At 33.3% G+C, this 109,386-nt stretch overlaps 2 protein-coding genes and 1 non-coding gene across 8 annotated transcripts; 1 reads left to right on the plus strand and 2 right to left on the minus strand.

Annotated features, from left to right (window-relative positions):
* Positions 1 to 2,714: 2,714 nt before the first annotated feature.
* Positions 2,715 to 68,885, minus strand: LOC139492021 (mediator of RNA polymerase II transcription subunit 14-like). 5 transcript variants are annotated; one of them, XR_011656693.1, is made up of 40 exons: positions 68,735 to 68,864; positions 66,924 to 67,087; positions 65,853 to 65,879; positions 64,744 to 64,849; positions 64,311 to 64,405; positions 63,917 to 63,995; positions 63,478 to 63,607; positions 63,118 to 63,158; positions 62,599 to 62,686; positions 62,164 to 62,271; positions 61,511 to 61,678; positions 60,797 to 60,909; positions 50,701 to 50,769; positions 47,797 to 47,836; positions 47,347 to 47,475; positions 46,842 to 46,923; positions 45,052 to 45,211; positions 43,028 to 43,223; positions 42,530 to 42,576; positions 41,307 to 41,435; positions 40,605 to 40,681; positions 38,681 to 38,792; positions 37,967 to 38,015; positions 37,289 to 37,429; positions 36,785 to 36,876; positions 34,277 to 34,426; positions 33,808 to 33,882; positions 33,103 to 33,179; positions 19,132 to 19,249; positions 18,101 to 18,346; positions 16,212 to 16,368; positions 15,796 to 15,900; positions 14,752 to 14,954; positions 14,045 to 14,174; positions 10,699 to 10,760; positions 7,665 to 7,772; positions 6,899 to 7,027; positions 5,788 to 6,297; positions 3,344 to 3,638; positions 2,715 to 2,858 (listed from the first exon to the last, which is right to left on the minus strand). XR_011656693.1 is itself a non-coding variant. In XM_071280059.1 (38 exons), exons 2-38 carry the CDS (start codon positions 67,061 to 67,063, stop codon positions 6,049 to 6,051), a joined length of 4,227 nt encoding a protein of 1,408 aa, XP_071136160.1. In that variant the 5' UTR covers positions 67,064 to 67,087; positions 68,735 to 68,885; the 3' UTR covers positions 5,598 to 6,048. The 5 variants fall into 5 exon arrangements, 4 of the variants coding, with proteins under 4 accessions (XP_071136160.1, XP_071136161.1, XP_071136163.1 ...); XM_071280059.1 differs by lacking the exons at positions 2,715 to 2,858; positions 3,344 to 3,638 and having other exon boundaries at positions 5,598 to 6,297; positions 68,735 to 68,885; XM_071280060.1 differs by lacking the exons at positions 2,715 to 2,858; positions 3,344 to 3,638 and having other exon boundaries at positions 5,598 to 6,297; positions 66,924 to 67,077; positions 68,731 to 68,848.
* An 18-nt stretch (positions 68,886 to 68,903) lies between these two features.
* LOC139492022 (reticulon-4-interacting protein 1 homolog, mitochondrial-like) lies at positions 68,904 to 108,508 on the plus strand. 2 transcript variants are annotated; one of them, XM_071280065.1, is made up of 10 exons: positions 68,904 to 69,040; positions 70,222 to 70,521; positions 72,498 to 72,649; positions 72,968 to 73,036; positions 75,371 to 75,495; positions 75,878 to 75,926; positions 76,880 to 77,016; positions 78,194 to 78,383; positions 79,738 to 79,830; positions 108,340 to 108,508. In XM_071280065.1, exons 2-10 carry the CDS (start codon positions 70,242 to 70,244, stop codon positions 108,454 to 108,456), a joined length of 1,212 nt encoding a protein of 403 aa, XP_071136166.1. In that variant the 5' UTR covers positions 68,904 to 69,040; positions 70,222 to 70,241; the 3' UTR covers positions 108,457 to 108,508. The 2 variants fall into 2 exon arrangements, with proteins under 2 accessions (XP_071136166.1, XP_071136165.1); XM_071280064.1 differs by lacking the exon at positions 108,340 to 108,508 and adding an exon at positions 82,905 to 83,124.
* On the minus strand, positions 80,819 to 80,967 carry LOC139493540 (U12 minor spliceosomal RNA). Its single transcript, XR_011657019.1, has one exon. It is a non-coding gene; the product is annotated as a U12 minor spliceosomal RNA (small nuclear RNA).
* Positions 108,509 to 109,386: the final 878 nt, after the last annotated feature.

The following is a 109,386-nucleotide window of genomic DNA, read 5'->3' on the forward strand; positions in this document are numbered from 1 at the left end:
TCTTAAGAGGCAGTTACCATGAAATATTTTGATCAGTCTTTCAATATTTGTCTCATTAAGTAGTGGTGTTACTGGTCAAGAAGTTTTGACCAACATCTTACTAATAAAAAGATATAAGGAAAAAGTAAACCAATGGATTTTTTTTGTACATGTTTTTGTAACTTGATTTAAATAACAACATTTTTTTTTTAATTATAAGAAAGTTATAACTAGAAATGTATATGAGTGAAAAAAGATTAACTCCATCTGTTAAGTCAATTTAATTATCTCCCTTTAGCAAGTTGGACTGGGAATGTATTTCATGATGCACATCTGCAGGTAATGTCTTTCAAACTGTTAAAATATATCAATCTTGGAGGAGTTGCACTTAGAATGCACATGGACAGAAAAACAGGTAGAGGGAATGACGAAATGTTTCTTAAACAACATCCAACACAGCAATTATAAACACTCAAGGCGTCATATTTTTTTTGGTTCTATTTATTTAGAATAAGAATAAAGACAATGTGGTCTTATTACTCTAGTTATGTGTTAAAAAAGTCCATAGTATTGAGGTTGAACTGTACTTTTAATTTTAGTCTAAACATACAATTGAGACCATCAAAGTGGGTTTCATTGGGGTCTAAGCGTGACGTGGGATTGCCGATTTTTTGTAAGCCTGACACGTGAAAGTCAAATTATTGTGTCGTGAAAACGGGAAATGAGGTCTTGCTGGACCCAGGAAATGACAAAAAAATGAGAATTGCTTACGTACATAGTGTAAGCGGGATATGGGAATCTGACAAACAGTAAGCGGGATATGGGAATCTGACAAACAGTAAGCGGGATCCGGGATCGGAACCCCCCAATGAGTGCATACTGAAACTAGATTTGTTGATATTGTAGAAAAAAATGGTTGCTATTTAATTGATGTGTGGTTAATTTATATTTTGCCAATGTTTTTCTTTTCATCAGATTTAAGAATAATAGGACTGATATGTCAAAAGTAATAACTTCACTTTAATCTTAATACCATCTTTGAAATCTCATGCAGAGAATCATATCATGTGCCAAAATCAACACATTGAAGCTTTAGACTGAAAAATACATTCAAGCAGAGAATAATTTTATCAAACTTTTCTACATGTACAATACATATGCATAGTGTCACAATATATTTTCTAATAAACATTCCAATAGGTTTATTTTGTTGTATTATCTTTTGTTTCACTCTCAGCTCACATGCCTCAAAGGAACCACTGCACAAAGCTATTGCCATCATTTTGCATTCGTCATCATTATCTGCCTGTTGTCGTAAAATTCAGGGATTTGGATTTGATCCATAAACAAACATGGCTTCTGTAGCAATATAGAACAAGAAGTAAAACTGAAATTTATTGTTTATACACGGTCTCAAAAGAAATAAAGCAAATAGAGCAAAATTTGCAGGCTAAACCTGATCAGCAAGTTAGGGGTAATTGCCATTGGAATTTTCAGAATAATCATACAAAGTTTGAATTACTGTGGATTCATTATTATTTGTTGAATACAAATTTTCATGGATTTTTTGGGTACAAGTATGAATACATATTCAAGGAATTTCAAGTTTTATATAAGCTTGTTTGCAGACTTTGACAAAACCATGAAATTGAATATCCACAAAAATTGGTAGTCAAAAATATCAACTGACAACACAATGATATTTGGTGTGTAGTTGTGTCAGATATTAGCACATCTCAAATGCATGGTGATTATTTCGTCCCATCTCCTCAGAAATGGTTCATTTTTGGTCACTATTATGGCTATGCCTGTGTTTTTGTATTGAAACCCCAAAATTCTTTATAATTTGATATCAAAACAGCAGGTAAATGACGTTATGCCTTGTAGAAGAATCTTTGCAAGTCTAGTGGAATTGTGTCAAGGAGTTGCAGATTAATAAAGGGTCACACTCCAGATGCCAGCTACAATAGAATTGATCCCTATGTGTCTCTACAGCTGGACCTTTGTCAGGCTACATAGTCAATGATTAGAAGTCACACTTTAATTGGAATAGTACTACTAGTATGGAGGAATAGAACATATCCATATCTTTATACACCAAACATAAGATTCAAAAGTCATAAACTGTTATCACAGAGATATGTCTCGCCTTTTTATACGACCGCAAAAATTGAAAATTTTTTGGTCGTATATTGGTATCATGTTGGCGTCGTCTCCGTCGTCGTCCGAAGACTTTTGGTTTTCACACTATAACTTTAGTTTAAGTATATAGAAATCTATGAAATTTAAACACAAGGTTTATGACCACAAAAGGAAGGTTGGGATTGATTTTGGAAGTTTTGGTCCCAACAGTTTAGGAATTAGGGGCCAAAAAGGGCCCAAATAAGCATTTTCTTGGTTTTGTTGCACTATAACTTTAGTTTTAAGTAAATAGAAATCTATGAAATTTTGACACAAGGTTTATGACCACAAAAGGAAGGTTGGTATTGATTTTTGGAGTTGAGATCCCAACAGTTTAGGAATTAGGGGCCCAAATATGCATTTTTCTTGGTTTTCGCACAATAACTTAGTATAAGTAAATAGAAATCTATGAAATGTAAACACAAGGTTTATGACCATAAAAGGAAGGTTGGGATTGATTTTGGGAGTTTTGGTCCCAACAGTTTAGGAATAAGGGGCCCAAAGGGTCCAAAATTAAACTTTGTTTAATTTCATCAAAAATTGAATAATTGGGGTTCTCTAATTTTTGTGCTATTTTCACATTTCCTGACCGGTGTGAGAAAAATATTTCTCCTCACTATGGAAAAATCTGTTCTCGGCAAATGATTAGTCGAAATTTGATTATGACGTCTGAATGTTTTGTTTTCTTCTGAATTTTCCTATTGTGGCCCAAGACCACAATTAATGACCCCGCTTTTCGTTGTTCACGAATATAGTTCCCTTTAATTATAGTGTATTTCTTCTTAAATTTTTTTCTTTCCTTTTCTCAAACATTTCTTAGCTTTTATAAGGTGGAAATGAAAGAAGAGAGGTGAAATAAATTTTTAGATGTTTAATTTTAACTGATTTTGATATGGAAAGAGTGATTAGGTCAGGTGCAAAAAGGTGATATTTACAGTTTTCGGAACATCTCTTGACTTGTCCATAGGGGTATGGATGTGTATTGGCTAAATTTGTAAGTTTTATACGTGCAATTTTTCTGAAACTTGGACATATTTTTGGACTTGTACTGTACATTACACACAAAAAAATTAGACAAAAAGAATAGTCAAATTTTTTTTTTTAATGCGACAAAACGTTATAAAGAAATGATAGAGGAATTAATTGTGGTCTCGGGCCTTGTGACGTCATGAAAAAAGGCGACCATGCCTGATGACGTCGCATATAAAGAACACTAGTTTTTGAAAATCTTTGAAAAAAAAGGATAAAAATCATTAGAGAAACAGATTCCTATACTATATGAGCCGAGCTCAGCAAGCCTCACGCTTTAAATAATAAAATTTGACTGTCTCGAGTGGAGAAATATCGTAATACACTTGTTGCAGTGTAGGAATCTATATTTCTTTGATATGCTGAATCTAACTGTGTATGTAGATTCCTAATTTTTGGTCCTGTTTTCAAATTGGTCTACATTAAGGTCCAAAGGGTCCAAAATTAAACTAAGTTTGATTTTAACAAAAATTGAATTCTTGGGCTTTTTTGATATGCTGAATCTAAACATGTACTTATATTTTTTATTATTGGCCCAGTTTTCAAGTTGATCCAAATCGGGGTCCAAAATTAAACTTTGTTTGATTTCATCAAAAATTGAATAATTGGTGTTCTTTGATATGCCAAATCTAACTGTGTATGTAGATTCTTAATTTTTGGTCCCATTTTCAAATTGATCTACATTAAAGTCCAAAGGGTCCAAAATTAAACTAAGTTTGATTTTAACAAAAATTGAATTCTTATGCTTTTTTGATATGCTGAATCTAAACATGTACTTAGATTTTTGATTATGTGCCCAGTTTTCAAGTTGGTTTAATCAGAATCCAAAATTATTATATTAGGTATTAGCAAGAAATTTTCAATTGGAGTTATCTTTCTTTGTCCAGAATAGGAGTTGAATCAACTTAAATCATTGTTTTATACAATATACAATGTATATTCACTTTTACTACCAACTGATAAATTAAAACAATCTTTACCATTCAGTGATAACAGGCACTTTTTTACATTTTAATATTTTATGATGTATTTTAATGAGTAGTTATTGTTGCAAACTCCATTTGAAATTTGAATTGAGATCAGTTTTGGAATAAGGGGAAGGGGGATGTGAAAAAAAAAATGGGAGGGGGGGAGGGGTTAAATTTTTCTCATTTCAGATTTCATAAATAAAAAGAAAATTTCTTCAAACATTTTTTTGAGAGGATTAATATTCAACAGCATAGTGAATTGCTCAAAGGCAAAAAACAAATTTTAAGTTCATTAGACCACATTCATTGATTCTGTGTAAGAAACCTATTCTGTGTCAACTATTTAATCACAATCCAAATTTAGAGCTGAATCCAGCTTGAATGTTGTGTCCATACTTGCCCCAACCGTTCAGGGTTCAACCTCTGCGGTCGTATAAAGCTGTGCCCTGGGAGCATTTGGTTGTAATTTTGATTATGCAAAAGTTGAAATCAAAATAGCAATACTTTTAACATCTTACACAAGTTATGCAAATATTCAAAGTCAATAAACCATGACTGAGCTACATGGCTAAACAATCTCCATGTAAATGAGATGTGCCAATGCTAATACAACTGCATACCAAATACCATTGACTTATTATAAGTCGTTCCCAATCCTAAATACAAACATTAACTTTTAAACTATGTACAAGTTTCAAAGTCAATGAACCATGCAGAGGGGGTGGGGCTTTACAATCTCCATGGAAACGATACTTGCAAATGCAAATAAATTTGCATACCAAATATCATTTACTTACCATTAGAAGTTCATCTTAAACTGATCTAATCACAAACTAATACATGTAAACTAAGATAAGTTTCAAAGTCATTAGACTGTGACTTAGGGGTGAGGCCAAATATTTTCCATGGAAATGAGATGTGCCAATGCTTATACATTGTACAACTGAATACTAATTAGCATTGGCCTACCACTAATGATTCCCCTTCAACTGACCTAATCACAAACTAATACATGATAACGTAGAAAAATTTTCAAAGTCAATAGACCATGACTAAGGGTGCGGAGCCAAATAATCTCCATGAAAATGAGATATGCCAATACTCATACAACTGCATACCAAATATCATTGACCTACCACTTGTGGTTCCCCATAAACTGACCTAATCAGAAACTAATACATGTAAAATAAGAAAAGTTTTTCGAAGTCAATAGACCATGACTGGAGGGGGCAGGGCCAAATAATCTCCATGGAAATGAGATGTGCCAATGCTTATACAACTGCATACCAAATATGATTGACTTACCACTTGTGGTTCACCATAAACTAGACCTAATCACAAACTAATACATTGTTGACGCCAACGCCGGAAACAGCATACCTATGTCATGCTTTTTGACTCCATCAAGGCGAGACAATAAGACTACATAAACACAATTAATACAAAATCATACAATTTTATTTTGTAGCACTTTTTACATGACAAATTCACATGAAAAAAAAACAAATATAAATACAACAAATTTTTATTTTGAACTGTATGAATTTTTGAAGTTTCATAATTTCTAAAGAACCTCCCTCCATCTAATCTATTGTTATTTTTCACATAGATTTTACAACAATTTCTCCACTCAAGATAATTTTCATATTATAAATACATTCACTTGAAATTTAAGCATTGCAATCAGAGAAGTATTCTATTGCACCAGGTATGGTGGTGGCATCTGTCTTTTATTAATGATTTTATACGACACATAGGAAATCTTTCCGCATTTGATCCAGGTATTGCAACAGAAACATTTCCAGTATTCATGAACACAGTATTTTTAATTTCAATTTTTCTATCTTAACAAATACAGTTTACAAAAGTGATCATTAGTCTTCATTTCAATCTAACTTTCAAACTTTTGTAAGATTTCTCTCACTGCTGGAAACACTAAACATTCTGGAGAATTCTGATACGCTTCACTAAAGCGTTTTAATAACTGAGATATGGCAATGTACTGTGGAGTATGTAGTTGACGTGCTGAGTTTGGTCCTTGCATCTGTTCTATGGCATTTTTGTTGATATCATATAACAGCTGAGTATATATTGTCTGTGGTTCAATGCCACCTTGCTGTACATTCTTTGTGAACTGAAGCTAAAATAAAAACAAAAATATGATTATGTAAATTTTTTTTTTTTACACTAATTGGAAATTGATTAAATCAATATATGATTATAGTCCATTAGAAAGGGACAATAAATGTCTGAGAGAGAGCCATATCTCTTGCATATAACAACCTTGTAGATTTCGAAAAAGAGCAGACTAATGCCGCTACAAGGCATCTGTCGCACCCGCAATGTGGAAAGATATTTATATAAGTTGCAATAACTGGTTATTAATCCACTATAAATTAATATGTTTTAACTATAGATGCCCCCATTTGTAATTATGCAGGAGTCTGAGTACCTATTCAATTTTGTTGCAGCAAAGTAAAATCATATACATTATACAAAGTATGAAGTATCCGGGTCTTCCACCTTCAAATATGTAAAGCTTTTAAGAAGTTAGCTAAAGCCGGATCCCTATCCCTATGTCAAGCTTTCTGCGACAAAAGTTACAGGCTCGACAACAAACATAACGAAATATGAAGTCCTAATTTTGACTAATATCTGCAGTGAAGAAATGATAAAAAAAAATTTATCAACCTGTCAAGTTAAGTATAAATCGTCTAGGAATTACAGTAATATATACAAACCATAAATAACATTTTTCCTGTAGCTTTCTTGAACACAACAGCTGGAGTTCCTGCAGGGGCTACAAATGCACATGCAGGAGGAACGGTCAAACACCACTGAACTGACCATTTGTGTCTGTTGTCAGGGCACTAAGTAAAAAAAAATCACATTAGTTATGATTTATAATTGATATATAATCATATTTTTTTCTCAATTTTAGGTGTAAATTGCAATCAAAATGATTTGATGATAAAAAAAAATGAAGTGATATTTATAGTAAAAAGTTTAACCTTTATATCCACACAATTTTTTTTAAAATATAAATTCTAGCTTTTATAACCTAACCAGTATGATATCATAGATTCAGTCAGTCAAACATGAAAGGCTTCAACAAAATTTGACAAAGAGATTTTAAACGAGACATTAAGTTTGTTTGTTTTCTGTTGAATTATTTTTAGGAAAATACACTAATATAAATCGATAAACTTAGATTTTTACTTATTTCCCTACATTAAGTAAATTTGAAAATTGCAGAATTAAAAAGCAGCGAAATGGGCTAGAAATAGATAAACGCAAAATAACATATTAGTGAAAATAAATTAGTTTACACACTTTTCTTTATATTTGATACTAACAAAATCTGTTTTGTGTAAATGAATCTTCATCGTGAGATACATTGTTAACCACAAAAGATGTTACTGGTTGTTTTGTGTTGTTGGGTTTCAGCTGTGTCCTTGACATTTATTAGATATATTGTTTACCACATTAAATGAACACTTAACTCACCAGTTCCATTCTCATAATTTCAATGCAATCTTTGAGAACTCTGATAGGTGTTCCAATCAACCTGCAGAAAGCCCTGACTGTGTTCAATTTAAAAGGAGGGCAGGCAATCTAAAAATGAAATAAAATAAGGCATGATAGATCAATATAACTTGGCTTGGCTTAAAATGAAATAAAATAAGGCATGATAGATCAATATAACTTGGCTTGGCTTAAAATGAAATAAAATAAGGCATGATAGATCAATATAACTTGGCTTCTACTCCTGGTGATATAAAACTAGAGGCTCTAAAGAGCCTGTGTCGCTCACCTTGGTCTATGTGCATATTAAACAAAGGACACAAATGGATTCATGACAAAATTGTATTTTGGTGATGGTGATGTGTTTGAAGTTCTTACTTTACTGAACATTCTTGCTTCTTACAATTATATCTATAATGAACTTTGCCCATTAGTAACAGAGAAAAATATTTGGTAAAAATTTACATAAATTTACCAAATTAATGAAAATTGTTAAAAATTGACTATAAAGGGCAATAACTCCTTAAGGGGTCAATTGACCATTTCGGTCATGGACTTATTTGTAGATCTTACTTTGATGAACATTATCGCTGTTTACAGTTTATCTCTATCTATAATAATATTCAAGATAATAACCAAAAACAGCAAAATTTCTTTAAAAATTACCAATTCAGGGGCAGCAACCCAACAACAGGTTGACCGATTCATCTGAAAATTTCAGGGCAGATAGATCTTGACCTGATAAACATTTTTACTCCATGTCAGATTTCCTCTAAATGCTTTAGTTTTTGAGTTATAAGCCAAAAACTGCATTTTACCCCTATGTTCTATTTTTAGCCGTGGTGGCCATCTTGGTTAGTTGGCCGGGTCACCGGACACATTTTTTAAACTAGATACCCCAATGATGATTGTGGCCAAGTTTGGTTAAATTTGGCCCAGTAGTTTCAGAGGAGAAGATTTTTCTAAAAGATAACTAAGATTTACGAAAAATGGTTAAAAATTGACTATAAAGGGCAATAACTCCTAAAGGGGTCAACTGACCATTTGGGTCAGGTTGACTTATTTGTAAATCTTACTTTGCTGAACATTATTGCTGTTTACAGTTTATCTCTATCTATAATAATATTCAAGATAATAACCAAAAACAGTAAAATTTCCTTAAAATTACCAATTCAGGGGCAGCAACCCAACAACGGGTTGTCCGATTCATCTGAAAATTTCAGGGCAGATAGATCTTGACCTGATGAACAATTTTACCCCATGTCAGATTTGCTCTAAATGCTTTGGTTTTTGAGTTATAAGCCAAAAACTGCATTTTACCCCTATGTTCTATTTTTAGCCATGGCGGCCATCTTGGTTGGTTGACCGGGTCACCAGACACATTTTTTAAACTAGATACCCCAATGATGATTGTGGCCAAGTTTGGTTAAATTTGGCCCAGTAGTTTCAGAGGAGAAGATTTTTGTAAAAGTTAACGACGCCAGACGACGACGGACGACAGACGACGGACGACAGACGACGGACGCCGGACGCCGGACGCCAAGTGCTGAGAAAAGCTCACTTGGCCCTTTGGGCCAGGTGAGCTAAAAACACCCAATGTACTTGTGCAATTCCACATTTCTTCTCTTTCAACAGCTAAATTTCAAAAACCTAAAGAGTGCACAGCAGGCCTTGGAAATATAAATTTGTATCATAAAAGGTATTGCGGTGAAATCAGTGTTCATCCTGCAAAAGGTGTTATTTTTATGCAATCGTATAACTCCTGCAACAAGAATGCAGACCTGTTTCCCCATTCTGATGTCTATCAGTAGAATTGTCAGTAGTTTTGCAATGTTGTCAGTAGTACTCTCGAACCTTCTAGGGGGATTTGGGGGCATGCCCCCCCCCCCCCCAAGAAAATTTAGAAAAATTAGATGCAATTTCCTGCATTCTGACAGTATCTGCAGTCTTATTCAGACATGTTTGGAACAAAAATTTTGACCAAGATTATATCCTATAATTTGCATGATTTGACCAAAAGTTGGTCGTCCTCTTGGACATGCTTTCAATTTACCTTGTCTTAAATGCGCTTTAAAGCATTGATATTCTAATTAATTCAATCGTCAAGATCAAAATTTAACGGATTTTGAAACGAAACGATTTTTTTTCAAACCCGCAGTTTTTGGTATGACAATCGTAGTCCGTATTTTTTCACTGAAATCCGTAGAAACTACGGTAAAATCGTAAATGTAAACACCTCTGAGAATGTGTCCATACTACATGGATGACCCACTCACACTATCATTTCCTATGTGGACCATGAAACTGGGGTAAAAACTCTAATTTGGCAGTAAAAGTAGAGAAATCATATAATAGGGATCATGTACTTAGTTTCAAATTCATCAAAAATTACCTTCACCAAGATCTTTAACACAAAGCAGGACAAACCAATTGCCGATCTGACAAATGAATGGATGCAAAGACCAAAAAACATAATGGCCCTAGGTGGAGCATAACAAATATTGATCAAAAATCAAAATGTATAAAATGGTCAACTTAAACTTGATGACAAATAATCATACAAAGTATCAAAGCTTTGAAGCAAATAAAAGAAAAATTTGTCTGAGGACACAAATTAATGCCCCTGCTCAAGCTTGCTTATCAAATGAAAATGAACTGATGGAAAGACAGATGGACAAACGAGCTGACTGACTGCAAAAATACCTCAAAATTTTTATATTAAATCACAGTATAATGGTCAAGTACACATGATAATAAAGGATCCAAGTATGAAAGCTTAAAAACAGTAGTTTTAGAGGTGTTGCATTCAAAAGGTGTCGTTTGTAAAATAATTGTCAATTCACTAAGAGTGTATAGTCAAATTAGTCCGTTAACAGCACAGGATCACTATATCTATGTCTCGCCAGGCTCGATAATAAAAACATCAGCTTAAAAAATAAGGGACAGATACACATGACACAAAGTGTTTACATTACCGTTGATAAACTTCTTTATTTTTGTCATAACTATAACATACCTTTAGTTCAAAGAATTGTTGTACAACCTCTAACACCTCAGCAGGCCAATGTTCTCTTAAATCTAAAATAATAAATATGTCCAGTTTGACAAAATCTTTTTTTTTTTAACAACATAATAGTATTTATTCATCTAATCTTGCTTGTTACAAATTTCACCAAGAGTCCAAGCTTCTCTTGATTTACCCTGTTACACTCCACTGATTATCCAGGGAAATAAACAGCTGATCCAACTTATTAACTTATAAAAAATAATATAAAGGATGTATAGTTGTCTTATGCAGAGATTTATCAATGCTAAAAATTCTTTCTAATTGACAATAACATTGGACATTTTGATTTATATGCATCTATTCTTTTATTAAATTCATTTTCAAAAATACTAAAGACATCAACAGTTTTTGTTCTCTGCTCAGATACGACTTATAAATAGAAAAACTTAATACTGTTAGTATATAATTCAAACAAGAATGTGTCCTCAGTACACGAATGCCCCACTCGCATTATCATTTTCTATGTTCAGTGGACCGTGAAATTGGGGTAAAATCTCTAATTTGGCATTAAAATTAGAAAGATCATATCATAGGGAACATGTGTACCAAGTTTGAAGTCGATTGGACTTCAACTTCATCAAAAACTACCTCAACCAAAAACTTTAACCTGAAGCGGGACAGACGGATGAACGAACGAACGGACGAACGAACGGATGCACAGACCAGAAAACATAATGCCCCTCTACTATCGTAGGTGGGGCATAAAAATAATATTTACTATCTGTAATTTTATATCCAAATACCAGATGTTGCAATTTGATATCAAAATCTATTTTACTTCTTTTAAAGAGTTCATAGATTTTTTGCCAAAATTTATTCAAATATCTACACTTCAGAAAATAGTGAGCATAATCTTCTTCTTGCTTACAAAAATTACACTTATCTGTCTTAGTTACTTTCCACTGCAATAACATTTTTTTAGTTGGAACAATATAATGTAATAATTTTCATCTAAATATTTTTAATTTATTTTCAGTCATATATTCAAAAATAAATTTGTACAATGAATTCATATTAAGAGTTTCTTGTATTGGTAGGATTCTAAGCCATCTGTTTATCCCTATTGACTACTCTAGTTTTATACTTATCAAAGAGTTAGAACATTTTATTTGTTAATAATGTAGTCTCGATTAAATTATTTTTCCATATGATTTTATTTCTTTGAATATTAACTGTAGTTTTAACAGAATTCTCTTTTTTAAAAACTACTTGAATCCATTCTGCTGGTATAAATTTTTTTAATATTTGAAATTCGGCGATCCAGTTTATTTTGAACCTTAATTTGTTTAGAACGTAGATTTCCGATAATCACATTTTATCATCTTAGATATCATTTATGTAAATTAGATCACTCCTAATCCAGCTCTCAAATATAATTGCTTTTTTACCAAATTTTATAGATTTATTTCCCCATATTACTTGCTTTCTAATATAGACAAATGTGTCTGGTTGTTTTGTTTGCCCCCCCGCCAGTCAAATTCCAAGACTTTATTACCGGTACTTCTTTATAAAACGCAGGAATATCTTTAAGATATCTTAAAGATTTAATATCACTAAAATTCATATTAAATATTGACAATATATTGTTTAAAACATTTAAGTATTTAAATGGTATAAGCTTCCAAGTCTCAAGTTCACCATTTACCAATCTATTTACCCATGATGCTTTTAAAGCCACAAAATAACTTTTAAAGTCTACCATTTTTAGACCCCCCTTCTCAAACGGACCAATCATCATGTTTCTTTCAACCTTGTCTGGTTTCCCATCCCAAATATACTTATAGCTACTGTTTTCTATTTCTTTTAGATAATTTTCTGAGTTTAGACAGATGCTTCCCAAGGAAGTAAACAAAGGCAATATTAAAATCTTTATAATTAGGATTTTTTTCTAAAAATGAAAGATTTCGTTTTTTCCATATCATAAATAATTTATTCATCTTTTCTATTTTACCATTCCAGTTTAAATTTTTGCATTCTTCTTTGTCATGTCCGAAAAACACCCCTAAAGCTTTAATAGGTTTATCTCCCCACTTAATCCCGACAATTTTATCTTTACAAGATATCAATTTCCCAATCCATAATCCCTCTGTTTTAATTCTCCAAAAATTTCTATTTCGTTCATTGCAGCTACCACATCATTTTTATCCTTGCAAAAAAGTGTTGTGTCGTCTGCTAATTGTGAAATCTTGATACTATGACTTCTCCCATCTAATTTTATATTTATTCCTTTTACATTTTTATTATTCCTTAATCTCTGGGCCATAATTTCAACAGCCAAAACAAATAAAAGAGCCGATAACCAACAGCCTTGTCTTATTCTACGTGAATTTTTGAAAGTTTCTGATACCCACCCATTGTTCATAATACATGTTTGTATATCTGTGTACATTGCTTTAACCCAGTTAAGAAATGAATCGTTCAAACCAAAATGTTTCAATGTCCCAAACATAAAATCCCATTCCAATGAATCGAATGCTAAAATCTACAAAAACTAATGCCCCCTCAATATTGTATGTGTCTGCGTAGTCTATTACGTCTTGAATTTGTCTCAAATTAAACCCAATAAATCTATTTTTAACATAACCGGTTTGATCGTCATTAATAATTTTTGAAAGTACCTTTTTTAATCTTTGAGCTAGAACATATGACAAAAGTTTAAATCTATATTTAGAAGTGAAATTGGACGGTAGTTTTCCAAAAGTAAAGGATCTCCTTTTTTAAATATCAAAGTTAATATACTGGTACGTTGTGAGTATGATAACTTTTGTTTATCGTAGCCGGTATTTAGAACATCCACAACTAAAAATTTAAGTTTATCCCAAAATTATCTATAAAATTCAACCGTTAGACCATCATGCCCTGGTGATTTATTTAGTTTCATTTTATAAATGCCTTGTATGCATTCCTCTACTGTAACTAACAGTTTGACAAAATCTTTGAAAATATGTAGATTAATAATGTACCAATTTGCTTAATCATTATTCCTGCAAAAATCGCTATTATTCCAACTATAAAATGCATTTGTTAGTTTGCTAATTTTTCTTAAAGGTCTTGTGTGATTTGTTATCAGTAAAGAAGCCCCACACTAGCAACATGTATATTTTTCTTTCAGGATGATTTGAGATATTCATGCAAAAACCTATACCAGAACAAGCAAGTCAACCAAACCAAATAATTCATGAAACACTTTTTGAGGATCTTTAATTTAAGGTGTTCCTAATTAAAGGAAACTCATACATGGAAGATGTAAACTACTAGTACAAATAATAATCATAATTTTAGGTTTTCAAATTACCTGGAGTGGATTGAACATTTAAGTGTATACTCTGGAAACTATTCATATTATAGCTAACTCTAAACTGTAGGATCTCTGTCTTAAACTGGATTACATGTGGCTGGGTACCTTGGACTGGAACTGTTACTAGCTAGAATATATAATAAACATGAACCAGTCTTAAAAAATAAAAGTATTTGTGGATCTAGATCTGAAATCATATCACATGTTGCTTGGTATCTTAAACTGGAACTGTTACTAGCTAGAATATATGACTGATTGTAAAAGTAAAAATGTCTACCATGTAGTTGAGAAAAAAAATTAAAGAAACTGAATAAGGCCAATGGCCAAAACGTATTGAAAATTGGTTTAATACTACAATTATGTAAAATATGACAAGGATATATCATATCAAAACAAATGTAAATACTTGTGGATCTAGATTTGATACAATATTGCCTAGAACTAGTATTTATAGAAAACAAAGTATTGTGTATAAGTTTTGTTACATTAGGTACAGGCAAACTAAAGTTAGAGAACAGAAATCAATTTCGGTAGGTACTGACTTACGGATACACATGGGTTAATTTTAATGCCCCTCCGCTAAGAAGTAACCATAAAAAATACTACTGGAAAAAAAAAATGAATTCCAATATAATTATGTAAGTAAAATATAGTTATACTCGAAAATTAAAGCAGAAGCAATTTGTCTTCTTAATAATAAATACCTCTTCTTCAGCTTGTATGATCCTGGGTAAATGTTTCCTAAGGAAGGCACACCCTAGGAATCTCTCCAGTGGTGACACAGCACACACAGCTCCAGTCACCATACAAGGGGTGAGGAGGATATCAAAGGCTTCATTAGACAGGAGTGTTGGTATTGAGGCTGCCCATGCCTTCTGGGGTAACATTCTAGAATGACTCAGCTGTACTGTAATATTAAAGTAGAATATTAATAAGAGGTATGACATAAAAATAACTGTTTGGGATGGGGTAATCTTAATTTCTAAATCTAATCCCTCATCAGTGTAATTGCTTCCATATCTCCAAGTAATCAAAGAGTCATCTGTAATCATTCATTTTTTATATTGTGGATTTATTTATTTTTGTAGGTACCAATGTTTGTGGATTAAGGAAAACTTACATGTTCGTGGATATTTGATTTCATGGTTTTGCCGAAGTCTGCATACAAGCCTATAGAAAATGTGTGATTCGTGGTACATTTAATTTTGTGGTTCAACTATACCCATGAAATGCAACTAATGATAATGGATCCACAGTACATGTTTTAATGTAATTTTATCAAATACAGCAAAAAGTAAGCTGTAATAATTCATTACTAATCGATGACTTATAGTTAAATAGTTTGATGAAGTGAAACCTAGTTTAAATGAAAAAAGACAACTGCATATGTATTCTTCAATTAATCTTGTACAGATTTGTTGTTTTCTTTCTAACTTTTATCCCAAACACTTGTAAAATTTGAATTTTACAAATATATACCAATATTCTGTTTGATGTGGAATATTCAATAACAATCAATTGAGATTTTTTCAAAATTGGCCCGTTTTTAACCAAATTTAAGACCAGGAAACATAAAATGCTGGTGTTGACAAACTAAATATTCAAGTTAGACATGTAAAACACATTATTCCAAAAGATCTTTTTTGACATCTAGATGTCTTTTAGTTTTTGCTGCTTGTTTGCTGTTTCATTGATGTTTATTTTATTTTTAATCATAACTGCAAAAAATCTATATAAATTAGGCTAACCTGAAGATTTAGACAGATCTCCATCCTTTATCATCGTTTGTGGTGAGTGTAAGGCAGGATGACCTGGTGATGTTGCTGCTCCATGACGGGATGCTGGGGATGGACCTGCAATAAAAACACAGACTTTTTATTATTATTTCGATAGGGAGTCTTTGATAAACAGAATTCAGAGCATTTTATGGTTTTCTGATAATAGAACTTTTTCTCTCTCTTGTTCTATTGGAAGCTGTGGTGCCATATCAGGTGGCTGAGACCAAACTATATATAAGGATCATTTCTCGAAACTGATTTGTGACAGTACAGAAAATGAAAGGCTATTGAAAGACAACTAAGACAAATGTAAAAAGATACCCAATATCTCACATCTCCCAAAGCAAGGGGAGCTAACAATGGGTAAGGGATATAACTCTACTCACCTTGTGGTGTGACAAATGATGAAACAGGTGATGGCATAGGTACAAATGATCCCGGTGAGTTAATCTGTAACTGTTGAGGAGGGGCTGGAGATCCACCAGTAAGAAGCGTCGCTGGAGATGGTGTTCCTATCAAATTTGTTGATGGTGATGGAGCAATCTGAAAAACAGACATACAACTCATTACTGTAAATTCAGAAATTTTTGCATGCATTTATTATTGCCTTTTTGTCATTTTGGAGTACATTGTGATTTGAATGTTTGAGAAAAATCCTGTTTTAAATTTCTAAATGCGAGTTACTGCAATTATAACCCTGTCACATTTTTTCACAATAATAAAAACAACGCAATAGTTTCTGAATTTCAGGGATCTCCATGTTTGAAAATTGAACGGAGGAACTTTCACCATCATAAACCATATCTACGCCGTACAGTGTAGCGTGATCAAAAGTATTTCATCCCTCCACATAAGGATAGGTAAACATGCTAATTCATTGCTTATTTAAATTTTCATTATAAATTCTATATAGAAGTATATATATTTTCAATAATTGCAGTTTGTAACCCTTCAAAGGCCAAGCCTTCGTGCCCCCTCCCTTTCCCTTAGTCGAGAATGAACAATAGCTATCACGAAGGTCCCCATGTAGTTTTCTTGCTATTTTTGGTAATTGTTATGGGGGTTAAAAATCATGTGGAGCTTATTTTTCACGGTCAATGTCAAATTCAGATGTCATGAACCCATAACCGGTATGGCTGGTTTACAGCAACGACAAAACGAGTCGTACGGGTTATGTAAAAGGTTAAAAAGATATTTTAAGCAAACATTGTCAAATGAAAAGGTTTTTTATGACTTTATCTAGCAAATCGATGCTATGCAACATGCATCTTTCGAGTCTGAATAGAAACCGGAAACGCGGATGTAACAATTTGATTGTAAACTACGAAATGTATTCGGAATTACGATACGATATTTCTTTACAGGAGATATTAAAAGTTTTTACTTTTTAACTTTTAAAGTAATTCTATATTATAGTTACAATACAGCAGTACTTGAGTTATTTGCGATGAAATAATAATTACTGTTTTAAGTCTTATTTTGTACTTCTTAAAAAGGGGGATGCTGATTGCGTAAGTCAAAATAAAAGCATGTGGTGGACTTGTTAAACTTTGTAACTGGATTATTAATTCATTTATTTAATCTGAATTATCATAAGCATTTGCGGCAACTTAGTTAAATAATTCGACAAATGAATCGTCTATCTTCAGATAATATTCTCCTGTCTGGTTTGTTGATCTACCTGCACAAGCTCAGGTACAAGTGATTAGGGATTTTAATCTGGATATCCCTCAGGCGTTTGAACTGTATTGGATTATACTTAAAAAAAAAAGCCTGAGGGTTATGCAATTACATGCATTTAATAAAAATTGCTAAAAAAATTGGCGTCAGGCTATAAAAACAATCAAAGTTTTGAACGATGGCGGAAGACAATTGAACGATGGCGCGAGTCATTTGACGATGGCGCAAGACATTTGAACAATGGCGGAGCGACATCGTTAAACAGGCCATGGAGATCCCTGAATTTACAGTAATCTTATGCTACAGAAAACTTTAGAGTATCAAATCTACCATAGTAAACATTACAGGAAGAAAATAAAGTTACTGCTGCCTCCAGATAAATTGAATTCGTTATTTGAATAGTTTATAATACATAAATCATAAGTTAGGGAATGCATCTTATTACGAAAAGCATTATCAGAATTTTTTTTTTGTGAGTAAACCTAAAACTTAAAATATTTCCCGTGTATAAGTCCTTTCCTGGCCTCTTTTCTGGACAAAAACTGGTACCCTTTACATCATATAACATCAAGCATGTAGTTTCACTAATACTTACCCCTGGCATTCTGGCTGGAGAAGCTGGGGTATGTGGATTAGAGGGTGGAGTCATTGGACTTGGGAACCTCAATCCACCGTCTCCTCTCCTTGAGGCTGGTGATCCAATAGAAGGTTGCTGAGACATACTGAAGACGTCGACAGCATCCATACCAATAGGTGACGGAGGATTGTCATCCTCTGCTGTAGATATCCGACGCATATGTAATCCTGTGACAGAGTCATCTACATGCATGGTCAGAAAAGCCTGAAAATAAAAATGAAATTGTTGACTCAGAGATATGTCTTGCATGTTGGCAGAAATTTTGAAAAAGACAATCTGATGGATAGCAACATTACTAATTAATTCAAAAGTGCTGGACCATGACTAGTCCTTCAAACTGATATCTACTGATAGGAATACCACTTAATACAAAACATCATTGATCTATTACATGTAGTTCCTACCAAAGTAACTTAGCAGATAACTTAACATTCAAAATTGCTAATTAATTCATATTCACTCGCCCATTGCCTAAAGGGCAAGACATCAAAATAGTCGTCAAACTGATATATACTGGTAATGCAACTTCATACAAAATATTGATCTATCAAAAGTAGTTCTTATGAAACTAACTTAAGCAGAGAACTTAGAAATTGCTGATGCAACCTCCACCTATCCTCTCAACGGCTATTACTGAAGACATACCTATATGTATGTCTTGCTTTCCACAACTTTTGAAGCAAGCTAGACAATAATAGAAGGTAATAAAGCTGTCTTTTGATGCAAGCTAGACAATAATAGAAGGTAATAAAGCTAGACAATAATAGAAGGTAATAAAGCTGTCTTTTGAAGCAAGCTAGACAATAATAGAAGGTAATAAAGCTGTCTTGCAACCAAAACACTGACTAAACTAAATTCTTTCAAACTTTCTATTATTTCATTTATCATTATAAAACTGTAGTTGTCATCAAAACTTCTTGTTGCATGTTTGAACTTTGACTTATTATTACCTTAATATTTGTACTTTACAATAAATATATCTAACTAACCTTAAACATAGGAGCTGGATTGAATCCATCCACAACTTTACTATTATCAAATAAGCTGAAAGCACCATCTCTAAGGGCAACTATTCCGTTACTACGGAAATGTACATCTATACATATACTGACTAGGTCAAGGATAAACAACAACACAATGTTTGTAATAAATTATTACCATGCTCACATGCTTTTTTCATGAAAAAGTATCTTTTCTTTATTGTTACTTTTAATCATAGCCAGTGCTAAATATTATTTACTACATACAGTTCAAAACATTTCTGGGTTTTTATTTTGCTGATTTTTTTATCCAATAAATATTATATTTAATGATAGATATCAATATACAACTGGCTTGTAGCCACATCAACATTTGAGTACTGTAAATTCAGAAATTATTGAATTCATTTATAATTGAGATTTAAAAAAAACTAGAGGCTCTAAAGAGCCTGTGTCGCTCACCTTGGTCTTGTGTATATTAAACAATGGACACGGATAAATTCAAGACATAATTGTGTTTTGGTGATAGTGATGTTTGTAGATCTTACTTTACTGAAAATTCTTGTTGCTACAATTATCTCTATCTATAATGAACTTGGCCCAGTAATTACAGTGGAAAATATTTTCTAAAAATTTACAAAAATTTATGAAAAATGTTAAAAATTAACTATAAAGGGCAATAACTCCTTAAGGGGTCAATTGACTATTTTGGTCATGTAAACTTATTTGTAGATCTTATTTTGCTGAACGTTATTGCTGTATACAGTTTATCTCTATCCATAATAATATTCAAGATAATAACAAAAAAACGGCAAAATTTCCTTAAAATTACCAATTCAGGACAGTAACCTAACAACGGGTTGTCTGATCCATCTGAAAACATCAGGGCAGATAGATCTTGACCTGATAAACAATTAAACCCTGTCAGATTTTCTCTTAATGCTTCGGTTTTTGAGTTATAAGCCAAAAACTGCATTTTACCCCTTTGTTCTATTATTAGCCGTGGCAGCCATTTTGGTTGATTGGCCAGGTCACGCCACACATTTTTTAAACAAGTAACCCCAATGATGATTGTGGCCAAGTTTAGTTTAATTTGGCCCAGTAGTTTCAGAGAAGAAGATTTTTGTAAAAGATTACTAAGATTTACGAAAAAATGGTTAAAAATTGACTATAAAGGACAATAACTCCTTCAGGGGTCAACTGACCATTTTGATCATGCTGACTTATTTGTAAATCTTACTTTGCTGAACATTATTGCTGTTTACAGTTTATCTCTATCTATAATAATATTCAAGATAATAACCAAAAACAGCAAAATTTCCTTAAAATTACCAATTCAGGGGCAGCAACCCAACAACGGGTTGTCCGATTCATCTGAAAATTTCATGACAGATAGATCTTGACCTGATAAACACTTTTACTGCATGTCAGATTTGCTCTAAATGCTTTGGTTTTTGAGTTATAAGCCAAAAACTGCATTTAACCCTATGTTCTATTTTTAGCCATGGCGGCCATCTTGGTTGGTTGGCCGGGTCACGCCACACATTTTTTAAACTAGATATCCCAAAGATGATTGTGGCCAAGTTTGGATTAATTTGGCACAGTAGTTTCAGAGGAGAAGATTTTTGTAAAAGATTACTAAGGTTTACGAAAAATGGTTAAAAATTGACTATAAAGGTCAATAACTCCTAAAGGGGTCAACTAACCATTTTGGTCATGTTGACTTATTTGTAAATCTTACTTTGCTGAACATTATTGCTGTTTACAGTTTATCTCTATCTATAATAATATTCAAGATAATAGCCAAAAACAGCAAAAATTCCCTAAAATTACCAGTTCAGGGGCAGCAACCCAATAACGGGTTGTCGGATTCATCTGAAAATTTGAGGGCAGATAGATCTTGACCTGATCAATGATTTTACCCCATGTCAGATTTGCTCTAAATGCTTTGGTTTTTGAGTTATAAGCCAAAAACTGCATTTTACCCCTATGTTCTATTTTTAGCCATGGCGGCCATCTTGGTTGGTTGGTCGGGTCAAGCCACACATTTTTTAAATTAGATACCCCAATGATGATTGTGGCCTAGTTTGGTATAATTTGGCCCAGTAGTTTCAGAGGAGAAGATTTTTGTAAAAGTTAACGACGACGGACGACGATGACGACGGACGACGGACGCCAAGTGATGGGAAAAGCTCACTTGGCCCTTCGGGCCAGGTGAGCTAAAAATGGACAAAAATGAGAGATTAATTATTAAGGGAAATAAAGGAAAATATGCATACTGATATATGTATCACCCAGTCGCCTATTTGCATAAAAACCTTGCAATAATTTCTGATTTTAAAAGTTATTAAACTATTAAAATTCACCAAGTGTCTTAAATAGTTTGTGATCATCATTATGCAGGATAAACTTAATATAATGTTTGTTCCTTATGTATCTATAGGACTATTAATGTTCATCAAGTGTCTTTGTGATCATCATTATGCAGGATAAACTAGAAATAATGTTTGTTCCTTATGTATCTATAGGACTATTAATGTTCATCAAGTGTCTTTGTGATCAACATAATGCAGGATAAACTAGAAATAATGTTTGTTCCTTATGTATCTATAGGACTATTAATGTTCATCAAGTGTCTTCGTGATCAACATAATGCAGGATAAACTAGAAATAATGTTTGTTCCTTATGTATCTATAGGACTATTAATGTTCATCAAGTGTCTTCGTGATCAACATAATGCAGGATAAACTAGAAATAATGTTTGTTCCTTATGTATCTATAGGACTATTAATGTTCATCAAGTGTCTTCGTGATTAACATAATGCAGGATAAACTTAATATAATGTTTGTTCCTTATGTATCTATAGGACTATTAATGTTCATCAAGTGTCTTCGTGATCAACATAATGCAGGATAAACTAGAAATAATGTTTGTTCCTTATGTATCTATAGGACTATTAATGTTCATCAAGTGTCTTCGTGATTAACATAATGCAGGATAAACTAGAAATAATGTTTGTTCCTTATGTATCTATAGGACTATTAATGTTCACCAAGTGTCTTCGTGATCAACATAATGCAGGATAAACTAGAAATAATGTTTGTTCCTTATGTATCTATAGGACTATTAATGTTCATCAAGTGTCTTCGTGATTAACATAATGCAGGATAAACTTAATATAATGTTTGTTCCTTATGTATCTATAGGACTATTAATGTTCACCAAGTGTCTTTGTGATCAACATAATGCAGGATAAACTAGAAATAATGTTTGTTCCTTATGTATCTATAGGACTATTAATGTTCACCAAGTGTCTTTGTGATCAACATAATGCAGGATAAACTAGAAATAATGTTTGTTCCTTATGTATCTATAGGACTATTAATGTTCATCAAGTGTCTTCGTGATCATCATTATGCAGGATAAACTAGAAATAATGTTTGTTCCTTATGTATCTATAGGACTATTAATGTTCATCAAGTGTCTTCGTGATTAACATAATGCAGGATAAACTAGAAATAATGTTTGTTCCTTATGTATCTATAGGACTATTAATGTTCACCAAGTGTCTTCGTGATCAACATAATGCAGGATAAACTAGAAATAATGTTTGTTCCTTATGTATCTATAGGACTATTAATGTTCATCAAGTGTCTTCGTGATTAACATAATGCAGGATAAACTTAATATAATGTTTGTTCCTTATGTATCTATAGGACTATTAATGTTCATCAAGTGTCTTCGTGATCAACATAATGCAGGATAAACTAGAAATAATGTTTGTTCCTTATGTATCTATAGGACTATTAATGTTCATCAAGTGTCTTCGTGATTAACATAATGCAGGATAAACTAGAAATAATGTTTGTTCCTTATGTATCTATAGGACTATTAATGTTCACCAAGTGTCTTCGTGATCAACATAATGCAGGATAAACTAGAAATAATGTTTGTTCCTTATGTATCTATAGGACTATTAATGTTCATCAAGTGTCTTCGTGATCAACATAATGCAGGATAAACTAGAAATAATGTTTGTTCCTTATGTATCTATAGGACTATTAATGTTCATCAAGTGTCTTCGTGATCAACATAATGCAGGATAAACTAGAAATAATGTTTGTTCCTTATGTATCTATAGGACTATTAATGTTCATCAAGTGTCTTCGTGATCAACATAATGCAGGATAAACTAGAAATAATGTTTGTTCCTTATGTATCTATAGGACTATTAATGTTCGTCAAGTGTCTTCGTGATTAACATAATGCAGGATAAACTTAATATAATGTTTGTTCCTTATGTATCTATAGGACTATTAATGTTCACCAAGTGTCTTCGGGATTAACATAATGCAGGATAAACTTAATATAATGTTTGTTCCTTATGTATCTATAGGACTATTAATGTTCACCAAGTGTCTTCGTGATCAACATAATGCAGGATAAACTAGAAATAATGTTTGTTCCTTATGTATCTATAGGACTATTAATGTTCATCAAGTGTCTTTGTGATCATCATTATGCAGGATAAACTAGAAATAATGTTTGTTCCTTATGTATCTATAGGACTATTAATGTTCATCAAGTGTCTTCGTGATCAACATAATGCAGGATAAACTTAATATAATGTTTGTTCCTTATGTATCTATAGGACTATTAATGTTCATCAAGTGTCTTGTGATCAACATAATGCAGGATAAACTAGAAATAATGTTTGTTCCTTATGTATCTATAGGACTATAAATGTTCATCAAGTGTCTTCGTGATCATCATTATGCAGGATAAACTAGAAATAATGTTTGTTCCTTATGTATCTATAGGACTATTAATGTTCATCAAGTGTCTTGTGATCAACATAATGCAGGATAAACTAGAAATAATGTTTGTTCCTTATGTATCTATAGGACTATTAATGTTCATCAAGTGTCTTTGTGATCATCATTATGCAGGATAAACTAGAAATAATGTTTGTTCCTTATGTATCTATAGGACTATTAATGTTCATCAAGTGTCTTTGTGATCATCATTATGCAGGATAAACTAGAAATAATGTTTGTTCCTTATGTATCTATAGGACTATTAATGTTCATCAAGTGTCTTTGTGATCAACATAATGCAGGATAAACTAGAAATAATGTTTGTTCCTTATGTATCTATAGGACTATTAATGTTCATCAAGTGTCTTCGTGATCATCATTATGCAGGATAAACTAGAAATAATGTTTGTTCCTTATGTATCTATAGGACTATTAATGTTCATCAAGTGTCTTTGTGATCAACATAATGCAGGATAAACTAGAAATAATGTTTGTTCCTTATGTATCTATAGGACTATTAATGTTCATCAAGTGTCTTTGTGATCAACATAATGCAGGATAAACTAGAAATAATGTTTGTTCCTTATGTATCTATAGGACTATTAATGTTCATCAAGTGTCTTCGTGATCAACATAATGCAGGATAAACTAGAAATAATGTTTGTTCCTTATGTATCTATAGGACTATTAATGTTCATCAAGTGTCTTTGTGATCATCATTATGCAGGATAAACTAGAAATAATGTTTGTTCCTTATGTATCTATAGGACTATTAATGTTCATCAAGTGTCTTCGTGATCATCATTATGCAGGATAAACTTAATATAATGTTTGTTCCTTATGTATCTATAGGACTATTAATGTTCATCAAGTGTCTTTGTGATCATCATTATGCAGGATAAACTAGAAATAATGTTTGTTCCTTATGTATCTATAGGACTATTAATGTTCATCAAGTGTCTTGTGATCAACATAATGCAGGATAAACTAGAAATAATGTTTGTTCCTTATGTATCTATAGGACTATTAATGTTCATCAAGTGTCTTGTGATCAACATAATGCAGGATAAACTAGAAATAATGTTTGTTCCTTATGTATCTATAGGACTATTAATGTTCATCAAGTGTCTTCGTGATCAACATAATGCAGGATAAACTAGAAATAATGTTTGTTCCTTATGTATCTATAGGACTATTAAAATTCACCAAGTGTCTTTGTGATCATCATAATGCAGGATAAACTAGAAATAATGTTTGTTCCTTATGTATCTATAGGACTATTAATGTTCATCAAGTGTCTTCGTGATCAACATAATGCAGGATAAACTAGAAATAATGTTTGTTCCTTATGTATCTATAGGACTATTAATGTTCATCAAGTGTCTTTGTGATCATCATTATGCAGGATAAACTAGAAATAATGTTTGTTCCTTATGTATCTATAGGACTATTAAAATTCACCAAGTGTCTTCGTGATCATCATAATGCAGGATAAACTAGAAATAATGTTTGTTCCTTATGTATCTATAGGACTATTAATGTTCATCAAGTGTCTTCGTGATCAACATAATGCAGGATAAACTAGAAATAATGTTTGTTCCTTATGTATCTATAGGACTATTAAAATTCATCAAGTGTCTTGTGATCAACATAATGCAGGATAAACTAGAAATAATGTTTGTTCCTTATGTATCTATAGGACTATTAATGTTCATCAAGTGTCTTGTGATCATCATTATGCAGGATAAACTAGAAATAATGTTTGTTCCTTATGTATCTATAGGACTATTAATGTTCATCAAGTGTCTTCGTGATCAACATAATGCAGGATAAACTAGAAATAATGTTTGTTCCTTATGTATCTATAGGACTATTAATGTTCATCAAGTGTCTTGTGATCAACATAATGCAGGATAAACTAGAAATAATGTTTGTTCCTTATGTATCTATAGGACTATTAAAATTCACCAAGTGTCTTTGTGATCATCATTATGCAGGATAAACTAGAAATAATGTTTGTTCCTTATGTATCTATAGGACTATTAAAATTCACCAAGTGTCTTCGTGATCAACATAATGCAGGATAAACTAGAAATAATGTTTGTTCCTTATGTATCTATAGGACTATTAAAATTCACCAAGTGTCTTCGTGATCAACATAATGCAGGATAAACTAGAAATAATGTTTGTTCCTTATGTATCTATAGGACTATTAAAATTCACCAAGTGTCTTCGTGATCAACATAATGCAGGATAAACTAGAAATAATGTTTGTTCCTTATGTATCTATAGGACTATTAATGTTCATCAAGTGTCTTCGTGATCAACATAATGCAGGATAAACTAGAAATAATGTTTGTTCCTTATGTATCTATAGGACTATTAATGTTCATCAAGTGTCTTCGTGATCAACATAATGCAGGATAAACTAGAAATAATGTTTGTTCCTTATGTATCTATAGGACTATTAAAATTCACCAAGTGTCTTTGTGATCATCATTATGCAGGATAAACTAGAAATAATGTTTGTTCCTTATGTATCTATAGGACTATTAAAATTCACCAAGTGTCTTCGTGATCAACATAATGCAGGATAAACTAGAAATAATGTTTGTTCCTTATGTATCTATAGGACTATTAAAATTCACCAAGTGTCTTCGTGATCAACATAATGCAGGATAAACTAGAAATAATGTTTGTTCCTTATGTATCTATAGGACTATTAAAATTCACCAAGTGTCTTTGTGATCATCATTATGCAGGATAAACTAGAAATAATGTTTGTTCCTTATGTATCTATAGGACTATTAATGTTCATCAAGTGTCTTCGTGATCAACATAATGCAGGATAAACTAGAAATAATGTTTGTTCCTTATGTATCTATAGGACTATTAAAATTCACCAAGTGTCTTCGTGATCAACATAATGCAGGATAAACTAGAAATAATGTTTGTTCCTTATGTATCTATAGGACTATTAATGTTCATCAAGTGTCTTGTGATCAACATAATGCAGGATAAACTAGAAATAATGTTTGTTCCTTATGTATCTATAGGACTATTAATGTTCATCAAGTGTCTTCGTGATCAACATAATGCAGGATAAACTAGAAATAATGTTTGTTCCTTATGTATCTATAGGACTATTAAAATTCACCAAGTGTCTTTGTGATCATCATAATGCAGGATAAACTAGAAATAATGTTTGTTCCTTATGTATCTATAGGACTATTAATGTTCATCAAGTGTCTTCGTGATCAACATAATGCAGGATAAACTAGAAATAATGTTTGTTCCTTATGTATCTATAGGACTATTAATGTTCATCAAGTGTCTTGTGATCAACATAATGCAGGATAAACTAGAAATAATGTTTGTTCCTTATGTATCTATAGGACTATTAATGTTCATCAAGTGTCTTCGTGATCAACATAATGCAGGATAAACTAGAAATAATGTTTGTTCCTTATGTATCTATAGGACTATTAATGTTCATCAAGTGTCTTGTGATCAACATAATGCAGGATAAACTAGAAATAATGTTTGTTCCTTATGTATCTATAGGACTATTAAAATTCACCAAGTGTCTTCGTGATCAACATAATGCAGGATAAACTAGAAATAATGTTTGTTCCTTATGTATCTATAGGACTATTAATGTTCATCAAGTGTCTTCGTGATCAACATAATGCAGGATAAACTAGAAATAATGTTTGTTCCTTATGTATCTATAGGACTATTAATGTTCATCAAGTGTCTTCGTGATCAACATAATGCAGGATAAACTAGAAATAATGTTTGTTCCTTATGTATCTATAGGACTATTAAAATTCACCAAGTGTCTTCGTGATCAACATAATGCAGGATAAACTAGAAATAATGTTTGTTCCTTATGTATCTATAGGACTATTAATGTTCATCAAGTGTCTTGTGATCATCATTATGCAGGATAAACTAGAAATAATGTTTGTTCCTTATGTATCTATAGGACTATTAATGTTCATCAAGTGTCTTCGTGATCAACATAATGCAGGATAAACTAGAAATAATGTTTGTTCCTTATGTATCTATAGGACTATTAAAATTCACCAAGTGTCTTCGTGATCAACATAATGCAGGATAAACTAGAAATAATGTTTGTTCCTTATGTATCTATAGGACTATTAAAATTCACCAAGTGTCTTCGTGATCAACATAATGCAGGATAAACTAGAAATAATGTTTGTTCCTTATGTATCTATAGGACTATTAATGTTCATCAAGTGTCTTGTGATCATCATTATGCAGGATAAACTAGAAATAATGTTTGTTCCTTATGTATCTATAGGACTATTAATGTTCATCAAGTGTCTTGTGATCAACATAATGCAGGATAAACTAGAAATAATGTTTGTTCCTTATGTATCTATAGGACTATTAATGTTCATCAAGTGTCTTGTGATCAACATAATGCAGGATAAACTAGAAATAATGTTTGTTCCTTATGTATCTATAGGACTATTAATGTTCATCAAGTGTCTTGTGATCAACATAATGCAGGATAAACTAGAAATAATGTTTGTTCCTTATGTATCTATAGGACTATTAATGTTCATCAAGTGTCTTCGTGATCAACATAATGCAGGATAAACTAGAAATAATGTTTGTTCCTTATGTATCTATAGGACTATTAATGTTCATCAAGTGTCTTGTGATCAACATAATGCAGGATAAACTAGAAATAATGTTTGTTCCTTATGTATCTATAGGACTATAAATGTTCATCAAGTGTCTTGTGATCAACATAATGCAGGATAAACTAGAAATAATGTTTGTTCCTTATGTATCTATAGGACTATTAATGTTCATCAAGTGTCTTGTGATCAACATAATGCAGGATAAACTAGAAATAATGTTTGTTCCTTATGTATCTATAGGACTATAAATGTTCATCAAGTGTCTTGTGATCAACATAATGCAGGATAAACTAGAAATAATGTTTGTTCCTTATGTATCTATAGGACTATTAATGTTCATCAAGTGTCTTGTGATCAACATAATGCAGGATAAACTAGAAATAATGTTTGTTCCTTATGTATCTATAGGACTATAAATGTTCATCAAGTGTCTTGTGATCAACATAATGCAGGATAAACTAGAAATAATGTTTGTTCCTTATGTATCTATAGGACTATTAATGTTCATCAAGTGTCTTGTGATCAACATAATGCAGGATAAACTTAATATAATGTTTGTTCCTTATGTATCTATAGGACTATTAATGTTCATCAAGTGTCTTGTGATCAACATAATGCAGGATAAACTAGAAATAATGTTTGTTCCTTATGTATCTATAGGACTATAAATGTTCATCAAGTGTCTTGTGATCAACATAATGCAGGATAAACTAGAAATAATGTTTGTTCCTTATGTATCTATAGGACTATAAATGTTCATCAAGTGTCTTCGTGATCAACATAATGCAGGATAAACTAGAAATAATGTTTGTTCCTTATGTATCTATAGGACTATTAATATTCATCAAGTGTCTTTGTGATCATCATTATGCAGGATAAACTAGAAATAATGTTTGTTCCTTATGTATCTATAGGACTATTAATGTTCATCAAGTGTCTTGTGATCAACATAATGCAGGATAAACTAGAAATAATGTTTGTTCCTTATGTATCTATAGGACTATTAATGTTCATCAAGTGTCTTCGTGATCATCATTATGCAGGATAAACTTGAAATAATGTTTGTTCCTTATGTATCTATAGGACTATTAATGTTCATCAAGTGTCTTCGTGATCAACATAATGCAGGATAAACTTAATATAATGTTTGATCCTGATGTATCTATAGGACTATTAATGTTCATCAAGTGTCTTGTGATCAACATAATGCAGGATAAACTAGAAATAATGTTTGTTCCTTATGTATCTATAGGACTATAAATGTTCATCAAGTGTCTTTGTGATCAACATAATGCAGGATAAACTAGAAATAATGTTTGTTCCTTATGTATCTATAGGACTATTAATGTTCATCAAGTGTCTTTGTGATCATCATTATGCAGGATAAACTAGAAATAATGTTTGTTCCTTATGTATCTATAGGACTATTAATGTTCATCAAGTGTCTTCGTGATCATCATTATGCAGGATAAACTAGAAATAATGTTTGTTCCTTATGTATCTATAGGACTATTAATGTTCATCAAGTGTCTTGTGATCAACATAATGCAGGATAAACTAGAAATAATGTTTGTTCCTTATGTATCTATAGGACTATAAATGTTCATCAAGTGTCTTCGTGATCATCATTATGCAGGATAAACTAGAAATAATGTTTGTTCCTTATGTATCTATAGGACTATTAATGTTCATCAAGTGTCTTGTGATCAACATAATGCAGGATAAACTAGAAATAATGTTTGTTCCTTATGTATCTATAGGACTATAAATGTTCATCAAGTGTCTTCGTGATCATCATTATGCAGGATAAACTAGAAATAATGTTTGTTCCTTATGTATCTATAGGACTATTAATATTCATCAAGTGTCTTTGTGATCATCATTATGCAGGATAAACTAGAAATAATGTTTGTTCCTTATGTATCTATAGGACTATTAATGTTCATCAAGTGTCTTGTGATCAACATAATGCAGGATAAACTAGAAATAATGTTTGTTCCTTATGTATCTATAGGACTATTAATGTTCATCAAGTGTCTTCGTGATCATCATTATGCAGGATAAACTTGAAATAATGTTTGTTCCTTATGTATCTATAGGACTATTAATGTTCATCAAGTGTCTTCGTGATCAACATAATGCAGGATAAACTTAATATAATGTTTGATCCTGATGTATCTATAGGACTATTAATGTTCATCAAGTGTCTTGTGATCAACATAATGCAGGATAAACTAGAAATAATGTTTGTTCCTTATGTATCTATAGGACTATTAATGTTCATCAAGTGTCTTTGTGATCATCATTATGCAGGATAAACTAGAAATAATGTTTGTTCCTTATGTATCTATAGGACTATTAATGTTCACCAAGTGTCTTTGTGATCAACATAATGCAGGATAAACTAGAAATAATGTTTGTTCCTTATGTATCTATAGGACTATTAATGTTCATCAAGTGTCTTGTGATCAACATAATGCAGGATAAACTAGAAATAATGTTTGTTCCTTATGTATCTATAGGACTATTAAAATTCACCAAGTGTCTTCGTGATCAACATAATGCAGGATAAACTAGAAATAATGTTTGTTCCTTATGTATCTATAGGACTATAAATGTTCATCAAGTGTCTTTGTGATCAACATAATGCAGGATAAACTAGAAATAATGTTTGTTCCTTATGTATCTAATCACTATTACCTAATGACAGTAGTACAGATTATCATTTATAGGAATTTAATTTGACTATTAATGTTCACCAAGTGTCTTAAATAGTTTGTGATCATCATTATGCAGGATAAACTTAATATAATGTTTGTTCCTTATGTATCTATAGGACTATTAATGTTCATCAAGTGTCTTTGTGATCATCATTATGCAGGATAAACTAGAAATAATGTTTGTTCCTTATGTATCTATAGGACTATTAATGTTCATCAAGTGTCTTCGTGATCATCATTATGCAGGATAAACTAGAAATAATGTTTGTTCCTTATGTATCTATAGGACTATTAATGTTCATCAAGTGTCTTGTGATCAACATAATGCAGGATAAACTAGAAATAATGTTTGTTCCTTATGTATCTATAGGACTATTAATGTTCATCAAGTGTCTTGTGATCAACATAATGCAGGATAAACTAGAAATAATGTTTGTTCCTTATGTATCTATAGGACTATTAATGTTCATCAAGTGTCTTGTGATCAACATAATGCAGGATAAACTAGAAATAATGTTTGTTCCTTATGTATCTATAGGACTATAAATGTTCATCAAGTGTCTTCGTGATCATCATTATGCAGGATAAACTAGAAATAATGTTTGTTCCTTATGTATCTATAGGACTATTAATGTTCATCAAGTGTCTTGTGATCAACATAATGCAGGATAAACTAGAAATAATGTTTGTTCCTTATGTATCTATAGGACTATAAATGTTCATCAAGTGTCTTCGTGATCATCATTATGCAGGATAAACTAGAAATAATGTTTGTTCCTTATGTATCTATAGGACTATAAATGTTCATCAAGTGTCTTCGTGATCAACATAATGCAGGATAAACTAGAAATAATGTTTGTTCCTTATGTATCTATAGGACTATTAATGTTCATCAAGTGTCTTGTGATCAACATAATGCAGGATAAACTAGAAATAATGTTTGTTCCTTATGTATCTATAGGACTATAAATGTTCATCAAGTGTCTTCGTGATCATCATTATGCAGGATAAACTAGAAATAATGTTTGTTCCTTATGTATCTATAGGACTATTAATGTTCATCAAGTGTCTTTGTGATCATCATTATGCAGGATAAACTAGAAATAATGTTTGTTCCTTATGTATCTATAGGACTATTAATGTTCATCAAGTGTCTTGTGATCATCATTATGCAGGATAAACTAGAAATAATGTTTGTTCCTTATGTATCTATAGGACTATTAATGTTCATCAAGTGTCTTCGTGATTAACATAATGCAGGATAAACTAGAAATAATGTTTGTTCCTTATGTATCTATAGGACTATTAATGTTCATCAAGTGTCTTCGTGATCATCATTATGCAGGATAAACTTGAAATAATGTTTGTTCCTTATGTATCTATAGGACTATTAATGTTCATCAAGTGTCTTCGTGATCAACATAATGCAGGATAAACTAGAAATAATGTTTGTTCCTTATGTATCTATAGGACTATTAATGTTCATCAAGTGTCTTGTGATCAACATAATGCAGGATAAACTTAATATAATGTTTGTTCCTTATGTATCTAATCACTATTACCTAATGACAGTAGTACAGATTATCATTTATAGGAATTTAATTTGATTTATAATTCATGCACTATATTTTTTCAACCACTCCCTCAACATGAGAAGGAAGTGATGATGTCCCTAAATGCACAAATGATGTTCATTAAAACCCAAGTTTTTAATAGAAATATAACGAACTTAAAAGTTGTCTATTGACTTCAAAATAAAGGATACACTTGTCTGAATGAGATTCTAACATGTGTTGTTGACTGTGGCATGATGGTGAAGTTCTGGAATAACTGCTTCAGATTCTGTAACATACAAGTATTAAAACTATAGAGACATTATATTACAGTTCATGTAAAACTATTGTTTAGAGATAATAAATTACATGCAGAAATTAACCAAAAATAAGTTTGGAATATTGTTTGACAATGAATACAATTCCAAATCTAAGTCATGATTATTAAGTAAACATTTTGCTGGACATTAATATGATTATTGACAACTACTAAAAACTTACGAAATTGGAAGGCACTTTATTTTTAAACTTAAACAACACAAAATATAAACATCTCATCTACAAATAACATTTACAAAATTGTTAGAAAAATACAACCATTCACAATTTAATACTTTGAGTGCATCTCACTCCTCCAAACATGATCAATTTGGAACAGCTCAAATCAGCATTATCAATTTGTTGAGGAACAGTTTGATATTAAGCATAGTATAAGTTAAATTAACCCAAAGTTTGTTTGCAATATTGTTTTGAAAATTATTAAATGTAAAACTACTGTATAGAGACTTTATATTCTATGTAGAAATGAACAAAAATTTAGTTTGCAATACTGTTGGAACAGAATCAGAATTGTCGAATTGTTCAGGAACAGTTTGATATAAAGCATAGTTTAAGTTAAATTAAATGTAAATACTTACAGATGCCCCTGCATGTACAATAGCTGTAGGGAGTTTGTTTATAGAGGCCATTGGACCACATGTCTCATGCAAAACCTGAAATTTGAAGAAAGATATTGCATTTATTATACGTAATCATACAGGAATTTGAAACGGAACGTTGTCTATATTTAAGTAATAGAACAAACTATTGAAATATGAAATATGAAAAGATCATAAACAACATGGGTTAGTTCTAAAATAAAATGTAAATCTCAAAATCACATAATTTAATATTTAAATCTATAAAACTAATAACCTAGAATTCTGCAGATTCATTTTTCTTTTGTCAAAAATGCATACACATTTTTGTGGTTTTGATGTGTAAAGGTGAACTACAAATTTAAGTGTGCAACAAAATACATTATGTATAGGCTTGTACATGTATGTCGAGTTCTTCAATTTATCATTAATTTATAGTTGGTGACTGACCAATGATGCTGTAAGTTACCTGTGACAACTGAGCTAAAGATCTTGTACAGTTAAGTTCCTGTTGTATTTGAGTTAGCATGATAAAGTGAGGATTTATAGTCGGTGACTGACCAACACTGCCCAGACTAAGCTGAAACTGCTTAGCATCACTTCTCCACTGAATGTTTACCTGAAAAAAACATTATATACTATAGAAATATCCTGTGATTTTTTTGTAGGTTTGTGACTTTCTTTATGAAGTCATTTATCAGGCATCTTATGACAGAAATTTATGTCCAACTTCAGTTAAAATTACAATTTACTGATTGCTCTCCGATCTATAAAAACAGATAGAATGTAAGATAAATTCGTTACAGTGTGCCAATGACCTAATACTATATATGTGGAGTCATTAAATTCTATTTAGTAGCTAATAGTATTTATAAAAGTTAACCAGATGCTCCGCAGGGTGCAGCTTTATACGACCGCAGAGGTTGAACCCTGAGCGGTTGGGGCAAGTATGGACACAACATTCAAGCTGGATTCAGCTCTAAATTTGGATTGTGATTAAATAGTTGACACAGCATAGGTTTCGGACACAGAATGAATGTGGTCTAATGAACTTAAAATATTTTTTTTGCCTTTGAGCAATTCACTATGCTGTTGAATATTAATCCTCTCAAAAAAATGTTTGAAGAAATTTTCTTTTTATTTATGAAATCTGAAATGAGAAAAATTTACCCCCCCCCCCCCATTTTTTTTTCACATCCCCCTTTCCCTTTTTCCAAAACTGATCTCAATTCAAATTTCTAATGGAGTTTGCAACAATAACTACTCATTTAAATACATCATAAAATATTAAAATGTAAAATAAAGTGCTTGTTATCACTGAATGGTAAAGATTGTTTTAATTTATCAGTTGGCAGTAAAAGTGAATATACATTGTATATTGTATAAAACAATGATTTAAGTTGATTCAACTACTATTCTGGACAAAGAAAGATAACTCCAATTGAAAATTTCTTGCTATTGCACAATATTGTGCAATTAGATATTTCTTGCTATTGCGCAAATACTGTGCAATTGAAAATATTTGCTATTGCACAATACTGTGCAATTGAAGATTTCTTGCTATTGCGCATTACTGTGCAATTGAAAATTTCTTGCTATTGCACAATACTGTGCAATTGAAGATTTCTTGCTATTGCTGAATACTGTGCAATTGAAAATTTCTTGCCATTGCACAATACTTAATATAATAATTTTGGATCCTGATTTGAACCAACTTGAAAACTGGGCCCATAATCAAAAATCTAAGTACATGTTTAGATTCAGCATATCAAAAAAGACCAAGAATTCAATTTTTGTTGAAATCAAATTTAGTTTAATTTTGGACCCTTTGGACTTTAATGTAGACCAATTTGAAAACGGGACCAAAAATTAAGAATCTACATACACAGTTAGATTTGGCATATCAAAGAACCCCAATTATTCAATTTTTGATGAAATCAAACGAAGTTTAATTTTGGAACCTGATTTGGACCAACTTGAAAACTGGGCCAATAATCAAAAATCTAAGTACATATTTAGATTCAGCATATCAAAGAACCCCAAGGATTCAATTTTTGTTAAAATCAAACTAAGTTTAATTTTGGACCCTTTGGACCTTAATGTAGACCAATTGGAAAACGGGACCAAAAATTAAGAATCTACAAGCACAGTTAGATTCAGCATATCAAAAGTTTAATTTTGGACCCTTTGGGCCCCTTATTCCTAAACTGTTGGGACCAAAACTCCCAAAATCAAACCCAACCTTCCTTTTATGGTCATAAACCTTGTGTTTAAAATTCATAAACTTCTATTTACTTATATTAAAGTTATGGTGCGAAAACCAAGAATAATGCTTATTTGGGCCCCTTTTTGGCCCCTAATTCCTAAACTGTTGGGACCTCAACTCCCAAAATCAATTCCAAACTTCCTTTTGTAGTCATAAACCTTGTGTTTAAATTTCATTGATTTCTATTTACTTATACTTAAGTTATTGTGCGAAAAGCAAGAATAATGCTTATTTGGGCCCTTTTTTGGCCCCTTATTCCTAAACTGTTGGAACCAAAACTCCCAAAATCAATCCCAACCTTCCTTTTGTGGTCATAAATCTTGTGTCAAAATTTCATAAATTTCTATTTACTTAAACTAAAGTCATAGTGCGAAAACCAAGAAAATGCTAATTTGGGCCTTTTTGGCCCCTAATTCCTAAAATGTTGGGACCAAAACTCCCAAAATCAAACCCAACCTTCCTTTTATGGTCATAAACCTTGTGTTTAAAATTCATAAACTTCTATTTACTTATATTAAAGTTATGGTGCGAAAACCAAGAATAATGCCAACTTGATACCAATATACGACCAAAAAATTTCCAATTTTTGCGGTCGTATAACAAAAGTTTGTAAATGATACTTGGCATAATGGGATAGCAAACATACCTAGAAAACAGGGGAGATAACCTAGAACTTAGGGGAGATAACTTGACACTACACTATCTACTTACCACATTTGTTTTATTCGGGCCATACAACATGGACAATCTTCTATATGAATAGGACTCTATATTTACACACTGATGCAGCTTAGTCCTTGTGTCTGTAAAATAACAGATATATGTATGTAGTTTTTGGAATTAAAAAAACAGTTTATGGATATTTTTATTCAAATCTTTATATGAAAGTACCTAAAAAAGGTATTCAATTTCATTTTATCTTTAATACAAGCACCAAAGATAACAAACAAAGAAACCAAAACACAGTATGATATAAAAATTTGATGCAATATATTTCAATTGGTTTATTTTAACCCCACTCTTTTTATGCATTTTTTATTTAAGAAATATCAATTTCACCGTTTTAGAATCCCTAACCCCCTTCTCAATGAAAATATCCCCTGAAACTATACAGATAAGATAGTGCCACCATCCTTTCCAAACAAAATTTGTATGACCATCACAACCCTTTTCTACTCTTTCCCCCTCTTCACTAAACAGTTATAACTATCGTACCATTATATACAAGAGAGAAATCCTTGACCAGACTATATAAATTAGCTATTGATGTCCATTCCTCCAGTATCATCAGTACCACCTTCTTACTGCTATCCTCAGCTCTTATTTCATGCATGTAGATCACTCTTTGGATAGGACCTGTAAAATAAAAAAATATTTAGAAATAACTGCAAAATTTTGAAGTCATTTTAAAATATCAATTTAAAAAAAAGTTGAATATGTTTTATATACTTGAATGACTAAGTTTTACTGTAAAGCTTGCTAGTGTATATGAACTTTCTTGTAAAAGAAAATCCTTAATATTATTAAAATCTTCCGAAATGTACTGCTGTCGAATAATTGTCTTTCCCTATACTAATTCAAAGATTTTTTCCCCTTATGCCCTTCTACATACTCATGTTTAGTTTACACTGTACAGAAAACTGAAAGAAGTAGTTACATAGCTGTGTAAATAATGCAAAGTCTTCATATATACCAGGATAAAAATCTTTACGTCTGACACACATTTTGTCTGTTAAAGACTCATCAGGGACGCTCAAATCAAAATATGAATTTAAAATTAAGTTATCTTATAACTTCCCTGTTTAACATTATTTGAAGTTGCACACTATAAAAACCTGTGTTAATTGGTAGATTTCTTTTTATCAGAAAATGTATATTAATAGATTTAGTTACCAGATTCCTTCCTGCTTAATGACTGAAGTGGTGATCTGGCAAACAAACACTGTAAAAAGATAAATATAAACATATCTGTATACTTCATGTTAAAAGACAGATTTTGATTGGTTAATATGAGGGAGATAATTTACTTTATTATACTTCATGTTAAAATGACAGATTTTGATTGGTTAATATTAGGGAGATAATTTTCTTTATCACACTTCATGTTAAATGTATTTTTTTTATTGGCTGAAAGAAGGGAAATAATTGGCTCTATGGCTAATACCAATTTTTCTATTACCCTTTAACAATTACTTAGATAAATTCATGCACATTTTGTTTTACTGAGGTTCAAATTAAGTAAAAAGAAAGGGAGACAACAAGATGAAGATGAGACAGAATTTTATAAACGTAATATGGGTCAATGGGATCCCCTGCTTGCATATAACATTATAAAGGAGCGTAACTCCAGAACAGGAGAAGCGACAACACCCAAATTCAAACTTTATCTGAGTATTGGGGTTATTAGCATTGTGTATTAGTTTCATATCATTTGGTTGAGTCAAACTTAAGTTAGAGTATGAAAGCCGATTCATATAATGGACTAACAGTGTAAACCTTAATGTCCCCTCCCCTATGAAAGGGGCGTACAAATACAGTCTTTACAGGTAAATAACTAAAACATCAAAGGAGTATAACTATTTCACATCCAAATTTTAACCAACAAACCTCAACAATCCATGATCTTGTTGGTTTACATAAAATTCTAACTTTCAGTGACAACAAAGCTTTCTTTAGGCCTTCCATTGTCTCCTTCATTATAGTAGGAACATCTGGCATGCTATAAATAAAAGTTTTCAAATATCATATTAAACTAGGTTAAAATGTCATATATGGTTGTAAATATTTTCAAATTTAACATGATTTTTTTAACAGCAACCTTTTATAGTGGTTATCTCCCAACTATTTAGCTTATCTTTATGAAAGGACCAGGTTTCGGTAAGGTTCTTAAATGGCCCGTTTTTTTAGCTTAAATTTCAAATTAGGATTTAATGACCAATATCACAATGAATCATAGCTAATGCAGTGACTAGATAGGAAAAATGCCTTTTTATCGAAAATTTACGTTTCTGTATTATATTCATGACATCACAAATAGTACTAATTTTGATTTTCCACGAAAAAATCAATGGAAATGGGTAAATTTCCATTGAATATTGGACAGGAAACATAAAGCGCATACATCAACAACAAAGATCTTTTAAAATAATGTTTGTAAGACATTTTACATGTCTAACTTGAATATTTAGTTTGACCACACAAGCACTCTATGCTTCCTGGTCCCAAATTTGGTTGAAATCTAGCCAATTTTGTCAAATTTTCCTAAAAATCTCTTATTTTGACCAATTTTGGATGTAAAAATCAATGCTTTAAAATAAAACTTTGACAAAAAAGGTTCTATTTAACTTTCTCACATGTCTTTAAGTCACCTAAAACATTTTTTTAACTTGTAACATTGAACTTTATAATTGGGGCCAAATATGGCCTTACCAAACTTACTTTTTTGTATTGATCACTGATATTCTAAAATTTATTCACAAAATTGTCACTAGCAGGGATGTTGAAATACAATGGCAACTTACTAAGCATGACCCTACATCATGTGGACAAGTACCAGTAACTATTGTTTTGTTATAAATTAAGCCATTTGTTTTCTCAATTTATTTGTTTCATATTTTTTCATGTCAAGGCCTTTTATAGCCGACTATATAAATGGGTTTTCTCATTGTTGAAGGCTGTCAGTTTGATTATAATTGTCTCATTGTTGTCTCATTGGCAATCAAACCACATTTCCCTATTATACTGTGAAAGTACTTAAATTTCGTGGGTATCAATATTCGTGGTTTGAGCAATATTTACATGTTCGTGGGTTTTTAAATTCGTTGATATTAGTTTTCTAAAAAAAAATTGAAAATTAAAGCCTTTAGAAACAAAGGTTACAAAGAGTCAAGATTGAAGGAAATTGCAAAGTAAACATTGACCCGCGTAAATCGTAGTGGTAACAATAATTAACCCATGATAAAGTGATCAACAGATTAAAGACCATTAAAGGTGTTAATAAGTTCATGAAAATGTCACCTAAAGAAAACAGTAACATAAACAAATGCTATAAACCTTGAATTGTCAAATATTTTTTTATCAAAATCAAGCCCAGCAGGAAATTATTATTTTCCATATGTACAAGAACTATGAGGATATAAAATGAACACTTTGTCATACTTGCATATCAATACCGTAGATCTGACTTTCATCGATCAAAAATATTGTTTATGAGAATAAAAAGATCAAGAGTTGTACAGTTTAGGTTATTAAAGATTAAATGGGTATAATCCGGCATGCGGTTGTAGTTCTGTGACTGCTATTAAAGTATTCCCCGATTTGGCGTTAATCAATATATTCTCTAGATCATAGTAGTCAAACCTACCGATGGAGATCTTTCCATGTCTTGATTTGGACAATGGTTGTTTTATTTCATTGGACACTTAAATTCGTGGATAAAGTCATCCACGAAAACCACAAAAATTGGTACCCCACGAATAAAAGTACTTTCACAGTAATATAATGATATGCTATTAATAATTTGTTTACTAACCTAGCTATTGATAAGCAAAAACATGTCCCTTCACAGTCCACTTGTACTCCTGAGTGGACCACACCATTCTTCTGAAACTGTTAAAACATAGATATGTATTACTCTTACATAATATACTCAATGATTGTCGTTTGTTCATGTTTGTCATATTTGTTTTCTTTCACTTTATCACAATAAATCTTTCTCATTGTTTCTCATTTTGTCATGTTGAGGTTTTCCATAACTCATTATACTGTACAGGTTTTGCTCCTAGTGGAAGGTTGTAAGGAGACCTACACCCAACATACAACCCAATTGAACTTTGGTAGATAGTTAGTCTCATTGGCAATTGCATAGGGGTTTCAAACCGACTTCATTACTCAAGACTAGCATGAAACAGCTAAATTATTGTATAGGAATTGATAATTATGTGTATTTAAAACATGTCATTATGAAAACTTCTTGTGGTTTATAATAATTTATTGTATGTTTCTTGCTTAATGTCCAGTGTGGTGTTGAATTAGTTTTTCTTTAACTTTATAACGTAAGGTATTTTAAAACAATTCAAAATAGAGGACAACAACAATTTTTAATGATTTTCAAATTATTTTCACTCTCTCTTTTCTGCTATAAAATATGATGATCTAAATCCAAATTTCAAAATAATCATCATATGAAACAATTGTTCTTCTTACAACACAACACTGATCAATAGAAAGTTACCTCTAAACCTAAATTGACAAAAGCCAGTCTCTCCTCACAGCTAGATAGAATATATGTTAATTCAGGTATCATATACACAGATCCTTTCATCTTTTTATTCTTAGGCCCCTCATATTCACCCAATAGCAGCTGAAACAGATAATATTACAAGATTTATTCAAGATTTCAAGATTTATTGATAACGCTCAGAAACATAAATGTGTAACATGAGGTCAAAGTATAATACATAAACAATTGAATGACGAAATGAGCATGCAGTATTATCTAAACACATAGAAATACAATTGTAGATATTTTAGAATAAACAAGCAATTTTCTTAATAAAAAATGACAATCGTTTGTAGACTTCCATATTACATAGCAGGTGTTAAACCATGTGATATAGCATTAAGTCACATGATATCTAATTAGGCAATTCTTAAAACAGTAATTGTTTGATATTGCCTACACATGAATCATAGGGTTGGGTATGGAAGAAGGGATTTGTTGTTGTTGCTATAAACATACATGTAAGTTACATGATTTAGACAAGAAATGAAAGTAAGAGCAGGAAAAAAATCTTAATTAGCAACAATTTATGTTTGGGTAGGCTGCTTTTAGGTAGGTAAGTAAGTACATAAAACAGTTTAGATTTTCTTTTTGGCTTGTGTAGACGTAATCTGGGTATTTTTTATTTATTTCTCGTAAAATATTCTAATTTTTGCTGCTGGTGTATAAATTGAGTGCTTGATTATTTCTTAAAGAATTCTAGAGTAGTATGTACCCATTAAGCTTACTGTCTCTAAATTGAGTGACTGAAGTTTTTTCAGAGAAAGAATTCAAAGACCACAGACTACAGAGAATGTGTTATCAAAATGTTTATTTTGGCTTGTTCTACTGGATAACTTTTACCTTTTGTCACAGGAAAGACAAAAATCATCCTTGTTTGATAATAAACATGTACCATTATAACTGAAATGAGACAAAATTTGACAAGTCTTCCTCGTTTAATATATTTATAAATTATCCAGGTCATCTCATCGAGATTGATTTTCTCGCTTGAGCCGGTACGGCGAAAGTGAGAAAAACAATCGAGTTGAGATGACCAATGATAATCTTTTCGTTATTTTACCTATGACGACAATGTCAGTTTTATTTTTCATATTATTTGACTCCGCTGAGATAAAATTATCAGTCTGCAAGATCAAAGGAAAATTTTGTAAAATAGCGATAAAAACACTTACCTTTCTTTTCTTTTGTTGCATTTCGTAATCACTCTCTTCAGATTCAGCTGAAATAAAAAAAACAAAACCTAAATAACAGTTCAACTTAATAGAATAGAATGTCAACAGCTAACCTCTTTTCATAATCTTTACTTCAAAAACAGAGCAAATAATTAACCCTCATGAATAATGACGTACAGCACTTGCTTAAATATAACCCTGACATTTGAATGAAAATTGAACATGTTAGTAGAAAAATACAGAGATTTAGAGACCTTTAATACAAAGAAAAAATTTGAAAGTATCAGAAGATCATTATTGAAATCTTGAGGTAATTTTTTGATATCAGAAGGTCGTTATTAATATCAGAAGGTCATTATTGATATCAGAAGGTTATTATTAATATCAGAAGGTCATTATTGAAATCTGAAGGTCAATATTGATATCTGAGGGTCATTATTGAAATCATAAGGTCATTACTGATATTAGAAGATTATTTTTGATATAAGTAAAACTAACCATAAATCTTTGTGTATGGTCCATGTGTGAATGAGAATTCGTCCAGAGGATAGAGTCTGCCAGCTCTAAGATATAATTTCGATCCTACGTCCTCTGCCAGTTCATCGTCAGTGCCGTCTGCTGTACAGGGTGTGGTCTCAATCATGTAATATTTGATGTCTACCTTCCTGTTTTTACTCTCCTCTAATCCTACTATCTGTTAAAAACAAATTGTGTAAACATTTCTTACAAAGTGTATCAAATATAATAAAATCTTTGAAAACTTTTAAATATTCATTCAACAATCTCTCTATTTTTTTGTATAAAAAACATAAAATATATCAAACAATCCACAAATAAGCTCTAAAATCTTTTGTGTGTCTCACAGAAATTTCTGTACAATAATCAGGATGGAACTGTATATCATTTTAATCATAATTTAACTACTTTGAAAATACATGAATATAAAAGTTAGGAGATAAAAGTCTTGTAATTAGGTCATAATGTCAACAATTGAAACATTTAAAATGGGAGATGACCCTCCTAAGGAAATTTATTGTATTAACATATTTCATGATTTTCCAGTGAGATGTTATCCCACATTATGTAAGTGAGTTAAAAACCAGGTGCTCTGCAGGGCGCAGCTATATACGACCCCAGTGGTCGAACCCTGAACAGTTGGGGCAAATTTGGTCACAATATTCAAGCTTGATACTGTCTGAATTTGGATTGTGATTAAATTTTTTACATAATATGGGTTTTTGTCACAAAATTAATGTGGTCAAAGATCTTACAAATCTATTGCACAATACTGTGCAATTGAATATTTCTTCTTGAAACTTTTCAAAATTTGAAATTTGAAAAATTTTGAAAAAAAAAGGAATCCCTTAAAAGAATGGTAAACAAAAAATCCCCCTGCCCACTTTTTGAAACCCCCATTGGAGCAATAACCCTTAAACTCAATCCCATGCTTTCTTTTGTAGTATTGAACCTTGTAGTACACTTTCAGAGAGATCCATACACTTAAACACAAGTTATCGTCATGATTGTTTGGAAACTAGAAACATGCTTCTTTATGGACCTTTTTAGGCCCCTAAATCCTACATATTTCGGGCAATTAACCCAAAACTTAATCCCAGCCTCCCCTTTGTTATATGGTACGTTGTGGTACAATTTCAGAGAGATCCATACAATTACACACAAGTTATTGTCTGGAAACTAGAAAAATGCTTGTGCTGGCCCCTTTTTGGGCCACTTTTTCCTAAACGGTTGGGACCATTATCCCCAAAATTAATCCCAACCTTCAATTTGTGGTATTGAACCTTCTGAAAAAATTTCATAAAGATCTATTCACTTAAACTAAAGTTATTATCCGGAAACCAATGTGTCTTCGGACGACGACGACAACGCAGACGACGACATCATACCATTATACGATCCCAAATTTTTTTTGGGGTCGTATAAAAATTATTAACTCTTAATATGTCTAATCATTATTTAGTAATAAATGAATTGGTTAAAATGACATGTATAGTAGCTTGAGCACACACATTGTGATTTTTTTCCCACGGTTAAATGAATTTCTTTTTACAAGGTTAAATACTAGACTGACTGTTTCAGTCTGGTACAAAAAAGACAATTAAAGATAAAAGAGAGAAGGATTGCAAAAAAAGATACTTAATGGTCATATAGTCATATTCTCTTTAAACTACATTGAAACTCACAAATGTAGCATTTAAAGAATAAATGTGATTAACCTTTTTTTTTACACATTACAAAATTTTGCAACCATATCTTTTTTTATGTGATAACTTTTTTCACCAACTTTTATTGCCTTCGACTTACCACATAATGTGATGACTGTTTGGGTACCCTGATGTAGAATCTACTCTTAGAAACTTCCTCCAGTGGGTGATTAAGGGAGATAACTCTACATTAGACTTACCACATAATGTGATGACTGTTTGGGTACCCTGATGTAGAATCTACTCTTAGAAACTTCCTCCAGTGGGTGATTAGGGGAGATAACTCTACATAAGACTTACCACATAATGTGATGACTGTTTGGGTACCCTGATGTAGAATCTACTCTTAGAAACTTCCTCCAGTGGGTGATTAGGGGAGGTAATCAAAGGTAAATGTTTTTGACATGTTGTAGGTAAATACTGGACTGATTTCTCACATCTAATAAGGACTAGCTGTAATCTGGAATTAAAGATAAAAAAGAATACTAAAACATTTGTTTTCATCACTCGTAAAAATAATCCTGTTATTTCTTATTAGGGACACATGTTAATTTGCATGAAATGTCAAACAAAGTATAACTATATGGCTCCTTGGTGTCAGACATTGACAAAAATCAAATGTTCTGTGTATATTTGATATACTTTGGATTTATTATTATTTGTTGGATACCAATTTTCATGAAATTTGTGGGTACATGTTCAACATATTACTAATGTTCTATAGAAATGTATGCAGACTTTAAAGAAAAACCTCAATATCAAATATCCAGGAAAATACAAGTTTCTTCAATCAACAAAAATTGGTACTCACAAAAATAAAGGAATCCACAGTTTCACAAATTTTTAAGCATCATCAAACTAATGAATAAAATAAAAGAGGAACTAGCAGAAAGGCAGTTGAACAGACAAATTGATTTCAATACACAATTTCACTCTCTTATTGAAGAATTTGGGTTTCAAACCTGATAAATTTATAATAGTCCTTGATAAAATAAAAATACAATTGACCTCTTGAATAAGAATCAATAATTATTAATTTTGGATGTAACACGTCTTTTGATTGGGTGACATTGTTTTGTTTATCAGCTCATTGACATAATTTAGTCATGTGACTGTGATGTCATCAATGGTTTACTCTGGTTTAAAATGGAATTTAGTATTTAATTATAAGAAATAACTGTAAAACAATTTCTGTCTATTCAAAATAATATAAACAAGAATGTGTCCCAAGTACACTGATGCCCCATCCGCACTATCATTTTCTATGTTCATGAAAATGGAATAAAGGAGTAGGTCAAGTAAGACCCCTTTTTGGCCCCAAAATATAGCAGTTTTACAAAATTGTTAAAATGTAAACGTTTAGTTATTTATTGGAAAGTAGAATGCTTCTGCTACATAAATTTTTTATCATACATATCGGGTATTAGCATCATTCAGTCATGCTAAATTACTGAAATCTTCACAATTTTAGCATTTGAGTTAAATTTTAGAAGGTTTCCGTCTTAACTGAAAGAGGACGCATTTGTGGTTATTCTTAATATTGAAATGTAAGTTGTATTTGTTGATAATACATAACATATAATATAAAGGTTTAGGATGAACAGGGATGCGGCCACTTTCATTTTTGACAAAAACATCTGAAAAGTGACATGTCTTTTGGCATATTTGATTTATCAAATTTAAGCTTGAATCGGAGCATTTTTAATGACTAAATTGGTTAAAATCTTTAACATAAACTAATTCAATCAACTGAAATAGACACCTAAGTGTTTAAAAGTGTCAAAAATTTTTCGTCAGATGAACCTGAAATTTGAGGCAAAATCTTACCAGACCTACTTCTTTCTAATTTTGCATTAAAATTAGAAAGATCAAATCATAGGGAGCATGTTTACTAAGTTTCAAGTTGATTGGACTTCAACTTCATCAAAAACTACTTAGACCAAATACTTTAACCTGAGGACGAACAGACGGATGGATGGCCGGATGAACGAACGGATGCACAGACCAGAAAACATGATGCCCATAAATGGGGCATGAAAATGTGGTGCACACTTTAAAATAACCTGCTACGCCGGTACATAATACTTTACCGTAAGTTAATGATGAATTTTCCTAAGTTCTTCCATTCTCCACTGTTTAAGAATTCTTCTAGTTCCTGGACTTCTTGTACACCTAACAGAAAAAAATGTGAAAGAATAGAATACCAGTCTGATTTACCTGTGTCCTATCCAATATGTGTTTATGGATATAAAATATATCTAAATAGAATTAATTGAATTTAAAATAAATAAAGGAAATTAGAAAGTCATTAAAATATGGCAAAATAAAAAGTATCACAGTTTTGCATTTGATATTATCTCTTAATCATAAATAAAATCTTCGGCCAAAGTTTCGTAAAATTCTATAAAGTTGTGACATAAAATGTCTAAAAGAAACTTTAAAACAAGACTGTATCTAAATGTTGATTGCAAAAAAACTTTAATCAGTAAAATACAAGATTGATATTTTTCACACAGTAAAAGAAAAGAAATCCTTTACAAAAGTTTTTCACTTAACAGTATACAATATTAAATATATTTCATCCAAATAACTTACCTTCTATGCCACACAAGGAGGCTAAGATAGATCCTCTTTGGGAGTCCATCATTACTCTGAGGTGTTCAAACTCTAATGTAGGACTGAGTACCGGTACATGTAAAGCTATTGGCAAGTCTTTCATCTCACCTGAAACAAGGATGATAATAAACAATGTAAGAACATGTGTCTCTCATATTTGTTTTTCGTATAATATTTGTTATAAATTAGGACAATTGAATTGTTTCAATTTCTTTATTTCAGGGCCTATTATAGCCAGCTATATGGTATGAGGTTTTCTCAGTGTTGAAGGCTGTATGATTGCCTATAATTGCTGACATCCACTTCAATTTAACTTTGGTGGATAGTTGTCTCATTAGAAGTTATACCACATCTCCTTATCTTATCATATAACTAGACTCAGATTGATTGAAATAAGAATGAATGTGTATAAAACTAAACTGTACTTACATTGTCCAATGACGTATTTCTGAAATTCCTTCGACAGGTCCTGAAAAATAGGATTCTTTCATTAAATATTAAGGTATATCGCAATTATTTGGTATAGCAAAGAAATAAACAGCTTTGCTTCAAGCATGATATGCTTAATATGGCACATTTTACAATTGTTTCTTAATTCAAATTAAAAATTTAGAAGGCATCTAATCAGTTGGTAGTACAATGGCTCCATAGAAAATCAATCATGAGGATATCATCAGAGGTATTTAGGTCAGACATAATATAATTTTTTGATCTTGTTTAACTAGAGGCTCTAAAGAGCCTGTGTCGCTCACCTTGGTCTATGTGAATATTAAACAATGGACACAGATGGATTCATGACAAAATTGTGTTTTGGTGATGGTGATGTGTTTGTAGATCTTACTTTACTTAACATTCTTGCTGCTTACAATTATCTCTATCTATAACAGTACTTTCTGTGGAAAATGTTATTGAAAATCTTCAAATTTTAAGAAAATTGTTAAAAATTGACTATGAAGGGCAATAACTCCTTAGAGGTCAGTTGACTATTTTGGTCATAGTGACTTATTTTTAGTTCTTACTTTGCTGTACATTATTGCTGTTTACAGTTTAAATCTATCTATAATAATATTCAAGATAACAAAAAAAACAGCAAAATTTCCTCAAAATTACCAATTCAGGGGCAGCAACCTAACAACTGATTATCCGATTCATCTGAAAATTCCAGGGAAGATAGATCGTGACCTGATCAACAATTTTACTTCCTGTCAGATTTGCTCTTAATGCTTTGGTTTTTGAGTTATAAGCCAAAAACTGCATTTTACCCCCATGTTCTATTTTTAGCCATGGCGGCCATCTTGGTTTGTTGGCCGAGTTACCGGACACATTTTTTTAACTAGATACCCCAATTATGGCTAAGTTTGGTTAAATTTGGCCCAGTAGTTTCAGAGGAGAAGATTTTTCTAAAAGATTACTAAGATTTACGAAAAATGGTTAAAAATTGACTATAAAAGGCAATAACTCCTAAAGTGGTCAACTGACCATTTTGGTCATGTTGACTTATTTGTAGATCTTACTTTGCTGAACATTATTGCTGTTTACAGTTTATCTCTATCTATAATAATATTCAAGATAACAAAAAAAACAGCAAAATTTCCTCAAAATTACCAATTCAGGGGCAGCAACCTAACAACCAATTATCCGATTCATCTGAAAATTTCAGGGCAGATGGATCGTGACCTGATCAACAATTTTACTTCCTGTCAGATTTGCTCTAAATGCTTTGGTTTTTGAGTTATAAGCCAAAAACTGCATTTTACCCCTATGTTCTATTTTTAGCCATGGCGGCCATCTGTGTTGGTTGGCCGGGTCACCGGACACATTTTTTAAACTACATACCCCAATGATAATTATGGCCACATTTGGTTAAATTTGGCCCAGTAGTTTCAGAGAAAAAGATTTTTCTAAAAGATTACTAAGATTTACGAAAAATGGTTAAAAATTGACTATAAAGGGCAATAACTCCTAAAGTGGTCAACTGACCATTTTGGTCATGTTGACTTATTTGTAGATCTTACTTTGCTGAACATTATTGCTGTTTACAGTTTATCTCTATCTATAATAATATTCAAGATAATAACCAAAAACAGCAAAATTTCCTTAAAATTATCAATTCAGGGGCAGCAACCCAACAACGGGTTGTTCAATTCATCTGAAAATTTCAGGGCAGATAGATCTTGACCTGATGAACAATTTTATCCTGTCAGATTTGCTCTAAATGCTTTGGTTTTTGAATTATAAGCCAAAAACTGCATTTTACCCCTATGTTCTATTTTTAGCCATGGCGGCCATCTTGGTTGGTTGGTCGGGTCACTCCACACATTTTTTAAACTAGATACCCCAATGATGATTGTGGCCAAGTTTGGATTAATTTGTCCCAGTAGTTTCAGAGGAGAAGATTTTTGTAAAAGATAACTAAGATTTACGAAAAATGGTTAAAAATGGACTAAAAAGGGCAATAACTCCTAAAGGGGTCAACTGACCATTTCGGTCACGTTGACTTATTTGTAAATCTTACTTTGCTGAACATTATTGCTGTTTACAGTTTATCTCTATCTATAATAATATTCAAGATAATAACCAAAAACAGCAAAATTTCCTTAAAATTATCAATTCAGGGGCAGCAACCCAACAACGGGTTGTCCGATTCATCTGAAAATTTCAGGGCAGATAGATTTTGACCTGATAAACAATTTTACCCCATGTCAGATTTGCTCTAAATGCTTTGGTTTTTGAGTTATAAGCCAAAAACTGCATTTTACCCCTATGTTCTATTTTTAGCCATGGCGGCCATCTTGGTTGGTTGGCCGGGTCACGCCACACATTTTTTAAACTAGATACCCCAATGATGATTGTGGCCAAGTTTGGTTAAATTTGGCCCAGTAGTTTCAGAGGAGAAGATTTTTGTAAAAGTTAACGACGACGGACGCAGGACGACGACGGACGCAGGACGACGGACGCCGGACGCAAAGTGATGGGAAAAGCTCACTTGGCCCTTCGGGCCAGGTGAGCTAAAAATAGTGAGATATCGAGGCCAGACAAAATGTATATCAGAGGAAATATTCTTGCCTGAAAGTAGGTAATGAAAAATTTTCAAATGCAGTGATCAAAATTAAAAGATGCAATATATAATTTTTGCACTTGATTTTTAAAAGTGAGATGTTTAGGCCAGACAAAATTTATGTTATTAGAAGAAATAATCTTGTTGGAAAGTAAATAATGAAATATGATCAAAATTAAAAGATGCAATATTATGTTTTGATTTTGTTTGTTAGTAAATCAGAATTATGTGTTCCTAAGAAAATAGTTGGAAAATAATAGGAAATATGTACATACCTTCAATTTAGCATGTATCCTCACTTCAATTGTCTGCATTAGTAGCCTCTCTATGGATAAGTGATTACTCTGTTAACAAAACAAAGATATTGTCAAATATAGCTCAACTCTAAATGAACCATGTCAAAAAAATACTAATTATAAATTATCTCCTAGACTTTCATTACAAGTCAACCAGATTGCCTCAATTTGTTTGAAGAAGTTATACATTTTTTTTTTGATAGATCCAATAATTGTTGGTTGCTTATCAGCAATTGTATTTAGTTTGACAAAACGGACTCTAAACAACAGATATCAAGTGATGGTATAACATCATGACTGTCTAAATGGGCCATGTGAGCTAAAATTGATGTAAGAGGGATGTAAAAGTTTTCCCATAACAAAAATACTTTAAAGCTAATTTGCATACATCAAATTTTTGTAAAAATGAACATACAGCCAGAAATAACCAAATGTTAACGGTTAAAAAATAAAACTATCTTTCGCACCATACCACATTCATTTAAACGGCTTAACCATTATTATGTAAAACTCTAGCAATTGTCAAGATAAACAGCAATACAAGGACTGTTCTTTCAATTTATGATAGTATTGATGTTATTTTTGTATAAAACACTCCCAATAACTTTTCTAAAATTTAACTTACTTTTATTGCCAGACCAACTCTATGGCTCTCCTCTACTGACATTAAAGGGCTGTAACTTACTTTTATTGCCAGTCCAACTCCTGACATTACAGGGCTGTAACTTACTTTTATTGCCAGTCCAACTCTATGGCTCTCCTCTACTGACATTACAGGGCTGTGACTTACTTTTATTGCCAGTCCAACTCCTGACATTACAGGGCTGTAACTTACTTTTATTGCCAGACCAACTCTATGGCTCTCCTCTACTGACATTACTGGGCTGTGACTTACTTTTATTGCCAGACCAACTCTATGGCTCTCCTCTATTGACATTACAGGGCTGTGACTTACTTTTATTGCCAGACCAACTCTATGGCTCTCCTCTACTGACATTACAGGACTGTAACTTACTTTTATTGCCAGACCAACTCTATGGCTCTCCTCTACTGACATTACAGGACTGTAACTTACTTTTATTGCCAGTCCAACTCTATGGCTCTCCTCTACTGACATTACAGGGCTGTAACTTACTTTTATTGCCAGACCAACTCTATGGCTCTCCTCTACTGACATTACAGGACTGTAACTTACTTTTATTGCCAGACCAACTCTATGGCTCTCCTCTACTGACATTACAGGGCTGTAACTTACTTTTATTGCCAGACCAACTCTATGGCTCTCCTCTACTGACATTACAGGGCTGTGACTTACTTTTATTGCCAGTCCAACTCTATGGCTCTCCTCTATTGACATTACAGGGCTGTGACTTACTTTTATTGCCAGACCAACTCTATGGCTCTCCTCTACTGACATAACAGGACTGTGACTTACTTTTATTGCCAGTTCAACTCTATGGCTCTCCTCTATTGACATTACTGGGCTGTGACTTACTTTTATTGCCAGTCCAACTCTATGGCTCTCCTCTATTGACATTACTGGGCTGTGACTTACTTTTATTGCCAGTCCAACTCTATGGCTCTCCTCTATTGACATTACTGGGCTGTGACTTACTTTTATTGCCAGACCAACTCTATGGCTCTCCTCTACTGACATTACTGGGCTGTGACTTACTTTTATTGCCAGACCAACTCTATGGCTCTCCTCTACTGACATTACAGGGCTGTAACTTACTTTTATTGCCAGACCAACTCTATGGCTCTCCTCTACTGACATTACAGGGCTGTGACTTACTTTTATTGCCAGACCAACTCTATGGCTCTCCTCTACTGACATTACAGGGCTGTAACTTACTTTTATTGCCAGACCAACTCTATGGCTCTCCTCTACTGACATTACAGGGCTGTAACTTACTTTTATTGCCAGTCCAACTCTATGGCTCTCCTCTACTGACATTACTGGGCTGTGACTTACTTTTATTGCCAGATCAACTCTATGGCTCTCCTCTACTGACATTACAGGGCTGTGACTTACTTTTATTGCCAGTCCAACTCTATGGCTCTCCTCTACTGACATTACAGGGCTGTAACTTACTTTTATTGCCAGTCCAACTCTATGGCTCTCCTCTACTGACATTACAGGGCTGTGACTTACTTTTATTGCCAGTCCAACTCTATGGCTCTCCTCTACTGACATTACAGGGCTGTAACTTACTTTTATTGCCAGACCAACTCTATGGCTCTCCTCTACTGACATTACAGGGCTGTGACTTACTTTTATTGCCAGACCAACTCTATGGCTCTCCTCTACTGACATTACTGGGCTGTGACTTACTTTTATTGCCAGACCAACTCTATGGCTCTCCTCTACTGACATTACTGGGCTGTGACTTACTTTTATTGCCAGACCAACTCTATGGCTCTCCTCTATTGACATTACAGGGCTGTGACTTACTTTTATTGCCAGTCCAACTCTATGGCTCTCCTCTACTGACATTACTGGGCTGTGACTTACTTTTATTGCCAGACCAACTCTATGGCTCTCCTCTATTGACATTACAGGGCTGTGACTTACTTTTATTGCCAGTCCAACTCTATGGCTCTCCTCTACTGACATAACAGGACTGTGACTTACTTTTATTGCCAGTCCAACTCTATGGCTCTCCTCTACTGACATTACAGGGCTGTAACTTACTTTTATTGCCAGACCAACTCTATGGCTCTCCTCTACTGACATTACTGGGCTGTGACTTACTTTTATTGCCAGACCAACTCTATGGCTCTCCTCTATTGACATAACAGGGCTGTGACTTACTTTTATTGCCAGACCAACTCTATGGCTCTCCTCTACTGACATTACAGGGCTGTGACTTACTTTTATTGCCAGTCCAACTCTATGGCTCTCCTCTACTGACATTACAGGGCTGTGACTTACTTTTATTGCCAGTCCAACTCTATGGCTCTCCTCTATTGACATTACAGGGCTGTGACTTACTTTTATTGCCAGACCAACTTTATGGCTCTCCTCTATTGACATTACAGGGCTGTGACTTACTTTTATTGCCAGTCCAACTCTATGGCTCTCCTCTATTGACATTACAGGGCTGTAACTTACTTTTATTGCCAGTCCAACTCTATGGCTCTCCTCTACTGACATTACAGGGCTGTAAATTACTTTTATTGCCAGACCAACTCTATGGCTCTCCTCTACTGACATTACAGGGCTGTAACTTACTTTTATTGCCAGTCCAACTCTATGGCTCTCCTCTACTGACATTACAGGGCTGTAACTTACTTTTATTGCCAGTCCAACTCTATGGCTCTCCTCTACTGACATTACTGGGCTGTGACTTACTTTTATTGCCAGACCAACTCTATGGCTCTCCTCTACTGACATTACTGGGCTGTGACTTACTTTTATTGCCAGACCAACTCTATGGCTCTCCTCTACTGACATTACTGGGCTGTGACTTACTTTTATTGCCAGACCAACTCTATGGCTCTCCTCTACTGACATTACTGGGCTGTGACTTACTTTAATTGCCAGACCAACTCTATGGCTCTCCTCTACTGACATTACTGGGCTGTGACTTACTTTTATTGCCAGACCAACTCTATGGCTCTCCTCTACTGACATTACTGGGCTGTAACTTACTTTTATTGCCAGACCAACTCTATGGCTCTCCTCTACTGACATTACTGGGCTGTGACTTACTTTTATTGCCAGACCAACTCTATGGCTCTCCTCTACTGACATTACTGGGCTGTGACTTACTTTTATTGCCAGACCAACTCTATGGCTCTCCTCTACTGACATTACTGGGCTGTGACTTACTTTTATTGCCAGTCCAACTCTATGGCTCTCCTCTACTGACATTACTGGGCTGTGACTTACTTTTATTGCCAGACCAACTCTATGGCTCTCCTCTACTGACATTACTGGGCTGTGACTTACTTTTATTGCCAGTCCAACTCTATGGCTCTCCTCTACTGACATTACAGGGCTGTGACTTACTTTTATTGCCAGACCAACTCTATGGCTCTCCTCTATTGACATTACAGGGCTGTGACTTACTTTTATTGCCAGTCCAACTCTATGGCTCTCCTCTACTGACATTACAGGGCTGTGACTTACTTTTATTGCCAGTCCAACTCTATGGCTCTCCTCTATTGACATTACAGGGCTGTGACTTACTTTTATTGCCAGACCAACTTTATGGCTCTCCTCTATTGACATTACAGGGCTGTGACTTACTTTTATTGCCAGTCCAACTCTATGGCTCTCCTCTATTGACATTACAGGGCTGTGACTTACTTTTATTGCCAGTCCAACTCTATGGCTCTCCTCTACTGACATTACAGGGCTGTGACTTACTTTTATTGCCAGTCCAACTCTATGGCTCTCCTCTACTGACATTACAGGGCTGTGACTTACTTTTATTGCCAGTCCAACTCTATGGCTCTCCTCTACTGACATTACAGGGCTGTGACTTACTTTTATTGCCAGTCCAACTCTATGGCTCTCCTCTACTGACATTACAGGGCTGTGACTTACTTTTATTGCCAGTCCAACTCTATGGCTCTCCTCTATTGACATTACAGGGCTGTGACTTACTTTTATTGCCAGACCAACTCTATGGCTCTCCTCTATTGACATTACAGGGCTGTGACTTACTTTTATTGCCAGTCCAACTCTATGGCTCTCCTCTATTGACATTACAGGGCTGTAACTTACTTTTATTGCCAGACCAACTCTATGGCTCTCCTCTACTGACATTACTGGGCTGTGACTTACTTTTATTGCCAGTCCAACTCTATGGCTCTCCTCTACTGACATTACAGGGCTGTAACTTACTTTTATTGCCAGACCAACTCTATGGCTCTCCTCTACTGACATTACAGGACTGTAACTTACTTTTATTGCCAGACCAACTCTATGGCTCTCCTCTACTGACATTTCAGGGCTGTAACTTACTTTTATTGCCAGACCAACTCTATGGCTCTCCTCTACTGACATTACTGGGCTGTGACTTACTTTTATTGCCAGACCAACTCTATGGCTCTCCTTTACTGACATTACAGGACTGTAACTTACTTTTATTGCCAGACCAACTCTATGGCTCTCCTCTACTGACATTACAGGGCTGTAACTTACTTTTATTGCCAGACCAACTCTATGGCTCTCCTCTATTGACATTACAGGGCTGTGACTTACTTTTATTGCCAGACCAACTCTATGGCTCTCCTCTACTGACATAACATGACTGTGACTTACTTTTATTGCCAGTTCAACTCTATGGCTCTCCTCTATTGACATTACTGGGCTGTGACTTACTTTTATTGCCAGTCCAACTCTATGGCTCTCCTCTATTGACATTACTGGGCTGTGACTTACTTTTATTGCCAGTCCAACTCTATGGCTCTCCTCTATTGACATTACTGGGCTGTGACTTACTTTTATTGCCAGACCAACTCTATGGCTCTCCTCTACTGACATTACTGGGCTGTGACTTACTTTTATTGCCAGACCAACTCTATGGCTCTCCTCTACTGACATTACAGGGCTGTAACTTACTTTTATTGCCAGACCAACTCTATGGCTCTCCTCTACTGACATTACAGGGCTGTAACTTACTTTTATTGCCAGACCAACTCTATGGCTCTCCTCTACTGACATTACAGGGCTGTAACTTACTTTTATTGCCAGTCCAACTCTATGGCTCTCCTCTACTGACATTACTGGGCTGTGACTTACTTTTATTGCCAGATCAACTCTATGGCTCTCCTCTACTGACATTACAGGGCTGTGACTTACTTTTATTGCCAGTCCAACTCTATGGCTCTCCTCTACTGACATTACAGGGCTGTAACTTACTTTTATTGCCAGTCCAACTCTATGGCTCTCCTCTACTGACATTACAGGGCTGTGACTTACTTTTATTGCCAGTCCAACTCTATGGCTCTCCTCTACTGACATTACAGGGCTGTAACTTACTTTTATTGCCAGACCAACTCTATGGCTCTCCTCTACTGACATTACAGGGCTGTGACTTACTTTTATTGCCAGACCAACTCTATGGCTCTCCTCTACTGACATTACTGGGCTGTGACTTACTTTTATTGCCAGACCAACTCTATGGCTCTCCTCTACTGACATTACTGGGCTGTGACTTACTTTTATTGCCAGACCAACTCTATGGCTCTCCTCTATTGACATTACAGGGCTGTGACTTACTTTTATTGCCAGTCCAACTCTATGGCTCTCCTCTACTGACATTACTGGGCTGTGACTTACTTTTATTGCCAGACCAACTCTATGGCTCTCCTCTATTGACATTACAGGGCTGTGACTTACTTTTATTGCCAGTCCAACTCTATGGCTCTCCTCTACTGACATAACAGGACTGTGACTTACTTTTATTGCCAGTCCAACTCTATGGCTCTCCTCTACTGACATTACAGGGCTGTAACTTACTTTTATTGCCAGACCAACTCTATGGCTCTCCTCTACTGACATTACTGGGCTGTGACTTACTTTTATTGCCAGACCAACTCTATGGCTCTCCTCTATTGACATAACAGGGCTGTGACTTACTTTTATTGCCAGACCAACTCTATGGCTCTCCTCTACTGACATTACAGGGCTGTGACTTACTTTTATTGCCAGTCCAACTCTATGGCTCTCCTCTACTGACATTACAGGGCTGTGACTTACTTTTATTGCCAGTCCAACTCTATGGCTCTCCTCTATTGACATTACAGGGCTGTGACTTACTTTTATTGCCAGACCAACTTTATGGCTCTCCTCTATTGACATTACAGGGCTGTGACTTACTTTTATTGCCAGTCCAACTCTATGGCTCTCCTCTATTGACATTACAGGGCTGTAACTTACTTTTATTGCCAGTCCAACTCTATGGCTCTCCTCTACTGACATTACAGGGCTGTAAATTACTTTTATTGCCAGACCAACTCTATGGCTCTCCTCTACTGACATTACAGGGCTGTAACTTACTTTTATTGCCAGTCCAACTCTATGGCTCTCCTCTACTGACATTACAGGGCTGTAACTTACTTTTATTGCCAGTCCAACTCTATGGCTCTCCTCTACTGACATTACTGGGCTGTGACTTACTTTTATTGCCAGACCAACTCTATGGCTCTCCTCTATTGACATTACAGGGCTGTAACTTACTTTTATTGCCAGACCAACTCTATGGCTCTCCTCTACTGACATTACTGGGCTGTGACTTACTTTTATTGCCAGACCAACTCTATGGCTCTCCTCTACTGACATTACTGGGCTGTGACTTACTTTTATTGCCAGACCAACTCTATGGCTCTCCTCTACTGACATTACTGGGCTGTGACTTACTTTTATTGCCAGACCAACTCTATGGCTCTCCTCTACTGACATTACTGGGCTGTGACTTACTTTTATTGCCAGACCAACTCTATGGCTCTCCTCTACTGACATTACTGGGCTGTAACTTACTTTTATTGCCAGACCAACTCTATGGCTCTCCTCTACTGACATTACTGGGCTGTGACTTACTTTTATTGCCAGACCAACTCTATGGCTCTCCTCTACTGACATTACTGGGCTGTGACTTACTTTTATTGCCAGTCCAACTCTATGGCTCTCCTCTACTGACATTACTGGGCTGTGACTTACTTTTATTGCCAGACCAACTCTATGGCTCTCCTCTACTGACATTACTGGGCTGTGACTTACTTTTATTGCCAGTCCAACTCTATGGCTCTCCTCTACTGACATTACAGGGCTGTGACTTACTTTTATTGCCAGACCAACTCTATGGCTCTCCTCTATTGACATTACAGGGCTGTGACTTACTTTTATTGCCAGTCCAACTCTATGGCTCTCCTCTACTGACATTACAGGGCTGTGACTTACTTTTATTGCCAGTCCAACTCTATGGCTCTCCTCTATTGACATTACAGGGCTGTGACTTACTTTTATTGCCAGACCAACTTTATGGCTCTCCTCTATTGACATTACAGGGCTGTGACTTACTTTTATTGCCAGTCCAACTCTATGGCTCTCCTCTATTGACATTACAGGGCTGTGACTTACTTTTATTGCCAGTCCAACTCTATGGCTCTCCTCTACTGACATTACAGGGCTGTGACTTACTTTTATTGCCAGTCCAACTCTATGGCTCTCCTCTACTGACATTACAGGGCTGTGACTTACTTTTATTGCCAGTCCAACTCTATGGCTCTCCTCTACTGACATTACAGGGCTGTGACTTACTTTTATTGCCAGTCCAACTCTATGGCTCTCCTCTACTGACATTACAGGGCTGTGACTTACTTTTATTGCCAGTCCAACTCTATGGCTCTCCTCTATTGACATTACAGGGCTGTGACTTACTTTTATTGCCAGACCAACTCTATGGCTCTCCTCTATTGACATTACAGGGCTGTGACTTACTTTTATTGCCAGTCCAACTCTATGGCTCTCCTCTATTGACATTACAGGGCTGTAACTTACTTTTATTGCCAGACCAACTCTATGGCTCTCCTCTACTGACATTACTGGGCTGTGACTTACTTTTATTGCCAGTCCAACTCTATGGCTCTCCTCTACTGACATTACAGGGCTGTAACTTACTTTTATTGCCAGACCAACTCTATGGCTCTCCTCTACTGACATTACAGGACTGTAACTTACTTTTATTGCCAGACCAACTCTATGGCTCTCCTCTACTGACATTACAGGGCTGTAACTTACTTTTATTGCCAGACCAACTCTATGGCTCTCCTCTACTGACATTACAGGGCTGTAACTTACTTTTATTGCCAGACCAACTCTATGGCTCTCCTCTACTGACATTACAGGGCTGTAACTTACTTTTATTGCCAGTCCAACTCTATGGCTCTCCTCTACTGACATTACAGGGCTGTAACTTACTTTTATTGCCAGTCCAACTCTATGGCTCTCCTCTACTGACATTACAGGGCTGTAACTTACTTTTATTGCCAGACCAACTCTATGGCTCTCCTCTACTGACATTACAGGGCTGTAACTTACTTTTATTGCCAGTCCAACTCTATGCCTCTCCTCTACTGACATTACAGGGCTGTAACTTACTTTTATTGCCAGTCCAACTCTATGGCTCTCCTCTACTGACATTACAGGGCTGTGACTTACTTTTATTGCCAGTCCAACTCTATGGCTCTCCTCTATTGACATTACAGGGCTGTGACTTACTTTTATTGCCAGACCAACCCTGTGGCTCTCCTCTACTGACATTACTGGGCTGTGACTTACTTTTATTGCCAGTCCAACTCTATGGCTCTCCTCTACTGACATTACAGGGCTGTAACTTACTTTTATTGCCAGACCAACTCTATGGCTCTCCTCTACTGACATTACAGGGCTGTAACTTACTTTTATTGCCAGTCCAACTCTATGGCTCTCCTCTACTGACATTACAGGGCTGTAACTTACTTTTATTGCCAGTCCAACTCTATGGCTCTCCTCTACTGACATTACAGGGCTGTAACTTACTTTTATTGCCAGACCAACTCTATGGCTCTCCTCTATTGACATTACAGGGCTGTAACTTACTTTTATTGCCAGTCCAACTCTATGGCTCTCCTCTACTGACATTACAGGGCTGTGACTTACTTTTATTGCCAGACCAACTCTATGGCTCTCCTCTACTGACATTACAGGGCTGTAACTTACTTTTATTGCCAGACCAACTCTATGGCTCTCCTCTACTGACATTACAGGGCTGTGACTTACTTTTATTGCCAGACCAACTCTATGGCTCTCCTCTACTGACATTACAGGGCTGTAACTTACTTTTATTGCCAGTCCAACTCTATGGCTCTCCTCTACTGACATTACAGGGCTGTGACTTACTTTTATTGCCAGTCCAACTCTATGGCTCTCCTCTATTGACATTACAGGGCTGTAACTTACTTTTATTGCCAGACCAACCCTGTGGCTCTCCTCTACTGACATTACTGGGCTGTGACTTACTTTTATTGCCAGTCCAACTCTATGGCTCTCCTCTACTGACATTACAGGGCTGTGACTTACTTTTATTGCCAGTCCAACTCTATGGCTCTCCTCTACTGACATTACAGGGCTGTGACTTATCTGTAATGGCTTGCCTTCATCTTCTTCTGATACGTGTACTTTGAGTTTATACACTAAAAAAAAAAAACTTTCAGTAATATCTTGCCATACTAAGATCATTAATTTTCACACTAAATTGTACTGTAAATTTGTACATAAATGGGTACACTTGTTTAAACTATCCATAAAAAGTTTAAGCAAGGATTTTTTTTACTGGGGTTCAGATAAATCTTTTAATGAAACATTTTTGCTTAATATCACACAATCAGTTTTAAATATTGCATTAGTTCCTAAATTTGCAGTTGTAACTTCCAATAATCTACGATAAATGCATGAACAAAAATAGTCAAATTAAAGCACTTTCATCAATGGTTTAAATAAACAAATGTCCACAGTTCTTCGGATACCCCACTCACACTATCATTTTCTATGTTCAGTAGATCATAAATTTGGGGTAAAACTCTAATAATGTGTTAAAATAAAAAGATCACACCAAAGAGAACATGTGTATTAAGTTTTAAATTGATTGGACTTCAATTTCATCAAAAACTACTTTGACCAAAAACTTTAACCTGAAGCGGGAAAAACAGACGGACTAACAGACACACAGACAGAAAAACATAATGCCACTAGGTGGGGCATAAAATGCACTTTTCATTTCTGTATATATCTTACCAACTGGATCCTGTTTGTCCTTCTTGGTCTGGTCCCTCCAGTATGAGACTACAAGACAACGGCCGACAGTGTACTCGTCTATTCTAATATTGTCCCCCATTCTCTCTCGTATCAGACGTAATGTCTGACTGTTTAATACCTCTAGCTGTAGTGACTGACAAAAGGAATCTGTTTGTGTTAAGGAAATTTATATTTTTATGTCAGCTACCTATGCTTTGGACTGTGAATGGAACTTAGGGTTCATTTCTAGTCTTCAACATAAAAACCACAACTGGATTCAGGCCAGTAACTAGAAGCTCTAAAGTACTCACCTGGTTCTTCAACAATGACGGTTTTGTGAGAATAAAAATTGTTTTGAAAGGGAAGTAATTTTTGTAGATCTTGTCCTACTGATCATTTTTTTGTTTTTTAAAGTTTCTACCAACATCTGACATGTTTGAATCTACTATACTATTGAAGATAATAGGCAAAAACTAGAAATTTCAAGGTCTACATTGACCTTTTGAAATCACACATTTTTTTCTTCTAATTCATTATTCTCAATTTCTGTTTTGTGTGATGGTTTTAATACTTTTGATTTTTGTTTATCTCTAATATTTAAAAGAACCTATCTTCATCATCCTGAGGGTGTTTCAAAAGAGATATAAGGATACGTAAAACTTTATATAGGTCATGCAAAGGTCTGTTGTTGTCCACCAATCGTGACTGAGCTAACTGATGTATATAATTGACTTGTAACGAATGCACCAAAGACTTTCCATCTGTAAAAATACGAATTGTCAATTAAAATACTGTTAATTCTTCTTTAGGAGGTCAAATCTGTACAACTATGTTGTCTTTCTGTATAAGTTGTATAGGATAATATTAAGAAATAATGTTGCATCATGGGGGATTCCTGAATGTAATTCTTTATACTTTGTTTATTTGAAAACAAATTCTGTCAGCAAAGATGCTAAGTCTGTACAATGAATTATTATTGATTGACTGTTGATTGCGTTATGCAGGTTAAATATGCATAAAGAACATTCATCAAATTTCTGAACTGTCATCTTAGTGTGTTTAAAAAAGTCTGAATTATCTCCCCTTACCTCCAGTGTCTGGGTCCTCCACTAAAATGTTAATGTCCAGCAGCCTCCAAGGAATTGTGGGACTGTCCCCCATCAATGTTAAGATCACCTGTAATATCAAAAATATTCTTTACACATGAATGGTCTATTGTGTAACAGCTGTTTCACACTTTTTAATGTTGAGATCAAAGCTGACTAAATAAATGTTGGGTTTTTTTCATTGTGGAAGGCAGTATAATGGCTTAAATCTTTGTCATTTGAACTCTGGTGTTTAGCTGTCTTATTGGCAATCATTCACATTATTTTTATATTAACTTGTGACTGAAATATCAAACTAAAGATTGAAACTCTTGAACTGATAAAATCTACATAACTTTTGTGTTGGTAAAATTACAAATTATACCCCAACTTTCTTTTAAGATGTGGAAATCTTGTTTTGAATACATTTTTTTTAGTTTCAATAGGACCATCTGTTAATGTGTATAATCAACTTAATAGAGAACTGCCTTGTATGTAATGTAATTTCAATATCGGTCTTACCTCAAATTCATGTTCAACATGAAACTTTACTCTACCATTTTCTGCAATAAAATAATTATAAAACATTATTATATGAACGGTATAAGAAAGAAAGATAAAGATCAATAATAGATACATTTCAAAATCAATAAGATGTATATTCTTCAATTTGAACTGTATATCTGTGTTAATATCTGGTACCACTAAGTCTCTTGTCGTAGGAAAAAACTTCTGATGATACCAGTCTGTTTTATATAACTTTGGACAGAGTCTGGCACCCTACATATCTATTCTAAGTTTCGCATGCAAGGAGGAAGTTCTGATGATACCAGTCAACAGTAAACCTATATGATCTTGAACAGTAACTGGTACCCTACATACCTATTCTAAGTTTCCTCATCTGAGGAGGAAGTTCTGATGATACCAGTCTGTACTGTATAACCTTGGTCAGTGTCTGCAGTGTCTGTCTTTTCTCTGTTGGAGTAATGGCATCTGGAGGTACTATCTTTTCCTAAAATGTTGAACAAGTTTTATTATACATGTATATGTATTCAATAGTCTTAATTCTTCTTAAACTTTGGGGCACTCAATTATTTAGCAGCTACATGTATGTCTGGACATTGGGGTTTGTCTACAAAACAATATGACAGTATTTAATTCCAGCACCTTGGAATCTTTGGCAATCCTCAGGTAGTGTTCTACATACATATCTGTCCAGCTGTTTGGGAGGAATTGATCTTACAATGGACAGACGGGTGGACAGATGGACTATATATAACCCCCCCTCCTCTTTGTAGAAATTACAACAAAAGATACATACCCTAATACAAGTAGGCAGTCTGGGATATGTGCCCAACGTTAATACATCTATTGCACATGGTAAGGAAAAGTTTGGTAATCTGAAATTATAATCAATGATATTTGCCTGTATTATTAAAATATACTAGAACATACCCATGAAATCAAGGGTCGTTGACTGAATTAAAGTATCAAATTATGTATAATAGTTTACTTTTACAAATTGTGTCTTTTACCACATGTCAGCTAACAAATTGGACCTCATTATTTTAGTATTGTAGATGTAAAACTATATATTGGTCAAATTTTATTATTTCTACTTTAAAAAAAAATCTTGGTATATAGTAGATAATATTTTATAGATGTGACTAAGACTGTGGCTACATGAAATCATGGGAGAATGTATTTATACAAACCTAGCATTAACTAAAGTCTCCCTGGACATTTTGGCTAAGGTATCTGCTGTATCTATATATAACATGGACTGTTGTTCAAGGAAATTACAGATCTCCTGCAAAAAAAAAGATTAACAATAACAAATGAACCGATACATGTTAACCTCTTTTTTAAAAAGGTTTCATTAATTTCCATTTTGATCTCCTGTGTTGTTTAAAATTCAAACTAGTTTAAATATATATTTTATTTACTCAAAGTAAAATGGATTGAACACAAGGAAACCATACTTATGAAGTCCACTCTGAATAACAATAAATTACACAAATAAAATAAAGTTGCAATTCCAATTGTAAAATCAATCACATGTAGCCCAAGTTCTATTGGAATTGGAACAACGGCTTTGTCCCCATACCGAAAAAAAATTCACATAAGAATCTTAAAGATATTACTTACTGTACATTTATCTACTTTATTAGAAGTACTGGCCCATTTCACTAGTGCCAACAGTCTGATAAACAGCTGACGAGTCCGACTGGCAAACTGTACGATTTCTATTTTTCTGAAGAAAAAAAAATCTTTTATTAAATTATTTATTCTTTCAACAATTGGCTCACTCAATAAGTTTTAAAAACATTCACATGCTGTTTATGAGTCAATTACATTTTTGCTAAATATTGACATTTTCTAGGAACATAATGTGCCTAAATAGTATTAGTTCCTGAAAGATGCAGTATTAACTAAAGGATCACTTAAAAATCCTGTTTGAGGAAATATTTTAATATTGAATTAAAAAAAAACCTTGAAATTGATGTTAATACAAATGTGTAAAGAAGGAAGCACTTATTTCTTTTACCTTCATCCTTTTTATGAGTATGGTAAAATTATTAAGGACTATAATACATGTGATAGCCTCTTTATTTTGTTTATATTGTAATTGTAAAATAAAGATGTATAATTATGTTAATATTAAATAAAACTTATAAAACATATTGTCTTATATAAACTTTGATTACACTGAAACGTTTCCATACATTATTGTTGAACATTCATGATTACTTGGATTTCAAGTAATCTGATTGGTAGATTTAAAGTTTTAGCGCTGAGTTTTGAGTTTCTTTGTTTAGAGTTAGAAGGACTAATGGAGTCGAAATGGACAGATGTTTATGTCCAGTTGCTTTGAAGTTATTGAGAATTTGTATTGAGTAGTCATGATTGTATTGTATTGACAGACTTGAAATTTGACAATTTGTAAGCTGTCATATAAATATCACTGTGTGATATACCAGTATGTACATTTGAATTGGTTTGTGCCACAGCAGTAAAAACCTTGCTCCACAAGTTGGGTGTTTTACATTACTGATTAATAAATATCCTGAACCCTAGCAAAGTGACTTTAGTTTTCCTTAAAGCCTAAAAGTCATCTATTACGTACAGACGACAAGATCGCATTCTTATATCTTACCTATCCATATCAGTTTTTCTACGACAAAAGATCGCATTCTTATATCTTACCTATCCATATCAGTTTTTCTACGACAAAAGATCGCATTCTTATATCTTACCTATCCATATCAGTTTTTCTAGGTAACCTGCAATTATAAACAGTAAAATTATAGGTAGATGTATACAAATAATTGAAACATCACTTACAATATAGGTACAATCCACTAAAACAGGGAAGAAACGGAGTATATACCTATAGAGTCAATGTGGAATTTCACTTACATTTCCGCTATGTTAAAACATAGATAACACACCCATACATTTGTAGTTAAGATATATGGAAATGTAAGAGAAATATAATAATAAATAGAATTTATTTATACTACATTGCACATGTTTACAATAAACATGATTAAGAGATCACCTCGCCTTAATCAAGAGTGTTGAGAAACATGCATGTGTTATACATGTGTAAAATAAATAAGTATAATACATGTAATACAAATCTTAACACCAGTGAATATTTCATGTGTCATGCATATCATGTATGTTTTCATTTTGTCCAGTGCAACTCTAATACATATGATTTGATTTGTTGATTTGTTGTTTTTTTGTTTCTATTAAAAATAACAAATTTCAAGCTGAAATGTTTTATTGATCAAAGGGAATTGGAGAACAACGGGATTGATTTTCTCGCTTGAGCCGGTACAGGGAAAATGTAAGAAAAGCAATCGAGTTGACATGGTTGAGATGACCAATTATAATCTGTTTATCGCTATTTTACCAAAGACGACATGTCAATTTCATTAGCAACGCCACTTGCCCCATAGTTTCTAGCGATAACTTTCATATCACTAGACTCCGTCGAGAAAGGAAATTATCAGTCAACAAGATTAAAAGGAAAATTTCCTTAAATAGCGATAAAGTAAAATAACGAAAAAGAAACAAACTCCAGGGAAAATTAAAATTGGAAAGTCCCTAAAAAGGATAACAACTGTCATATTCATGACTTTGTACAGGCAATTTCCTATGTATTATATTCTAAATTTTTAGTTTGCTATTGTTCAGTTGTGTATTACACAGTGTCCAATACTACATGCACATGACATGTATTTACATGTAATCAATACAAATCCATCTAACATATATACAAATGTATTTATATATCTTCTAAATGATAACAAACTTACAATTCCGACAAAACAGTGAGTTCATGGTATGTCCTCTGTATGATATTTTCCATCAGATTGGCTAGCGGCATGGTCTCCCCTCCTCTTGGACCTCCATGATGGACCATCATCTGACCACCATCTGCCGGTGGCATCTTCATTTTTTCTTGTTAATCTAATTGATCCTTCGAAAAACAAAAATCATTAATAATAGGCTGTTAATCTTCTGTGAATGTCTTATAAAGAAAAGGAGGAAAAAATTAACAGTTTTGAACACATCCTTGTTCTCAACCACTTACTTTCCCATCAATTGTCTTATCTACACTAGACCACAGGATTTCTTAATAAATAAAATAAGTTATGTAATAAGGTCCATCATATTACTACAAATATTTTTTCCAAAACAGATGCAACTAGCAGAAGCTAAGAGGTGACAGCATGGTCTTTGTGTCCATTAATAATGTCTTCATGATCTGCAAGAATGGACTAGTAATACACTTCTAGTATTTTTTTCCTTAATATGTACATGATGTACATTGTACAACATTGTACAATTTTATTTCTTGTGCTAAGTTTTTCACGATATTTATTTTCCAAACAAGATTTTCTTAATTTTATTCCACATGTTTCTGTGTTCAGATTGCCCCTTTACCACCCTCATCATACACCCATTTAGAAATTTGCGCTGGCTGAACTAAAAATTTGCCAAGCTTGAACATGTTGAACTAGCTATTGATTTCATACATTGTGGCGTAAGATTTTTTCTATTATGACATCAACATTCAACAGGAACCTTTGAGATGTCAATTAAATTATGGCAGACAAATAGCAATGAGGTGTATTTGTAACAACTAGAATACAGTATTGTAAACAGTATGACAAATGTGCTTCAATGCAGCGTTCCAACACCATCAATCATTTCAATTGGTGTTTTAGTCACCTGTTGGATAAAAGTCAAAATTTGTATCTTCAATGTTTATATACAGATACAAATATTAACACCATAAGGTGCAAGTGAATGTTAAATGATAATAATTACAATTATTACATTAAACATTGTTAAATGCAGAGGCGGATTTAGGGGGGGGGGGGGTAGATAGGGAATCATTGAAGCGTGACGGAATCAGGCCCCCCCCCCCTCTTAGGCAGTCAGTGGGCCCCCTCTTATGAAAATTTCTAAATCCACCACTGAAATGTATGTATCATTATGATACATGTACTTTATTCTGATAGGCTATTAAACTGCACATCACATGTTATTCCTTAAGCAATTGCATTACTCAATAAAACTTTTCATTTGTGATTACACATGGTCCCACAATAAAGTGCACAGGTGAATTAAACATTGTTAAATAAAACAATTATAAGCTTCAAGTATCATGATTAAAGCTAAAAAATGTAATTATAAGTATTGAATGCTTTTTTTTGTAACTTCATAGGGTTGAAAAAGCGTAGACCATGCACACATTTTTAGAATGAAGAGCTTTCGCACTTCATACAAAATTTACTTTGGTCAACGCTTTTACAGGGGTGGATCCAGCCATTTTAAAAAGGGGGGGTTCCAATTATATGTCCCCATTCAAATGCATTGATCATCCATCTTTTTTAAGCAAAATCGTAGAAATTTTTTCAATTCATTACAGTATTATTTTCAATTAGCAGCGTATTAAGAGGCTATTTTAATTGTAAAATACTAAACAAACGTGAAAATGAGTGGACATATGCATATAAATAATCAAACAATGGTCTGTATTATGATCGATTGTATGAAATTAACGTTCTTAAAAATCAAATATTTCTATTAAAGAAGTGTAATGTGTAATAATGCTAACCTATTCACCCCTTGAATCATATGATATCATGTTGTAATTCACATTTCTAAAAAATTTAACCAATTGCAAAAATCCCCGTTTTCCAAAATACATTCGGATGACTTCCGGAAGTTATTTTTACATTCATTAGAGCGTCAAGTCGTAAGACATTCGAAATAAAAGTCAAGGGCAATAACTCTGTCTTTTCTTATGCAAGCACAGAACAACATTTCATGTTTCGTATTGAAGTATAAATAATGTGTGCTGTCATTTAAAACTTAATTAGATTAGAATAGATGTATATAAATCTTTCAGAGTAAATTATAGGTAAGATGTTTTCATTTCTAAGAAATGCTACCCTTTTAAATTTTCAAAAAGCATATATATATAGATCTTGATAATAAATTCATGATAATATTGAAGCTTTTAATAAACTCATTTAATATTGGTGCTACTTTGAAATGTGTTACATTTATATATTGAAATGCATTGCAAAGAAATGGCAAGTACAATTTTTTCCGAAAGTATATTATAGTCGAAATAATTCTATTTATCTGTTTATGTTGGTAAAATGTTTGCAAAAAATGTAATTAAAAATAATGTTTTATAAGGAACTATCATCATTATCATGAAGAACAATCTCTTTAGAAGAAAAAAATGTAAAACTCTTTTATGTGTCTTGCAAAAATATATAAAAGACTTCAAAATTTGTACTAACCATTTTGTTATAACTTCTTAATATATAAAGTAATAAGTTACCTCCCCTGTAAAGCTGAAATTGTTTTATCCATGAACAAATCTTAAGTTGTATTTCATTTTTTAACTTGATCTTTATCAAAATATTACAGTATTTTTAGCATGTGCATTCCAAAAATAATTGACAATAAACATTCAGTAATGTCTAAATGTTTGCATTTCTTTAAACGATTTATACCGACTTACATACCAAAAAATAAAGTTTTGAAGATTACTTCATTTTGAAATGTTCACTGGTAGACTTATTAAAAAAAAAAAGAACTGGCTGACTTATTGTACAATGTAGTATTCACTGAAAGAAATATAAAGAACTATTTATGGTGATTTCTTTTACCGTAAATTCAATAAAGTTTTGACAAGATTTCAATGATGTTCGGAGTACAAATTTATGAATGAGGAAGTGATGACTGAATATGCTGTAAATAAAAAAGATATAAATATACAATATTGTACAAGTGTTAAAAAATGAGATTATTATAGTTATTATAAAAAATTAATGTAAGCAATTTTAGAAATGGTTGAATTTCAACATTCTGTAAAAATCTTACAATGTATGTTCTATTTCTCCTTCAAGTTTTTCAACATGGTAGACATAAAGTTTTTACATGTATCTGGCTTGTCTGGCATACTAAATTATTATATTTTATGTATGACTTCTTTAATCTTTTCCAACTTGACCCCTCCACAAGTCAATAACCTCAGGGTTAGTTCATTCACTTTACTCATTACATATGTTACAACTTCTGTTTCAGTTTGTTAGTATTTATAAAACATGGAAAAGATATGTACATATTGTGTTCAAAGATGTCTACAAAAGTTTCATCCAACGTCAAAAGTAAGACAGATCAGACTTCATATAAAATCTTATTCCTCCAATAGTACAGATTTTAATAAAAAAGGAACAATGAGAGCTTGGCAGATCCACCAATATGGAGGAAATGAAGAATTGACACTATCAGATTCTGTGACAATTCCTAAAATAAAAGATCCAAAAGGAATTCTCATAAATGTTCATGCTGCTAGTATAAATCCAATAGATTGTCGCATGAGAGGTAAATTTACAAAATATATTAACCTTTCACAAACATCAACATGATCAAGCTTTATGAGAGTTTTGATTCTTTCATTTCTGTCTTCTTTCATTTTTTTGTCGAGCCTGCAACTTTTGTTGCAGAAAGCTCGACATAGGGATAGTGATCCGGCGGCGGCGTTAGCTAACTTCTTAAAAGGTTTATATTTTAGAAGGTGAAAGACCTGGATGCTTCATACTTTGTATATAGATGCCTCATGTTACGAAGTTTCCGTCAGTCACATGTCCAATGTCCTTGACCTCATTTTCATGGTTCAGTGACCACTTGAAAAAAAAGTTCAGAATTTTTGTAATGTTGAATTCTCTCTTATTATAAGTAATAGGATAACTATATTTGGTATGTGCGTACCTTGCAAGGTCCTCATGCCCGTCAGACAGTTTTCACTTGACCTCGACCTCATTTCATGGATCAGTGAACAAGGTTAAGTTTTGGTGGTCAAGTCCATATCTCAGATACTATAAGCAATAGGGCTAGTATATTTGGTGTATGGAAGGACTGGAAGGTGTACATGTCCAACTGGCAGGTGTCATCTGACCTTGACCTCATTTTCATGGTTCAGTGGTTATAGTTAAGTTTTTGTGTTTTGGTCTGTTTTTCTCATACTTTATGCAATAGGTCTACTATATTTGTTGTATGGAATGATTGTAAGGTGTACATGTCTAGCGGGCAGATGTCATCTGACCTTGACCTCATTTTCATGGTTCAGTGGTCAAAGTTAAGTTTTTAAGTTTTGGTCTTTTTATGTAATTTTATATGCCAAAGGTCAGCTATATTTGGTGTATGGAAATATATTATGATCTATATGTCAGTCCCGCAGATTTATTTGACCATGACCTCAATTGCACGGTTCATTGCACAGTGTTAAGTTTTTGTGTTTTGGTCTATTTTTCTTAAACTATAATAAGTAATAGGTCAACTATATTTGTTGTATGGAAGCTTTGTTAGCTGTACATGTCTGCCTGGCATGGTTCATCTGACCTTGACCTCATTTTCATGGTTCATTGGTCTTTGTTTAGCTACTTGGTTAATGTTAAGTTTATGTGACAGTTGTAATAAAGCTTTATACTTAGGACTATCAACATAATATCAATGATTAGTAAAGAAGGCGAGACATTTCAGTGTGTGCACTCTTGTCTGTAAATTTCCTGTATTCTTTAATCTACATTGCTATCACTTTGTGTCTGTCATTGTTTTAAACTTTTTAAAAGATCTTCTCTTAAACTACGAAACCAATGCAAGTTCCAACAAAATTGGGGTGAATAATCCTTATAGTATAAAGTTTGTGTTTTTTTTTTATTACTTTTACTATTATTTTGTTATTTATTTGTAGATCTTATTTTACTGAATATTTTTACTGTTTGAAGTTTCTGTCTATATATATTATAGTTTCTGAAAAAAAAACACTTTAAAATTTAATAAAAAATAGTCTTTCAAGGGCAAACATAAAAGCATTTTTTTTAGTAAAAAATGTTTGAAATATGTTTTTGACATGTTATGTTCTAAACATGCTAATTTTGGTAACAATTTCTGTGAAATTTATTTATTTTTTAGGATTTTAGAGGGGGGGGGGGGGGGGAAATGGCATTTTTTGCTATATATTAATGTGATTTTAAAACAAAACAAAATTTGACCAAAAGTCATGTGAAACAGAGGCCAATGTACTGGTTTTCAAGAATCTCATTAGGTTCTGTAGAAAACTGCATCTTTTCCCAACATGTAAGAATTTTACGTAATGAAAAAAGGATTTTTATGCTAGAGATGTTATTACCTCCCTTGTAACTGCATCATATGGCCTTAAAAATGTTATAACAATAAGCAGTTTTTGCATGAAAATTAAAGAATTTCACAACATTAGATACAATATAAATAAGATGAAGCATTATTTAAGTTAGTTATAACATGTATAATAAGTTTTAAATCATTTGTGTGTTTTTAAGCTGGATATGGAAGCACAGCTATGAATGGAATAAGACAAAAGACAATATTCCCAACAAACGGAGGAGAATTCCCACTGATTTTAGGGAGAGATTTCTCTGGGGAAGTTGTAGAAACAGGAAGAGATGTAAGAAAGTTTCAACGTGGAGATGAGGTAAGCACATGTATATTTATTCTAATCATTATCCTCACTTATAAACAAAAAACAAAAAATGAATGTGCACACATTTGTATTATTGAATTTGAACAAGAAAACAGACAGTAATCAAGTAACTTGCATGCAATTAGAGGAGGCTCATTTATGTTCAGTGCTGCCATTTAATTGGTTGCCATCTGTGCATGTTACATTGTATATGAAGAATAAATTATAAACCCTTATATCTTCAATGAGTTTTTTTAATAAATTTTAAACATATTAAACTTTAATCGTCATAACTCAATGCTAATTTAGCTTGTTTGATTTTTTTTATAGGTATGGGGTACAGTTTTTGCATCCAAACAAGGATGTCTAGCAGATTATACGATAGCTCAGGAACATGAGGTTAGATAAAGTTTAGATTTGTTATCTTAATGTTGAATTTTTGTAAACCATACCTCTTTGTTTTCATGTTGTATTATGTTGACAATATCATCATGATTTATTCATGCATTTATAAAAATGCACATAAAAAGAGCACAGTTATAAATATACCAGCTAGGGTCTGGATTAGGTTACAGTATAAACAATAATGGGCAAGGCCGTACGGTGACCTATAGTTGTTAATGTTTGTGTCATTTTGGTCTTTTGTGGATAGTTGTCTCATTGGCAATCATGCCACATCTTCTTTTTTATATAAAAAGTGTAGATAAAAAAAAGATAGAATAATATGCCAAAAAATAAAAGAATAGAGAATAATGAGATGCTAATAAATAGACCTTTATCTTCTATATGCTTATAAGCTTCATCTATTAAAACCAATAACAAATATGTAACACAGGGTAGATGAGCTTTCATTTGATATGCGACAACGCCATGTTCTAGAAAGTTTGATTTTTGCACTTAATAACCCCATCCAACTAATTTTTGGAGGTCGGGAATTTGATATTTCAAATGTACACATCACGACCTTTCATTTGATACACAACAACCCTATCGTAAAAGAAAATTTATTTTTTGCACTCAATGACCCCATCCAACCAATTTTTGGGGAACGTCAATTTGAAATTTGAAATGTACGCTTTATGTTCTTTCATTTGATATGCGACAACCTTACCATCTGAGAAATTTGAATTTTTGCCCTAAATGACCCCACCCTTCCACCTGGGATGAAAAAGAGGTTTTAATTTTTCATTTTTTAAGTAGAATTTATTGAGACCTACAATTTGATATATCAGATGACCCCATTTGACAAAGTGCCAAAAATGATGCAATATCAACGATATAAATAGAAGTTATGAAACTTACAAAGTCAATGCAAAACATGAAAATTTCAAAATGATTTTTTGGTGTTTTTTTCAATGGAATGTTTTTGGTATTTGGTCAAACATATAACTATGTTAACCTCTTCAATTTCTTAAACATTTTAAGTGGTAAGCTGTTGTTGATTCAGAAATACATGCCGCTGCTCGCAAAATTTCAAACTGCATTATCTCTTAAACGACAATTAATATCTCAAATCTGTTAAATGGTAAATGATCTACAGTTAAAGGACAACATTATAGAAAAAGAATTGGGACAATTTCAAAGTTCACCAAGGTCACAATTAATCATCAAATATATGATGCAATACCAAACTTGAGAACCGGAAGTCGTAGAGACATGGGACTATCACCATTCAACACAAGACCACTTGACCTTTCAAATATCACAAGGTCAAGGTCATAGTATTATGTGAAGGTCAAGGTGAAATTTCATCATGACCTGACATTGACCTCAAATTGAAGGTCTTGACTTACTGATCATCTTTGCAGTTTATAGAAGGTTGATATCTGTTACCTTTAAAAAGATATACGCAAAATACTATACTTTTAAGAATCATCCCGTAGTAACTTTTGAACAGACGGTCGGACATTTTTGGGCTTATTATATAAAATGTAGAGCTCGTCGAGAGGAACATTTTATACGCTGCATGTATGCAGCAAAGTCTTATCGTTTTCCTAATATGTAAGCTTGAAATTGCAGCGTAAAGTTTTTTTTGCACTCGGTGACCTTTGACCTTGGTGCAAATTGAAGGTCACATGAACTTAAGACTATTAGAGTAGGTCCCAAGTCTTTACGACTTCCGGTTCTCGAGATACAATTTTTCAAAAATTAAAATTGTGTATATTTTTTCAAGGGAAATAACTCATTATAAGGGTTAACAACAAAATGATTGTATATGTTTATGAGCAATGCCATCTCGTCTTGTACATGCTGCCGTTTTCAAATCGATTCTATCTTTAATACTTTTTGAGAAAAATGCAAAAGAAAAAAATTGCTTCAAGGGGACATAACTCTCATATTGGATGATGAAATCCTTAGCAGCCTCATATGGTAACACATCATGATGAGATCTACCTATTGTCAAAATAAAGTCATGATATCTTTTAAAATATTTATGGGGGGCAATGTTGAAAAAAATCAATATAAGGGAGATAACTTCTAAAGGGGATGATGAAATCCTACAAAAGTTCATCTGGTATAAGTTCATGATGAGGTCTATCGATGGTTTAAATTTGGTATTGATAACTCTTATAGATGCGGTAGGAGGGTGTGCCAAAACAATGCTGGAAGAAAAAAAAGAAAAAAAAACATTAGAAAAACAATAAGGTCTTTCCTCGCAGAGAGGAAAGACCTTAATTAAGACATACAGCAACCAACTGAAGGTATTTATAGACTGTATACATTTTATTGTAGATATCATTGAAGCCCTCCATGATAACACACACATCAGCCAGTTCTATACCATATGTTGCCTGTACAGTTAATGCAGCTTTAAAAGAATTTGGAGGATTGAGTGAAAATAGTGTAAAAGATAAAAGGTACCTTGACACATGTTTTATATATATATACTAATTTAAACAAGCAATTTATGGATGTGACTTTTGCTGGTAGAAAATCAATGCTTTTACAAAGAACATTGAAGTGCCTTAAAGCTTATATGTATCATCATTGTGTTCAAACAAATATTATAAATTGTACTACATGTTTAAATTCCAGATTTTGATTGTTTGATTCAAGGGAGACAATTTACTCTATCTCATGACTCAGCAGAAGACAATTTTATTAATGGCACCCTCTAGTACAGACTAATAAAAAATTTGACTTCACCTTGGTTGAAAATGTTTTCTCAGGGTAACAGCTTGCTCTATCACCCTTTCACCCATGTGTTATTTATATAACATTACATCTTATTCATTCCAGAATTTTAATTTATGGTGGTTCTGGAGGAATAGGAACATTTGCAATACAGGTAGAGTAATTAGTTCTGTGGATTCATTATAATTCGTTAGATATCAACTTTCGTGGATTTTGTGGGTACAGAAAAACCAGGAAAAAATGTTCAACAAATAACAAATTTTCCATAGGCTTGTATGCAGGCTTGGTCAAAACCATGTAATTAAATATCAACAAACATATAAGTTTCCCTTAATCCACGACAATTGGTACCCACTAAAATTAATGAATCCACAGTATGGATATTTATCCAGGAATCAAATATATTGAGGGTGGAACCCAACAACAAACTTATTCACATATATGGGGATTATCAATAATTGTCACTTTTTTTTTTGGACCAGAAATGATTTTGTTTTTATCGATTTTTGAATTCTCTGATTATATATTTAGTTTGGTATAAAATTGGCTATAGAAATTATAATGGAAAAAATAGAAAATGCTAGAAGTCCTATGTTTTTTACTCATGCTCAATTTGTTTTGATGCAACTTCATTAAAAATATGCTCAAAACATCCATTGCACCTGAGAAAAAAATATTTCTTCACAATTAGATTTTTAGAGTGGAGGAATATTTTAAAAATTGGCAAACAGATCTCTTGTATAATTTTCTTTTTCTTATGTATAACATAATTTTTAGACAGGATAAATGCATAATAAAATAATAAATAATAAAAATTCTAAAAATGTGGAACGATTGCCAATTAGACAACTCTCCAAATGAGACCCAATTACAAAAAAATAAATGAAAAAATGGCCTTTAACAATGACCAAAACTCATATTACATATATTTAAAAGATATAAAAGGTCCCAAAATTTTACCATTCGATCAAATAATTTATAATAACTAAATTATATTAAATTATAACAGTAGATAATTTATCTCTCAGTTCGAACAATCTGACTAAGGGGTGTATAAAGTAATGTGAATAAATCTTAAGTTAAACTACTTGTATTTTTTATAAACAGCTGATGAAGGCTTTTGGAGCCGAAGTAGCTACAATATGCAGTACAGATGCAATAGAGCTAGTAACCTCCCTTGGTGCTGATGTTGTCATTGACTACACAAAACAAGATGTCAGACAAGAATTAGCCAATATAGAAAAGTATGTTATATATTTTGAGTTTTTATGTCCCATTACAAATGAAAAATTGCTGAATTTTTCGTTTACGTTCTCGAACTTTAGTTTGCCTAAACCAAATGTTATGAAACTTTACACAATGCCTGTTACCACAAAACACAGATCAAGTTTGAATGTTGGTGGCGTCACTTTAACTGTTCTTAAATTATGATCCATCACAAATTTAAACAAGAATGTGCCCTCAGTACACGAATGCCCCACTCGCATTATCATTTTCTATGTTCATTGGACTGTGAAATTGGAGTAAAATCTCTAATTTGGCATTAAAATTAGAAAGATCATATCACAGGGAACATGTGTACCAAGTTTGAAGTTGATTGGACTTCAACTTCATCAAAAACTACCTTGACCAAAAACTTTAACCTGAGGCGGGACAGACGGACGGACGAACGGACGGACTAACGGACGCACTGACGAACGGACGCACAGACCAGAAAACATAATGCCCCTCTACTATCGTAGGTGGGGCATAAAAATGAGGAATTTTTCGTTTCTGTTCTCTAACTTATTCGTTCAGTGTTTGTTCACTTGTTCTTGCTAAAACGTCTTATTGATCAAGTTAAGCAATTTCAATTGATATTTGATTTTTAAGGTGTATATGTCTGACTGGCATGTATCATCTGACCCCGACCTCATTTTCATGGTTCATTGGTCAATGTTTTTATGATTTAGTTTGTTTCTTAGAAACTATAAGCAATAGGTTAGCTTCATTTCATGTATGGAATGGTTGTAAGGTGTACATATATTTCTGGTTTGTTTATCTGACTTTAACAGCATTTTCTTAGATCATGTTAAGTTTATGTGATACTTGTAGTATAGCTTTATATTTAGGACTTTATTCAGTGTGCACCACATTTTTTATGTTATTTCTTCATAGACAGAAATAATATTACAGTAATTTCTTATAATTTAATTCTATATACCGTTTTAAACTGTAGAAAACCATGAAAAAACGTTGATGACGTCACAGTCACATGACTAAATTATGTCTATGGGCTCATAACAAAATAACGTCAGCAAATCAGAAGACGCGTTACATCCAAAATTAAATTAGTGATAAATAAGCAGGTGAGAAATGAAAGTGTGTGTACTCTTGTTGTTAATCATTTACTTATAATTTTATGATATTATTTTATTTTAGATTTGACATAATATTGGATAGTTTTGGGAAAGAGAAAACAGGATATTCGATGGAATTCTTGAAATCATCCAAATGTAATGACTCCAAATATATAACATTGAAACATCCGTTTTTACAGAACATTGATGACTATGGTATACCTGTAGGACTATTGAGATCACTGTCAGACGCTGCTATTGACATTTCTTTGGTACAGAGATTCAGTAAAGATTACAACTAAAATCTAAACACAATATATATAGGAAGATGTGGTATAAGTGTCATTGAGAGAATTCTCCATCCAAGTCACAATTTATAAAAGTATTGTCTTCAAAACAGACCCTTGGCTCACAAGTAACAGCAAGCTATAAAGTCCGTCATATTTCTTTTTTCGTTAAATGTTTTGTTTTAAGTTAAGCTGTTAGTTTTATCAATTGAATTGTTTCATATATTTCAATAAGAGGTCTTTTAATATGGTAAGATTGTCGGAACCCACATGACAGTAAAATATTTGTCAAAATAACATTAACAACAAATGTTTTACTCCATTTGAAACTAACAGTAGTTACAAAATTAGATATGACAATAAAAGGTTAAAGTCATTTGAGGCTATCGTAGCAAAAAACTGACTTTTGAGGCTTCACATTAAAAGGCATTCATACAACCTTTTAAAGCCATATATAATGTATAATTTTTTCTCATTGTTGAATGCCCTATATTATTGCTTACATACACTTCATTTGAACTTCTGAAGACATTTTTTTCATTGGCAATCATACCACATATCCTTATTTTTATAGTGTTAACCAATGTTCTTACTTTTATAAAGAGCTGTACAGAAAAAAAAATCAAAATTTTAAATATAAAGTCTCTTGACACAATTGTGAAGCTGAACCTGAGCAGTTGTATAAGTTTGGTTGTAACATAGATAACTGGTACTCTGAATTCATTTTATTTGTCAGATACCAAATATTTGTGGATTTTATGCCTTCAATAATGAGAAAACCCATACTGTATTCTCTGTTATAAAAAGCCCCTCATTGAAAAAATATAAAACAATTCAATTGAGAAAACTAGTAAATCCGTACATTTACATGTTTCTCAAAGTTCACATTTTCTACAGAATTGTATACAGACTTGAACAAAGTTAAATTTCCATGAAAAGATAAGTTTTTCTAAAATCCATTAAAATTGGTATCCACAAAGCTAATGAAATCACACATTACCTAGTAGACTGCTGATTTAGGTATAATATTGAAAACCATATAATTTCTGTTTTATTTTGTGATATTGGGCTTACTCTGTTGACTTATTGCTATATTCACTAAATATTGTCACTATGAAAAAAGAAGATGTGGTGTGATTGTCAATGAGACAACTCTTCACAAGAGACCAAATGACACAGAAATTATTAACTATAGGTCACCGTACAGCCTTGAACAATGAGTAAAACCCATACCCGATAGTCAGCTATGTTTGTTTTATTCATAACCAATTGCATAGAGCTGTATAATTATATTTCAGATGTTGACATGCTTTTAACATATTCTTTTATGTATTTGTAGGGTTTAAGAAAAGGAATTAGCCACAGATGGGCAATCTATTTACCCACAGGGAAAGCTTTAGAAAGATTTGCTAAACTAATAGACGATGACCAGGTAAATATTGTTGCACTCGTCCCCCCCTCCCCCAAGCAATCTTTCGAGCAGGAATTAGCCACAGATGGGCAATCTATTTACCCACGGGGAAAGCTTTAGAAAGATTTGCTAAACTAGTAGATGACGACCAGGTAAATATTGTTGCACTCGTCCCCCCCCCAAGCAATCTTTAGAGCAGGAATTAGCCACAGATGGGCAATCTATTTACCCACGGGGAAAGCTTAAGAAAGATTTGCTAAACTAGTAGATGACGACCAGGTAAATATTGTTGCACTTGTCCCCCCCCCCCCCCCCCCCCCCCCAGCAATCTTTAGAGCAGGAATTAGCCATAGATGACCCACGGGGAAAGCTTTAGAAAGATTTGCTAAACTAGTAGATGACGACCAGGTAAATATTGGGCACTCATCCCCCCCCCCCCACCACAGCAATCTTTAGGGCAGGAATTAGCCATAGATGGGCAATCTATTTACCCATGCGGAAAGCTTTAGAAAGATTTGCTAAACTAGTAGATGACGACCAGGTAAATATTGAAAAAAAAACATCATTTATATGTCTCCTTTGTGGACTTGTTGTTTTTCCTTCCAATCTTTAGAACAGGAATTTGTTAGTTTTAGACAAAAATAAGGTGAATTTGAATTTACCTGCAATCTGGTTAGGCATCTCAAGGAGTGAAAAGAAAATCCTGATGTAAAAGGAAATCAGAAAGGAAAAACGTAATGAAAAAGGAAAAGAAAAAGCTGTCAGATGAGAGAGGAAAGGAGAAAAAGAAAAAAGATAAACCCTGATAAAAAGGAATCTGAATAATGTGTTCTGTAGTGAAGTTGTCATTTCTCTTTGTGGTTTGTTATCTTGCCTTGGTTTGAAAGAGAAAAAAAGAGGGAAAAACTTAAATAAATTGTTATTCTGTACTTCCCTTGTTGAAAGATACATTGGAGATAAATTTCCTGCTTCATTAGTTTCTTTTCTTCTTATTTGTTTAGTTAGGGTTCAGGCAGATCACTGCAACCCAGGCATCCCGCAAAGTAAGCGGGTCACCAGGGGGCGACCTGTACCCTTGCAGAAATTCTTCCTAGATAATGCTAGGGAGCCTGTAGCTACCCAGGCTCATTATTTTCCTTACTCATTAGTTTAAGGCATGAAGAAGGTATGGGAAGGCAACTTGACAGTATTTACCATGACTTGGCATTTGGAAAGGTCTAACAAAGAATTTAAGTTTACAAAATAAAATCTTTATTAATGAAAAGTTATCATTTTTATATTAGATTTTATTCAATTAGGTACAAAACTCTTTTTTATATCAAGTAAATATACTTATAGTCAAAAATTAGGAAGTTAATCTCTTTTTCAATTTTTGGCAAATTTTAATGGAAATAGAATTATCTCCCCTTTCTTTACAGCCATTTTGCATGCTAATAAATAGGAAATTGTCAACAATATGAAGGAATTTAATCTACTTGAAATTTTGTTGTCAGAATTTGGCACTGGAAATAGTGAAAGAAAAGTAATTGGCATATTTATTTTGGATTTGTATGAACATCTTGTATTAAAAGGATGGCAGATTTAAGGGGGGGTGCAAACAAACTGAGACAAAATCAAAGCTGTATTCAAGACAAATTGATGTGTCATATTTACAATGATTTAATCTTCATGGCATAATGCAGCTGTTATAATTCCATGTGCTTAATCTCTTGTTGTCAAATATACAATTGTTGTCTCATTTGCTTAAATTCAAGTAAGGGGGGTGGGGTTCTGATCCTGGATCCTGCTTACTGTTTTTTCAGATTCTTGTATCCCGCTTACACTATGTACGTAAGCAATTTTCCTTTTTTTGTAAATTCTCGCATCCTGCCAGATTTCCTTTCCAGTTTTCACGGCACAATAATTTGACTTTCAAGTGTCATGCTTGCAAAAAATCAGCAATCCCACGTCACCCTTAGGGTAGACCCCAATGAGACCTACAGTAAGGAGAAGGATGAATAATAAGGACAAATTTTCACTGAAATTTGAATTATTTTAAATTGAATAAACCAATTTAAGGTTAAAATTTTAGTGAATCCCAGTCAATTTCAAACTTTACCTAATACCAAGTAAAAAGCTTGTATTTAAGGATCCATGATTTAAATAAAAATAGAGTGGGGTGCCCATATTTGCAGGGGACACAATTTCGCCGTTTTATGATTTTGAGGTGTAAAAACTTCAAAGGATGGCTGAAATGGAAGACATATACCGGTAAATGATATTATATAACAAATATGATTATTTCTTAAAATGAGGCAAAATTGCGGCACCTACGGAAAATGACCAAAAAACGGACAACGATTTTCGGCAAATTTCCTGAAGAAAAACTCGATTTCAAAGGAGTATTTCTAACTGTAATTCTTTGACAGAATGCCCTAAATTTCAGTTCTTTACACCTTTGAAATGTCTGCTATTCATCTGTAATGACATTGATTTGATCAATATTGTTTAAAGCTGCGGTTATTTGGTTTTAAATAGATGTGTAAAAACGGCGAATATGTGTCCCCCATTGACAAAAAATCAGGAAATTTCAAACACCCTTCAATCTAACTTTTCAGATGATTATATTCAAACAAACAAGTTTTCAAGCTTTAGAATATTTTGCATTTGAAGTTATCTTCATATAGAAATATCAGTATTCTTCAAAAACATTAAGACCTGAACATAAACTGTAGAAAACATGAAAAGATGTGGCGAAAATGAGCACCCTACTCTATAATTTTATAATCTTAGTGTTTTTGTGGGAAATTAAAGGCACACCTTGCATGTGTTATTGTTGGTTTGTTCTTTGTCCAAATTTTCAAATTGAAAACAATGCTGATTATATATACTGTGGATTCATTATTATAAGTGTGATATCAATTTTGTGGAGTTCATTGGTAAATGTTAACATTGAATATAAATGTTTAACGAAGTATTGGCTGGTATGTAGACTGTGGCAAAACCGGTCCAAAATAAAAATATATCCAGAAAAATACATTTCTTCAATCCACAAAAATTGTTTCCCACAGTATTTTTTTTACCCCGGTATGAATATTTTTGTATTTTCTTTATAGATAATTCCAGTGATAGACAAAGTTTTTCCGTTTGAAGATGTTCCAGCGGCATTTGAAAAAGTTGAACAAGGTCATGCTAGAGGTAAAACTGTGATACAAATGGTCAAAGAGAAGTGACAGGAAAAGCCATAAATCAGGATCAGCATCTTATCAAAAGAGGATAGTGAATTTCAGAACATTGATATGAATCACAATGTAACATTTTGTTTAAAGAACAAAATGAGAGAGAGAAGAGAACCATAATCCAAAGTATATATTTATTGTGTCAAACACAAATTTAATGCAAATGCTTCTTTTAGTGAGACTCATCACTAATATTAAGTGCTAAAATTGATTAATATTTAAAATGAAAATTTGTTGAGAAAATCAAAAATGGGAGTTTTTACAAAATTTCATCCTGTTAAATTTTCAAAGGTCTCCATGATTTATGTTATGACGACTAAAGTCAGTTAGAGTTATCTCTCTTTATCTGTAATTGATATGCCTATACACATACACATGTGGTTTGAATGAACATACCTGCTAATTTTAAATTTCCCAATTTGATAAAAAATGACGCATATATTTCCCAATAAAAAAGGGTAGAGGTAGTTTTTAAAAAAGCCAACAATATCACTACCTGCCAACTTTTCAAAATGCCTATGGGGGTTTTGCGTGCAAGATGGCTGTCATAGTCATAAAGACATTCAAGGGGCCTTGAAATACATTGTAATGTTGTTTTTGTGGCTTCTTCATACTTGTACAAGCATACAGTAATTGTAAAACTAATTGTTTTGTTTAAAATTGTGGACAAATTTGCTCTTTCAAAATTTCAATTTGGGAGCCTCCATGGGGTAAATCCCCCTCAAATAGTGACAGTTGGCAGGTATGAATGAACTATATCACATAGGAGTAGTAATAAAATATGGCTTTTTACAGCTTTTACATTAATGCTAGCAAGACAAATCTTTGTTTGGCTTGCTTGCTTTGTGTGTATCAATGTTTGCTCAAGCATGGCAATTAAGATAGGCGGGGCTTCAGCTTGTATACATCATACTTAAATTTTATTGGACGTTACGTTTGAGGTTTAGGACACTTAATTTTAAAACATCACATGACAAATATTCTCACATGTTTCCTCACCTGTAAAAATACAATAATTGGTCAATGAAAGAAAAATATAAACTTAATATTAATTTTTTTTATAACATATCAATCTATTAGTTCAGTTGTTTCCGTGTCTGCCCTTTCATTTATGTAACTCAAGAAAAAATTCCAATAAATGGGTAACAATTGTATCGAAAAGAGAAAATCGAGTGCACCTTTTTTTATGTTAGGGTGTGTTTGAGATGAATATTTTGTCTTGAAAACGTACAAAGGAAGAGTATTTGATACATCATCTCGCTTCAGATTCTATCATTTCTGTATAGCAAAGCTACAGGTTGACTTTATAACATAAAAAAATCACAATACTAAAAGATGAAATGTAGGGGTCAAGTGAAATACCTATCCAATGAATCACAAAATCAGAGTAGGTGTGTTCGAAAAGCTATTTTACTAAAAGTATTGGACGACATTCTTTAAGTTGGATGATGAAAATGCATATCTTCGAAAAAATTTTGGTTTCCATTTCTACGATTGTGAAAATGAACTGCCGTAATTGGGAGATAATTTTGACGAAGTAGAATCCTGACTGTATTGTATATTTACAGGTAAGGAAACATGTGAGAATATTTGTCATGTGATGTTTTAAAATCTAGTGTCCTTAACCTCAAACATAACGTCCAATAAAATTTAAGTATGATGTATACAAGCTGGAACCCCGCCTATCTTAATTACCATGCTTGGGCAAACATTGATACAAACAAAGCAAGCAAGCCAAACAAAGATTTGTCTTGCTAGCATTAATGTAAAAGCTGTAAAATATTTTAGGGTCATATGTCTTTTGTAATTAACTTCTGTGTCATTTACTCTGGTGGTACTTAACTTTTAGTCCCGGTCTCCTATTAGGTCACATGACAGGAATGATACATAAGGTTGTTTGTTAAAACTTTTTTAGATATTGAAAATAAGCTTAAAGCTGAGGTCTCGAAAAAAATATTTGAGCCGGAAACTCAAAGATGAGGTCTCCAAAAAAATATTTGAGCCTGAAAGACATTTTTTAAGATCAAGTTTATATTATTTTTTTTGCTCACATCTTATTAAGTCCTTTTAATCTGTGATGGATAATTGCCTCATTGGCATTGTTTATACAACATGCTTTGTATGTGCAAATTAAGTTGCTCATTGCAACTTCTGTGGTGAAAGCTGACCAAATTATACTTTATGATTTCAGTGCTCTTAAAATAAGTTATTTAAAATCATAATTATTTGTCACAGAAATACCAGGTGTGATGAAAAATATTCCTTTCACAGATTTGGCTATACTGTTTGGACCTTTTGGATTAAAGCTCTTCATCTTTTATATAAGCTTTGGATTTCAAATATTTAGGCCGCGGGCATCACTGAAGAGACATGTATTGTCAAAATGCCCATCTGGTGCAGCAAAATTGGAATCGTTAATGTTATTGCACACTTTAATGAGATTTATACATGTATTTTTATTTTGAAGAACTTTTACGGCCTACTTGATTGCTTTATTTAAGCAGAATTCTTCAGAAAATAATCATGTCATACTGCTTGGTGATAAGTATTTATAAAAGTTTATTGATTTTGTTAGTATCATTGCTATTGCAGTATTCACTAAGGACCATTTGGTAAGCCAGATTTTTTTTCTGAATATTTATAAGAAGCCATTGATTTCTCACTTTTTACAAGAAGCCTTTTGATTAGCCAGATTTCTTACTTTTTGTAAGAAGCCATTTGATTTGCCAGATTTCTAAGTATTTCCAAGAGGCCATTTGGTTACACATATTTGTTGTGCTATCACCTCAATATAAATGTGATTTAGTATTTATGTTTATATTATGAAGTTTAATTATGAATACAATAAGTTTTGTATATTTTGATTTTTACATTTTCTCTTTTCTTTGGTTGAAACCAACAAGTTTTAAACTAGATATCTACAGGCCAGCTATATTAGATAGTTCATTTGTATGTACACCAGTCAAAGAGCCACACACTAAAACAAGAGATCTTTTGGCCAAACCCACTAGACACTTCATTGGTATGTACATCAATGAGAAAGACACCTTACAAAAACAAGATATCAGTTCGTTGGCATGTTTATCAATGAGAGAGACACCTAACAAAAATAAGATATTAGGTCATTGGCATGTACATCAATGAAAAAGACACCTAACAAAATAAGATATTAGTTCATTGGCATGTTCATCAATGAGAGAGACACCTTACAAACACAATATATTAGTTCGTTGGCATGTTCATCAATGAGAGAGACACCTAACAAAAATAAGATATTAGGTCATTGGCATGTACATCAATGACAAAGACACCAAACAAAAACAAGATATCAGTTCATTGGCATGTTCATCAATGAGAAAGACACCTAATAAAAATAAGATATTAGTTCGTTGGCATGTACATCAATGACAGAGACACCTTACAAAAATAAGATATTAGTTCGTTGGCATGTACATCAATGACAGAGACACCAAACAAAAACAAGATATCAGTTCATTGGCATGTTCATCAATGAGAGAGACACCTTACAAACACAATATATTAGTTCGTTGGCATGTTCATCAATGAGAGAGACACCCAACAAAATAAGATATTAGTTCGTTGGCATGTTCATCAATGAGAGAGACACCTTACAAAAACAAAATATCAGTTCATTGGCATGTTCATCAATGAGAGAGACGCCCAACAAAACAAGATATCAGTTCTTTGGCATGTACATCAATGAGAGAGACGCCCAATAAAACAAGATATTAGCCCATTGGCATGTATATCAATGAGAGAGACACCAAACAAAAACAAGATATCAGTTCATTGACATGTACATCAATGAGAGAGACACCTTACAAACACAATATATTAGTTCGTTGGCATGTTAATCAATGAGAGAGATACCTACCAAAAACAAAATATTAGTTCGTTGGCATGTTCATCAATGAGAGAGACACCAAACAAAAACAAGATATCAGTTCATTGGCATGTTCATCAATGAGAGAGACGCCCAACAAAACAAGATATCAGTTCTTTGGCATGTACATCAATGAGAGAGACGCCCAATAAAACAAGATATTAGTTCATTGGCATGTAGATCAATGAGAGAGACATCTAGTAAACACAAGATATTAGTTCGTTAGACACCTACCAAAAACAAGATTTCACCTCACTGGCATGTACATCAATGAGAGAGACACCAAACAAAAACAAGATATTAGTTCATTGGCATGTACATCAATGAGAGAGACACCTTACAAACACAATATATTAGTTCGTTGGCATGTTCATCAATGAGAGAGAGATACCTACCAAAAACAAAATATTAGTTCGTTGGCATGTTCATCAATGAGAGAGACACCAAACAAAAACAAGATATCAGTTCATTGGCATGTTCATCAATGAGAGAGACGCCAAACAAAACAAGATATCAGTTCTTTGGCATAAACATCAATGAGAGAGACGCCCAACAAAACAAGATATCATTTTTTTGGCATGTATATCAATGAGAGAGAAGCCCAACAAAACAAGATATCAGTTCTTTGGCATGTAGATCAATGAGAGAGACATCTAATAAACACAAGATATTAGTTCGTTAGACACCTACCAAAAACAAGATTTCAGCTCACTGGCATATTCATCAATGAGAGAGACACCAAACAAAAACAAGATATCAATACATTGTCATGTACATCAATGAGAGAGACACCAAATAAAAACAAGATATTAGTTCGTTGGCATGTTCATCAATGAGAGAGACTACCAACTAAACAAGATATAGTTCATTGGCATGTTCATCAATGAGAGAGACACCAAACAAAAACAAGATATCAGTTCATTTGCATGTTCATCAATGAGAGAGACACCTTACAAACACAAGATATTAGTTCATTGGGATGTTCATCAATGAGAGAGACACCTTACAAACACAATATATTAGTTCGTTGGCATGTTCATCAATGAGAGAGACGCCCAACAAAACAAGATATTAGTTCGTTGGCTAGTTCATTAATGAGAGAAACCTCTAACAAAAACAAGATATTAGTTCGTTGGCATGTTCATCAATGAGAGAGACACCTTACAAACACAATATATTAGTTCGTTGGCATGTTCATCAATGAGAGAGACGCCCAACAAAACAAGATATTAGTTCGTTTGCTAGTTCATTAATGAGAGAAACCTCTAACAAAAACAAGATATTAGTTCGTTGGCATGTTCATCAATGAGAGAGACACCTTACAAAAACAAAATATCAGTTCATTGGCATGTTCATCAATGAGAGAGACGCCCAATAAAACAAGATATTAGCCCATTGGCATGTTCATCAATGATCGAGACACCTTACATACACAATATATTAGTTCGTTGGCATGTTCATCAATGAGAGAGATACCTACCAAAAACAAAATATTAGTTCGTTGGCATGTTCATCAATGAGAGAGACACCAAACAAAAACAAGATATCAGTTCATTGGCATGTTCATCAATGAGAGAGAAGCCCAACAAAACAAGATATCAGTTCTTTGGCATAAACATCAAAGAGAGAGACGCCCAACAAAACAAGATATCAGTTTTTTGGCATGTATATCAATGAGAGAGAAGCCCAACAAAACAAGATATCAGTTCTTTAGCATGTAGATCAATGAGAGAGACATCTAATAAACACAAGATATTAGTTCGTTAGACACCTACCAAAAACAAGATATCAGCTCACTGGCATGTTCATCAATGAGAGAGACACCAAACAAAAACAAGATATCAGCTCACTGGCATGTTCATCAATGAGAGAGACACCAAACAAAAACAAGATATCAGTTCATTGGCATGTTCATCGATGATATAGACACCTACCAAAAACAAGATATCAATACATTGTCATGTACATCAATGAGAGAGACACCAAATAAAAACAAGATATTAGTTCGTTGGCATGTTCATCAATGAGAGAGACTACCAACAAAACAAGATATCAGTTCTTTGGTATGTACATCAATGAGAGAGACACCCAACAAAATAAGATATTAGTTCGTTGGCATGTTCATCAATGAGAGAGACACCTTATAAAAACAAAATATCTAATAAACACAAGATATTAGTTCGTTAACATGAACATCAATGAGAGAGACACCAACCAAACATTATATTAGTTGAATTGCATGTACATCAATGAATGAGACAAAGGAAATGTCATTGGCACTGGTCATCGATAAAATGCCACAAGATATCTATAGATCACCCCTAGTAGACAATTCTCATTCACAGGAGATCAATGAGAGAACCATCCAACAACAGCAAGATATCAATAGATCATCCCTAGTAGACAATTCTCATTCACAGGACTTCAATGAGAGAGCCATCCAACAACAACAAGATATCTATAGATCACCCCTAGTAGACAATTCTCATTCATAGGACATCAATGAGAGAGCCATCCAACAACAACAAGATATCTATAGATCATCCCTAGTAGACAATTCTCATTCACAGGACTTCAATGAGAGAGCCATCCAACAACAACTAGATATCTATAGATCACCCCTAGTAGACAATTCTCATTCATAGGACTTCAATGAGAGAGCCATCCAACAACAACAAGATATCAATAGATCATCCCTAGTAGACAATTCTCATTCACAGGACTTCAATGAGAGAGCCATCCAACAACAACAAGATATCTATAGATCATCCCTAGTAGACAATTCTCATTCACAGGACATCAATGAGAGAGCCATTCAACAACAACAAGATATCTATAGATCACCCCTAGTAGACAATTCTCATTCACAGGACTTCAATGAGAGAGCCATCCAACAACAACAAGATATCTATAGATCACCCCTAGTAGACAATTCTCATTCACAGGACATCACTGAGAGAGCCATCCAACAACAACAAAATATCAATAGATCATCCCTAGTAGACAATTCTCATTCACAGGACTTCAATGAGAGAGCCATCCAACAACAACAAGATATCTATAGATCATCCCTAGTAGACAATTCTCATTCACAGGACTTCAATGAGAGAGCCATCCAACAACAACAAGATATCTATAGATCATCCCTAGTAGACAATTCTCATTCACAGGACATCAATGAGAGAGCCATTCAACAACAACAAGATATCTATAGATCATCCCTAGTAGACAATTCTCATTCACAGGACATCAATGAGAGAGCCATCCAACAACAACAAGATATCAATAGATCATCCCTAGTAGACAATTCTCATTCACAGGACTTCAATGAGAGAGCCATCCAACAACAACAAGATATCTATAGATCACCCCTAGTAGACAATTCTCATTCACAGGACTTCAATGAGAGAGCCATCCAACAACAACAAGATATCTATAGATCATCCCTAGTAGACAATTCTCATTCACAGGACTTCAATGAGAGAGCCATCCAACAACAACAAGATATCTATAGATCATCCCTAGTAGACAATTCTCATTCACAGGACTTCAATGAGAGAGCCATCCAACAACAACAAGATATCTATAGATCACCCCTAGTAGACAATTCTCATTCACAGGACTTCAATGAGAGAGCCATCCAACAACAACAAGATATCAATAGATCACCCCTAGTAGACAATTCTCATTCACAGGACTTCAATGAGAGAGCCATCCAACAACAACAAGATATCAATAGATCACCCCTAGTAGACAATTCTCATTCACAGGACTTCAATGAGAGAGCCATCCAACAACAACAAGATATCTATAGATCATCCCTAGTAGACAATTCTCATTCACAGGACTTCAATGAGAGAGCCATCCAACAACAACAAGATATCTATAGATCATCCCTAGTAGACAATTCTCATTCCCAGGACTTCAATGAGAGAGCCATCCAACAACAACAAGATATCTATAGATCATCCCTAGTAGACAATTCTCATTCACAGGACTTCAATGAGAGAGCCATCCAACAACAACAAGATATCTATAGATCATCCCTAGTAGACAATTCTCATTCACAGGACTTCAATGAGAGAGCCATCCAACAACAACAAGATATCAATAGATCACCCCTAGTAGACAATTCTCATTCACAGGACTTCAATGAGAGAGCCATCCAACAACAACAAGATATCTATAGATCATCCCTAGTAGACAATTCCCATTCACAGGACTTCAATGAGAGAGCCATCCAACAACAACAAGATATCAATAGATCATCCCTAGTAGACAATTCTCATTCACAGGACTTCAATGAGAGAGCCATCCAACAACAACAAGATATCTATAGATCACCCCTAGTAGACAATTCTCATTCACAGGACTTCAATGAGAGAGCCATCCAACAACAACAAGATATCTATAGATCATCCCTAGTAGACAATTCTCATTCACAGGACTTCAATGAGAGATCCATCCAACAACAACAAGATATCTATAGATCATCCCTAGTAGACAATTCTCATTCATAGGACATCAATGAGAGAGCCATCCAACAACAACAAGATATCTATAGATCACCCCTAGTAGACAATTCTCATTCACAGGACTTCAATGAGAGAGCCATCCAACAACAACAAGATATCAATAGATCATCCCTAGTAGACAATTCTCATTCACAGGACTTCAATGAGAGAGCCATCCAACAACAACAAGATATCAATAGATCACCCCTAGTAGACAATTCTCATTCACAGGACATCAATGAGAGAGCCATCCAACAACAACAAGATATCTATAGATCACCCCTAGTAGACAATTCTCATTCACAGGACATCAATGAGAGAGCCATCCAACAACAACAAGATATCTATAGATCATCCCTAGTAGACAATTCTCATTCATAGGACTTCAATGAGAGAGCCATCCAACAACAACAAGATATCTATAGATCATCCCTAGTAGACAATTCTCATTCACAGGACTCCAATGTGAGAGCCATCCAACAACAACAAGATATCAACAGATCACCCCTAGTAGACAATTCTCATTCACAGGACTTCAATGAGAGAGCCATCCAACAACAACAAGATATCTATAGATCACCCCTAGTAGACAATTCTCATTCACAGGACTTCAATGAGAGAGCCATCCAACAACAACAAGATATCTATAGATCACCCCTAGTAGACAATTCTCATTCACAGGACTTCAATGAGAGAGCCATCCAACAACAACAAGATATCTATAGATCACCCCTAGTAGACAATTCTCATTCACAGGACTTCAATGAGAGAGCCATCCAACAACAACAAGATATCTATAGATCATCCCTAGTAGACAATTCTCATTCACAGGACTTCAATGAGAGAGCCATCCAACAACAACAAGATATCTATAGATCACCCCTAGTAGACAATTCTCATTCACAGGACTTCAATGAGAGAGCCATCCAACAACAACAAGATATCTATAGATCACCCCTAGTTTACATTATCCCTGTCTTAGTATTTCAATGAGTGCACCACCGAACAATTACAAGTTAAGGATTATGTACCCTTGTGTTGATTCAATGCTAAACATATGGAAATTTTATAGAAAATCCACAGTCTTTATCCCTGTACTCTCATATTTGGCAATTTGATGACTGATAGATATAGGATTATTGCATGCAGTGCTATCATTGATTTCCTTAAAACAAGTTTATTAATGTAGTTATTGGTAAAACAAAATTAAAATATTGACCAAATCAAGTACACCTTTTAGGGTGCGCTCGACTTTAGTTACTCAGCACAAGAAATTTTGAAATTAACAGGTTGTTAAGAAATTTTTGTAAAAAATAAACACTAGCACATCATAGAAAAGCAAGTTAGTAGTCTATGTTTCAAATTTTATAACAAAAATCTCTGTATTAAAGGCTGTGGATTTTCTATAAAAATCTTGGTTTATTTGCCACAAAGTACTTTTTTTCTTTTTAAATGCAACGAAACAGTAAATAATAATGCTTTGCATCAAGTTCCACATTTGTATATGTACAAAATGGCCTATCTCTATTATTTATTATATCTGTAGTTTTGATACAATTGAAGTTCGAAAAATTCGTACAAAAATTGCTACAGAAGGGGTCATAAACCTTAAGGTTTAAGATCAACCCAAGATGACAATTTATTGTCACAAGATATAAGTGAGAGAGCCACCTAACAAAAACATGATATCTATAGATCAACCCTTGGGGAACTGTCATTGCAACAGGACATTAATGTAAGCACATCGAACAAATACAATATAACAATAGATCAATCCCAGACCACAAGTCATTTTCACAGTTTATCAATGAGAGCGCCACCGAACAAATACAAGATATCTACAAATAACTGTCGCAGGAAATCAATAAGAGCATCACCCGACAAGAACAAAATATCTTTAGGTCAACCTTAGTATATAAGTCATTGCCACAGAACATCAAATAGAGAGCTACCTAATTAGACAAGATATCTATAGGTTAACTCCAGAAGACAGTTCATTTGCAAAACAACAACAAAAACAATATATTTATAGGTCAACCACAGTAGACTTGTGAATGGTACATTACTTCAATTGGAGAGGTACCCAACAAACACAAGATATCTTAAGGTCAACCCCATGAGACAGTTCATTGGCACTGAACAGCATACAACAATAGATATCAACAGATCAACCATAAAAGACCATTCATTAGCATCGATATATTAACAGGTCAACCTCAATAGACAATTCATTGACTCTGGGTATCAATAAAAAATAAAAAAACCAAACATATATCTACAGACCAACACCAAAAGACGTTCATTAACACTGGACATAACAGAAACAGTATCCAATCAACACAAACACAATATATACATCTGCATGTCGATTCAACTGGATAGTTGATGATTGACATAAAATTAACAGATATCTACATGTCCATTGGTATTGTACTGAAACGAGACAACACACAAAAAGGATTCATATAGGTCAAGGACAGTATATATGTAATAGATATCGAGTATATTAGACATATGGATATATGATTCCCAAATTGACAATGAGGGTCGGTTAAAAACGAAGTTTTACGACAAACCAGATGATTTAGCTTCCCAATTGTGAACTTTCCATTTCTATGTAGCAACATTCCAGTAGCGCCTGTATACGGGTATATATCTCCAAATTGATACGATATTCCCGCGCTTGTATTCCCTATCATGATTTTCTTGATAAAGGGTTGCATGAACAAGGAAGCCATTAAACCAATAGTTCCAAATGGTGAAGTTGAAATCATCCCTTCGTAAACTTTACGGACGCCACGGCGAGTTGGTTGACTGCTATGGAATAACCGTTTCACAGATGATATCGGTTATGTTTCTTACGTCGTAACTACAATCCCCATCCCTTTTTATGAATATAACCTACCGAATTACAATATTTAACGGGTGTGGAATAAAATGAAAAACACAACGGGTGCCACATGTGGAGCAGGATCTGCTTACCCTTCCGGAGCACTTGATATCACTCCTAGCTTTTGATGGGGTTCGTGTTGCTAAATATATAATTTTCTATGTTGTATTTTGTGTATTCTTATTTGTCTATTTGTCTTTTTCATTTTTAGCCATGGAGTTGTCAGTTTATTTTCGATTTATGACTTTGGCTGTTCCTCTACTATCTTTCGCCGCTCTTTTTGTTTTGTATCATCAGCTCAGTAGCAAGTTCTTTTAGCTCCCTAAAATGTCTACATATATATTCATCCAAGGGTTTAGCTTAGGTTTAGCTTTTGTAATGAAAGATACGCTAAAATTAGATAAATTTAAACAACACTATTGATAACAGTGGCGGATCTAAAGCCGGGGGGGGGGGGGGGGGTGCGTTACGGTGGTTAGACACTCCCTTTTAAAAAATGGCTGGATCCGCCCCAAGGTATAATTTAGTTCAAATAACGGAAAAAAGGCTTATTTATATAATCTAAGGAGCAGGTAGTGTTTTTTAATGGACGCATTAAGGACACACATTTTGGTCTTCAATGCTCTCCAACCTCGTAATCTTTTATGCTTTAAAATTGTTTTTGATGCGAGTGTTATTGATGAGAATGTATAGACGAAACGTTTCTGGCGCACACAATTTTTATCTTGATATCCATGATGAGTTTATTTAACATGACAGCAATTATAAATTTTAAACATTAAATAAAGGCAACAGTAGTATACCGATGTTCAAAACTCGTAAATCTATGGACAAAAAACAAAATTGGGGTAACAAACTAAAACTGAGGGAAACGCATTAAATATATATATATATATATATATATATAAATTAAACCATGCCAAATGAAACTACTGAGTAATAATACACTATCCAAATGTTGTTGATATTTGTTTCAATTAACATCAACATATATTGATAGAAATGTTTTACAGTAAGTAAGTATGTAAGTAAGTAAGTAAGTAAGTAATCAGTTTTTTAAAGTGTCACAATCTAACATTTTACATAATATATTATACATCAGATTAAAACAGCATAAAAATATATTAGATTCCTGCCTTAAAAGACATATGAGATACGTTTCTTCATGCTCATTAAATGCATACACAATTTAAAACATTTTTCAAAATTAAAAGAATATTTAAAAAATACAAAACAATTACTTTGTAAATCAACAATTTTCCACTTAAAAGAACAAAAAAGGTAGAATTGATTTAAAAATCTTAAATAATATACTACGTAATGAATAATAATAAAAAATTTAAGTTCTTTAAAAGTTATAAATTTATCTTTCTCCTCTTAAACATCAAATGCAATGTAAAAATTGAATTTCATCACAGCTCATAATATAGTTAAATTTACAGTTCTGATCCGATATGCAGTAATTGGTCCTCTGCATTAGCCACATAATTGTAAGATTACATTGTCATTGTCCCCGCAATTTATTAGCAATAGCGATAATGCGTTTGGCTAGTTATAGATTCGTCAGTAGCTTCATTTTAGTCTAGAGGTTTCTTTTTTCACCAACCTTTTAATTTGATCTAGACTAACACTCGATTCGACAGTTGAAAATTTTTCTCTTGATGGTTTGACATGAGACAGAGCTCCAGAATGTCCTTTCTTTACATACTTATGTGACACATATCTGGATCTTACAACATAAGACGATTTATGAAATTCGGGTTTTGGGCGACTAGATCTTAAATGTGCATACGACGAACCTCTCCTTCTATCACTAGATGAAACATATCTGGTTGTTTTATCCTCACGTTTCATCGGAGGCCTGCCATAATGTACTCTTGTTGTTTTCAATCTTCTTCCGTGTCCTCTTCTTTTTGAGTTGATGTCGTTTCCTAATTGTCCCCTTACGTCAGCCATGAATGACAGATCGGCCAACAATTTTGCTGTGACCGATGGTCCCTCTAACGCTTTGCTGTTCTTTGTAAGGTGCTTACTTTTTACACCTTGAGTATTCAGTCTCTGATAAATAGTTTGAGCAATTACCATTTCATCAACTTCCTCGCCACGATCAACATATTTTTCAACTTCATTTTTTACTTCCGATGTGAATTTATTTAGAGAAAGTTCTTCCTCAGCGCCTCCAATAATGACATCTATTAGCTGATATGGGTTTCTCATGGGTACATATTGTCCACCTGTTAAGACAGCCAGAGCTTCAAAAAAGTCTTTATATCTATTGATAGATGGCTCAACACCAACAGTATATAATGTTATACCAAGTTTAGCTAATTCTCGTACAGTTTTTATTGGGTCGTGTTCATTCGGACATCCGTTATGAAATGAACTATCCATAGATGGATCCAAAGCATGAGGCGGAGCATCAGAAACCATAATACTGATTTTAGTTGATTCCGTATTCCATGATAACATTGTTGCTGAATTCAAAGCATCAGCTACAGCTTCCGGTGTGTCGCCACCTCCATGTGCTTTTGAATTGTCCAGCCATGTTTTCATTTCTTCGACGGATTCAGTAAAATCGTTGGATCTGGTCACTAACGAACGATCTTCTGGTTCATGATCTCAAACTATTCAACTAAGGCCAGCCGAACTCTACTTTGCGAACTTTTTACAATAGCGTTAACGATTTTTCGAATATTTGCCTTCGCACTCCCGTAGTATCCATGATAAAAGCTAGATCAAGAGGATGTTCGAGAGATAATGAGGGTTGTTGATTTATATTGGACCAAGTTGTCGAAGGATCAGTTGGTGGTCTCCTAGGTCGATCGATTGGTGGCCATATCATGTCGGGTTCCTCGGGATCGCTAGTCTGACAAGCTCTTTACGTTCCATCGGTGGACGCCTCATAAGTCGTGGATAATCAATTGGTAGCATACGTTGTTCTGGTGACATGCCAATATCTTCCTTAAAAGTTCTTGACTTAGCAATACATACAAAAGTAGTACACAGTAAAACTGCAATATAACAAGCTCGTTCCATGATCACAATATGGACGTTTTCATATATTCTGAAATAATTCGATAAATTAAAGGTATTTTAACTGAATAATTTGCGATTTATAATTGAGAGTACTTGAAGCACTTAGCCACAACAAAAGCTCTCAACAAATTGTTCCTTTGATGTAACTTATTATAGCCGATTTATCAACCAAGTGTTTACAAGACATTAAAGTGAAAATCTGCCTCTCTTTAATACCACTTGTGTTTCCGGCACTTCTTTTTATCCTATTTTCATGTTGCTTAGTCTTTAGTTATCTATGTTGTGTTTTCTGTAGTCTTTGTTACTACTTGAAATGGAGGTCATGTAATATTGATCTACTTTCTTTAGAATTTAGTCAAACAAAAATCAAGAATTTGAAATTGATATAATAAGACAGAAGGGAATTAGTTAAGGAACAAGATATGCTAAAAATATTGATAAGTTATAGAACTCCTTTTTTGAAGATATCAAATATTTGAAAACGGCGGGAAAAGGCTGACTCGGAATTTTACTTGGAGTTTATATTTAGCATTTGCATTATTTGGGATTAAATGGTAAGAAAAATAAATATATAATCTGCTTAAATTTTGATAATGACCTTATTATAAGCTCTTGAAGTCTTCTATCACAACAAAACTGAGTGGTATTGAACACAAGGTTTATTTTGTATCACAGGAAAACCCCAAGGAGATCGAACATCTGACAAAATTCCTAAGCCTGACATTTCGCCTTTAAATCGAAGAATACTAGACATTTATGTTGTCCGAAATATGTCAAAAATGAAAACAACACTTTATAAATGCATGCGTCTGAAGCACTTTATGGATTGATATTCATATTCGCTAGGAACGGGCAGTGTTCAAGACTCAGAAATCAAGCTGGCTTAGTATATCTTGGTCATGCAATCTGCTGTTTCGTTGCTGCCGAGGCAAACATATATAAGGGGTATTTATGCATGATCGAATTTTAGATAACACAGCAATTTTGTTTATTTGGCTGTACTTTTGTTATGACGCGGTTCCATACTATATGATATCTGAGTCTTGATCTCTTGATGGTTTGTACTGTTGATGTGTTGTCTGAATGATTTATACTTTATCTCGGAGAACATGATGTATTTATTAGTTGTTATCATTGGCTTCGAACTAGCTTTCAGTCACTGCGAGAAATCTTAGATAGGCATATGTACGTTCTGTCTTTATTCGTTATGTTAGCCCAACTTATTGTACAGTGTGTTCTTGTATTGTGGTGTCCCAGGTCAGGGGGATTTCCATCAGAAAAATATTCAAACCCGTTTACACTACACGGACTTCATATACAGAACCTTGCTTCTTATGCCGAAACTGCTCCAACAGAGTTATGAGGAGGAAAGATTAAAAATGAAACTCCGTAAATGTTAAGGACACCATCACGCATTGGTTGCGAACATGACCTATTGCTGAATATGACAGTTTTGTCGGGTGTCAGTTTGCATTGCTGCACGATGCGGCTTGATAATTATACATCCAACATTCATGTATTTATTCATGATGTTTTGTTGTGGTTTCGGTTGAAAATTTTGTTGTGTCTTATCGTTTGTGGTTTGTATTCTGTATTTTTAGTACATTTCACATATGTCTTATTTGTCAGTATACTCGAGTTAATCTCCATGTTCCATGTTCCATGCAGTATTGAGTCCAAATAGTTATGACGTCTTCTCTGCATTTATATAAAATAGACTTTCAATACCATCATAATTATGAAAGTTCTAGTACATGTATTGTGAAACGAATAATTGAATTTAAAGATTATATATTCGTTACAAAAATACGTCATGGTTTGTGATTAATGAAAATGTTCGTTGTTATTCTGCGGCTGACATATTAGAACGACTATATATTATTTATTAATGCGTGTTTTTTTTTGTGATGAGTGTTCTTGCATTTGTTGGTGCTGTTTTTCTGTCACGTAGTATTTTCATGTTGGCGATATTTTTTAACATTGCCATATACGCAGGAGGTTTGGCTAGCCATAAAACCAAGTTGAAGCCACCATTTTGTCCTGTAACAAGTCAGAAATACGGCAGTTGTAATTAAATAGTTAGTTTATGTGCATGTTAGCGTTTGTTTTTTAACACTTCAATGTTGTTCTGTTGTTTTCCCCTTATATTGGATGTGTTTCCCTCTTTTTTTTCCTGGGTCAATTATTTTTTTCGCCACATCTTTCGCCAAAATAATATATTTTTCGCCACTTAATTATCTTATTCTCCAATTAACATTAATATATTGTTTGTTTGAAATTTTCCTTCTTCTAAAAAACCCCACAAAGAGATGAGTTTGCCCCATTATTGTCTTTGATTATTCTTTCAAACTTATCTTTTAGTCTATATTGTAATGAATAAACACTTAACGTCTACTAAACATAAAACTTTGCTTCTTTGAACTCAAAGGAGGGAAAATTCGTTGTATATGTTTTTGGAACAACTTTCCTAAAAGAGGGGTCCATTTGCTTTTAACTATAAAGGAGATATATAAGTCCAGGAATACTGAAACAAAACGTTTTAACAAGTTTTGGCCATATAATACCAGATAGATGTATGCATGTATTTCTTTGGAATAAGTTCTTTAAAGGCAGTGGCTATTTGTCCGGCTAGCCGGACAAATAGTCAAAAATGTCTTTTCATCTGGCAAGCCGGACACATTGCATTTTTACGGGTTTTCGCTATTTTTCCGACCAAAAATATAATGATGAAGATAAAACATCGTTTTTTGAAGGAGATAAATAGAGCATGAGTAGTTTAGTTTTAAAATATATTGTCTAACATAGTTTTATGAAAAAGAACGCATTCTAATAAAAAAAAAATTATACACATTTGATTCATATTTTTTTTTATTCGTTTGGTTAAAGTAAGGTCCTCAAATGATTATGCACGATTCTTCATTTAAATTGTTCGGCGATTTTCAATTTATAGGAAATTGGAGAAAAGGGTAGGCATGTGTAACCTGTCCCTAAAAGTAGGATTGTGTTTTCGATAGTTGCTTTTTTTGAAAAAAAATGTATATATGTTAGATACAACAGAAAAAAAGGGGGGATACCCCAACGTTGGTGTCATATTCCCAGTCCTGGTAATTCAGTGCAAAGTAAATAAACAAGATGGATGAAATTAAAATCGTTCTAAATATTTCTTTCGCCAAATTCTTTCGCAAATGATGATTTTTTTTTCGCCACAATTATTATTTTTTCGCAAAATGAGAAAATGGCGACCGCCAGCGGAAACCCTGCTAGCCTGCTTGTTTTGTCTGTAATATAGGAAACAGAAGTATACCGCTGTTTGAAAGTCATAAATCGATTGAGAGAAAACAAATCCGGGTTACAAACTAAACCGGAGGGAAATTCATCAAATATAAAAGGAAAAGAACGAAACAACAGAAAAACTAAATTGCAACAAAAAAACAAAGGACAATGCAACACACACAGAAACGAACAATTTCCTGACTTGGTACAGGACATTTTAAGAAAAAATGGTGAGTTGAACCTGGTTTTGTGGCTAGCCAAACCTCCCGCTTTTATGCAATGTAAAATATAACACTAAAATGACAACATTACATGACATGACTACAATGCAAATAAATGGAAAACCATTTAGGACAATATAATAGAACATTACGACATGTTAATAGTTATTAACGGTACCAGGCCTGTAAAAGACAGTTCTGTTTTAGACACGGAACGATTCTGGGCCAGACCTTATGATCATGAAGTTACAATTTTTACCCTTAAATTACATTTTTCTCATTGGCTTGCTTGTTATATTTTCACGTTTTTGTATATTGAAGTCAAGAAAAATGTCGACTGATATTACAAAACAACACATTCTTCATAATAACTTCATAAACTGACTGCGTACACAGAACAGATATGAATTGATCTTAAGTATTGGGAAACAGACACTTAAAACTGCTGCACAAACTTTAATATGCCAATTATATCAATAAGACTATAATTAAAGCATTTAGATAAAACATACGAAAGATAAATCAAAACTGAAGTTCTATAAACACAGATTTGGATATTGTGGTACACCATGTTCTGTTTTGCTTACATTAGCTCCAGTTGTTATCCAGAAGTTTAAGTTTTTGCTATAAAAAATACTTTGAAGAAACATACACACGTTGATAGTTTCATTTTAGTCTCGCAGTTTCTTTTTTCACCAACCTTTCAATTTGATCTAGACTAACACCAGATTCTACTGTGGTAAATTTTTCTCTCGGAGATTTTGCATGAGACCGAGCACCAGAATATCCTTTACTTCTATGTGAAATATATCTTGGTTCTACACCATACTCGGCATCCAATTTAGGAGCTACTCGGCGGCCATAACTGCGTTCAAAATATCTTGGGCTTAAGTCAGATAAAAATCTGTGAAATTCTGGTTTTGTTGGACGAGATCTTAAAGTTGAAGAAGAAACTCTCATTCTATGCCTTTTTCTCGATCTTCCTTCGTGCCTTCGGATCGGGATATTTGTAAATGTGTTTCCTATTTTCTTCCTAACGTCAGCCATAGATGACAAATCGGCTAACATCTTTGCTGTTGAAGATGGCCCTTCTAACGCTTTGCTGTTTTTCGTAAGGTGCTTAGTTTGCACTCCTCTTGCATTTAGTCTCTGATAAACAGTTTGAGCAATTGCGCTTTCATCGACTTCTTGACCATCAGCGACACATTTTTCTACTTCATTCCTTACTTCCGATGTGAATTCATTCAATGACAGTTGTTCCTGAGCTCCTCCAATTATCACATTTATGAGTTGGTATGGGTTTCGCATAGGTACATATTGTCCACCTGTGTTGTAAGCTAGAGCTTCAAAGAAATCCTTGTATTTATTGATAGATGGCTCGACACCAACAGTATATAATGTTATACCCAATTTAGCTAATTCTCGTACAGTTTGCATTGGATCGTGTTCATTCGGACATCCGTTATGAAATGAACTATCCATAGAAGGATCCAAAGCATGAGGTGGAGCATCGGAAACCATAATACTGATTTTAGTTGATTCCGTATTCCATGATAACATTGCCGCTTCATTCAAAGCATCAGCAACAGCTTCCGGTGTGTCGCCACCTCCTCGTGCTTTTGCATTGTCCAGCCATGTTTTCATTGTTTCCACGGATTCAGTAAAATCATGGGTTCTTGTCACGAACGACCTCTCCTGTGGTTTGTGATCTCTGTACTCCACTAAGGCCAGCCGAACTCTACTTTGCGAACTTCGTACGATGGCGTTGACAATTTTTCGAACATTTTCCTTCGCGCTATGAATATATGAAGACATGCTTCCTGTAGTGTCCATAATAAAAGCTAGATCAAGAGGATGCCCAAGAGAAACTGGAGGTCTAGTTGATCTTGGTATTTCAGTGGATGCTGGGAGTCTAGTTGCTGGAGGATCAATTGGTGGCCTGATAGTTCCTAGTGGATCGATTGGTGGCAAAACAGGTTCTGGTGGCATGAAATCATCTTCCCGGAGAGTCGTTGACTGGGTTATGCAAACAAAAGTAGTACAAAGTAAAACTGCAATATAACAAGTTCGTTCCATGATTACAGTCTCAACGTTTACATGTGTTACCAAAGTATTCAATATATTTATAGTCTTTCAAATGAATCATTGTGGTTAATACTTGATAAAACTTGAGAGTACTTAACATATTCACCTACATAGTACCAGGCCCCGACAATACGTAACTTGTTCCTCTGATGACTGACCTACTTTTCCGAATTATTTACAAAATACTAAAGAGTGTCTTTCTCTATCCTTTGAGAATGCTTGCTACTAGTGTATATTTTCAACTTATAATTTTTCATACTGAAAACCACTCTGGGTTTTCCTAGTCTACACATTTATTATGCTAATGTCATTTTTTGTATTCATATCTTTCCCGTTTTGTTTATGTTTTTTGTTTATAGATTGTCTATATTTCATTTTGTTTTTATTTTTGAAATAGTTATTTGCTTTATAGTGATTAAAATCTAACGCAATGTTGACTGCTGTGACCCAAGTTAACCTATTATGTCTGTTTGTTTTGTTTGCTCAAACGTTGTTGTCAATTTACTGGAATTTTATGCGATTACCATACAAGTGATAGGGTTAGCTAGCTGTAAAACAAGGACTAAGCCCTGATTGTCTACATAAGGAAATGTCGGTACCAAGTCAGGAATATGACAGCGGTTTCTCATTCGTTTGATGTGTTAAGCATTTGTTTTTGCCATTAGATAAAGGACTTTACGTTTTGAATTTTTCTTGGAGTGCAGTATTGTTGCTATTTTATACTTTTTCAAATGTTTGCACGGCAAAAACTATGTGATCCTGTAGACATAAGCGTAATTTAAATTTGCATCTCAGATGCCCTTCCTGTAGAATATTTGGAAAATCATAATATTATAATTAAGGAATAATGATGCTGTTTTTGAAGCAATACAATCGTCAATTGATGATGTACACCCGTCAAATCCGATGGCAACTCTTCAAAATGTCATTTCAGGAAATCAATACAACAATTGATGCTTCCTGATTAATGCTTTAAAATCATTATTCAGAAGACGGTGGTGGTCTGAATAATTTACACACTTTATTTGTTGTTCATGCTGTAGCGTCAAAATTGCAAATTATTGTCATAACATTAAATGGTTGTGTGTAAAAAATAAGTCAGTTATATTGTATACTTTTTTATTTCTTGTCACACACACACTACTAGTATTTAAAGTTTATATGGAAATAAGCATTTGAATATTTACTGCTTTTTCCGTACCATTGCAAAGGTTTTCACGATAGTTGATGTATTTTACTAGATTTTTTTTTTATTAATAAAGGATTGATATTGATAATTAATTATCATTTATTGTGGTCTTTCCTTTCTTAAATGGAAAGACCTTACTTTCTTCAGATTATAATAATCTTTTTCCGCCAAACTTTGACAAGGTTTTCTTTCATAACCATGACATGTCCATTTCAGGCGTATTCGTACGACATTTCAGGTTCACACTTTGTGTGTCCATTAATGAATAACTAATTGGAACTCATCTTGTGAGTCGTAAAATTTTGTCGGTCGGAGTTATCTGCCTCAAACCAAATAAAAACTTGTTATTTGACGTTAACCGTAACCGTACCAGGAAAAAGACATCCTAAAGTAAGTGTGAAATTTGTTCAGGTCTATACCTTGACTCTTCGTAACATTTAGAACAAAAAAAATCAAAAGCTCATTAGCAAGCATTTAGGATCTATGTATAAAGGTTAGTGTTATGTGCACCCGAAATGACAAATGTAAAATAATTCAAATGAGAAAACTAACGGCCTAATTTATCTACCAAAATGACCGTAAAAAATATTTAACACATCAACAAACGACAACCACTGAATTACAGGATACTGACTTGGGACAGGCACATCCATAAATAATGTGGCAGGGTAAAAAATGTTAGTGGGATTTCAACCCCACCTAACCTGGGACAGTGGTGTTACAGTACAACATAAGAACGAACTATAAAATCAGTTGAAAAACGATTAACTCATCAGATGGATACAAATAGAAATACATCTAACAAAAATACAGAGTGGACGTGACCGGATACTTGTACATTACAACACTAACAAGACGCTAAGTATAGATCTGAGAGAACTCACAGTGACTGACAGCTATTTTCAAGCCACTAACAACTAATAAAAAAAATCAAGCATCTAAGACTAAATAATAAATCAGTACACATTTAACATTCAATGGATTAAATGTAAAGACGTCCATAAATAATTAGGGATAAACATTACATTGTACAATGTTAAGATACAAGTATCGACAGATTATAGATCAATAAATGTGCATATGTATATAACAATCATATTTAGTTTGCTTTTAATTTACTATTAACAAAATCAATATTGATACCAATAAAAACAATATTCAAAAATCTTATTGCAGTGTTGAATAGGTAGCATTTTATAATAAGTTAAGTTATTGTTTTTACCAATACAAGTATTTGAAAAATATTTATCATACTAAGGTACTAACAATTAATGGATTTTGACACATAGTTTGATCTACAACAGTATAAAAATGACTGCAGTGTGTCACGCCTATAGCCGGCTAATTAGCCCGGGTCTAAAACAGTTGTGGGACTTTCAAAGATCTGCCATCAATAGCCATTACTCAAATGACAACGGAAAATAGGATTGACTGTCTTATATACGTGCGTATTTCATTTACATTGAAGTTAAGTAAATTGTTCGTCAATATCAAACAATTTACAACATCATATACATTGTGACGTCGTATATATAAAATGTGTTAATTGGCCTTAAGTATGGGAAATAACACTTGAATTATGTTTTACGTACCATCCAAACAGATATAATCGGAACCATAAGCTACTTAATTTGTACCATTCCTTATCAATAGATGTGATTACTGACATGTTACAGAATTTTCTTATAAGTGTCTTAAGATCCTACTATAGAATGATCAAAGTTGTTTGTCTTTACGTCATTTCTACTCAATCCTTTTTGAGAATAACGTGCATATAAAAAAGAAGATGTAGTATGATTGCTCTCCACAAGAGACCAAAATAACACAGAAATTAACAACTATAGGTCGCCGTACGACCTTCAACAATGAGCAGAGCCAATACCACATAGTCAGCTATAAAAGGCCCAGAAATAACAGTGTAAAACAATTCAAACGAGAAAACTAACGGTCTATTTTATGTAGTCAGGTTATACGTATTTGACAATTTTAAACGTGTAAAATGTTATCAAAACAACATATCTCCATAGTAATTTTCCTTTCTTATGTGTTGGGGAAATAACAGTCAACTGAATTTATAAAAACAAATGATAAAAAACTCTGGTTAAGCATATCATTCATATAGTATAGCCTATTTTCGATCTTCAATTGTCAGATACATTGTCATACAATAGCTAGCTATCAAACCAGGTTCCATCCATCATTTTCTACATAAGAAAATGCCTGTACCAAGACAGCAATATGACAGTTGTTATCCATTTGTTTGATGTGTTTGAGCTTTTGATTTTCCCATTTTATTAGGGACTTTCCGTAGCACAGAACAAGATTTCTAGATTTCTTGTAACGATTTTTATTGTGCTTAGAAAGTAGGAGGTTGTAATTCAAACAAGTTTTAGTTCAACCATACTTTCGAGTTTAACTTAAAGTATAAACTCACTAATCTTGTTGTAGAGCAAATATATTCGCAAGATAAAGGAAGTTCAAGAAATTAAGATGCTTTTCATATTAATATTTTGATCATGTTCTCAAGTTGTAGTTTAAGTATAATAACAGTAGTTCAGAGATACTAGAAAGCTATAATTCAATCATACCATATTCAATGTTGTACTTTAAATATATAACAGCATACTAGCCAGTTATCTAAAACTAAGTGCTAACAAATTGTAGTTCAAACATAATAATTAGGAGATAACTGTATTGTATTTTAAGCTTGGACTTCGTAAAACGTAGATTTTACTGTCGCAAATTGAGTTTACCTAGCGACGCGGATATTTGCGACAGTAATATCAAGTTTTACGAAGGCCAAGCTTAAAGTACAATACAGTTATCTCCATTCTAATGCCACATATTAAAATAAATGTCATTTAATAAATATTTTGGCTAAAAAATGGCATAAATGAAAAAGTCCGCGAAACTTGTAATGTCTTTTGCATCTAAACAATGTGACGTCATGTGTTTACTCTGGATGTCAAACATGAAAACTAAACGTATTTTTACTTTTCGTACGCTTCAGAATGGTTTCAATATAGACAAAAAGAAGATTTTGAGGCTCAAAATGTGAATATCTTGTTTATTTTTTGAGAAATTACATATCCCAAAAAAATCGGAATTCAAAATGGTGGCTTTCTTAGTTACGGACTGGTAGAACGTGGAATCTTACCCCTCAAAAAAATTCCAATGAAAATTATCGTTACAAACTAGTTGCATTAGAATTAGCTATTGATCAAACATACTAACAAGCTACTGTTCAAAAACACTAACAGATTGTAATACAAGCATACTAAAATGTAGAAGTCAAAAGGAAACAGTATGTTGTATTTCATGCATTCTAACAAGTTGTACTATACACACGGTAACTAGCTAAAGTTCAAGCAAACAAGCAAGTTGTGGTTCAAGCGTTCTATGAAGTTGTAGCACTCACCTATAACAAGTTGTGGTTCAAGCGTTCTATCAAGTTGTAGCACTCACCTATAACAAGTTGTGGTTCAAGCGTTCTATCAAGTTGTAGCGCTCACCTATAAAAAGTTGTGGTTCAAGCGTTCTATCAAGTTGTAGCGCTCACCTATAAAAAGTTGTGGTTCAAGCGTTCTATCAAGTTGTAGCGCTCACCTATAACAAGTTGTGGTTCAAGCCTTCTATCAAGTTGTAGCGCTCACCTATAACAAGTTGAAGTAAAAGCATATTAACAAGCTGTAGTCCAAGCATACTAAAAAGTTGTACTTCAAGAAAAGTGACAAATTGTATTCGAAAGATTAAATTCACCTGCATATGGGATATGCATTTCCTAACTCATTCGGTTTTCAAGAGCTTGCAGCGGCTACTCAGACGGAACTTGTACATCCCTTCATTGTTATGTTGTGCTATGGTAAATTCGTGTATTCTTGTCTCTTTTGTTTTGCTAATATGCCTTTTTGTTTGTCTTTGTTGACATATTTGCTTGGTTTTGTAGTGATTAAGATTATAACACAATGTTGACTGCTGTATCCCTATTTTTGACTTTTTTTACCTATTATGTCTGTTTGTTTTATTCACACATCACAGTCAATTAAATACAATTTTATATAACTATTATACAAGTGACAGGTTAAGCTAAGCTAAAAATATAAAATATCCAGAAAAATACAAAATTTCTTCAATCCAAAAATATTGGTTCCCACAGTATTTTATTAACCTTGTATGCATATGTTTTAATTTTCTTTATAGATTATTCCAGTGATAGACAAAGTTTTTCCGTTTGAAGATGTACCAGCCGCATTTGAAAAAGTTGAACATGGTCATGCTAGAGGTAAAACTGTGATACAAATGGTCAAAGAGAAGTGAAAGGAAAAGCCATAAATCATGTTTCATCATCTAAATAAAAAAGGATAGTGAATTTCAGAACATTGATATGAATCACAATGGGAAATTTTGTTCAAAGAGCAAAACGAGAGAGTAGAGAACCAAAATTCAAAGTATATTTATTGTGTCAAACACAAATTTAATGCAAATGCTTCTATAGTGAGACTTGTCACTAATATTAAGTGCTAGATTAATTGAGTTGACCCTTGTGTTATTTAAAATATAAATCTGTAGGAAAATTAAAAATTAACGTTGTCACAAAATGTCATCCTGTTAAATTTTCAAAGCTCTCCATGATTTATGTTAGGACAACTAAAGTCAGTAAGAGTTATTTCCCTTTATCTGTAATTGATATGCCTATACACATACACATGTGGTTTGAATGAGCTATATCACATATGAGTAGTAAGAAAATGTGGCTTTTTAAAATGTTTTAGGGTCATGTCTTTTGTAATTAATTTCTGGGTCATTAACTCTGCTGGTACTTTAAGTCCCAGAATCTCATTAGGTCACACATCAGTTAATGTATTTTTTTAGATATTGAAAATAAGGTTAAAACAAAGGTCCCCCAAAAATATTTGAACCGGAAAGATATTTTTTAGGATCAAGTTTTTAATAATATTTTTGCTTATGTCTAAGTCATTTGATCTCATATGTATAATTCTCGCATTGGCAATGTTTATAAAAACATGCTTTGTATGTGCCACTTAAGGTGCTCTTCTCAACAACTGTGGTCAAAACTGACCAAGTAATGATTTCAGGGCTCTCAAAATAAGTTATTTCGTATCATAATTATTTGTAACACATACTGTGTGATGACAAATATTCCTGAAGGATATTTTGCACACCTTAATGAAATTTATATATGTACCAGTACTTTTATTTTGAAGAACTTATAGATCATACTTGATC

The sequence above is a fragment of the Mytilus edulis genome, chromosome 10, assembly GCF_963676685.1.
Source record: "Mytilus edulis chromosome 10, xbMytEdul2.2, whole genome shotgun sequence".
NCBI lineage: Eukaryota > Metazoa > Mollusca > Bivalvia > Mytilida > Mytilidae > Mytilus > Mytilus edulis.

Bases quoted from the DNA above. Each gene is read 5' to 3' on its own strand.
- LOC139492021 (XM_071280059.1), bottom strand. From the start codon at position 67,063: ATGAAGATGCCACCGGCAGATGGTGGTCAGATGATGGTCCATCATGGA. The intron at 63,608-63,916 runs GTATGTATCTTT...TCAACATTTTAG, and splicing joins GACTGCCTACTTGTATTAGG to GAAAAGATAGTACCTCCAGA. The intron at 6,298-6,898 runs GTTTGTATATAT...TTTTTATTTTAG, and splicing joins CAGGAAAAATGTTATTTATG to CTTCAGTTCACAAAGAATGT.
- LOC139492022 (XM_071280065.1), top strand. From the start codon at position 70,242: ATGGAAAAGATATGTACATATTGTGTTCAAAGATGTCTACAAAAGTTT. The intron at 72,650-72,967 runs GTAAGCACATGT...TTTTTTTTATAG, and splicing joins AGTTTCAACGTGGAGATGAG to GTATGGGGTACAGTTTTTGC. The intron at 75,496-75,877 runs GTACCTTGACAC...TATTCATTCCAG, and splicing joins AATAGTGTAAAAGATAAAAG to AATTTTAATTTATGGTGGTT.